The 135,226-nt window shown below is 40.4% G+C and overlaps 3 protein-coding genes across 9 annotated transcripts; 1 reads left to right on the top strand and 2 right to left on the bottom strand.

The window, feature by feature from the left end:
* The first annotated feature begins 22,581 nt into the window (after positions 1-22,581).
* DCSTAMP (dendrocyte expressed seven transmembrane protein) lies at positions 22,582-31,377 on the top strand. Of its 7 annotated transcripts, none has more exons than XM_015856036.2 (6): positions 22,582-22,744; positions 23,794-23,915; positions 25,534-25,657; positions 27,007-28,063; positions 28,616-28,930; positions 29,669-31,377. In XM_015856036.2, exons 4-6 carry the CDS (start codon positions 27,044-27,046, stop codon positions 29,750-29,752), a joined length of 1,419 nt encoding a protein of 472 aa, XP_015711522.1. In that variant the 5' UTR covers positions 22,582-22,744; positions 23,794-23,915; positions 25,534-25,657; positions 27,007-27,043; the 3' UTR covers positions 29,753-31,377. The 7 variants fall into 7 exon arrangements, with proteins under 7 accessions (XP_015711522.1, XP_015711523.1, XP_015711521.1 ...); XM_015856037.2 differs by having other exon boundaries at positions 23,782-23,836; XM_015856035.2 differs by having other exon boundaries at positions 23,782-23,915.
* A 2,695-nt stretch (positions 31,378-34,072) lies between these two features.
* Positions 34,073-63,729, bottom strand: DPYS (dihydropyrimidinase). The gene is made up of 11 exons (XM_015856032.2): positions 63,622-63,729; positions 62,636-62,905; positions 60,456-60,614; positions 58,419-58,598; positions 57,728-57,917; positions 51,639-51,795; positions 50,212-50,353; positions 49,584-49,726; positions 39,809-40,016; positions 37,554-37,656; positions 34,073-36,093 (listed from the first exon to the last, which is right to left on the bottom strand). The coding sequence occupies exons 1-10, from the start codon at positions 63,721-63,723 to the stop codon at positions 37,585-37,587; spliced, it is 1,623 nt and encodes a 540-aa protein (XP_015711518.1). The 5' UTR covers positions 63,724-63,729; the 3' UTR covers positions 34,073-36,093; positions 37,554-37,584.
* Positions 63,730-68,546: 4,817 nt separating this feature from the next.
* LRP12 (LDL receptor related protein 12) lies at positions 68,547-117,335 on the bottom strand. Its single transcript, XM_015856031.2, has 7 exons — positions 116,952-117,335; positions 88,598-88,654; positions 82,327-82,462; positions 80,239-80,441; positions 74,397-75,498; positions 73,638-73,770; positions 68,547-71,764 (listed from the first exon to the last, which is right to left on the bottom strand). The coding sequence occupies exons 1-7, from the start codon at positions 117,313-117,315 to the stop codon at positions 70,901-70,903; spliced, it is 2,859 nt and encodes a 952-aa protein (XP_015711517.2). The 5' UTR covers positions 117,316-117,335; the 3' UTR covers positions 68,547-70,900.
* Between the last annotated feature and the right edge of the window lie 17,891 nt (positions 117,336-135,226).

Genomic DNA, 135,226 nt, shown 5'->3' with positions numbered 1-135,226 from the left:
ACTTAAGTTGATCTTTTGTGGAGTTCATAAAAAGAGAAGAGACTTGAGACTGATTAATTGCAAAAGGAACGGCATGAATGAATCAAGCAAATTATTTAAAGCCTAAGGATAAATTAGAGTCATAATTACAAAAAGAAACAAAAAAAAACCCAAACTTCTAAGTGATTTAATTCATATATCTCCATCCCTTGGCCAGGTGTTATCTAGTCTAGTTGAGCACCTGTCATTTTCTTTCCATAAGCATTTCAATAGTTAAAATGAATAAATCAACATGCAAGTGTTCGTTCTTTGGTCATTTTAATTTTGTTTGCTTTGTTTTGTTTTCCTGCTAAGAGTTGTCATTAACATAGATAAAATAAATGCCCCTAGGTAATTTATGGAAGGGGTATAATTACCTGTGTTTCAGAGCTGAAGCTGATCTCCATGCATCAGACACAAGCATATGCTCTTCTGGCAAGTTGAATTATCCTGCTCTGTTCTTCCAAGGATATCACATCCTTTCATTTGAAGCATTTAGCTGGAGTACAATCAAACCCAGTTGGAGTGAGAGGTTGTGATCCAACACAGTGACTCCCATGGTCCCCCTGTCTGGCCTTAATCTTACTGCATGTTTTCAGTCTGTAAGGATGCCAAATAACAGTGAAAATAAATTTTATAAAGATCATGTTTATGAGTCTGTAATGGACACACTCTCTTTCTCCAATTTCTTTCTTTCTCCAGTTCCCTTAAGCCCTAATGTATTGTTGGGTTGGATTTTTTTATTATTGTTGTTGTTGTTGTTGTTGTTTGATTTATTTTTTAACTATCCTGTTATTTACTGACTACATGTTACTATTCATGCAGCTTGAGTTGTTCAAGACAAATTCTTCTCTGGAAAAATGCAATAAAATATATGTGTATGCAGCGTTGTTTTGGGAAAAGGCCAAGAAGAAAAAGGCAAATTGGAAGGAAAAAGCTCCCAATTCATGCAGAAAAGAAAGTTAAGGGATAAGTGCCTGCCTTGCAAGGCCTCACAATGGGCCATTGTCAAATTAAGCAAAATCTCATATATCATCCCCCCTGGAAATGAACAAAACTGAATGTGTTTTAGGACAAGCTATTACCCAAAGCTCTGCATGGGGAGAAGCAAACTGGAGGAAGCTGTGATGCAAATATCTCCCACTATGCCCTTGCTGGAACTTTCTTTTATTGGTAGATTTCATCTCCAGTAAGTTTACTGTGAATGTGAAACTCAGAATCTCCACAGGTGACAGGCATGGTTGAGTTAGATGGTGATCAGCATGTAGCCAGGGCTGTGTTTGTCATCAGCGTTTTTCATGTCTCAGTGAACATTAAAATGAAAGCATCAAAAGTGAATAATTAATTGCCAATGAGAAGGAGCTGGAATGACTCTTAGCCTCTTGAGTGACATGAAGGCACCAGAAGCTGTAGGACAAGACCTGTCCTCTAATTATTTTCCATCATCACTGACTATGCCAGTGCATCCATTTTGGTGCAGTATCTGAGAAGAGCCCTCTGCCAGAGTTTCCACTCCCCTGAAAGACTGAGACTCCACAGGGAGAGCAAATAAACTACCCATTGGTATCCCACAGATACAGAGGCACATTAAATCCCTCTGACGGTTGTTCCTGTAGGAAGAATTGTTCCAGGTTTTACACTGGACAGATTCTGTGGTTGTTGATCCCCATTAGATATTGGCTCTCTTCTTGCCTTAACACAAGGCTCTGTTCACCACTGCATCAGTTACATAAATGCCTAATTTAGGGTTATCCATTCTTCATATACTACAGCAGCAAATTTACCATCACCTCTTGCTCCCTGCACTGTTTCTCTGCCTTCACCTCAGAGTCACCTTTCTCCTGCTGAAGTCTGAAGGTACTCTACTGTCTAGCAGGTCTTTAGGTGTCAGACTCATCTCTCCTAATTTCAGTAGTCTGCCAGGTGGACACATGCACCTGAGTATTCTGCTTTCCCCTTACAGACAGTGGAAATTGTACTTTGTACTCAGTCAATCTGGTATTTTAGATGTCTCCTTTAAAATGGGAACAGATCATAGCTTAGCTGTACCTATTCTTGTAGCTGTCTATGAAGGGAATAGCTCAGATGCACATCTAGTCAGCTGAATCCCAATAAGTTAGACTTTCAATTGACTTAAATGGACTTTGAAGCCTCCTGTGTGGCTCTAGTACAGAAGCACATCTTTAGCTGTGCAGAATGGCAGGATAGCTGCTGCAGGATGGCAGGCAAAATACTTTGTAACCTGATTTTATTTTGACACAAATGTCTGATGGGCTTCCAGTTTGGAAGAAAATACCCAATGCAATCAGTAAATATGGAGGACACTTGAAAATGAAGCAAAACTCTGAAGTGTCACCCAACCCAGAGAAATGATAAAGAATGTCATTTCAGTTAAGATCTTTACCTTTTGAAGTCAGTTCCAGTAATACCAGTAGGATGTCGACCTGTGGAAGGTGTGGATACAGGCTAAAATGGCATGTCTGGTGCTGGGACAATACGGGGTTGTGCAGAATGCTGTGCTAATTTAGGTCTGGTTATATAAGAACTGCAGTAATCACTGCTGTCCCAGCAGGATGAGACAGACTTTAATTGATTGGTTTTGTAACACAAACTCCAGCCTAAAACAGCATGTATACCATCATTTAAGAACACATCATAAGAAAACTTCCTTTGAGTCCTATGGACACCAAGAGGCCAGCCAAGAGCAAGGAAGTGACAACACTGCACTACCATGCAGAATGGGCTAGAGGAGGCCTAGGTACACCCATGCCTTTCCACATTCATATATTTTCCTTTGTAGTCAGAGGAAGTGGTCATGGCATCCAAATCATGTTTGTGCAGACATGTTAGTGAACAACATACTGTTCCTTGGAGAGTGGATTTGTGAGGGTGTATTTGTACTACTACTTATTCAGATTAATTTCAGCAGCTTTAGAGATTATGCCATTTGGTTTCTACCTGTGCTTCTTGTCTGGCCTTCTTCTGGCTCTGCTATTAACCTTCAGCTGAACTATTAATTGACTTGTAACTTATCTTGAACTACAGTTTATAGAAAAGATGTTGCATAAGGAAGAAACTGGAACTTGCAAGTTAGCCTCCATGGTTTCAGCATAAATACACACAGAAAGAAAACAACAACCCAGGAGCTGCACTATCTTTTTGAAAGCAATTTGCTGTTTCAACCTGAGGAGCCCACCCTGGAGATGACGGTCTTGGATCTTTATATCATCCAAGTCAACAAAATTCCTTTTGACTGATGCAATTAAAACTTTGCCCTGTGGATTTCTGTTCATTGACTTTTAAGGATTTGTCACTTATGAATGGAAAAGAAATATGCAGAAGTTGGATTTTATTTATTTATTTTTTTAATGTAGTGGTGACTGTATATGAACAACACAGAAAGCCACTTTCTTGAATGTTTTCCCTCTAGTAAAACTCATTTCTGTTAAAGCTTATCTTCAGGTTTTAACAGAGAAAGGTGAGCAGGGCTGTTCATCCACACAATCTGGATGAACAGAGGATGCACCACACTCAGCAATGGTGTAGCATCCCATTGCTGGCTCCAATCCAGAGTTCAAAGAGCAGCCTTTATTTACATGTGCTTTTGTTTAGGGCAAAGCACAGTAAAATATTTCCATAAAAGTTTTATTACCTGCTATTAAAGCACTGTTGACAACAGCTGTTGAGTGTGATATATTCTGTAGGAGAAAACACTGGATTTCTCCAGAATTTAATGAAGGTAAATAAAGTAGTGCACTGAAAGAGGCAGCTGGCTGAGGACGAGGCCACCACAGCAGCAGTCACTGAGGGTGGCAATCAGGAAGGATATCTCTGTCATAGGGTCCAAACTCCGGGTCACCCAGGGACCTCTGGAGCCTCAGAAACAGAAGGGAAATAAAAAGCTTGGGTTTGCCACCCTGTGCACCGAAAGGGGGCAGGAAATGAAGATGTAGAAGGATATATCTCTGCTAAAGCCTCCAATTGCCTGTGTTAAAAGGTTTGGTTTCCACAATAGATTCCCATTTTTATTGCTTATTGAACATTTTTGCTTTCCATGGCCCAGGAAAGGGAAAAGAAAGTTTTTTCAGCACAGTTTGTTCCATGTTAATTGGATCTGTGGGCTCTTCTTGCCCATGGAGAATTTGTTTAGGTTCTCTTTTTCATCCTTACAGAAACAGGATGAATACCAAAGGATTAATTTATTCCACTGCAGGTCACAACATATTTGGAGGTTCATCTTGTTCACACAGAAAGCTAAATCCCAATGAGTCTACAAACCACTGATGTTAAGATGGTGCTGTTGTTTCACGACATCGACCTCTGCTAACTGCAACAACCAGTTTCACTTCTCAATAATGCATCTGTGAATCTATGAGGTGGGAGTGATTATGTGTCACACATCCAGCGCTGGAAAGGATTTCGCCTCTGGTCTTAATGTCCCACAGGTATAGAGGTCAAAAACCTGAGAAATGAAGTGATGGTATGGACATTCAGTTTGTGACAGTATCAACATTTTTCAGACTGGTAACAATCCAGTCTGTAACATCAGTGGCTGCTTGACCTTAATGGCCTCAAAGCTTTGGTCAGGAGGCAGATGCCAACTTGTGACTTTCAACAGTGAAAATTTCAACAAACACATATTTTTCTGATTGTGTTGAGGGTTTTGTCCCCTCCTCATCTTGTTTAGATGAATAAAACTGATTTCAGAAACTCTTCTTATCAAGCTCTCTCAGCAAACAGTGAACTGAATTTCCCAGATACAAAGTTAGGGCTGGCTCTGTTGCCTTGGGCAATAAAGCCTTCCCTTTATCCACTGATGCGGTACTAATGAAAGCATCTCCACATTGCCTCTGGATGCTGCTAGACTGTAAAACCACTTGCACTAAAACCTTGGCTCCAGACCTCACCATGGAAATACAATGGAAATCAGTAGGACTGCTTGTGGCTACTGGGGCAAAAAGGAGGAATGTGATGCATTCATGAATTGTTAGGGCTAAGACATGAAACATGAGATTTCTGAGTACTGTACAGAGGCCATTTAAAATATTGCCCATTTGCTTTCGTATTGTCATAAATATCTTTTATAATGTTAATAAAATTAATAGTAAGTCAGAATGCACAGGCATTCAGTGAAGGAACCAAAACACTGTGCCAGGAGGAAGGGATAACAGCTTTCTTTTTCTGTTAATGGGGACCAGCCATGAAAACAAAAAATGCCATAAGGCAAAATGGAGGAAGATTAGGAAAATGGTTCCTCCAAACCATAGCTCTGAGAAGCTTAAACTGTGGTTTATCTCCCACAGCCACATCTCATGTAACGGGTGTCTGGCAGAGGGAAAGCCTGTTAGCAGCCTCCCCAGGGCTGGCTCTGTGACAGTGGTGATGGCTTTTGGCATTCAGAAGGCTCTGTGGCAAGGCTGGGAGCTCTCCATCATTTTGCTGGGGAGGTTTCTTTGTAGCACAGAGCTTGCAATAGTGAGTATTACGTATTTGCATAACAAAAATAAAGGAATTTAGTAGCTGAATGCATGATATCCTGGTTTTAATAGGAAGGAAAACCACAGTTATTTAGTGTAGCCGAACATGTTCTGCAGGCAGACCAAAAATGTTAAGACTGCCTCTCTGAGCCAGCTATTGTGTTTTAAAGCAAGGAGATCAAGATTTATAATCTCTCCCCAGTCTTTGAAAGCTTCTCTTCCTGCAATGCCAGGGTCAGATGAAATGTAACACTTCCATAACTGGTGTTTCTCCACAGACCATCTGAAACTAAGCCTGTGTCACTGCAAGGTTTCTCATACCCTGTCTTTGACTCATCCTAGACTGATCTGTATCTTCCACCAGAGTAGTCATAGCTATCAGCGGAGACATTTTTTCAGTTCCTCTAATTATGTTATTTGACAGACATAACAATTAAGGAATCATTAACAGATAAATGCCACTCAAGGTTGTGCTCTGAACTTACTTAAACTTTTACTGTGGTATTTTTTATGTTTACATGAAGAACAATGCTATACAGACCTTACTGAGTTCCCTTTAAGTTAGAGTTAAGTCTGTCTTACAAGTTAAAGAGTGGAAAATCAGCTCAGAAGAGGTTTAAATAAATATCTGAGCTGAGAGTTGAGGAAAGGAATGGCAAAAAGAGCACATATGAGCAATCTGCCTATTCCCTTCTGTGTATTTTGGTATCAGGAAAAGATAAATCTCCATATTCAGACTTCCTCTTCATGTGACCCTTTGGAACAATCATTCATACCTACTATTCAGTTCTTGGCTGCAGCAGCTCATATGTGCCTTTTCACAATAGAACCTTGGTGCAGACCCACTCTTAGCCTTAGTTAGCTGCACCTACAGATACAAAATCCTCCATTTTGCAACCTCTGACAGTTATCTTGACTGATCACAGGTGGTCAGTCATGTTCCAGTGAGTAAAGTTGCATTGATATCTGGGTATTAGTCAGCCATACTCGCACCCTACCTGAATCCACAAAGTGATGCTCTATGCATTGCCAGAACGGCATGAACCAGGAAGTGTTATCAGAATGTATTACCCATTTTGTTATGTCTTCTTTGTTCTGCATATAACAATCAGATACTCAATGTCCGGAGAGAAGCACCAGCTCAGGGCACTGCTACACAGTTGTGGGTATGCGTGCTTGAGGCACTACTTTGACAAATCCTAGTTACTACAGCCTATCTACTTAATCATTCCCATTCACAGCTTCAGCCTCAAAACACACACAATTGCTTGTTCTGTTCTTTGTAGTAACATACACATACACATCTGTAGGTCCTATGGCTAAAAGCAAAGTCTAGAGAGCAGATGGCCCACAGCTGCATCACTACATAATGTTTTCATCCATCCTCCTGAGCTGAACTATGCCTGTTCAAGAAGGGTGCCTAAGCAGGCAGATGATAGCAGGGAAACTTGGAGCTGCAGAGTAGGAAAGCAGTACCATCACAGTAGGACATAGCATTTTCCCATCAAGGATCAGAGCACCAGTGGAAAACAACTCATGTCATCTGCCTGGACTTCTGCACAGCTATTGACATGGTCCCACACCACATTCTTTTCTCTAAATCAGAGAGCTATGGATTTGTAGGGTGGACTATTTGGTGAATAAAGCATTGGTTGGGTGATTGTATCCAGAGAGATGTGGTCAGCAGCTCTATGTTCAGGTGTAAGCTGTTTGTGAGTAGTATTCCCGCAGGGGTCCATCTTGAAACCAGTGCTCTTCAACATCTTTATCAGTGACCTAAGTAGTAGGATTCAGTGCACTTTCAGCAGGTTTGCTAAAAAAGTGGGTCAATTTGAAACTAACGAGAAAAGAAGGCTCCAGAGAGACCTCACTGTGACCTTTCTTTACTTAAAGAAAGCTTATAAACAGGAGGGAGAGTGACTATTTACATGGGCATAGAGTGATGAGACAAAGGGGGGAATGGTTTTAAATTAAAAGGGAGGAGATTTAGATTATATATTAGAGTTTTTTTACTCAGTGGGTAGTAAGACACTGTCACAGGCTGTTCAGTGAAGCCGTGGTTGATCCATTCCTGGAGGCATTTAAGGCCAGGTTGGATGGGGCCCTGATCTGGAAGAGGGTTGGAATTGGATAGGATTTAAGGTCCCTTCCAACCCAAGGTGTTCTGTGATTCTATGATTTTATCATTTGCTTGCATGTGAAGAGGACAACGTTCTCAAGGAGTTGTTAGTTGTTACTGCTGAGCAACTTCACTTCTGTCTTACTGATTTATACTGATTTTCTGTGCCTCATACGTAAGAAACAAGAATCTAAGCACGTTAGTGAGCTCTGCTAAAAGTTAGGCCTAACATTAGTATCGTCTTCTATACTGCGTCCACATGGGAAATTTGTTGATTATAATAGACTTAGGATTAGGTAGTGTGAAAAAGAAATTCACACTGAATTTAGAAACAGTTCTGCAAGATCCACTGATTCTGTTGATATTTGCTCTGATAGAGAGTGATGGATTCTGTGCTAGGGGCCAAAGAAATTAAAAATCCATTACAGTCCTCAGCCAGTTTGTCAATTGCATGCCATGAATTTTGCCCTCACTCAGACAAGACCTGAAACAGAAACAAGACACATCAGCTCTGGCTCTGATGTGACATCACACCAGACACAACTTGCTGCCCTTAGTGGCTTAGAAGTCACTTTTGGGTCATTTGCAACTGGCTGCTGTTATCATCTGCAGTCATTGCGCATTCCGCAGCTTGTCATTACAGCTTTGTTTGTGTGTGTGCAAAGAACTGAAGGGGAATGCCATTGTTGGGGCCTTTGCCTGGCCATGAGATTTCACAATGCTTGGTGGTTCGTACATATTCCAGGCATATAAGCTTCAACTCTCTGCCCTTGGTTTAGTCATTCATGTATCTACAGCTCCAGCAAAATGAGTGCTGTATCGCAAGAACAGTCAGAACTTGAAGGATTTTTCTTCATATTAGTACAAAACATGTATTTATGGAAGAACTTGTATAGAAAGGCACAGCTTCATTTAGCAATAACCATGTTTGCAATTTATTTGTTAAAAATGCATAGGAAAACTGGAGCTGTTTTGCTTGTTGACATTCCCAGACATCCTAAGGCAGTATTGAAATGAGACAGCAAAGGAGGTGCAAAACATCACAGAAAGTTATAACTTGTCTAAAATAGTGCATTTCAACCTCAGACTTGATATTTGAATTGTAAGTTGAAATATGGAAATAAATGCCTACAGCATCCAAACATTCTTGCCTCTTCACTGCGGGGATGAAATGCGAGTCATAGGCTATTGTGAAATAGTGTTGGAGTGAGCACATCAAGCACAGGAAGGGAGGAAAAAGAAGAGATCAAGAAATTTTGACTCTGAAGTAACAGGTTTTTCAAAACCTTTCTGTCCTTCCTGGGCACCTGCAGCCCTGTGGCAGTTCTGTGGGACTGTGTTCTTCCCAGCCATGTCCTTTGGATGGGATCCCTGGATGTGTTTAAGAGTCGTTTGGATGTGGTGCTCTGGGATATAGTTAGGCTGCGGTTGGACTTGATGATCTCCAAGGTCTTTTCCAACCTGGGTAATTCTATGATTGACTGGCTTACCTCAGTTTCTATAAAAATTGAGCAAGAAAGAAGCCATTCTGAGTTTGTTTTGCCTAGTGGCTGAGTAGAAGGATGCTTTGTTTCAGATCTTGCACTATTTAAGCAATTTAAAGTACTTCTGCAGAGGAAAGAGCCTTTGCGAAAGGACTGGGGAGCAAATGAGAATCCAGATGCTCTGGTAACCCTGGGGCTTGGCCATTACAGCCAAAGCAGAAGGAGGTAGCATCCTAACTACAGGATTTGGACACTGTGTTGTTGTTGTGACAGATAATCAGTACACCCCTAAAAGCAGGCCTCCCTTCAGACTCTGCAGAGGTGTGTTTAACCTGCACTTATCTGCAGCTTCTTGTAGCTCAGCCCAGATTGGTTCCATTCATAAATGGACTCCCAATTATAATGCCCTCACATGGCAGTGAGGAGTGGGAATAATAAGAATTATACAGATAATCATCCAGTATCCTATATTTTGCTGTGAAAGCATAGAGACCAAGGGACAGATTCATCTGACCCATGTATTCACTTAGGTTCCCCTTACAGCAGATGGAGGACACAAGCAGCTGTGCCGCATAACCTATTTCTTAGTGCAAGTCACTGTTGTACCCTGCTCATTTATACTGTCCATAAAGTGAACTGTGAGTGTGAAGCTCACATGCAAAGATGTGAAGGCAGATGTGAAGTGTCCTGCTCCTATTGCCTCTCAGGACTTGAAGTCAGTACTGGAAGTACTTCTGGGACTGCATAGATATAAAGTCCAACTAATAGCTCCAAGGTGCCATTGCCCTTTTGAATGCTTACTCTTAGTTTTTAGCCCCAGTGTAGATGAAAAATATTTTCATTCACAAGCACAGGCTGGGAGCCAACTGGCTGGGGAGCAGCTTTACAGAGAATGTCCTGGGAGAATGGACAAGAGTTGACTATAAGCCAGCAATGTATAGCAAGGAAGTCAATGTATGCTGGGCTGCATTAGGCAGGACGTTACCATCAGGTCAAGGGAAATGATCTTTTCCCTCTGTTCGACCCTGGTGTGACTCATATGCTCAGGTGGTCCAACAGTGGCACAAGTTAAACAGAGGATGAGGAGTCTCCATCACTGGAGATAATCAGACTGTGACTGCATGTGGCCCTGAGCAACCTGCTGTAGCTGGCTCTACATGAACAAGGGGCTGGACCAGATGCTGTCCAAAGGCATCTGTCAACCTAAGTGCTCTTTGATTCTGTGACTTCTTAAAGATTTCTTTTTTTAATATTTTTCCTTCAAATTGTAGTTGCTGGGAAGCAATAAGCTTTTCTGAATGTCTCAGTGACACAGCAGTAAGATACAACATGCTTCTCTTCCAAGGGTTAGAATAATTCTGAATTTTTTAGGCTGTGTTGAATGCTAGGTATATTTTCACCATCTCTTGCTGATGAACAGCTTTATCTGTATTTTAATATATGAGTTTCTCTAGAAATATATTTGGGCACTAAAATTTAGCAAGAGTTCTAAGTAAACACTGAGCAATATCCCTTGCTATTTTTAATGTTTTCCTGTTACAGAGTTTAGTGGTAAAATCACTCAAATTTTTTCAACTTTTAAGGGCAGAAGATTCAGAACAGACTGACACAGTTGGAGCAAAACCATGCTTATATTGCCAGAGTGGCACAAAACCAGTCAAGCCTCACTTGTCTTTCGTACACAAATGCCTCATTTCTTTAGCACACAGTTAGGAAGGTCAGTATTTTTTGAGGGACTGAGTAGTTCTAGATTCTTGCATCCACATATTCCCAAATCATTTCATAATACGGGAACATTTCCTATAACATTGAGTCAGACAGGGGATTGAACCTAAGTCCCTTTGCTCTGTTATAGTGTAAAAGTCAGGAGCAGACTTCTCAGTGACTTCAAGGACAACAGAAAATATTGAAAAGTCCTCAAAATGAAGAAGTTTCCAATGGCAGCTGTCAATAATTTATAAAACATTGTCCATCCATGTTGACAATGAGCACATAAATAATCAAGAATACTCTTAAGACAAAACATTCTGTGCAACTGTTGTTTCCTCAGATGGTCATATTATGTTACCAAGTCTTGTAGTCTGTTCTGTTGCTTAACTCTGCTCTGTGTGTATTAACACAAATGACTACTTCTGTCACCAGTTGGCTAAACTAAATGCAGAGCGAGGAAAACACATTTCCTGAGCTAATGGAAGGAACAAATAGACACAAGAGAGTATATTTACATGTTTCTCCATTGGGATACAAAGTTGAGAATCATTACCAGAAACACAGAAGATGCTGTTCTGGAGTTTTAATTAAAAACAAAACAAAATGCACACAAAAGTTTTGAGTTTTGGAAAGAGAAACAAGTACCACTCTTCTTGGTCATAAAGGTTAATAGCTGTTATTAATGTGATGCATTTGCATCACTTAAATAATTTCTCTCAAACACTTTAAAATAAAGAATTTCTTAAATTTTAAGGGAAAAAAAAATCCATGGGCCACTTTGTGTGGTCTTCCAAGCACTGGTTGGCAGTTCAAAAAGATTGAAGTCAGCAAAAGAAGTACGTAACATTTGGAGAAATGAAATAATAACGTTCTGCAAATATTACAATTTTGCACTATATTGAAAGCCATTATTTAATGGGGAAGGTAACAACAACTTGACACCGGTTTTGCTCATGGCTTCATCCTCATACAGAGGATAGAGTATTCAGTGCAGAAAGTTTGACTGTTTTAGAAAGGGTGAAAAATCAGAGTGGCCCCATGATTTGAAAGAAATGCCCTGTGTGTGATAAGGGGTCTCTGAACAAAAGATAAAACCCTGAAATGGTCAGGAGTGGAAAGGAGTGGAGGCATGGGAGGGTGTATTTTAGTGTTTTGTTTGGACGTATGATTTGTTTGGAATGCATCAAGAAAAATGTAATTAATTTACTGGAGAGGTTAACAGAGTGTGGGTGTGAGAAGTCATGTGTCTGAACATGTATTTGAAAGCTAGACTTTCTGCTAGGATGGAGGTCTGCGGTTCCAACCACTCTAAAGGTTTGCCTAGAAGAGAATAGTGTGGCTCAAAACTAAGTTATCTCCCAGGTAAATTCCACTGACATAAAAATCTTGGCCTTTACTTTCATTAGGGACATACTATGATGTAACACTTAAAAAACAATCCAAAAAGTCTCTCAGTTAAAAATGTGAAAGGAACTAATTGCCTTAAGAGAATGAACATACAACAAGCTACAAGAAACGATGATTTAGTCCATGCAGACATCATTATTTACAAGGTTCATTATACTGGAGCCATATTAAGCTCTCTGTGGTTTTGGGATTCTACATAAATGGTAGCAAATCAGTCAGACAAGTTTTTTTCTTTCCTAATCTGATCTTTATTGTCTACCTATTAGTTAAGTAACTAAGATATAAATCTTCTTGTGAAACCTAAGTGAAACAAGGAGCATATTCACCCACTTTTGCTGAAAAGATTTAGTTGCATTTACTCTTAGGGACATTTCATCCAATAATCATAGAATAGAATCATAGAATCATGGAATCATAGAATCACCAAGGTTGGAAAAGACCTAAAAGATCATCCAGTCCAACTGTTCACCTATTACCAATAGCTCCCACTAAACCATGTCCCTCAACACAATGTCCAGTCTATCCTTGAATAACAATAACATACTAACAACTTCCACAGAAAGGATAAAGAAAGGAGAAAGAAAGCTTTCAGTATAATTCCAATGAAGGGGGAAGATCCATCAAGAGCTGGTAGATTGGGGAAAGGAAAAGTAATTACAGTGTGTTAAGTATATTTCTTTATTCCTATCCAATTGACTTGAAAATTTACAGTAAGCCAGAAGCAAAGAAAATCTGTAATTGTGTCATAGCTTTGATGTTTTCTCTGGAATTGTTGAAAAGTACATAATAGTGCATTTGTCAGCTGGGATCAAGTTTTCAAGCAGCAGCTATTGATTTGAATTATAGTAGAACATAACTTTTAAATTATAATGTAACCCATGAGTATCCAGCCTTTTGGCTTGCCAGGGCCACTTTTAGTGACTAGAAATTGTTTTGTACCATGTACATGTTGATTGCTCCAAAAGTAATGCTTCTCACTCCTTTCAATGGAAATGACAATAGATCCAAAGAGCATTATGACGCTATTTGACAGATCAAACTTTCAGCTACAAAACACTATTTTTCTACATAGTCACCACCATTAGTTATGCATTTTTGCCCGTGATGAATAAAAGCCTGCATGATGCATTTGAAACAATCTGTCCCAATGCCACCACTGCTGAAACGCACCACCCACCATCTCTCTGTGCTCACATTCACTGTTTGGTCTCAATAACAATCAAGAAAGCACAGGTGAATGTTGATGGGAAAAGCTTTTTCCACAAGGAGGAATTCAGGAACCAGGGGTCTGTTTTGATGGCAGTGGCTGCAGTTCTTAGTGAGGTCTCAAGGTGTTCATAAGAGATTTTTGATGAAATTTGACTCTTTCTGTACTTCGTCCTTGACAACAGTTGTTCGAAATATGTGTACTGCCAAAAAATGGTGACGAGAGAAGGTATGACAAGATGGATATGAGCCAGCAGTGTGCCCTTGCAGCCCAGGAAGCCAACTGTATCCTGGGCTGTATCAAAAGAAGCGTGGCCAGCAGGGCAAGGGAGGTGGTCCTACACCTCTACTCTGTGCTGGTGAGGCCTCACCTGCAGTGCTATGTCCAGATGTGGAGTGCTCAGTACTGGAGAGACATGGAGCTGCTGGAGCATGTCCAGAGGAGGGCCACAAAAATGATCGAAGGGATGGAACACCTCTCCCATGAGGGCAGGCTGAGAGGGATGGGGCTGTTCAGCTTGGAGAAGAGAAGGCTCCAAGGTGACCTGAGAGCGGCCTTTCAGTATCTTAAGGTGAGCTACAGGAAAGAAGAGGACAGACTCTTTAGCAGGGTCTGTTGTTATTGGACAATGAAAAATGGTTTCAAATTTAAAGAAGGGATATTTAGACTTGATACAAGGAAGAAGTTTTTTACAGTGAGGGTAGTGAGGCACTAGAACAAATTGCCTTGTGATGTGATTGATACCCTGTCCCTTGAGACATCCAAGGTGAGGCTGAATCAGGCCCTGGGCAGTCTGATCTAGCTGTAGTGTCCCTGTTCATTGCAGGGGAGTTGTACTAGATGGCCCTTAAAGGTCCCTTCCAACACTAAGGATTCTATGATTCTATGATACTATTCTCAAGTTCTTTTGTCAAAATGGAAAGCACAGCTGTGTATTCTTCACTATTCAGAACTGCATGTTTAGCCACTGTATCAGCATGCATACAGTTATGTGCTTACAGTGAGAGCAGGGTTGGTCTCTTCTCACTGGTGACAGGTAACGAGATGAGGGGAAATGGCCTCAAGTTGTACCAGGGTAAGTTTAGGTTGGATATCAGGAATCAATTCTTTACAGAAAGGGTTACTAAGCTCTGGAATAGGCTCCCCAGGGAGCTGGTTGAGTCCACCATCCCTGGATGTGTTTAAAAACTGTTTGGATGTGGTGCTCAGGGACATGAATTAGTGGAGGGTTGTTAGAGTTGGGGTAGTATGGTCAGGTTGTGGTTGGACTAGATGATCTTGAAGGTCTTCTTCAAGATGAGTAATTCTATGACTCTGTTACCTGTGAAATCTTCCATGCTGCTGCTTGTTGGCTGGCAAAAAAATGTATGTTTCCTTCACATTTCCAGTATGCTCAGAATGCTTTGTAATTCACCTCATCTTGAACACTACTTTTGACTTACTGCAAGAAAGTAAATGGTTGATTAGTTGTTTTCTTCCTAATAAAATACGCGTGTTGACGAATGCTAGTAGAAGTTGTTGTGATTACTGAACAAAGGTTAGTGCACTGGGAGTCTGAATGTTTTCTTCAGTGCAAGTGCAGGAGGAAATAAATCTACTAGAACAGAAACTGTTTTTCTTTGAAATCACGTATTTTAACATCTGGTGCTGAGATGTGCTTTTGTATTTTTCCTAAGATTTATGCTCAGAATACCTACTTATAAAATCGTAAATAATTAATTGCTGCAATCAAACTCTTTCAAAACAGGCAAAGAATTGGCTTTTGGATGCCAAAAACTGCTGTAACTTTTGGAAATTTCTTCCATTGTCTCCTCTTTGTAGCCAGGTAGCAGTACTGTCCTTTGTTTATCATCATCAATAAGAAAGAAGTTTTCCTCCACACATTAGATTTCTCTGTAAATGTCACATGGTTAATCCTCTGACTTTAATAATAAATCTGGGGTAACAAATTTCAGGGTATGTCAGAAGAGAAGCTGCTGTGATATCTTCAAGTTTCTATCACTGGAAGTTCACTTTTTACTGGTATTGTAATGTTATTTGTAAATAATCGTTTAACTTCCATGTTTTTGAGTTCTCTTCCTCTTTCTGACTAGAAGTCATGAGCTGCAATTCATGTGCTGAATGCGAGAGCCTTCCCTTTTTCTTTTTTTCCTTAAATAATTTAATTGACTCCACTCAGACAAACCAAGTAAACTGAAAAATCCATTACAGAAACTCTAATAGTACAAATTTTCCCATCTAGCTTTGCCATCATTCTTATTGCAGCTCCTTCCCAGGATAGCTCTGTTTGCATTTGTATCCTCTCTGTGTCATTGGATGTCCTGCAAACAGGGCCCCCCACTGAGGCAGAAACAGGAACATCTTTTTAGTGGTGTTTCCGTTTGCGAGTCCCCTTGCTTGCAGAAGTTTCCCAGAGCCTACATGCAGGGGAGGTTTGTTACAGGAAGGCTACATTTAGGATGTCATCAGTCCCTTTCTTGCTGTCTCCCACTTACCTCTTTTTAAAAATAAAAGGACTGCTACCCTTTTCCACATCTATTTGTCAGCCCTACACTATTTTTTGCCCTAATTTGCTGGGGGAACTGCTGAGTAATGCTCACTCTCAGTTCCTAGTTGTTTTTATCTCAAATCTTCATTGGTTTTGAGAAGCTGAACTATGCTGTATTTTAATGGCTAGAATGTTAATATTTTTGGAGTTGATAGAGGCTTAGAATGCTGGGCAAGAATCTGGAACACTAGATAATAAGATCTAGTGAAATTCTACCTGTTTCTACAGTTCTGCAAACTTATGTTTGTTGAGGTTTGCTTTGTGGGTTTCATTCTGTGCCTTTCCCTTGATAGCAAAGCAGTTCCTTCACCTCAAAACACCCCATTTCCATGCTGTTTGTAGTATCATATAATCATCATACGCTTCATTGTATCAACCACTTCACCTCAGCACCCATTTTCTTTCCTTCTTAATTTAAAGCCATTCTTTAGCTAAGCTATGTGAGAGTCAGAAAACAACAGAGTTCAATCTTTAGCCAGAAATAGAAAACACAAGGAAAGACTGTGAAGAACAGTGATGTGTATTGTCTTGTAGGCCTTAGGCTGCCTTGCTTTTTTTTATGTTTAAGAAGGAACTTTCTTATTAGTCACTAACAAAACCCAAACATCCGAGACTGAAAAATCGAGCTTTCTTGCAAGTTTGAAGCAAGTTAGCAAAGTTATAAAACCCTTCAAAGTATCTGAGGGGTAAAGATGAAAATATCAGGCCTATTTTGTAACACTGCCAGATGCTTTGATAAATCCACTGTAAATTCTACTTACATTATTCTAAGCAAAGATTACTATCTATCTTCTGCTCTTTGGATTCTTTATTTCTTTCCTTATCTCACAGGTCCTTTTCATAGCATTCAGTAAGGAATTTATTAGTAATGTATCAGATTTCCTGGTAAGATATAGTCCAAGAAATGCTTTTATTACATTTTCTTTTTTTTTTCATATAAACCTTTTCCTTTATCACTTTGGCAGTCTTTGCTGTGAAAAGATTTTCACTGGAGCACTGCTGGTTTCATCCATCTGAAATAGCATATATTAGGGAAAAAACAATATGGAATAGTTTTGTATCGCATTACATGACAGTCTGAGGCAAAACCTTTTTGTGGTGCATCCTATTTGTTCTTCATTTCCTTAGAGTCATTTAAAAGACTCGGTTATTTTGTTTGGAATACCTTTTGCTTCACTGAAGAATATAATGGGGTATTAAGTGAACAATAAAGGGAAAGCAGAAAACTGAATGAAAAATCAGAAAGATAATGAAGTTATCATGGCACAAATAGCTTGGGGCTGAATTTAAGTTGATGAAAATGATTTGGAATGTATACCTGAAGAATGCGCTTTGAGTATCCCCAGTTGTCTCCCAGCTAAAACAGGAGTTGACACTGAACATCCAGCCTGCCACCGAACTGGGAACTTGCCTAGCTACCCTCAGAGCCAACACTTCAGCTCAGTGGAGATTACTTCCTCTCTCAGATCTTCTGGAATAACCTCTTGTGCAATGTTTAGCTAGTAGAAGTGACACAGCTTATTTCAAGGGCTTCTAAATAGCAGATTTTTTTTATTTTTTTTTAAGCAACGTTATTTTGAAATGGGTTAAAGTGAAAATGGTTTTAAGATGAAGTAGGGAAGATTTAGGTTTGATATCAGGGGCAAGTTCTTTACTATGAGAGTGGGGAGGTGCTGGCACAGGCTGCCCAGAGAGTCTGTGGATGCGCCTTCCCTGGAGGTGTTCAAGTCCAGGTTGGATGGGGCTGTGGGCAGTGTGGTCTGGTATTAAATGTGGAGGTTGGTGGCCCTGCCTGTGGTGGTGATGGGGGGTGGTAGGTAGCGATGGGGTTGGAGATTTGTGCTCCTTGAGGTCCCTTCCAACCTGGGTCATTCCGTGATTCTGTGATTCTGTGCAAATACATGAGTATTTGGGCTGCAAATCAGGTACCTGGGAACACTCAGGCCAGAGTCTCTGTCCAAAACAGTGTGTGAATGCACCAGAGGAATTACCCCAATAGCCCAACAGTCAGGCTTTAGTGTGAAGTGCAAGAATCCCACAGGAAGCCACAATCCCTGTAAGAATGTATTTCTCAATGATATTTTTATCATAGACCCCTTAAACCAGGATGTCTTACAAAGATTCCATCTTCTTTTTCACCAGCTTTTCATTGTATCTATGAAATGCTGTTAGTTTAAATATTAATGTTGTGATTCATTAAAAATATTTCTTCTGTCTGCAGTTGGAGATACTAGCTATTGCTGTCTGCATCATTTGTTGAGTGGCATCTCCATCACAGAAGATTATGAAAAATAAACGATATAAAGTAACTTACAGAAGTGAAAAGAGGTATTTCTAGCTCTCATTAAGGATGGGACAGTTCCAAGCAGAAGACAATCATTTCGTGATGTCTCCTGCACACTCAATTGGCAAACCATTGGGAGGTATCAGATTTATCCTATGATTAAGCTGGGAGTGTTTTGTGGCAATCAATAATGCCTATCCAGGTAAAATCTTCCTGCTTTCCTGCTGACTGTTAAGAACCTTGCCTTTAGCTCTTCCCCAGCTCACTCTACAGGGATGCTTCTTTATGGCAAGCACCAGGTTACTTTTCACAGCAACTCAAAGACAAACATCATACAAAGCCAACTCCAGCTACCAACATCAAATGAAACCTTAATCAAATTCGACTATGTTTGGATCAGGTTTTTCAGTGTGCCCCATCAGAAGTGAATTCCTGTAATCCTGGTTCACTCTGGGAACCATTTAGCCCTGGCCATTACATGGCTGGCTCCAGACATACTGCTCATCTGGTGGAGATCTGTGCAGTGCAACGATCCGCTGTCATTATTTCATTTCCTCTGATGTTTAGGAAAGAAAATGCAATTGCTTTATTTTAATCTAAATTTCTGCTGTAGCAGTAAAACAGAAACAGTAATTAAAACCAGGAGTCAAAAACAAAACCACAAATAGTTACAAATACTGATCCTTCTTTTTTTCCTGGCTCTCTGGAAGCCAGTCACAAGGAAGGACTATTATTGCTGGCTGGTCTTCCTTAAGCAGAAGCAGGCAGAACAGAATAGCAAATGGCTTAAACATTACACGGTGTTCTCAGTTCTGAACTTGCTTTGTTCTTGCAGCACATGGATATGTCAAGGAAGAAAGTAATGTTCAGAGTCCTAAAGAAAAGCTCAAAGAAATACACTTCGTGGTTGCATATTAAAATAGTGAGAAAACCCTGAGTTATCAAAACTATGTAAATAGCAGCATCATTATCAGCTGAAATGCATTCAGGAGCTGCTAGAACAGTAGGATCTTCAGCAATGCCATTTTTAATACTTTTTAAGCAGAAGCAAATTTTGTTAGTCATTGTGCAGGGATTAAGGGAAAAAAAAAAGAGAAAATTCTGAAATTATTGCAGGCAGTGAGATCCATACTGAACCAGCAGATAGAGGGGAAGAAAGAAACCACAGCCTTTTTAGTACAATTATTCAAATTAGCAGACTGTAAGTTCTTCCCATGTCATGGTGCTTAGTACTGGGCAATATTAGCAGGGAAGTGATTGTGAGAGACCAAGAAAGGCTGTGAGCACTGACATTCTTTGCTTCCAGGACTCATTTGAAGAGATATGTGCCCAGATGGGTCTGTGTGGACATCATGCATTTCAACAAGGCCATGGTCAAGGTGCTGCAGCTGGGTTAGGGCAATCCTGAACATTGATACAAGCTGGGAGAAGAGTAGACTGAGAACAACCCTGTGGAGATGGACTTTGAGGTAGGACTGGGCAAAAATCTGACTGTGAACCAGCAATCTACACTTGCAGCCCAGAAAGCCAACCAGATCTGGGCTGTATCAAATGAAGTGCAACCAATAGGTTGAGGGAGGTGCTTCTGTCCATCTACTCATCTTTTGTGAGACCCCACCAAAAGTACAGCTTTCAGCTTTCAGGGTTCTAACATAAGAATGACACGGACCTGTTGTAGTGAGTTCAGAGGAGGGTTATGAGGATGGTTGGAGGGCTGGAGCACCGCTCCTAGGAAGACTGGCTGAAAGAGTTGTGGGTTGTTTAATTTGGAGCCTTGGGGGATACCTTTAGCAGTCTTCCCTACTATAGTAAGGAAGCAGTCTAACTTACTGTAGTAAAGGGGGCCTATAGGAAAGTCAAAGAGGCGCTCTTTAACAGGAAGGGCAGTGATGGAACAAGGGAAAATGGTTCTAAATTATCAGAAAGAAGATTTAGGTTAGAACCATAAAAGAGAATCATAATAGATTAAGTTGGAAAGGATCTTAAAGACTGTCTAGTTACAGCCCCATGCCTTGGGCAGGGTTGCCACCTGGCACAGGTTGCCCAGAGAACCTGTGGATGCCCCATCCCTAGAAGTGCTTAAGGCTAAGCTGAATGAAGCCCTGGGCAGCCTGATCTGGTGGGTGGCCAACCTGACCATGGTAGGGGATTGGAATTAGATGGTCTTTAAGGTCTGTTCCAACCCAAATCACTGTCTGATTCTATTCTTTGTTGGAAGGATTCTCTGGAGTACATCTGTTCACCTCCTCAAGCAGGGACACCATTCTATGAATCTCTAAACATCTGTGACATGCTGAATTGAAGTTGATAAGTCAGGTTAGATAGAGACTTTGTCTGCCTTAATATGCCCTTACCTGGATCACTTTACAGAATTTTCCCTTATATGATACTATGAACAATATGCTCTGCTAAAAGGATAATTTAATTAATTCCTCCTATAATGAAACTTTAGAAACTTCCTCAAGTTATGGATGGTCCACTATATCTAATTATATCTGTACATTATGCATAATTTAGACGCTATAAGTATTATTCTATTTTCATCTTGCTGCCTGAGGACTTGATGAACTTGTGCAGCAGTTGCTCTTGAAGTAGCTTCTCTGTGGAGAAGCCTGGTCATACAATGGACCAGTGCTCTCAGTACTTAACCTCAGTACCTACCAATTAATTGTAAAATTACATGCAGAGCCATTTCAACCAAGGGCAAATAGATAATGTTCATGCCAGCATGTCTGTAGTTGCCAGTTAGAATCTACAGTTCACAAATAGACTGAGGACAGAACTGAATCTGATGGACAACCCTGGATCTTTGAATTCAAACTATAAATGAAAGTTAATCTCCAATTTAGAATTCCTCAGGTCTAGCATGTAACATTTCTGCAACAGACCCAACCACCTCTGAGATTTCTGATAAAAGCACCAGGCATATTTTATTCCAAAAATGGTTCTGGAAGTTTAAACAGAAACAATGAAGCTCTAAATGCAGGTCAGTTCTGAAAGTGTCTGTACAAGACAGTCTAAAGAAGATATTATTGGAAAGGTACCATGGCCATTTACTGAGTAAATTGTGGATAAGGATCCTCTTACTACTTTTGCTGTTGTTATCCATTTTAAGAGGTAGAATCAGCCTTTGATTTCCTTTCAAGTAAGTCTGTAGTCCTCTTCCTTTATCAAATAGCCCTCATGGAAACTGAAGGAAAGGACTGCCCAGTTCAATGGATCCATCCAAGATCTGATAGGAGCAATGTGACTCATTTCAAGAGGAGAGGATGGGTGTCAAAGAACTCTTCTTTTCCTCCATTACACACAAATACACACACAAAACCACAGCCTTTAATAAAAAATAAAAAATCATTTAAAGTAAAATTTAGGATTGCCAAAGGCCTGATTAAAGCAAAACAAAATTTTTATAGATTTTCCAGAAAGTGTTAAGAAATACAATCTTATTTATCTACTAAATAAATCCAGAGTTATATGAAGTCTCTGCTGTGTGTTGTGTTCCCATACCACACCACACCACACCACACCACACCACACCACACCACACCATACCAATCAATCATTCCAGATCATAGAATGGCTTGGGTTGGGAAGGACCTTAAAGACCATCTGGTTCCAACCCCCTACCATGGGTTGGTTGCCATCCACTGGATCAAGCTGCCCAGGATCCCATCCAACCTGGCCTCAAAAGTTTTCGGGGACAGGGCATTCACAGCTTCTCTGGTCAGCTTGTGCCAGTGCTTCACCTCCTTCTGAGTGCAAAACTCCTCTGTAACATTTAACCTAAATCTCTCCTCTTTGTTTTTAAAACCATTCACTCTTGTCCTGTCAGTTTCAGACCCTTTAAAAATCCCTCCTGTTTATAATCTCTCTTCAAGTACTGGAAAGCCTCAATGAGGTCTCCCTGGAGCCTTCTCTTCTCCAGGGCGAACAACTCCAACTCCCTCAACTTGTCTTCAGAGGCAAAATGCTCCAGTTCTGTTTATCTTTATGGCCTCCTCTGGACCCTCTCCAACAGCTCCTTTTTGTTTTGTAAGCACAATATTTACAAAGGTCTCTATATGAACATTTCTAGAGTAAAAATGCTTAGAGCTTCAAAGTTCTTTGGGCACTGAATTGCTGCAGGTTTCAATGGGAAGCACCAAAATAGCTGAGATGCCGCAGACATAAGGCATTATTCGACATAATTTTAAGACACTGAAATCTAGGACCAGAACTCATTTTCTGCTATCTATTACTCTGCCAGAAAACAAAGAGGTGGAAACTGGCACTTGCAAATTATGTACTATATTTGTTCTTGTGCATAAGTTACTTCCTTATGAATCTTAGTCAAAAAAAGAGTAATTTCAAAATTGTGGTATGCTTGACTCATCGAGGGAGGGTATGGAAAAGGAATTACTCATGTTATTTTTTGTTAGCACCCATCCTGGTTCCTCAACAAAATCAAGAAGCATGGCACCGAGATGATCCTTCATGCACTCTACAGGAAGGTCTGTAAGTAATACTTTAGGATAATATCAAGTAACGGTGCATGGTAAAGATGGAGGGGGTTAGCTCTTCTAAGGTAAAGGAACTTGCTTTAAGTTGGTTGTTTTCACCTTACTGACTGGACAGTCTATTCCTAAGGTTCGTAAACAGAGTAGACTCAGGCTCTGCCTGTAATACAGTGATGTAAAATACAGGAGAAGGAACCGTGTAGCTCTCCTTGACAGTGGTATTTTCTACATTCTAGAGTTGTTTTTGTCAATATGCAAACTACCATTCTATTTTCTGAAACTTGGCCCTCATTCCTGCCTGTGCTTTAAGCGAAGTCTGTGGGTCTGCTGTGCCGAGTTCTCCAAACTGTCCACAGCAGCATCTGTGAGAAAGTATGATTTCAAGTTTGTTGTTCTTTCTGTAGCTACCCCAGATTCTACAGCTGCTCACAACATGTGTTGTTTTCTCTTCTGAGCACTCAGCTCAGCCAAAAAGTAGCCGTGCTTACAAAGGAGAAACATAGGATATTCAATACACCTGACTTTGAATAGCTGTCTCTGAGCAATCTGGGGTATTTTGGAGGTAAATATAGGGAAGAAGCTCAGATAGGATGCAATTCAAGTCACGCAAGCAGGGGCTTCTAAGTCAGGTCTGAAGTTTGGCTCTGGGAAGCTGCACTTCTCATTGACGTTAAGACAGGCAGCTGAGATGTGGACAGTACAGTTTTGACATTTAGTATTAGATCACACTTAACCAATTTGTAGCATCTTAAAGACCCAATAATATCTCACAGAGTTCATAATTTTCCTGATCCAGTGTTTAAAAGAAGAAAAAGAGATCTCAATCAGTTATGCTTTTTTTTCTTGTGTTGCTTTAGATGGTGGTGTGGTTTTTTTTTTGGTTTTTTTTTGTTTTGTTTTGTACAATATTGTAATTCTGTGTCTATGTTTTTTATTCTTTCAAGTTCCTAACTCTACATATTTGCTAATGTATTTCAGTCCTCACCTGTGTCTGTTGTGTTTAATATGATTTACTCTCCTTCCTCCTGCAGTTAGAAACTAAGGATGGGAACACAAGAAATGGCAGGCTACTAAAGGAGCCCTGAGGTAGTTCCATCCATCTTGATGGATTTTTGATTGGACTTATTTCTTTGCTGAATGCCCTGCATTAACCACGGGAAGTAATGTGAGACTCCCTCTTGTATTTTTGTCTCTTGTGAAGAGTAGTTTATCATTGTATTTTTCTGATGGTATCCAAAAAAGGGAAGCAATTCTCTTACATTTCAATGCAAGAAAATTTCCCAGCTTATCCAGGCTGGGAAAGCAGGCTGCTGAAACTGCCAAAAAAGGAAATATTTGTTTTTATGTTCTTATTGTGTTCTTTTTCCTAATTCCTGTATGAAATCCAAATCAGACTTACGAGGCAAAGAGCACTGTGTAGCTGACACTTTACCACCAAGATCTAAGTCTCCCATTCTACCTGATCCCTCTCCTTTCTAGTGACTTGTGCTCTGAGATCACAAGGTGCTGAGGCACAGCACAAGCAGGGGCTGGCTGCACAGCCACTCTCCTGCTGAGCGCTTTCAAATAAGGCTGTCCTGTGGAGAGCCGTGTCTTCACTACCAATCATAGAATCATAGAATTATTTGAGTTGGGAGGGACCCTTAGAGGTCATGTAGCCCATTTCCCCTGCAGTGAACAGGGACACCTACAGCTACATCAGTTTGCTAAGAGCCCTATCCAGCTTCACCTTCACTGTTTCTAGGGATTTGTTCTGCCATAGCCACTTGCTCTGATGATTGCTGTAGTTACATGGGTGCTCCTCATATTTGAAGGGAATATTTCTGAAACTGTCTCTACCCAGGCTGTTGCTTGCTTAGGAATTACAGCCAGACCTACATTTCCAATGTATGGGTGACTCACCCATGCAAACTCCTTGCTTAATATAATGAGAGAAGCTACTGTTTCCTAGAAGTGTATAGTGAAAAAAAGAATGGGACTTGGTAATTTAATAGCTCTCGTGAAATATTTTGGGTGGTTGGTATAAGTTATAAATGAAGACAGACAGCAGGGACAAACCTTATTTAGCAAAGCATGACAAATGCCATCACATGTTTAAGCCTCCTTCCTGTACTGGCGCAGATCTAACTCAGACAAACCTGGTGCTAATCCATATATTGGAAATGGAGCTCTGGTTGCTTAGCAGAGTAAGGGGCTGGGACAGGGTCAAATCAGCAGTGAAGATGACCATATGCTTGGACAGTGACCACAAAATACCTACAGCTGGCAGGGAAACAAATCATACATGGTGTGAACAAGCACTGTATAACACTGACCCTGCTTTAGCTGAAAGCTTGTGGCTGAGCTGGAAAAACATTTTCTAAGGATGCTTGATGCTATGCACTTATTTTTCTACTTACTTAAAATCTGTAGGCAATATCTAAAATATCATAAGCAGGAACTTAAATACCTCTTAACTACATTGCATTAATCTCAGTATATTACAAGCCTTAAGAAGCATGGACAAAACTCCTTGTTGGAAAGAATCTGTTCTTATAATTACTCCTGCCAGCATGCCATATGGTGGATGAACATCATACTTCCAGACCTGAGTAAGCACTTCGCAGCAAGGGAAACTAAGACACAGAGGAACCCTTAGGGTTCTGCAGGAAACTCAGGTTCAGAGGCAGTTTCCAGCTCCCCTCTGTGGTGTATGACACAAGAAAACTATGGTGGAAAGTCTTCGGCACTTAACAGCAATAAACTGCTTTTCAAGGCACATTCTTTCCTTATGCTTAATAAAGGTAACAGCTGCCACATCGATACGTGCTATAGGACAGAAGAAAAAAATGCTTTGCTTCAGACTGCGATTGAAATGAAGGTTTTGCTCCTGTCACCCTCCTGCTAGAATTCACCCAGCAGCTTTAGGTGAGTTTTTGTGGCTTAAGTTTTCAAAAGAAAGCAGTCCAGAAAGTTCTTAGGGTTTCTCTTCCTTTGAGCACAGACTTAGCCTCTATCACTGAGCCACTCAGCTCACTGATTTATTTCTAACTCTGAGCCAGAGTGTTATTTCCCCTTCTGAAGCACTCACAGCTGTTTAAGTTCTTACTGATACAAGAATTTTTGGCCTCCATAATTTTTTAGACCTCCATTTTTTATCCTTTATGTGCTTCTCCTGCACTCAATATTTAGTTCTACTCCCGATGTCCTATGGGGGAAATAGAGCACCCAGCTGATGGGGAGGATCTGCCTGCTCTGCTCACCCTCTGCTCTTGTTGCATTCACAGCCAATGGCGACAGAAAAACAAAACCAGTAAACAGTAATAAGGACAGGAAGGGGGAAATGGCACAGTAAATGCTTGCAGAATTCATAAAGTCAAATGCCAGAAAAATACAGCATGTCTATAAAATAATTGTTTGGTTCCTGGCTACCTGCTGTGTTCAAGCTAAACAAAAGACAAAGTAATATCTTCAGGATGTATTTGTGAAGGCAACTGTTCCTCATTGCAGGGTAAAATTGCAACAGTTTATTTTATTTAATTAGTATCTTATTTGTTCTAGTATGTTAAAAGGCTAATAAGCATATAAATTAGAAAAAAAAAAAAAGCACTATAAATGTATTACAAAAGAAGTAGGAAAGATGTGAACGTGGAGCAAATACAGTCTCCCATCAGATTGAATTAATTTCTAGTGCGGGCATGCTGTAGGCAGAGAAGGTGAAAAGAATGAGCAATTAGAGTTAACTAGATATGTGGGCCAGTATGCTGTCCCAGGAGAGACCCGGTGAAGGAATGATGCCTCTGAGACTCAGTCTGTACTGACCTACCTCCAGCTGAAGGAGAAGACCTCCATCCTCCTTCCTTATCTCATGGCTCCCCATCTCTCTTCTCCCCATCTCACTGCTCCTCATAATCATCCCCTACACATGTGCATACTCTGGGAACATGTTGCCCAGAGAGGAGGTGGATGCCCATCCCCAGAGACATTCAAGGTCAGGCTGGACAGGGCTCTGTGCATCCTGCTCCAGCTGTAGGAGTCCCTACTCACTGCAGGGGGAGTTGGACTAGATGACCCTTAAGGGTCCCTTCCAACTCAAACAGTTCCATGATTCTATGATTCTATCTATACTGAGACTCAGATTTGGTTCTCAGTGAGGCAGTTCAGCTGCCATGTGAGTCAGATCTCTATTTTTCATGATGTGAAGCTGTCAAATACGCCTTGTTGTCAGTGCTGTGACCCTGTATCTAACAGCATTTTTTGTTTTCCTTTCTCCTTAGTTTGAGCTTCTTCAGTGTCTGCAACTATCAGAAGAAAATGGGACTATTTGCCTTGGCAGCCCAGAATGCCTGGAGTGTGTTTGCATCAGAAAGGAGGCCTGGCTGGAAGTACCTGATGCAGCTTTTTGCCATTTGCTCTGCAGTTGGCTTCCTCTTAAGCGTCCTCCTCTTCCTTAGCATCCATGTCTCCCTGAAGGAGCAGCCCACGTGTCTCTTGCTGCTTTGTGGCCTCATCTGGGTCTCACTCTCCATCGCTCTCTGCTTCTCCAAGCACCTGCGCTGCTTCAGCGCCCTATTCCTTCTCTCCTGTGGGCTGCGGGAGGGAAGGAATGCTCTCCTTACAGCTGGTACAGGCGCTGTGGTAGCTGGCAACATCCAAAGCATTTTCCACAACCTAAAGGTTCTGACAGACAGCATAACCTGCAATTTAGAGTATGAGAAATTTGACTTGATAAAATATTACATTGAGGCTGTAAAATGGATTTATGAGATGGCCAATCTTCCTACCGACCTACTTGCTGTGGCAATAAAGCATGAGTTTACATCATCTTACTCAATTTCAGATGACGCACTCAAACAAGAGCTGAATGACACAAAACAAGAAATCCAGAGAGTTGCTAACCAGATATCTTTTATGCTGAATATATTGCCCTGTATAGGCCAGAAAGTATTGCCTATAGTGGGGATTCTTTTAATTTCTTTTGGAACTGTGCTTTTTATCAAACATTTTGTGGGCTCTCATAATGCCAAGTTTAAGAATACTTATATCACAAAACGGTTCATCACATTTGATGAGCAGCAAAAGAAACAGCAAAGGCCGTGTCTTCTGCCACTTAACAAAAAGGAGAGAAAGAATTATGTCACAATCCCATCTTTCAGCTTCAAAAGGAAGGAGAGAAAGCAGATGCAGCATTTTTTTCTCCCTGTAGTTATTCATCTTTGTGTCTGGCTTCTGTTTGCTGCAGTAGATTATTTGTTTTATTGGCTAATTATTTATGTGAACAAACATCTCCAAGAATTACCAGATCTGGAGATTCAACTCAGACTCTCTCAGCAAGTAAGTACTTACTTATCTATACTTCATATTTCTCATTTTAACTTAGTGTTGAAAACTTTCCCTTCATATTCAGCAGCTGCAGGAGCAGAAGCACAGCCAACAAGCTGATGGTTCCTTTGTGGCACTGTAATTCATATGTTTGCTTGAAAGAGGGCCATTGCCATTACAGCTATGTATATAGGTGGAGCCACAGCCAAAGGGACAGGCATGCTCTGCTCCACAGCATTACTCACAAAGAATGTCTCCCCAATGGGGGATCTGAGCAGATTCGTGGGGGTGGGAATAAATTAAACCACTGCAGCCAGAGCAGCTAAACATTTTTCTGGCAGAGCTACTAAGAATGTAATTGTAGGACAGTGCCCCAGGAGAAATGGAGAAAATGCAGTGTGAAATATTTTTCAGATAGCTAATAAATATATTGTTATTCATAGGCACTGGATGGATTAGACAATTAATGGACCTTAGGAAATGTGAATATCCAATAGGAGAAATATTAAGAAAGGAGGGAACCAGTACTATCACTAACTCTCTTTTCCCATTTTTCTTGTGCAGAAGAATAATCCTATCATTGACACGAATAAGCATATTGCAAAGAATGATATTTTGAAGATCTCTTTGTTTAAGAATAACTGCATCCCTCAGCCAGAACTCCACCTCTCCACGACATGGCTCCAGCTTGGAATAATCATCTTCTTCTTAATCATTTTCGGGTTATCCTCTGGCCTCCTGACCCAACTCAAAATACTTGTGTCAAATTCATTTTATCCTGAGGTGGAGACGAAGAGGATACATTATTTACATGCAAAATTACTCAAGAAAAGAACAAAGATACAGCAGAAAGCTGTCAAGAATGCGTTTGCTAGAACGGTAAGCTGTCAGCACAATGGAAAAAATCAGGCTCTCAGCACTGTAGGCAGATTCCTATCCAGGAAATACTTAAACACTTCTTAATTTCAAGTATGCGCTAATAGATTTTCTCCAGTGCTTGCCTACACAAGGGCTGGAGACAACTTGCCTATTGGTAAGATTAGACTACAAAACTGTGGTGTTCTGTCCTTCAATTCACATGCATTAGACACATACATAATGGATGCACCCCAACCAGTGCCTGCTGGAAAGACTAAGAGCTCTAACAGAATCACAGAACTGCAGAATTGTAGAAGGGACCTCAAGAGACCATCGAGTTCAACTGGAGGAGAAACTTGTTTTCACAAAGGCCTGATAAGCACCTCCAGTACAAAGAGTATTTCCACAGTGCAAATAGCAAATATCAGGCATTTGTGAGCTGACCCTTTATGCTGCAAAACATGTTGTTATTTAGGAAAACAGAAGGTACTATATTTCTGTTTTAAAAGCACTGTGGTGTTGGAACTGCAAATAGAAATTTTCAATTGTAAAAACATTGATTCCATATCTATCCACATATGCGTACAAATGGAAAAATACACATGAATATATTGAAGGCAAATACTTTCATATAGTTGCAGACATGGCCATATTTTTTCTTTTATTTGTTTTTAATAGCTTTCAGTACTGACCACAGCATCTGAGTGAACTGTAACTCAGAAATACTATGACCTAAGAATCATACTTCTTTATTTTCAGGTCAATTTTTGGTTCCCAATTCTTAGGGCAAGAGAAACCATGAGGAAGAAAGACAAGGCTACATTAAATGGCAACATGGTGTGAATGAGACCAAGTGAAACTTTGGATAAGGCTGGATATATGCTTCCATCCATTGTCTGAATGAATAAATACTTAAAACTTTCCAGTAGCAAATGTCAGAAGCTGTTCTCCACCTGAAAAACTGAAAAATATCAAGTATGGGGCAAAGATTACTCTGTGTCTGTGGAAGACGACCACGTGAGAGAACACTTCAACAAACTGGACATACTTTAATCTGTGGAATGTGATAGGATACACCCATGGGTGCTGATGGAGCTGGCTGTGCCGACGTGAGGCCATTCCCAATTGTCTATACAAGACATCAAGGATGCTGGAAGAGACTGCTGAGCACTGGAAGAAAATGAATGTCACATCAGTCTTCAAGAAGGGCAGGAAGGAGGACAAGTGAAATAACTGGTTGTTCATCCCCACCTCAGACCCTTGGAAGGTGATGGATTCTGGAATCCATTTCCAAAGATAAAGGTCAGGGAGGCAACTGGGACAATCACCTGAGCATGATATATATATATATATATTTTTTTACTTTGAAAGTGGTCTGATCTGGCGAGGTTATGGAGCCTCCAGCCTTGGAGACCCTCAAAACATAACTGGAACAGCCCTGGGCAACTCAGAGCAGTGGAGTCAGAGAGCATTAACCCAGAGATGGCTGCCAGCCCCAGCTGCCCTGTGACTCCTTGCCTGTCACAGAAACCTCTGCAAAAAACATAAGGCATGCACAGCAGAAACTTGTGTTGATTTGTGAATGCTTTGTGTGCCATCACACAAATACTGCCTGACAGCCATCCTGGTGTCATGCACTCAAGCAGACTAAGGCCCTGCTCACCTTGGTGTCTGCACACACACATACCTATGTGCTGAAGGGGAGCAGAACTGCAGGCAGAGGAAACATTTGCTCTTCCCTGCCTCCCTAAAGCTAAAAGACCGTGAAATAACTGCATATTCTACACATTATTTTGAATTCTAAAACAAATTCCTCTTTAGGGCCTCAAAGACTTTGGGGTTCATCCCAGTGACAGAACAGCTCCTGCCCTGACATAGAGTACAAGGCCTGCTCCTTCTGGGCCCAGTGGTGGAGAGGTGAACACCCAGTAACTGAGGTCCTTCTGTTGTGCAGCTGAGAGGGTGGGTCTGCCTCTCCTGACACTGCAGAGACATACTCCTCATTCTGTGGAGACCTTACAAGGTGTGTTTTCTCCCATTTGTTTCTGTCCTGTGAGCTGGAGATGTCTGGGGGTTTGTTGATCTTCATCTGCCTCCTCTGCGTGTTGTTCAGTTCTTCCCATTGCCTGTTTATCACAGACCCCAACCACACGATTACATTCTTTTTCATCTTTTCCTTAAAAACACAAAAACAAACAAACAAAGTAAAAAAGTCTACAGGTTACAATAAAAAGACAATATTCCATCCACAATTATTTCTGTTCCTCTTCTTTCCTACCCTATTACATCCTGCATTTTACTTTGGCTCTGTTTCCCTGCCTTCATCATTCAGAGTCCCCTTTCCTCTTTTGCCGTGTTCTCTTCTGCTCCAATACATCATACTTCCCCACGGATAAAAACCATATATTTTTTCTCTTTCCGCTGAGTAAAAGTGAACTGTGTTTGAAATTAAAGGTTTTATTTATTCATTTATTGACTCAATGGAAGTTTTTAACCTCTTTCCTCATAGTGAGCATTGTCTTTAGCTGCCTCTCTAGGGGCTGTCAGAAATGCATCACACACCCCCAGTGCTCTGAAAAGCCTAAGGAGAGGTCTGGATTTGACTTCTGACCCCTTTGTTCTGTTCATTTCCCCAGCTTACTTCAGAGCTCGGCTTTCTTTTTAAGCACCCTTCAGTAGTGTATGAGCTGTTTGATTTACCGTGCAAAATCCCCCAATTGGCTCAAATCTGGTTTGCAAAATTAATGAAAGGCTGTCCTGATTGCTTTGTGAAGATAATTCAGAGCGACACGTTGGCTCTCCTGACCCTGACACACAGCACAAATAAAGCCATTTCCTACCAAGGACTGTGTTTATGGAACTGTCCTCATTAGCACCCCAGGCCCTGGATTTGGCTTCCTTCATAACTAAGAGAAACAGTGTTTTTTGGGTTGTTTTTCCAGTGCTCGTTTCATGTGGGCAGCTGGGTGTGCTGAGGAGAGGGTGCTGGGTTCGGAGCTGCTTTACACCTTACCATCCCTGATCCATCCCTGCCCTGTCAGCTTAGTGACACAGACTCATTTGGCTTTTATCACAGTCTAAATGGCTCAGATGTTTTAAAATAAAAAACAAAGGAGTAAGAAAAGTCGTTCTTTTAGTTCTGTTTTACACTACAAATGAAGAAAGTAAGGGTCAAAGGATCACTATTCACTGCTGATTAAATAAGACCTGTGAATGAGGATGTTACTGTTAACTTAGTGAGCACAGGCTTCAAAATATGGGACTATATTGCAGCTGAGCACGGGAACAGCTTCCTGCCTGTGTGCCATGCAAGCCCTGCCCTCCAGTGGCCATGCAGAGCTGCACGCCTGGTGATGCAGATGGACTCAGCTCTGGGTGCTGCAGCAGGAGAGGAGCGCTCGGTGCCCCTCAGCTCTTCAGAGGGAGCTGGGCAATAAAACCCATTGTGGCCACACAAGCGTTTCTCTGTCAGATTACGAGGATGAAAGAAATAACATGTATGCTAGGATGTCCCAAATTGCCATTCCTGCTCTCATAATCCTTATTAAGAGAGAGATTGGGGTTCTAGAAATCCCCAAATTATGTCTGCATGGAGAGAGTGACAAAAATATGACTACTTCTTTCCTTTCCTTATTTAACTGAATCTTAACCTTTCTGCTCCTGCAGGGCCCCAATGAGAAGTGCTGAGCAGGGATGAGGCTGTTCTGTGCTTCAGCCACGGCAAAGCAGATCCTCAGCTGCTCTGTACTGGGATCTACTGCTTCAGGAAATAAATAAATAAATAAATAAATAAAGGGTTTAAGGCAGCAATGCCAGCTCATAAAGCAATAAAGAGATAGTCCATTTTGCCCAGCTGGACAAAGAACAGAAAGAAGAGTCAATAAAATCCAACATTTTTCTCAGTAGAGACTGGAGAATGTGCCTGAATGAGGCAGGATTCAAACATCTGCAGGAAAGTGGTTGTTTTGCTTCCAGGGAAAGGACCAAGAAAACTGTGTGGGCTGCAGAACTCACCTCTAATCCAGCTTTCCAAGGCACTGTGGTGCAGCCGTTGACTTAGGAAAGTAGTTATAGCACAGGCCCAGCAACAACTTTGTGCAGATGAATTACAGGCAGTAGCTGGGATGAAGCTTTAGGACAAATTCAGAAGGCTTGTAAGGTCTGGAGGAAGAGGCAGGGATGGGACACCAATGCTTCAGCTGAGGAACTGTGCTGAAATAAATGTGTTTTAAAATCACTTCCTATATTAAATATATGCAGTTCTACCATATTTTGTTCTGCTGTCAGTTAATTACTGGAGTTCCAATATTAGATCCCAGTGAAGATCCCACCATTACAGTGTACCCATCGTAAGTAGAAAAATAAAACAGCAGGGATTCGGACCATGACAGTGTCAACTTCAGTAGTGGTGCCTGGATAGCGTGGCTGACAACAACTTGGCATCACACTGATTCTCAGGGTTCATATCCTGGGGCAGCATGAGCCATGGAACAATAAATACTCACCAATTTCACAAACCTGACAGGCCTCAAGGATGTAGAGATAAAACAGATGCTTTGGTGGAAATTCCAGTTTACGGCATGCAGGTAATTTTTTTCACATCTGCACAATATTTAAATGTCATTGCAGTTGGATAGTAGGCATTTGTTAAGAACAAAATCCTAAGGATTCCCCCGTAAGGAATATAAGCCATGACAGAGAGCAGAAAACACCATCACAGGGATGAAGAAGCATTTGCTAATGGTACCAGGAGAAGTTTCCTCATTTTTAATCTAACAAAAATGTGTAGGAAACAGAAAAGATACATTTTTTTCCATGGTTAATATACTTTCATGGCTTAAAAAGCTCAGTTTACATGATGGGTGTTTATATAACTCATAATACTTGCTGTTATCTTACTGTGAAAGCATCTGGTGCTAGAAAAATGACTAACTTTGTTCCTTTGGGCTGTGTTTTATACCACTTTGATCTCAGTAAGGATCCCAAGAGGAAAAAGACATTTAAAAGCCCCGGACACCTACCTCCACAGTACCCAAAGGGCTGGCAGCCTTTTCCCCTGGGTTTCAGTTCTGTAATAACTGAGTCACTTTGGCCTTGAGCAACAAATTTAAGCCAACACTGGATGTTAAACATGAGTCAACATCACATACTCAAACACTTAAGTGATTTCAGAGCTTTGAGAATTTATAGATCTCATGAGTGTACAGTCAGGATATTTATTAGCCTCCCAGGTATATCATGTGATTGCAAGGCTCTAGTAATTGTTAAACACCGTTATTAAAGGTTCCATGCAAATTCAAATTATCATTAGAAGTATAAACACATCTCACTGTACTCTTCTCAAATTTTTGCTCTTCTTCCAAGGTAGCAGATTAATTAAAAATAATGGAGACATACTCTTGGTGAGGCAAAACATAAGACAGGTATCCATCTTAGCAGGAAGTTCTAGTTCTGAAAGGGAAAGATGGGCTGGGTGGAAGGTAGCTGCAAGGTAGACATCTGAACCCAAATCAGGCATACTGTCTTGTAATAAGTAAGTGGGATGGCACTGCAAGGAAACTATCCATCTCATCCCAACGGAGAACAGATCTGGACAAGTTTATCCAGTCTGTTTAACATCCTGCTGTGGAAATGAACAGTGAAGGACCTTTTTCTCTTTACAAAGAGACTAGATGATAAACTCAGATACAGATCTACAGATCTAGAAGTCTACACAGAATGGTGAGTTCCACTGCCTTGTAATAGTCATTGTGATAGTACTGGATGCCTGGTTCTGCCATTCTGTCAAAGAGAGATTGTTCACCTCCATCACCTTACAAAGAAAAGTCTCCTTTGTTATTTAGAGACAGAAGAACTACCAATTCTTAGATTATTAGAGTTGGTTTCTGCTACAAGCTCATACATCATCCTACGCCTATGGATGTAACAGGAAATATATGACTGTCAAATCTAAAAGAACAGAATTATCATATGCTTTCTATATCTGTCTTACAAAGATGAATGTCCCTGTGTGCCTGTTTGGCTTATGGCTTGCACAGAACAAGTTATAGTGCTTCTACATACAGGACAAAAAAACCTCCATACAGGTGTTTTTCTGTTGGCCTCATTTCTCTCTTGAATATTTCTGCTGCTTAAAAATAGAAGGGCTATTGTGTGTAAAAATGTATATTTAAACATAATTCTAGGTTTCTGAAGCAAAACCTGCCTGTATGGAGGAACATATTTATGCTTCTTAGAATGCAGTTATTTCTCAGGGGGGAAATCAAATACATTTAACAAGTGAGAACATATATTTTTAAATTCAAGAATCCTATCCTAGAAAACAAATAAACAGAAAATCCCACCATTTGTATCATTTACATTGAGGGAAACGTCACATTTTCTGTTAAAAAATTTTCAAAGGTAATAATAATAATAATAATCATCATCATCATCATCATCATCTTGATTCATAACCCTTTGAGAGGGTCTGTGTCTCTCTACAAAGCCAGAATCACTACTGTAGATGAGTTCAGCAACACAATTGGCACAGATTTCCATAGGTTATAATAGGAAATAGTTGACCATGCCAATAAACACTTGGCTGTGTAACTGGCAATCCACATTAAAGACAAGAGTGGGGAGATGTAGCAGCAGCTCTAAAATAGTGACAGTTCCCCTGAGTCAGTACTTTTCTGTACCGTATCCCTTTCAGGAATAGAGAAGAGACAAGAGGAAAAGAGAAGAATCATCTCCAGTATCTGGTATGAGAATTCCTTGTGGCCCTAAATACAGAGATCTTTCTAATACATGAATTAGAGAATTACGGTTCATGTGCCGTGACTGGACAATGTGTTTAAAGGCTACTGTTCATTGCTTTTACTTTATAGGTTAATAGACACCCTTTAAAGATAAATACAAGAAATACTGCCCCCAAATTTACCCACATTTAAGAGCCTACAGGCCTACTGCCATATTACAATTGCAATTAATATTTTAATATTATGTCATTTTCTAAAATGTATTTTCACTCTCTACTAATAAAGGTTCTTTTAAAGAGAGACTGCAAGGCAACTTTCATGGAGGAAGCGCAGTGTAATATTTATTGGTTGGTGTTGTTTCACGTTGGCTCTAGAAAAGCTGGTTGTGAACTGAATGTGCACTGCTTCAGTGGAGACATCACGGTCATATTCATCTGCTTTTATCTATGGAGAAGAAAAAGACAGTATGATGTAATCTTTCAAAAGAAAATCTCTGCTTTGTAATTTGTCACTCAGAAAAGCAATAATGGAGAATGAGTGCTAGAAGCTGGAAAAAAAAAAAGATTATTTCTCCCTCACTCTATTGCAGCTTTAGCCTTTAGTCATCTCTATTACAAAAGCTTTCTCCCTTATGACAGAGGAAAACAAATAGCATGCTGCGCTCTCTTGCTGCTACTGATCCTCTAGACAAGCTTCCCTCTGAGGGAACTTTAAAATAATAATACAATAAAATGTGGAAAAACTAATTTAGCCCTCCCACCACTGCGGGTTTGTTCCTGTCCTCTTGTTAATCAGCACCAAGAACAAATTTTATGTGATGTGAGAACTGGGGCTTTACATTCATCTACTGGTAGCTACCTCAGTGTTGGTACTTATGCATGCCCAAAAACTCAGCCTGGATTTTGTCATGCTTACTGCCATTCACTATACCCCTGACCCAGATTGGTGTATGGCATCATCGTGTTCCAGCTGTGCTGTCTGAAGTTATTTTACTATATACTGAAGCATTTCTGCAACTTTTAAATGGTTAAAGTCTGAGATGCTGTTGCCTAGCCTTTCTCTCTAGTTGCCTTATCCATATGCTGCATAGCCCTGATCCTTGCTATGTTCTTCTAAGAGACAGTTCAACTCACTAAGCCATCTGAAAACTAGCCCAGAAAAATGAAGCTAATTGTTTGGCTTAGCAAGTGAATAGACTCACCAAAAAAAAAAAAAAAAAAAAAAAAAAAAAAAAAGATATACCAAGCACCAGAGCTTACATATAGTTAGTTCAGGGAATGTCAGTAACCAAGCTGTGTACTGTGGACACTGGTGAAGAGGGAGAAGGCAATGCTGGGTGTTACTACATATCCTGTTAGCAGCACTGAGCTTAATAGCAGCTCAGCCATCCATCAGACCACAGCTGTCCCTGACTGCAGCACTTCTACTGCACAAAGACAGATATTGTCCTTTCAATACAGACTTCTCAGCTTAATCCAAACAGCTCAACTGATGGACATTTATTGTGTGTAAGAAAGGAACATTAGAAAATTTGATTTTTCACTTCAAGCTGCTCTTGTGTTTCCTGTAAGCCTCACATTTACACTTTGTACTCCTGGTGCTTGAAATGGGATGTCCTACCTGAGCTCAGCTTTTCTATGACACTTCACACTCATACCTCAGTTTCATGATCAAACTCCATTCTCTTCTCTCATAAGAAGTTTTAAAATTAGGCTCCAATGAGAAATAGGACCTCCATACATGAGTTGCAACTCATTTTCATCAAAGATACCAAGACAGTTCCCCTTCCAAGAGAGCTCATTTCAGACAAGTCTGTCTGATGCCAGAAGGCCAGCTGTGCTTTCCTTGGAATTGCACGGAAGAATTAAGTAAAACAGTTTTCACTAATCAAGACAAACAGTTACCTGAAGGAAGCAAATCTAAGGAATGCAGCTATTATTCTGATTCGGGTGTTGCTGAGACCACGCCTGCATATGGTTCTCTCTTAACAGGAACTGGCTTGCAGACCTGCAATAAAGCATTTCAAACTTTAAAATATTATTTTTCTTCTTGCAATTGCTACCTCTACATAGTGAGAATAGCAGTCCTGAGATAACCCAGCTTTGTATGTTATGCTACTTAATGATTTCATCAAACTTCTCTCTTGAAAAGGTCCCTTACTCTGAGATTAAACTTCTCAGTTCTTAGCTTTCACCAGGTGGTAGTTCATTCTGTCTAGGACCCTACCAAAGCAACTCTAAAACCATTTTTCTAACAAGCAACTGACAATGTTCTACCTCAATTTATTGATGCTTCTCCCTTCCTTAATCTAAACAGATCTCAAAATGGAAAAATCCCAGAGATTGTGGCATATAAATAATCAAGAAAAAGAAATCCCAATCAGAAATCAACTATCTGCAGGATTTGGTAGTTTCTGTATATACATTTAGTATTTTTTCTGCTAATTTATCTCAGGAGAGAAGACGCAGAGCTCGCCAGAAGAGCTGACTCATTGCCCATTCACAATGTAAGCTTGTTCTTCATTACTATGTTCACATTTCCCAGTGATGTTCTTACTACATATAAGAGTTAAGTGAACATCAAGGAAACAAAGCTACTACTTCCCTGTGTGGCTTTCTACCATGCACCACCCTGACTACACAGAATATTGAGCTGGTAGAATATTCACTTGTTAAGTAATTTCCTTAAGGGAAATTTCTCCCAAGCTTTGATGGGAAACAGAAACCACAAAATTCACTGAAGTCTTAGAATTCTGTGTTTGCCAAATTTCTCATAAATTTTAATTTATTTTTGATACTGATCTTCCTCTCACAAGGGATATAAAGCTTTACTATTGATACCGGGATCTAGGTTCACTAATAATCAGCTATGCTGGAGGAAGAACTTAATTGTCATTTAGTCCTATTACTAGAAAAGGAATGCCCTAAGTCTTTTCTAGTGTAATGCCAGTACAAATCTGGTTTCAGTGGCTAGTTTCTATTAAAGTTACGTGGCATTTATATTGCACTGAAAGCTAAAGGAACTAACACTGCACAACAAAGAAGGTGCAATAATCATAAGCAGTTCTCATTAACAAAATACCAAACATCTTTGGTGCCCAGTGGATTAAACAGTCTCACAGGTGAGCAGAACATTGTGCATGACACATATCCAAAGGATACTTAGAAAACCCAAACATGCATCACTTATTTACCATTTCTAGCTTCCAGAGAAAAACTGCATGCTCATGAAAGGGCTTCTTTGCCTATCCCCTGAAGTGTATTACACCTATTGGCCAGTGGACAGACCACCAGCTTACAGAAGAGTGTGATGTCCTAAGGAAAACTTCAGTGATTTTCACATGCCTTTCACAGTCCAACAAGACAATCCTGAGATGTGATGCATAGAATTATCTTGGCAGCATTTCAAAGAGTCAGATCTCACATTGATGTTGGTCTAATTTAAAACTTCCAGATCCTGCAGTGAATTCTAATAATTCAGGTTGAGATTTTCAATCATAATTAGTCTGGGTGTTTAGAAAATTCTACCCATAATGAGCAACACTAATGCCTCAAGAACATTCTTCATGAATGCCTGCATGGCAAATAGGCACTGAAAATTCAATCTGCATTTATTTTGATTTTTTTTTTTTTTCTTTAAAAAAAGACAGAACAAGAGGCTGAACAATAAGCTTGGTCCAGCTGTATGTTTGCACATGTTAACTTTTTAGCATATTCTTGCTGGAACAGAGCTAAGTGTTCAATATTCTACAAGGCTTAACTCTAAATATCTGATATCTTCCTCCTGTGTAAGCTTTGTTCCTGAGTGTAATGCTAAGCCTTTGTGATTTCCAGTGAAAATAGTGGTGAAATGTAGGAAGTAGTCAGACTGCCCAGGTGCAAAATATTTTGGCCAATTTTACTGCAGATGGGACTTATTTAAAAGTACCTAGACTTTGTCTACAAGCTATATAGACTATCCTGAGAGCAGGAACTAATCTATGATATTTCTCTGTAATATAAAGAACAATAAAAATTGATTCCTTAGTTTAATTTCCTCCCACCTCAGTGGATTTTGATTAGTAAGCGAAATTGCCATTGAATCCCCAAACCTCTGTTCCCAAGAGCTAGTTAGCCTCATGTTCTAGAAAGCATTACGGAGATTTATTATTTTAATTAACCTCCTGCCGCTGCTTGACTCGTTCATAGACATATGGAGGGAATGGTGGACGAGAGACGTATTTGCCTTGTCCTGCTGTGACATTGAAATCTCCGTCGTGATAAACCACTTTGCCTCTTGAAATTGTTGTTACGGGGACTCCATGACAGACCATTCCTTCAAACACATTGAAGTTGTTGGCCTGGTGATGTGTCTTTGCAGATATTGTCCTGGGTTTATAAAAACAAAACAACCACAAAAATTACTATGACCCTTGCATTATGAAATTGTAAGAAATTGATAGTGGAAGATTTAGCAGCATTATTAAGCTATGACATTGGAGAGTACATCATGGAATAGCTGTAAAAATAGAATAGAGCATTAACATTTCATTGAACGGTAATTGCATTTCAAAAGAATAAAGAGGGAGTCAAAAGGACAGAACTTTGCAGCCTTGAAACACAAAATTTTCCACTGGAAAGAAATCAGAAAGAAAGAAAGAAAGAAAGAAAGAAAGAAAGAAAGAAAGAAAGAAAGAAAGAAAGAAAGAAAGAAAGAAAGAAAGAAAGAAAGAAGGAACGAGACAACCAACAGGTTGTAATATTTTATTTGGATAACATGATTGAATTTTGCCTTATCAAGGAAATATCTATGCACAATAAGGTAAGAAAAAGCTCTGACCTCTTAGCTGGAATGACTTGCAATTTAAAGTTTGAAAGGTATGGCTGCAGTGTTTCAAAGACTGAGACTCACAAATAAGGCAAAGGCCATTTAACTGGAAATTTAGTAGGTAAAAATGAATTTTGGTAACTCCTCATGTGAATTGGTTTGATCCAGTGACACACAGTCTAAATACCTCTGTGCTGTCAAATAATATTCACACTCCTACATACCTTTTCTCCAAGGGCACTAAGCAAATATAACATTAGATCTCAACTATACCATTCTGAGCTACAGTATTAATGCTTTGTGTATGCATAGACCACACTCTTCAGAATTTTTCTAGCAAATTTCTCTAATACTAACTGGCTAAACAAAAGTCAGACTCAATGCTAGAGTTGGCACTGTATTTGGAAATGCAGGCTGCATATAATTCCTTTACTATTTATATTATTTCTATTTTATCTACTAAGCTACTTAATATCTACTGTATCTAAAGCTGGTCACGAGATTTTGATATTTAATATCTGTTTCCAACCCTAAGATTATTATTTTTTCTTTAATATAGAAAGTTGATATTTTTGTTGCTATCTGTAATTTCTGAAAGGAGGGATGTTTTTTGTTGAGCATTCAGAATTTTCCATAATGAGTACATGGTAGAAAAAACCTGTCGTAAACATGTAGCACTAGACTCAGACATGGTATCTTATGCAAAATAATGTTTAAAGTAATAACTTATATGAAAAGTCAACAGACCAAAATATTAATCTATATGGAAAATACTATTAAAAATTTTAATTAACGTATTCATAATGTATTTATAAAAGTAAGAAAGTAACAAAATATCTTTCTTGAAGTGTAACAATTTTCAAAGGTAATCAAGTATTGAATATTTTAGATGACTACTTATATATAGTAAAAGTTAATACTAAAAAGATACATATTTTGCCTTTCCTGTTCTACTGAACTATAAGTTTGTTCTACTTAGGAAAACGTCCAACTCTCAGTTGCAACTGACTTTTCAAATGTTGTATATACAAAAATATTCCCTATGGCCAATCTGTCCATAGGAATAAAAAAACTTTCTTATTCAGCATAGCTTGGACATCATTAAACTTCTGCATTCTTACTCTCCAGAGCAGGAATCACCTTGTAAAATCATGGTAGAAAGAGCAAGCAATTAAAGTCAGATGTCCCTTGTATTCACCAATCCCATGAATACCTGTTGAACAAGTTTATGAGTGGGTGTTATAACAGCCCTGCAAAGAGCTGGTGAATGTTTTCCTCTGGCTTATTGCATTACACTTATGGGTCTACTTGCTAGAACAGTAAGTTAGAACTACTATAATATAATTATCTTCAGCATTCTCTGGGCATACCTCCTATCTATTTGAAGGCAAATGCTGGGACATAAAAAGAAAAATGGAAAAAGTACTTTGAGCAAATGAACAGGAAAATAAGCAAGATCCTTCAGTTCAACAAACAAGCTGTTTAAATGTGCTAGAGCAGGACCATGGAGGTAAACACGCCTCAAAGCCATGTCCTTCATAAAAATACAGAAAACAAATAGAAGTTAGTGCATTTGAAAGAAATATCCATTTGTACAGGTAAAACTTGCAATATGAGATAATAGATTTCCCAAAGCTTCTCTCAATAACAAACTTGTACAGAATTAATTTATAACTTTTTTCTTGAAACAAGACTTCGATCATGCTACCATTTCTGAAGGTTAAGTGCAGTCTCCCTTATGGAGTTCACCAAAATTCATCTATTCTTTAGGTTTTTAATGGAAGTGACAGTTTCAGGTAGGAAGGCAGCAATGAATTAAAACAAAGACAGTATGGTTGGGTCTGGAGCTCACATCTCAAACACCTTATGCAGCACACTGTGCAATGCTGTATCAGCCATCCTAGTAACAAGCAGCCTGCCGGAAAGCTCAATGAAATTTCAGTCTTTGCTCTGAAACTGAATGCTATTGTTTCTCAGTTAATGGCAAGAACATCTGAAACAATTAATTATCTGAAAGTAGATTGACATCATAGTGAAGTAGAGTGTCTTGGTTACCTCCAGCATCCTAAGTGACATCTGACACAAGGCGTCATTCAGCGTGAGAAAGCAGATTCTGAGTCTAGGCTTCAAAAATTTGAATGGCAACTTTTTATCAATTTCATACAATTCTCTAGTTCTTGCTATAAATTACAGAGGTTCTTGTTGCAAATAATCTTTTCTCAAATGGAGACAGAGATCAGAATGATTAATTACTTCAAGATCTTAAATAATATACTTTATGAAGAGGATACTGCAAAGACATCAGGCTCTGTTCTTTTTCCTACTTATATCAGTGTTCTTATGTAATTCACTTCAGCTGGGTTTGATACCTCCGCCTTGCAAACAGATTTCAGGCAATCAGTTTTAAAAAAATGATATTCCCAAGAATCAAAGAGGAAGACTTACTTCTGAGATTGTCCTTTATTTCCAATCCAGTGCATCTATCCAACCAATTTATAGTCAAAAAGCAATTCTTCTATAGCCAAAGGCAATTCAGTGTGTAGTAACCTTGTACTTATTTATGTTTTACGTGAGGAAGGGCTTTACAGCCATTCACAGAATACAATATCTAAATCAACTAGAAACGGAAGTTTGAAACTTAGAAAAGAGAGTCAAATTAGACTAATGCTTCAGTGTGAAAAGGTTGTAAAGCTGTAGTGTGATGTTCAGGAGAGTACAGGCAGTCAACCCAGAAGCTATGCACTTCATAAGCCCTGAAGCTTTGTAAAAAGCTAAAGTTAATAGATTTCAACTCAGGCACAATCCAAGAGCAATACAAACATGTCTAAGCCCCCATGAGAGCCTGAAACACTGAAAAGTGAGTTACAGTCAAGCAAGAAGGGCATCCACGTGAAGGGAAGGAAGCATAACATTAGGGTAAACTTCTACACCTCATAATGCATAGGAAATGAAGCTACATTGGCCCAGCGAAGGTGGATCCATTAGACTGATGTGTGCTCTAGGACCTAAACTTTAACTGATGTGTTTTCAAGAGGGGGCATAAGAAACAGAATGACATAATTTCAGTGGAAACTAGATGCAGACCTGACATACTCTAAATACTCCAGGCATAGGAATACAAAGGGATTCTGCAGCCAAGAGCCCCTAGGCAAGAACAGCTGTTGAACACCTCATCAGAGTGGAGGGACACAGATTTTATAATTACTTATGTGAAAACATACTAATAAAGGAAGCTAAAATTATCTGAGTCCACTTCTGAAAACTGTCAGCTTTGCTGACAACTCCTATAGAAAACTAACTTATGTTATAGGAAGTATTAGAGATATAAGCAACTTCTCTCAGAGCTTACAATGAAATATCTTTACACTTTTCAGAGCTGAGGGCAGGTGAGAAACTCCAGTTTGCTGAGGCTAATATCAGGCTCTGCGATTCGCTCCTTCACATTACTTCAGCTACCTTCACTTTTGCCACAGTGTTAACTTCATTTCTGAAAATCTAGTCAAAAATCTATTTCTGCTTCACCTTCCTGTGCTGTCCTGAGGCACCGTTCATTTATAAAGATAAGTAAAAAGGACTTTCTCAAAGAGACAGTTTTACTACAAAAAGGAAAGAAGTAAACAGAAAAAGGACAGATCTACATGGATTTAAAAGCTGACAACCCATTTTGTATTAAGTAATTGTTATGACTGCACATACAGTGCAGGCAACACTTAAAATTCTAAGTTACATCCCAAGATGCTTACAAATATGCCTAAATAAACAGTCTTTGAGTAGTTGTAGGAAGTGAGAGGATTTGTGGATAAAACAGAATTGCTAGAAGGGATAGGAAGTAAGTGATTAGGAGCTCTTTGTCACGGTGGCATATCTGAGGGACAGTATCTTTTATGCATTCTTATCCCCTAGGATACACCATTTTAAGATGGGCAGAGAACAACAACCAAATGATTTTTCTGATTACAGTAAGCAACAAATTTGTCAGCAATACCATCAGTCTGCTCCTATCAATCACTCCAAGTGGAAACTGTCAAACTGTGTGATGGGCAGGAGGGAAATAGTAATGAGAAATTAAGCTTGCAGGAAAGGTTAGAGAGGAAAATAGAAATGAGTCTATTCAATGATTAAAGAAGATCCGGGCATGACTCCTGGAGAGAAAACGACAAGATTACAAGAGGATAAAATGAGAAATAGTATTTTGTTTCTTGGTAAAATTGCTAAGATTCAATTCACCAAAGAGAGCAGTTGACATTTGGTGAGACAGCAACTTACTACGGAAACATACATCTCGCTCTCTCATAGAGGTGTATTTTGTTACAGTTCATAGAACCACAGTCACTGCAGTTGACAAGCATCTCCAGAGATCATCCTTCTTCATGCACTGGGCAGGGTCTGCCACAGCAGATTGCTCAGGGCTGTGCCCAGGCAGGCTTTGAGTATCTCAAAGGATGTGGACTTCAAAATCTCTTTCAGCAAACAATCTGATCAGCTTTGTGCCTATTTATTCTTACTTCATGCTCCCTAGATTGGAGATCACAGGTTTTTGACAGGAAGTCTGGGATTCTAGTGAAATAGCATACACTCATGCATGCACAGGCTTGTACTTGTGCAAAAGAATACAGAGATATTGATAGTGCTGGGACATACTTGTCCTATGCATACATATTGGTATGCTACATTATTTCATTTTGCTTAATTCAGTCTAGACGAGATTATCCATTTACTCAGTATTCAATATTATCATCATAGTATCATAGTCTTGTGTGGGTTGGAAGGGACCTTAGAGATTATCGAGTCCAACCCCTGGGATTCGAGCCTCCCGTGTAGCAGAGCAGCACTTCTACCGCTTGCGCCACAGAGGGATTCATCAAAATAATAAGGCAGACACAGCATTATTTATTCTAACCGTCAGTGAACATTGTGGGTTTTTTTTCCTCTTGCACTGCATGAAAAATTACAGGCGATAGTTTGGCATAGAGTCCTTAAATGTTGTTACTTGTCCCCTCCTAACTCTGAGGCTGAAAACTTTGACAGCAAATGAGACAGACACAAGCTGAAGATTTTGATTCTAACAAATGCAAAAAGATTTATCCATGAACACATCTATACACAAACAGAGGCAAGGGGGGAAAAATGCCAGCTGACTGGGCCACTATGATTTCGTGCTGATTTGCAGCCAGTGACTGTTTCCTGCAAAATGCATTAACAAACACTAGAAATGGGGGCCTGAAACCTCTGGTTATGCCATAGGTAGAAGGTTACTAAACTAACAAGTTCTTTTCCTCCCTCCTTCACCTCAGGACTCCTGCATCCTGGGCACCCCCTTCCAACAGCTGTGCATCTGGGACTGCAGATGTCACTGCTGGGCTTGGCATTGAGCCCAGCTCCCTTGGTACATGCTGGGCATCCCAGAGGGCCACTCCAGAGACAAGGAGGATGAGGTAAGAGACTACTGCCTGCATGACTCTCTGCCTTTACATTCAAAAGTGACCCAACTTCGAGGCTGTACTGTTTAAGTGGGAAATCAATGGTGAGGAAAGCTTCCCAGACAGCATGCTGTTATAACAAAGTGGCTTAATAATTTAACTGGACTTAGTTAAATCCCATACAAGATTTTTTTCTACCTATGGATGTTTTCAAATTTTGTTCTGATCTTGCCTGCAGGGCCTGGCCCAGGATTTATCTGCAATGCTCTGACAGGCTGCAGTTAGTTTATTGAGCCCTACTAGCATCCAGGAGCTGAATATCTCTTCCAAGATTTAGTATCACCCTTAGAGGGGATGCTCAACTTTTGCCAGTCTGAATTGGGTACTCAGTATTTAGACTCGTTGCTGAGCACTTCTGACATAAGCCTTAGAGATTTTATATTATTTCTTGCTTCCAAATAGCAAAGGTACCAGCTACAGAGGACACTGACTTGCTGTCAGGTTTATCCAGCAGTTCTCACAGAAAAAATGTGCGCGTGTACTTGGGATGCTGAGGGCACTGATACCCACAAGGTGACTGATGTTTGGTAGTACATAGCTGCAATAAACCACTTGGTCCCTTCAGAATTTGTTCTAAAGATGACACAAGTATAAGAAAGCTAAGAAATAGACCTAACCTTGCAGAGCTCACAACCCATCTTTTCTAATGCAGTTTCTAATGATTTTGTACTTCAAGTGTTTCTTTCCAATTCCGCTTGCTTTCATGTTGACCCACTAAAACCAGTATTTGAAAACCTTGAAATACACCAACAAATCTGATAATTGTTCCTACATTTTCTGCAGAAATCCTGCAGAAATTGCAGTCAGTGTATGATCCCTGTAAATAAAGCCTCAGCAAAAGCAGCAGAGTGCTGGATGTAGAACCTTGAATTGCAACTCCTTCTAGCTTGCAAAGCAGTCATACTGAATTCACCAGGCTTTTGCAACCTAGAAAAGGAATGTCCTGAATGCCCAGATAGTACCCATCATCTTGCTATTGTGCAATGATGTGGAAGGTGAAAAGCAGCTGATTTTGCAGGAATTTAAGACTTAACATTCTGAAGAGCTTCACTCCTACAAAATGACTTCAGAATCCTCTGCCAGACTGTGGTAACACCACACCAGTTATTCAAAGCAATGCTTCAGCAATTGCCTAACTATCTGAACTACTATCAGCCAGAATTTTACGGCTACAGCAATACAGCATCAAGCCAGAACTGCAAAATAACATTTTCATATCTTAAAAGATTTAGGTCTACAAATGTGAAACACAGTTATCATCAAAACAGGAAGGAGTCTGTAAGAAAGAGGAACAAGCCTATTATGAAATCAAAAAGTAATATCCAGATGCAACAAAAGCATATGAGACTGCAGGTTGTGTAATATCTCAAATGGTTTAAGTCCGTTAGCTAGATCCCTTTTTTTCTGCTTGGCTGTTTGTGCCCTCTTCAGGATTTATAGTGAAATGAATAGACGAGCACTAGATTTATTTATACTTAGTCATAGAGTTCACACGATTGTACTTGCACAGTGGCTTGTTCTCAGCAAAGCCAAAGGGATAAACAATGGGAAATGTACAGATCAGGAGGATGAATAAAAACAAAACCGTTGATTCAACTTAAAATCAGCTTGCTCAGTAAGAAAATGCAGTTTAATTTCTGAAAAACTATTTAAAGAAAAACTGTACCTTCAAAGCTGCAATGGGCAAAAGTTATAAGAGAACTATCAGGACAGTGAAGGGAGGCAGAAGGGACATCTGGGAGGCTAAAGATAAATCATTTTAGGAGCTGACAAAGCACCTTGAGAACAATGTCTTAACTCTACTTTTAGTCTCATTTGTCCCCAGGCAGAGCAGAAGTGAGCTCTAAAAAGAAACCTTCAAGGTTTTGGGTTTTTTTAATTTTTTTTTTCTCTTTTTTTTAAAATCAGAGTTTACAACTCCACTGTCCTAAAAAAGCTCATTGTTAGGATCCAAAATGTGCTTGCTCAACATGCCAGAGGGCATAATGCACATGAACTATTCAATACCCAGCAGCAAAATCTCTCTGACCCAGCACAGGGCAGGACTCTGTGTTGATTAAGACTGACACTCTTGAAACTTCTGCTGGTATTTACAGCTTTTTGTGGGACTTCTGAATAGCCAGTTTCATGTCCTCAAGCTTCGCAGCCTGAAATACAGATTGCTTTTTCCTGTCACTCTGTATGGTTTTGCTACTCATGAGTATACAGAAATGCCTGAAATTCAAAAACCAGAAGATAAGTCAAGAAAATAGTGTATATGTAAGGTGAATCCAGGGTTAGGACTTTTTACCTCCATATGGTTTCGGAACCTTAGATTTATCTACTTATGTTTCCAGACTTTGCTTTACTGCTTTACAATCAAAGAAGTCTTCAACTCTGTTTCTGTTTGTTTGTTTGTTTGTTTAAACAAAGGCTGAAAATCTATTGCAATTTCTGGGTTAAAACAGTTCAAGTTTTAGTAGCACAAAACACTCTTGGTGAAAGCTGGCCATGCTGCTATTATGCTGTCTCAACTCAAGTGTCAGTGTATGCTGCTTACTGAAGCAAAGCCTGACACCAAAGCACCAGCCTGGCCTACCTCCTGATCAGCTGCTGGTATATGCATGGCTGAATGTGGTCAGACTTTGTACTCAACTGCTTAATGCCTGCAGATTTAAGGTGACCTGATTGGAGGTCAGACAGTAGAAATGCACTCACACAGCCCAAAGGCATCTCAGCTGATATTAACAACTCCCAAAGGTGAGCTGTGTCTGACAGCTTGCTCTCAAACCATTTTCCTGCAGTTTAGACTGCTCTTATACCAGGGTGGATGTAAGAGCCAAGTGAAATACTCAAGAGATTCTTGAGATACTTACAGTGACCTGATCATGGATTTGGCTTTTGGTGTGAATAGATCTGAAGACATGAATGATGGTGAATGGTGTGGTGTGAGTGAATGTCTTTTGAAGCATAAATGTACCATGGCATCAGGTTATGCAGGGCAAGAGATTGTCATACCTTTTGTGCTTCTGTTGCTGCTATGATAAGTTCTACTTATGCAGACTTACTGCGCACAAAGTCAGAAAATTCTATAAATAAAAGTATAAGCACATATAGTTTGAGCTTCAGAACTAGGCTCACATATGGTTTTACCACTGTATTTGCTCTGCTAGCTAGGAAGGAGACAAGGAGACATTATCAGGTCAGGACCCCATACTAATGATCCTAACCACCTCTGAATGTGTTTGAAATAGCTGTAAGCTCAAAACACAAGCTTGTGATGGGTCACTCTGCAGGAAAACAGGCTTCCCTCCCTGCTTTTTGTAGTGGAAGGGAGCTAAACATAGTCAAGCACTTAACAATTACTCTAAGATCCTAAAGTGGTTATTTTTACTGTTAGGCTACCATGCCCTGATAGTATAATGTATGGATCTTGTTATTTTTGTGCTTGGTCAGCAATTTGGGTGCTTTTTTAAGGCCATCTAGAGATCAAGGATCTCTGCTTGTATACACACCGTACGAGTCAAATAAATAACCTGTAAATAATTCACATGAAGTACAATTGGAAAGATGCCACACTCTCCCCAAAGGTTTATTGCTACACAAATGGATTGAGGTATTTTTACCTGCAGAGGAGCTGGATGGAAGGAAACAACCTCCCCTACATACCTTGTAGCTTCAGGATCCCAAATTACGATGTCTGCATCAGAACCCACAGCAATTCTTCCCTTCTTTGGGTAAAGGTTAAAGATCTTTGCTGCATTTGTGCTGGTAACAGCTACAAATCTGTTTTCATCCATTTTTCCACTGTACTGAAGGAAAGTACACAAGAGTAAACTCACTGCTTTTTAAAGAAGGAATGTAAAAAATATTAGTGTCGATGAAAAGGCTGATCTCTACCAAAATCACAGCATCACATCAATTTACTGATGTGTTTAAAATATATAAAAATAACTATTTGTCTCTGATGCACATCTAAAAAGGCACTTTCACCAAATATGATGACTTTGCATCAGTTTTCCTCATAACAGAAGGGAAAAAAAGACAAATTTAAAGATACGGTCATAGTTCAGAGTCAACGGGAGTCAAATTTCTTAGCTGGCTTCTGAATCTGTATTTCTGCTGAGCAGTTTCCTCGGGAGACATAACATCTCACAGGAGTCTTGTTCGCTGAAAACTGTGAGTTATATCCTATGATAAATATATTCAATAAATCTGAGAAGCTATTTATACTGAGACAGTGTGTTTTGTTGGAAACACCAATTACTTCCATGTTCAGACACCTTGATTTACTTACAACTCCTTTTTCCCACACTACTGACATCCTGTCTTCCACTCCATTCAGTCCATTAGGGATTTTGGTGAAATCGTCCTTTCCCAGAGCTTTCTGGCATGTGTCAAAAGTGCAGTTGTCAGTCCCCACCACAGACAGGTCATCACTATGGAGAAACAAAGTTAATTATGAATTGGAGAATGTGTCAGATAGTGCTGCATAGGAAAATCTATTGCAAGGCTGGGTAGACACATCCAACAGTCCTTCCTACAAAGAAAAACTGAAAACATCCTGTCAGCCTGTCTTTAACCCCATCCTCCAAGAGCACCTTCACAGTGATTGCCAGTTTCTCTCCAGAAAGCCCTCAGATAATACCAAGGACCAAAAAACCCACTCATACTTATAGATATTTTCATATGCCATATGTGTTCCACAAATGGAGTACTGTCTTATTTTGCCCAGAGCAAGGGACTTGATTCCATCCCCACTTAGAACAATTTTGGACTGTTATTCCACATATTCCATGAATCATAGAGCATCCTGAGTTGGAAGAGACTCACAAGGATCATCAAGCCCAACCTCTGGTTCCCCCCAGGTTCGTTCAAAATTCAAACCTATGTCTAACAGCATTGTCCAAGTGCTTCTTGAACTCTGGAAGGTTTGGTGCCATGACTTCTTTTGTGGAGGGCCTCTTCCAGTGCCAGACAACCATCTTGGTGAAGAATCTTATCCTAATCCTCACCCTAAAACTCCCCTGACAAAGCTCCATGTTGTTCCCTCTAAGTTACCCCAGATTTGCACAGCCATCAGCCTCATTTTGTTAACTGCCAGTAACTGAAGAATCATAGAAGCATCTGAGTTGGAAGGGACCTTCAAAGCTCATCTAGTCCCCTGCAATGAACAGGGACATCTACAGCTAGATCAGGCTGCTTGGAGCCCCATCCATGTCTTTGGGGATAGGGCATCTACCCATCTCTAGGCAATACTCCGGTTCCTAATTCCTTCTGAAGCAGATGTCATGAAGTGGAATATATATTTCTACTTTCAGAAAACAGTGGGCTTAGTTTTTATGCAGCATCCGAATTTTAAGTGAAAAAAAAAAGAGTTGATATAAAAGCCCAGAACCTCTAATTATGACATCTTTTCACAAATTTCCCACCAACGTACAGCCTTCCTGTCCTCCTGTTGTACTTTTTGCTGTAGTACTAGCAAGGCAAGGCTTATTGACTAAAATCAAGTGAGGACAGAGGCAGAAGGCCACAACAGTTCCAAGAAACAAAATTTGAGCAGTTACTAATTTCTGTAACAAAAATGGTGGTTTTTTTTTCATCTACTGTTTCACCTTCCATTTCGCCTTCCTGATAATTCTGTACTTAGAAGATCTCCAGGGAATAAGACAGAATTTGCTCAGTATTTGTGCAACAGCTGTCAGTGTTTGTTCATCTGCTTACTTGGCCAGTAAGTTCATGAGGAAATCCGGAGTAGAAGGATCTGGACTCAGTGGAGGTGACATCACATGTGCTGCTGCATGAGCCCAGTCTTCATTCCAGTAGTTGGTACCATCAATGCCAAGACCAGCAGCAATAGGCTCTCCATAAACCACCTTTCCTAAAAGCACATGAAGCAATAGTATCATCACCAAGTTACATAAAAAGGAATGTCTTGTATTTCCCCTGTTTCAGAAATTTCTGGTGGTAATATATTTGAATTTGAATGAATATTTAAAATTAAACATCGATACGTGGAAGAACATAATAAACTAAGATTAACTAAGCTATAACACGGCATCTCTTTTCTGAGTATTCCGCTGGTGATTTCCCAATATATTTTCTCATAAGAACATTGCTTTGGAAAGCTTTTTAATTAAATTGTTGACAGATATATTATAATAGGTTTTACACACTGTTTTCTAGGAATTTGATTGAGATTTCAAAAGGAACACAATCCTGGGTTGCATTAATTATGTTCAAGATCCATATATTTCTTTCTGCTTGATGCTCTGAAATTATTGACTGTGTAACAATGTAATTTAATATATGCAGCAAACAGACCTTGCAAGGTGTTATTTTTAACTTTCAGGCTATAAAAGCAGGCATGCTGACCAGGAAGAACAACAGAGCACCAGGTATAAATTTTGAAAATAATATAAAAACATTTCCAAATTAAAAACCATAAATACATTCATTTTGTAAGTTATTTTCCGAACTTTATTTGTGTGTGGCATAGTATTCTAGGTTTCTCCTAAGAGGACCCCAATCTAAACCAGCTGTTAGCCTTTGGATAGAGCTAATATATTTTAAGTATTTTTTCCTCCTAGGAAAGATGGGCTTGAAACTCATTAGAAGATGGGAGCTGAAACAAGATGTTTTCCTCCTTCAGGAGCTGATCCAGCCATGTTGCTGTTTTGTGGGCAAAGCAGATAATGCTGCCAACCATTATGGTCTTCAAAACATCAGAGCAATCTGAGACCTCATGCACCCACTCACGGGCTGCTCAATAGTGCCATTTCTTGCTAGACTTGCAAAAAAGTCACATACCATTTTTTAAGTCTGTATTAAAACCTACAGTTCTACAGCTACTTCTACAAGGCTTCCAAGACCTGCTCTGGCGTTGTTGTACTGTACATTTATTCCAAGACTATAGTAGCACAACTCTGACCTAGATACTTCTTGTGAGCATTATCAATTTGCTGTATCTAACTCATCATGCTCTGACATGCTGAACTGACATTGTGATGCCTTGGCTTGGAGCTTCCAGTTCCAATTATCTGTACCACCTCAAGCTTTTTGGACTAAAAACCACTATTTAAGCAGTTGATTTCAAAAATCTTATTTCCAAAATCAAAAGCACTGAATGTGAGGCTGTCCACTTATGCAATATGGACACCCAGTGAATGAGGAGGTTTGAGTTGGATTTGTATTTTCCTAATTCAGAGCTGCAGCAGGAGTGAGGGAGATGTTGGCTTTTCCTTGGGCAATTCTGAACAGTGTTTGAGGAGTTTGAGGACAGTGAGCCACAGCCTAGATGCATACTGAAAAAGGCTGCATGTGTACACAATGCAGGACCATGAAGCAATGGCGTTCACACTCTTGATGGATATCAGACAGGCAAAGAAAGAGTAAAATTAGGAATCTTAATTTTAGGAAAGCCAACTTCAAGCTCTTCAAAGAGTTATTCAACAAAACACCTGGAAATTTGTCCTGGAGGACAAGGGAGCAGAGCAGAGCTGGCACATCTTTAAGGACACTTTCCTTAGGTCTCCATGCTGAGGTGTAGGAAGTCAGGAAAGGAAGGCAAGAGACCAGCATGGCTGAACTGGGACCTACTGGTCAAACTGGAGAGCAAGAAGAAAATGCACAGGCAGTGGAAGCAGAGTCAGGAAGGCTAAGGTGCAACTGGATCTGGACTTGGCAAAAGGCACAAAGACGGATAAGAAAGGCTTCTCTAGGTACACCAATCAGAAGGAAGGTGTTCCACACCCACTGAGCTAATTACAACAGACGAGGAGAAGGATGAGGAACTCAGCAACTTTTTTTGCCTCGGTCTTCTCTGCTCTACATGCAATCCTCGAACAGATGGCTTAAATGGTGAGAACTGGAGGAACCAGTTCTGCTCTAAGTAGAGAACCAGTTCTCCTGCTGTAAGCAAAGATCAGGTTTGCGACCACTTGAGGAACCCAGAGGTAAGCCTATATGGGTCTTGATGAGATGCACCCCAGAATCCACAGGGAATTGGCTGATGCAGTTCTCAAGACACTCTCAATGATATTTGAAAAGTCGTGGTGGTCAGGTGAAGTCCCCGGTGACTGGAAAAAAGGCAATGTCATGTACATTTTTAATGGGTACAAGATGCATAGAAAGAATGGCTCAGGGAACTATCGACCTGTCAGTCTTATCTCGGTGCCAGGGATGATCATGGAGCAGATACTTCTGGAAGCTATGATAAGGCGTATGGAAGAGAGATAGGTATGAGATAACCAGCATGGTTTCACCAAGTGCAGGTTCTGCCTGACCAACTTTGTTGCTTTTTCTGATGGTGTAACTGCATAGTTGGACACTGGAAGAACCACAGATGTAATCTAGCTGGACTTCAGCAAGGCCTTTGATGTGGTCCCCCGTAGTTTCCTTCTCTCCAGATTGGAAAGATATGGATGAATGAGGAACTGGTTATGAGATCATAACCAGAGAGCGGTGGCCAATAGCTATTTGGGTGGGGATCTGTGAAAAGCAGTGTCCCCCAGGGGTCAGTACTGGGATCAGTGCTCTTTAATATCTTCAACAACGATATGAACAGTGGGACTGTGTGTACCCTCAGCAAGTTTGTGGCTGACAGCAAGCTGTGTGGTGTAGTTAATGCGCTTGAGGGATGGGATGCCATCCACAGAGACCTAGACAGGCTTGAGCAGTGGGCCCTCCTCTTGACCTGCTCCAACAACTCCACGTCCTTATGCTGGGGGCTCCAGAACTGGACACTGTGCTCCAGGTGGGGTCTCACAAGAGAAAAGTAAAGAGGCAGAATCATCTCCCTTGACCTCCTTGTCACACATCTCTTGATGCAACCAAGGATATAGTTGGCCTTCTGAGCTGCAAGTGCACACTGACAGCACATGCTTTCATCAACTCACACCCCCAAATCTTTCTCCTCAGGGACGCTCTCAAGCCATTCTCTGCCCAGTCTGTATCTGTGCTTGGAATTGCCCCGACCCAGGTGCAGGACCTTGCACTTGGCCTTGTTTAACTTCTCAGGGTTGGCATTGGCCAATCTCTCAATCTTGTCCACGTCCCTCTGGATGGCATCCCTTCCCTCTAGCATGTCAATTGAACCACTCAGCTTGGTGTTGCCTCCAAGCTTGCTGACAGTGCACTCGATTCCACACTCCGTGTTGCCTACAAAGATGTTAACACTGGTCCCAACACTGATCCCTGTTCACTGCAGGAAAGTTGAACAAGAAGACATTTAAGAGCTCCTTCCAACCCAAATGACACTATGATACTATGATTCTATAACAATATATTCTATATTAACCTACTAGTAGTACAACAGAATTGGTGGAAAGGAGTGTATGTCTGTGTCTGTGATCTCTCCTAACTGCATCCAAACTAGATAAAGAAGCTTCCATGCAAAGTAAACCTGAGCTATACAACATTAGGTCACAGCTATAAATAACAAAAGTTATAACAGTAGAAAAGGAATGTAGTTCAGCTTCCATAAATAATTTCTTACATTATTTATTTCCATGATATTCAAAAGAAATTACATCTTCAAACTCACCACCGTTTATACTGCAGTCAGTATTTGAACATCTCTCCTTGTTACCACGAGACAGTAGGAGTAGAAGCAATTTCTGCAAGTGACTTTTGAGTATTAACACTGCAGCTTCAGCAGACTGTATCTGGACACTCAGCTGACTGTGCAGTTTCTTGCATTTCATTTGGACAATGACTAGTCAGACTGATGGGTGCAATAAGGCAAAGATTTTACTAAAACAAAACCCAAATAGCAAGGGAATTCCACATTACAGCTCTTTTAGCACAACTGGCTTTTGTCTATAGACATAAAATTGAGTAATATAGTAATAAATCAGGTCCTTCCTCTTGTTATGTTTTCCTGAATTCAATAAAAATAGTAAGCAGACTGTGTGTTTCAAAAAACAGCCTTTTTCAGGTGTGTGATGGAACAGCAAAGGATGTCATTATTCTGCAGTATCACTTTTAGTTGAGGAATGAAAAATACTACATACTGAAATTAACAACAGTAGATTTCTAACTGCCAGTATTTACACAGATCGTTCTCTCTAAAACCTGTAGCTGTTACATTGATCTTTGTGGTACATTAGTGCTCTTCAGTAACTTCTTAATCAATGCTAGATTCCTTCTTCCTAAGACATGCACTTCAGTGAAGGCAAAAATTAATTATGAGAAGATGTTTTATATTGTGATGCATAAAGACAAGAATTTTGATAATTATGAACAGAGGAAGCTACAAAATGCAATCTGCACAACAATAAGCATAAGTAATACCAATTCATCCTTTTTACACACTGAAGCAGCATACTGCAATAAAGCCATTTATCATACTGGCACTGCAGCCTATTCTTACGACATATGTCAGGACAATATTTTACACTATTTACTAACACCATTGTATTTTGTACTTGATTAGTGTGTTACAAACAACACCTCTTCTCTTAGGTCTTTTGCGTTCACAGACAGTGTTTTGTCTTTAATCTGGGTATTTTAACTGTTACAGCTTCTTATAGTTAACTTTGACATGAATGTCAGTGTTATGCCTATGCTTATGAATGTACAAATAACAGTACACTGATGGATAGAATTCACATCACCAGCAGCACTGTCATCTAGTGGAGAAATTTAATATAGCATAGTAGAAAAAAATGTGCTACTAAAAATATGTTGGTAGATTCTCTTGTAAAACTCAATTATAGGAAAGTCTTACTAGAAGTCATACTCAATACATATTCCACATAAACACTCCAATCTACTTTAGCACACTGATGTCAGGCTGATTTTGGTATTATTTTTGTCCAAGATCTCAAACTCAGCCTTTTGGTATTAATAATATGTGCCACTAGTGTAATGTCAGAAGTCAAGAAATGAGAAAACAGATCTGTATGCATTTCACATTAGGTGTGGTGAAAAGATAACAAGGACAGATAACCCATAAGAATTCAGGCATTTCTAATCATGGGCTTCGGTCTTACCTCTTCTACTGACATAATGTCCCCCCAGTGCTGTGCTTCCACAGGCACTTACAAAAGAACACATGAAACAACCTAATCCCTACAACCTGCAGGCACCTTTTAGTCTGCCCAACAGATGTCCAAGAGCATCAGACTACACTGGCTGGCCAGAATTGTTTATGAAGCACATAGTGCATGGACTAAGAAACCCTTCTCTGGAGGGAATTTAGACTTTTGGACGCTGACAGTACCACCCTGACTTCTAAGTGCCCAGTAAATACATGTTCTCAGCATGTAATGGCACTGTCTGTACAAACATGGCGTTGTCACTGTTGAACAATTTTTCACCTAAATGGCTGGTATAGGCTTGAGGAGTATAGAATACTAGAATCATGAAGTTGGGAAAACCCTCTAAGATATCTAGTCCAATCCTCAATCCATCACCACCATGTCCACTAAACCATGTCCCTAAGTTCTGCATCTACACTTTTCTTGAAAATGCTCCAGCGCTGATGACTCAGTGACTCTACCACTGCCCTGGGCAGCCTGTTCTAATGTCTTACCACTCTTTCTGAGGATAATTTTTTTACCAGTATCCAACCTGAACCTCTCTTGGTGCAGCTTAAATCTACTACACCACATCCTAAAACTCTCCTAGGGGAGAAAGTCTCAACCTCAGTACCTGTCCTTCCACAGTGCTTAGCTCCACACACACAGTTTAAACATCCCATTCCAAGGAGTTCATCCATGCTTTTAGGGTTAAGGCAGCCCTGCAGACTAAGACACTAATGACACTTCCTTCAATGCTACAGCCAAATATAAAATAAATAGGACTTTTACCTTCATTTCGTGCATTGGTTATCATCCTTGCTGAAGACTTACTCATCACATGGACTACAAAAAGGGGGCAGTTTACAGTATTTGCTATGGCAATTGCTCTATGCGTAGCTTCAGCTTCCACGTCTTCACTATGTGACAAAGCATGACCCTCTGGACCAGTTATCCCCATTGCCAGCAACTTCTTTGCATTCTGGACATAAAAACATTTAAGAGTCAGTTGAAGTGAAACGGCGGTATTATGAACATGCAGCCTGCCAAATGGATCCTAAACCAGCTACTGCAGTAAGTTTGTAAAGGAGCAGTGCTTTCTTTCTCGGATAATGTATTACTGTGCTGCATAAGGTCAGGCATCATACACCTGACATGCAAATATTTGACCAAGAGCTTCCCCTTCAATTGGGCTCATGGAAGGCTTTGACTGATGCTTTCTTTATCAGCCAAGAATACATTGCAATTACATGTGTTACATGGCAAGTATAACTCCAATTGTAACGGAATCATTTGCTTCCTATCTGTATCAAACCCAGTATTCTAGGTTAAAATATCTATGCCCACCATAAACATCCTTTGGGATCACAGTCTTCAGTTATTTGGAATTTAGATACAGGGATAAAATGCCTTTCTCTGAAGTGCTTACATAACAGGACAAGTTATATTCCTGACTTTGATGGACAAAATGTGAAATGCCTACCTGTGCAATTAGCTCCCCATTTTCTGCATGAACTTGAGCGATTGTTCCAAGCTCCTTACAGTAGGAAAAAGCTGAATATAATTCCTCATCACTAAGCATGTATAAATCTTTATAGGCCATAAACATCTTGAAGGAATTGACACCTTTGACATCAACAAGAGTTTTCATTTCTTCCTTCACCTGAAAGAGAGCTAGCAATTCTCACAAAACAGCAATATAAAATTTTACCTGTTAACTTTCTACAAAGAAATTGGTATGAAGCAGCAACCAGGCTTTACTCACCCATCTAAAATACGTTCAGTTCAAACAGCCCAAGTTACGTAAAGGCTGATTACTATTACTCTTGCATGAAATTGCTTCTCAGAGTACACAAACCAGTCCCACTGCAGTGCAGATAATAGAAGGGATTTATTTATTTATTTAAGACAAAGTTGAATTTTATTCCACTGAAAACCATATGTTGAAAACACTCTAATACCAAAATCTATGCATTCAACTTGTAATACTTATCCATTAACTAGCTTAGAATCACTGAATCACAGAATGGCCTTGGTTAAAAAGGACCATAAAGATCAGCTAGTTTCAACCCCCTTGCTATATAAAGGGTCACCAACGTCTAGAATTTGAGCACTCCCTTCCCAGTAAAATGATGGCGACAGTACTTTATGCATATATATATCATGTTATTACAGTTTCCATAGGCTTCTTTTGAAAAATTAAAACGTTATATTTCATCTTATTTCTAGTAATCTGCCCAGAGCTTCTCAGGAAAACAGAAAGATTAATAAAAAAAATCTAAGGAAGATTTCTGTGTTGGAGCATTATCTTTAGCTGGAACTATCAGACAAATAAATGTCTGACACAAGACCTATTCTGGCACAAATATGGAAGAAAAAAGCTAACGTTCCTTTTGCATTTATTTTCTATTCCACTAATTTTTACCAGTAAAGGAAGGAACTTTGAAGAATGTATAACTTTAATCAAGACTTTAAATCCTAAAGACCAGAGGGAATGGTTTCAAGCTACGGCAGGGGAGATTCAAGCTGGACATTAGGAAGTATTACTTCTCAGAAAGGGTGGTCAGGCACTGGAATGGACTGCCCAGGGAGGTGGTGGAGTCACTGACACTGGGGGTGTTCAAGGAAAGATTGGATGTTGTGTTGAGGGACATGATTTAGTGAGAGCTATTGGTAACAGGTGAATGGTTGGACTGGATGATCTTTTAGGTCTTTTCCAACCTTGGAAAAGCACTCTTACTTCATATTTTAAAATGAAATTTAATTAGTAGGTACGGATGAAAATTCTGTATGGATCCAAAGTGGTCTAATATAACATGTGTCATGTTAAGGTAGATGTCAAGCATCTGAAACATTTATTTCCTTGGTGAAGCTTTCAGGTAATCAGCAAATTTTTACACAATGATGATCCTTCCATACTTACACTCCAGAAAGGTTTTCTAGGTAATCTCATGTTTTAGAAATTCTTGGCTCCATCTCTGCTTTGCTTTAAGGTGATAAAACTTCAGTTACTCAAGATCAATATTCTTCCTTCCAAAATAAAGCTAATCACCATATTTTTTCATATATGCCTTTATTAATACACCACTACAATCCCTTTCCCAAGATTTAACAGGAACACACATTACTGAGTACTCAGACCAAAAAGGCCAAATTTATGCAAGCACCTCTGGTCTGGCTGATCTCAGCTTTGCACAGCCTGCTTCCCTTTCCATTAAATGCATCCAATATAATCCAAGCATGTAGGTTATCTGCCAGCCACCAGACCAGGCTGCCAAGAGCCACATCCAGCCTCCACAACCTCCCTGGGCAGCTTGTTCCAGAGCATCACCACCCTCTGTGTGAACAACTTTCTCTGCAGACATTTTTTTTCCCTCCCAAATACATATATTTTATAAAGGTGTGGACTATTCTAGTTTGTACATACAAAAACATAGTAACATTCATTTTCCACCTGAGGACTAATTCCAAGCAGGTGTAGTACAAATTCATGGAATTGAAAAATGCCTGTAGTGTGTACCTCGTCGCTCCACCAGGTAACAGCCACATGCAGTGCATAATCACAGCAAACCTTAGGGTCTGCCCAGCTTTTCCATGTATCAAAAGCTTCAATAAGGGAGCAGCCTTTCTGAGGAATGGCAAAGTCAATGATCATAGTGGTGCCTCCTGCTACAGCAGCCTGAAAACAAAGAAATAATATTTAGCGATCAGTGAGCAAAATAATAAACAATGTCTCCTGTGTTCTCTGATTCCATGTGCAGTAGATGGGTTCACAGAGAAAGATGAGCAACATTAGACCATAGTCAACTTGATATATGCATCCTCAGAGTCTATTTGGTTGGAAAAACAAGCCTGTGTAACAAAAAAGCATCAAGGAATAGAGACACAATGGAATAAATACCATACCATTTTGTTTAGATATCTATAGATATATAGATAAGTCATCTCCTATTAAATAAGCATTTTATATATGTTATGAAGAATCAAAGTGCATTTTAACTAAGAATCAGTAGTCACTGCCAGAAAGCAAATTCTAGACTACTAGAAATTGCAAATAAGGTAAATTATTTGCTGTAATTTCTGATATCTTACAAATTAGCCAGAGAAATTCTCTCTCTTGCTCTGAACAACATCCCTCTGCATAACAGCTACAAACTATTCAAGTCAAAATAAACAGAGTTCATGCTATATTACTCCATTTCTAAATTAACCCATTTCTTCTACAGTGACACATGTTTGACTCTGCCTTAGTAAGGCTCACAGATCCTTCTTTATTTCTTTCAATTAAGAAAAAATATCTGGTTTGTCCCCACACAGGTAAAGAATTTTTTTGGTAATAGGTTGTTGTGTTCTGTGCATTTCAAATCACTGCCTTCATTTAGGCAATCAGAATTAAAACTGCTAATATGTCAGCATCTTTTGCAAAGAAGAAAGTTCAGAGGGTGACACCTTTTTGGTATCTGTAGTATCAGGCCTTCATTTATTCAGCTGAATGGATAAATCTTAGCTTATTATTACAGCAGTTGGAACAAATTTGCCTCCATGATTCTCCTGGCAAGATGCATGTTAGATGATAATCCTGGGTAAACAGCTGCAAACACTTCCCACACTTTGACCTGGGTGAAGAAGGTCGACAATATCCAATTTTATGACATCTGATCACTGGACTGAAGCTAAAGCCTCCTGCTGGCCACCAGAGCCACTGACTGGACATCCTGTTCTGTGTATGAAATCTGTGCTATTTGGACATCCTGTTCTCTGTATGCAGCTTTTGGAGCTCCTGTGTCCACTGCTTCTTGTGCAATTAATTATTAATAAACTGTCTGTTCTTTTGCAGGACTGCAAACCTTAAAGTGCTCTTAACAGCTTAAAGAGGAAAACTAGTATTTTCACGTTAGAAAACATCAGTCCTTTCCCCTTTTTAGCAAACCACAGTTAAGCCATCCCTCACAGACAGGATGTAGCAGGCTCTCTGAGAGTGCTGCCTAACAGGCCAGCCACTTCACAGGGCAATGTCATCTCTTCTGTGGGCAAAGGAATTCAACCTGTACAGCAAAGCACGTAAGTTGCAAATTTCAGGGAGCTCTGTATGAGTATTTCACTCCATTGAGATGATGCACTGCTACTACTAATAACCGATATGTGAAAATCTGAAAGAACTCAATGTACAATAAATGGGAGAAAATAGGTATTTTTAAGAAACTGTATTTGAACTGGTATTTGAACTTTCACCGAGACCTTAGGGACAGAAGTGGATGACATGAAAAACTTGCATTCCTCCATGCTAACAGAGGAGAAAGATCAGGTTGCCACAGAAGTGCTCCCAGCATACTGGGGGAGTTGCCCTGTTGCTTTAATTAACCTTTGCTCTGAGAAGCATGAAGCCCATATTCCAAGGGGAGTTGCACTCGGCATGGAGACAGCCAGGGTAAATGACCATTCTTAACACTTGCCACTGGCAGCCAGCAAAGCCTTTGAAGGAACCCAAATAACACGCTGGTGCAATGCATCTTTGGGTATGCTGACTGCTGATTACAGTGGCTGAACAAAGAAACAGCACAATTGCCTTTACTTCAAGGAATTCTATCTTCTCTCCATTAGCATTAATATCACATAATCAACAGGCACGTTTCTTTCTGAGAAAGCCCAGATGCATGCAAAGAACTGCATATGCGCAGAGACATGGTCGCACACACCCACCTTTGTTCCTGTATAGAAATCATCTTTTGACGTGGTGCCCATGAAAGGGAACTGCAAGTGCGTGTGCGTATCAATACCCCCAGGGATCACCAGCTTGTTGGTCGCATCCAGCACGGTGAGGCCACTGGGAGGCCTGGGGTTTAGGTTTGGTCCCACTTCCTGCACCACTCCTTCTTCCACATACACATCAGCCTCCACAGATTGGTCATCGTTCACAACTCTTCCACCCTTGATCAGAAGCCTCTGCTTTTGATAGGAAGGCATGGGAGGCTGGAAGACAGGGAATGCTCACAAAACTGCTTATCTCTCAGCCTACCTTTCCCGTGTTATCTGCAAATGACCCCAAAACACGATGCTGAGATATATAAACAGGGATTGAGCCTGTGGCCTTCAGCAGCTCCACCCACAGTCCTAGGGGAAGCACCAATGACCAAGGGAGTGCAGTGAGCCGAAACACAGAGCCTGCCTATGGGCAGCAGGCCTGCTTCTGGGTATTACTGCTGTTTCTACTTCTTTACCTAGAGATGGGAACCAGGCTTTCATGGGCGTCCAGCTGTGTTTTCATGGTGCTTACTCCAGCCCTGCCCTTTGCACTGTGGAGTTGGTAACATAGTGGCCAGCTTTGGTAACCTGGCTGTCCACAGGAGTGTGATGCCCAAAGGTGACCTGAGCTCTGCAGTGGCACTGAGGAAGCCAAGGGTGCCATGAGCTCCCCACGAGGCCAGCCGGGGAGCCCATGGGTGCCCCATGGGTGTACACACAGGTCTGTGTGCAGGAGCTGCACCGATCCCAGCCAGGGGGCACAGGCTATCAGCAGCCTCTCCCAAACTGCACCCTGGGAGTCACTTAGGGGAAAGGCTGCTATCTGTGGTGCCGGGCACCATACCCTTCCCCCAGATACCACTACTCAGCGCGTCAGAACGACCGTTGGCTGGAGAAGAAAAACCCCGTGGGCTTTTCTGGGCGCTGCCGAGGCTTCCCCTCACCTCGGCCGGCGGGCCCGGCGGGGCCGGCTGGGCCGGCGGAGTCTGGCCATAGTCAAAAGACCACATAAAAACGATCTTCCGGCAGCCTCCCTGAGCCATCATCACGCCTGCTGCCCCGCCTCCTGCACTGTGCTGCCCCCTCCCGCTGCCCCGAGCCCCGTGTCCCCAGCGCGTTCTATTCCAGCACAACGGCCGGGGGCCCCACCCGACCCGGCCCAACCCGGCTGTGAGCTGTGTGAGCCCGCTGGGAAGGAGAGCCTGGGCCGGGAGAGAGAGATGGGAAGGTAACAGCAAAGGGATTAGGAAACGATCTGAAAACTTGGCCTAAAATAAAAGGGGAGAATCACTTTGTAGTTTTTTATAAATACTGTTACTACTTTATAGTCTGTTTTGCTTTCCATCTCCTGTTTTGTGCAGACAGGCAGTGCATCACCCCAGTGCAGCGTTCGGTGCCCTTTGGTTCAGCTGGCAGTTCACCCCCCCTGCCCTCAGCACAGGGCTCTGCTGTATGATCAGCCAGATGAAGAAAGCGGCAGACAGACCCCAGAGGAGGTTGAATTGCGGTTCTCTAAGGCAGAAGCTGTGAATATTAGAGAATGACAATAGAAAAGAGGCCCAGGTGGGCACAGAAATGGGGTGACAGGGGTCTGTAACTTTGGATCTCTGCTACTGCTGAAAGAACAAACCCATTTTTCCCCACACACAGATGGGCAACTGAATAACTGGGCTGCAAGGGGCCTGAGGTGGGAGCCTCTCAGCTACAGAAGTTTTGCTTTGTGTAAATGAAGTGACATCTGTCATGCCAGGAGAGAGGGCTGCAAAGGCAAGAGGCGTGTTGGTAGGTTGCAGCGGTCAAACTCACATATACGCCCCAATGAATATTGAATGATTATGTCAACAAGTTAAGTATTTATTGTCATAACTTCATCCCGAATGTCCCAACTCAGTGCCCAAATCACCAACTGAAAATAGTCACTTTTTATTTCTCCTTTGCCAATGAATATTTAGCGATTTCCAGAAAATGAGTTTCCACATGACAGACCGGGATAATCATCTCCATTGCTCTGGGGTTAGTGATAGTGGTGCTATCTCTGCTTTGCTCAAATCCTTATTCCAAATGGAGCCAAGGTTGATTTGAAGTCAGGCCCACCACATCACATCGCTCTGTGGTGAGCTTCAAGACATTTGGTTCCCTTTCTTAATGCGTCTCGTGCAGGAATTAGCTGACATAACTAAAGACACCTAAAGGCATGGAATAGCATGGCTGCAAAGCCTACTTTTCTCTTTTTCTGAAAGGCATCAGTTTCGAGCTCCACTTCCCCTCATGAGATTTCTTCCTGGCTCTGTTTAGGCTTTGTAGATCCCACTCTTCAGTGTCGACATTTGTAACTTTGAGCCCAGCTCAGATCATCCCCCAAACTGGCAGGGTAATTGAGAGTGAAGGCCTTAATACTGTTGTGTGTAAGAGAACTGGATCTGTCCCACAGGTCGTTTTAAACACATTAAATAGATAATGACATTCTGTCTAAGCGGTTCTTTTATTTAGTCCATTTGGACAAACAAGATAATCTCACATCAACGGCATTTATGGAAATTTGGTAAATATTTAATATTTGAGAGCTCATCTGTCCCTGGGCAGAATGGTCTCAAATATCACTTGTGAGATAGAAATAATTCCTCTAATACTGCAGGAAGACAACTGGCCCCATATTCTTAGTTATTGCTGAGAACTTGATGCTGCAACAAGGACTCCAGATCCTGATTAGCCATGTAACCTTCACTTACCTACAAAACATTTTACTCTTTCTGCCCTCTTCTTTGCACAGTTTAAAACAAATATTTATTCTGTAATCAGTGGCTGACTCTGCACTATACAGAGAGGTTTTCTATTAAGTAATGTTTACTCACCCTAAAATACCACATGGCAGTTCAGTCATAGAAGAGACATTACAGAAAGCCATCAATTGCAACCTTGAACTTAGCATCTTATGCTAATGCTTATGTGGTCTGCAGCAAAGCTAATAATCCTGGAAATGTATATACATGGAAATTTCTCATTTCAGGTGACTATCATAGAAGCTTTATCAAAGAACCTTTTAAGTAACGTAGGAATTAACGCGATTTAAGATAAAGAACACTGAAGAAAATTCAGTCCATGTCTATTATCTACCGAAAGAAAATAATTCAGCAAATTAAGGAATAGGTTTGCAGGAAACAGATAACTGAGGTTTGGAACTTTCAGAAGACCAAGACAGGAGACATCTTCTATAGATCATTATGATGACATAAACAATTCAAAGTCTTCTGAGACATGTGCACTCTTCAGCACTTTCTTAATCCAACAGTTCTTGCTGGTATTGAGCTTTAAAATAATAATGATAATAAAAGAACAATGTATGTCAAAATACAACAAATATGTGCCCCGGTGGCGCAGTGGTAGGAATGCCGTGTTGCAACACTGGAGGGCCTGCATTCAAATCCCCCCTGTGGCGCAAGTGGTAGAAGTGCCGCTCTGCTACACAGAGGCTTGAATCCTGGGGTTGGACTCGATGATCTCTAAGGTCCCTTCCAACCCGCACCAGACTATTACCTATTACCTATTATAAATGCAAACAGGAGGTTTTTGGACAAACTGCAAAGATGCTTTGAGAAGGAAACTAGAGACCGATGTTGAGCAGCGGAGAGGAAGTACAGCTCATCTATTATTAACTGTACTAACTGTATTTTCCATTTTTAACAGCTTTCCTCCACTGAAGGAAGACTGGATACAGCTTTTCAAAGCAAGAAAATTAACAAAAATGATACCACTGATTTTCAGTGCATTTTACCAACTGTTCTCAGTGAACTTTCTATACCTTGAGAAACACCAAAAGATTATTTCTCTGTTTCTGTTGACATACTTTAAGAAACAAGGATAACTGGTTACAGTGGTACAAATGGAATTGTACCACTCTGTGACACCGCAAGTCAATGAGGCTGTGACACAGTCAGAGAATTCTGCTTCAAACTGAGACACCCAACCTTGCTAGGCCACATCTACAACATATCCCTACTTTGGTGGTTAGGTCCTGGAACAGGCTGCCCAGGGAGGTTGTGGATGCCCCGTCCTTGGAGGTGTTCAAGGCCAGGTTGGATGGGGCCTTGGGCAACCTGATCTAATAAATAGTGGAAGTTTGGTGGCCCTGCCTGGCAGGGGAGCTGGAACTTCATGATCCTTGAGGTCCCTTCCAACCTGGGTCATTCTGTGATTCTGTGATTTGTGGATCTTTTCCTCACTTTTTTAAACAAGCTTCTTAACTTGTCCTTTGCATTTTGTTGAAGAAAACACCACTTGCTAGTAACATCTATTCTGATGTGTTTTGGGCTATGATTGCCTCCCACCTTTGCTCATCTCCATATACAGATACTTTGCAATTATTCCTTTAGACCCTCCAGACAAAATACAGTGACTTACCTTTTCATAATATTTTCTTGCCTTCTCTCTTCCACCCCTCCCCCTCCAACAGAAGCACCACATGTGATCATAACACAGAATTCAAACAATGCAAGTGAAGTTCTTTCAGAGTTTACCTTTTCTGTTGACTTTGACAATGTGATGCGTTGGCAAAGTGAGAGATTTCTTCCAGTTTCTTTCAGAACATACCCCACTTTCAGCCATTAAACTGTAGATGATACCCAGGATGTCCTCAGTTACCATCTAGTTAGTTTCAGAAACTCACAGGAAAAGAAAAGAGAGACAGCCAAATAAAGCAAACGATTTCCAAGCCTCACACATCACAGCTACAGGAGGTTAATGATGTTGACTTAAGACAGACTGATGGAAAATGTGTGGCACTTCCAGATGACTGCAGCAGTTTCACAGCACCAGGGGAACAAAACAGGCCAGAAAACATCCACGTTCTGCAAATGAAGCAAAACCTGATCCTAACAGGAAAACCTGTCATTAGCTTTGATCTGCAGCATGTAGCATAAAGGCTCATTGAAAAGTACGGGCTCCTAATCTGAACTATGATTCACGTAGACTGAACCCCAGTTCCTGCTTTGACTTTTAGACAGGTAATAGAATCATAGAATCATAGAATTACCCAGGTTGGAAAAGACCTTGAAGATCATCAAGTCCAACCGCAGCCTAACCAGTACCCTAACTCTAACAACCCTACACTAAATCATATCCCTGAGCACCACATCCAAACGGCTCTTAAACACAATCAGGGATGGCGATTCAACCACCTCCCTGGGGAGCCTATTCCAGTACCTAACTACCCTTTCTGTGAAGAAGTTCCTCCTAATATCCAACCTAAACTTGCCCTGGAACAACTGGAGGCCATTTCCCCTTGTCCTGTCACTTGTCATTAGTGAGAAGAGACCTGCCCCACTCTCACTGTAGGAACACAAGAGTAGAGTAGAACACAGCATAGCAACTCATTGCCATATTTTCTCCTGGAAATTATTCTGAAATAAGATCTATCCACAATACTTGTTGCACTGTATTGAAAATGGATTTGGCTTTTATTAACACCAGAGGCTCAGTCAGTCCTCTTAATATTACAGTGCAAATCGCATCACCAAAAAGTGTGAGATGTGAAAAGAAACAATGACGAATTCCTTCCTTACCTAGAAGGTTTTACACGAGGAGAAAAAATCACTTCGCAATAACTTACATTTTTCAAAGCTTTCAGTTAAATGTGATTTACAACAGAAAATAACTTCGCAGTGAATAATTCTGGATCTTCTTCAGTGTGTCCAAGCGCTGCAGCACATCTACATCGAAAGTCATTTAAACAAAATGCCAATTCAAGCAGCTCCAAAACAAAATTAACGTGACTTCAAGCATTCCCAGTTAAAAAGTAAATCCAATCAGTACTGCATAAATCAGAATCATCAATCCCTTTAAAATCACCATGAAATAAAATCACTGCAACAAATTCGCCTCATACAAATATGAATTTTATTTACAAATTTCCAAATTTCTCAATCAAATCCAACTTTTCAGTTTAACGTGTAGCATTTATCCTTTAAAACAAATTAAACATTGTATTCTACTTTACATTATGGAGACCATAGGTATATGCTAGGTGGGGCATTTCATGGAACCACTTTAGATCACTTTGTGTGTGTATATAACTACGGTATTCTATGAAGACTTCTTCAAAATGTATCTGCCTCAGTGACAAACATTTCCATAACCACTTTCTAATGATAATTAGGAAGCTTTAAAAACCCAGTATTTTATACCAGGACACACTGCTCGCGTGTATTTCAGAGTGTGTTATCGTATTCATATTGCAAAACTGCCTGCTCTATAAGCGACACCACTGAAATCAGACTAAAGATTACCCACAGATTTAGATATTATTCAATGTGAATAAAAATGGCCATTGATGACTTTTACTCAGGTATGTGTAACTATGGGCCAATCTGTACCTGAACTGGTACCAGTGTGATGTGATCCGTTCTGAAACTTGAAACCACGTGGGTTATTATAATAAAATCTTTTACAACTGTATTGCACATAAGTTCCTCGAAAGCACAAATCTACACAACTGTGTCCTGAACTCAGAATTTCCTATTACTCTTGGTGAGTTAAATCCACCAGATGGTAAAACTGTTTCTTTTTCTCATCCCTGTGCCTGTAAATGAAGAGAAGAGGGAGACGACAGATATATACACTTTTGAATCCATTCAGTTGTTGTTTTTTCTGCATGTGATTTGTACTTCAGAGATGAGGAGTTTTAAAAAGTAAAATAAAAAGCCAGACATGGATTTATCTTTAAAAGTACCTCAAAAACATAACAAAAATTCAATTTAATTTTGATACATATTAAAACATTTTAGTCAGTTCTGCCCGACAGCATAACACGACAGAAATGCACAAGACTTTAAACATGCTTTAAAATGACATTCAACAAAGTATTTAAAATTTAATAAATAGCATACAATCACACACAAATACATTTCATACTGGATCTTTAAGCCTACTAAAAACAGACTGGGAAAGAATAAATAAAACAGTAGTTGACATTTTTGTTTTTAAAAGGTGTAGATTCTTGTTGTCAAGCCAGTAACCACATATTAACCTGCTTATCACAAAATTGGAAGTTGTGAGCTTTTTTTCCACTCATCTGTTTTGCTCCAACATGAAGGGTCATTAAAAAAATACACGGAAAGGGAGTTATTTACTTTTTTTTAAACGACCAGTCTGCAACCAAGTAAACCAGTTTTTAAATACAATGAATAAATAGGGAATTAGTAAAGCAAATTCAATTGCAATAAAAATGCAACACCCCAAGAAAAGAGCCATGGAAATATATAGCCATTGCAATATTAGACAATAATAGTACTTAAAGTGATAGTGCTTGTGCACTAAGCTCATTTAGAGACCTTAATATGATTTTAGTGCAAATCCCTTGAGTCCAAACAAGCTTTATACCCTACAGTATTAGGGAAAGATCTATTACCAGTTGGAACTTACTCTGTAGTGTATTTGTACATATTGGATATTTAAAAAAACTAACACGCATTAATATCTTCGGCCCTTTTTTACTTCAAATTAGAAAGACTAATGACTGGGGGCTTTACATACTACTTGGCTGTATCATATTATCGCTGTTTGGGAACGCCAGTGCTACAAAAGCTTTTGCCATCAGTTTACCTATTATATCTATCTAAAATTCACGAATCATTGCATTTTGTTCTGCTGAAAGAAAAAGAATGCTCCTGAAGAAATCTTATCCTCCCTTTAAATAAGTTCACATTATAATGAAATTCAAGAATAGACAAAATGCTGTATAAACTCAAAGTAAAGTACATATTTTGCATTAACAATCCTTACCAGCATTTAGTATATTAAGTTACAAGTATGTTGGCAATAATACAACAGAGTCAATTCCTAAAGGAAAACAATTCTGTACAAATTCACCTGTTAATATGGGGTTAAACAGGCAGCCATTAAGTCTTGAGCGGCCACGTTTCTGTTCTGAACTACAGTACCAGGATAGACTAAATTTGAAACTAACCGGGATAACTTCAGTTTAAAGAGTAATCTCAGGTTATACTGGATACACACATTGTGTATTCAGAGCCATTAAATCCTTCACTCTAATAGTTCCATAAAGTCATCCAGTATAAGAAATGTTTAATCAACCACACAGGCTAAAATAGTTTTAACATAATGTTGTCCTGGACTTTTTAAAACTAAAAACTAGTTTTAACTGTGAAGTACAAAACAATGACAGATATTGCTCCAACTTGTACACAATCTTTCCTAAACAACCCGTACCTAGCAGAGTAATAATGCCTCATCGTCACTAGTTTCATTTTTCACTGTTGCTTCTAAGCAAGTGTCAGGTATCTGGGCAGTGTGTACGATGCCACAGCTCTCACAGGGGCCATCTCGATTGCATGACCTCACACCATGATGTGTTGCACTGTAAGGCTGTCTAAGCCCTGGTTCTTGATCTGAGCTGAGATCAAGCAGAGGTCTTGAACAGTCATTCACGTCAAAGTCTGATGCTACATCAGAGACCGGAATTAACATTTCAACATCATCATCCTCTTCTCTTCCACTTACCCCATTATCAAGCTGTCTCAAAGGACTTTGGTTCTGATTCACTGAGCTCGATCTCCCTAACGTAAAGCGTACCCAGCGTAAGCCTTGAGTCATACGACTTAGTGCACTAGTGAGCTGGTGGCGTGCAGGACTCGTGCCTTGGGGCTCTATGCTCGTCACTTCTCTTCCGCTATCTGTGTTACCACCACCACCGCTCTGGGCAGAGGAACTCCCACATGCCCCCACTGTTGCTTCTATTGCTGTTGCAGGTGGGACTTTCTGAGGCAAGGTAGCAGCAACGCCACCAACTGCTCCTGCTGTGTCTCTTCTTTCATTTTCTGTATCTGTATCATCAGATTCAACTGAAAATAGGCTTCTGTGAGTATTACTTCTTTCAGCTTCTCTGCTAGTACTTTGGCTAGCAACATCATCTCCATCTGCTGAGACCAACGCCAGTGATCCTGAGTGACGTGACCTTGCAAAATTAAAAATTCGATTCCAAATGTTACTCGATCTGCCAGCAATAGGAAGTCTGATGGAGGTAAATCCAAGCTGAGATCGCACTGCCAGTCTCAGGTTTTCCAGAACTGAAGCCTAAATGAAAAGACAAACAACAATGAAGTGTTGACAGTATTCTGGCACCGATCTAACAAAAGAATGATGACAACTATTGTGCCAAGCTACGTATTATCAGCAAGGTTAAAGGTAAAGTCTTCAATATTAAAAAAAATATTGATTCTTTACTATTAAAGATCTGGTGTGTGTAGCAAAAGGCTATTTGAAACAAAGCAGGTTTGAAAGATGCCCAGGCTGTCTTGAGGAAAAAACGCTAGGCCTGGGGAATTAAAAAGGAAATATGTTCAGAAGAAAAAGAGGAATAAAAAGATCAGTGAAGTATGGAAGGTTCATTTTTTTGCCCAAATCAAGGACCTCTAAAACAAAAAAAAAAAAAAAAAAGAACTGAAAGGAGATACACTGTAACCTTCATATAGGATGCTGGTTACAGAAAAGTAGAGCCTCAGATGCAGTGCAGAAGGTACATCTGTTACACACAATGTCACAGGAAGGTAGAGTAATCACTGTAGCCCTCAGAGTACACTAATGTGCCTCAAAGCAGTTTGGGATTTAAAGAAGACATTTTCCAGTATCTCCCTAAGATTTAACAGAGGTGACTATTTGTTAATAACACAGGACTGCTTAATGTAGAGATTAAATTAAATGCACCTCCAACAGAGATGCCTGTACTTAGCTCTTTCTTCCCCATGGTGCATACTTAGTTACAAAATATCCCCAGTACAGATACTTATGTTTTCAAGGCCTCAAGTCTGAAATATTGTTCTTCATACTGGAAATTTACTAACATTCTTTCACTGTTCAAAACCATTCTACATGCATCAGTATTTTTATGGATGATGAAACTATGGTAACACTGGAAAACTAAGAAATCACTATGTTTTGACATGTGTCAAAATATGTAGACTACTACTCTACAAAATCATTTGTGATAGATTATAATCCCCAGTTTCTACCACCCAACCAAGAGGTGGAGTAATAGGAAATGTGCTGTAGGGTAATGCAATCTAGCATTGAAGAAGTTTTGAATAAAAATATTCAGATCATATAGATGGAGTAAGAATTAAAATGTATGTGTGAAACGAAGATAAGATTAGAAAAGCAAAGAGGATGGCATGTGTCTTCATTAGTGGGAATTCAGTAAAACCACGACAGTTTCTCAAGATACCTACATCATTAAAATAATTAATTACAAAATAGTATGGTCTATAACTGTAATAGAAGACAAAAAAGTCAGTCATGTGATGTAAAAACAGAGGACACAGGGTAAGGAGGCAAAAGATAATGATCACTCTCAGCCCAAAAGGCACACAGGTCAACAGTCACAAAGAATACAGTACACGATGAAGACATCATAACTGGTGTTATCTTAAGCTCTTTACCATCCTTGGAGGACTATTTGGTTTCAAACATTCTACTTGTGAACTGAATGCATGAAAGTAAATTTGAAATCTATGGCAAAGTGTAATGAAATCAGTTCCATTTAAAACAGAAAAAAAATCCTCCACTTATGGTGTAGAAATGATTTATACAGGCTCACCGACACAAGCCAACAGTAAACTCTACTGTAATAAATGCAACACACAAAAACAACTCAAGTAGAGCATTATAGGAGTATTTACAACAGACTGTTTTAACCAAAAGCCAGTTTAAAAAGAATATATATATATTAAAGCTGACAGTTGTTTCAATAGAAATTTAGAAATGCCTGTAAAGTAAACCATGTGGTGCTGCCATACTGTGATTTTGTCCAATAGCTGATCTTTAGTAGAACAGTATTGGTGTAAAAGGAAGAAAAGGAAATATTATGAAACAGAACAAAGCACGTGGAAGCCAAAGAGTGTGATTTTGTGTTGCTAATTTTAATGAGTCTGCCGGCTTTTTAGAATCTTACCTGGTTTGGTGAACAAACTGGAAAATCTTCAACTGGTGGGATTAAGCCCTGGGCAATTAACTGTCCATAAGATGGAGGAGCTTCTCTTCTTAAAAGTTCAGCCTCAACCCTTGACAAATGAGTTTCAAATGATCTTTCAAAGAGAAAAGAGATTTCTTAATACATAAGATTATGATGAATGTTTAATAGTAAAACTACATCTGCTTGTTATAATCCAAAATAATAACCTTCAGCAGATGAAATTTTATTATTTTATTATTAGTTTAATCGAGCCTTGATTGACAAAACATCAATTTAATTTGTTAAAAATACAGCAAGTCCTTGCAGTCATTTCTATGGGCCTGTCCAGCTCACAAAAGAACAAAAAAAAAACCCCCACTCCTGAAACAAGATTCCTCAAGAGCTTTAGTTAAATATAAAAGGCACCATTAGAGATGCTTACATTACTGTTAAAAAAATTGAGGAGTGCATAATTCTGGCATGACAGAGTCTACAATAAAAAAACATGCTATTAAACACAAACTGAAACATTAATTCCATTCCAGAAATGCAGCTTCTCTATACTTTCTTTTGGGTAATATCATCTGAAAGCTTAACTCCAAACAGTGAAGTAATCAGAATATTTCAGCCCCCTTTCAACTTTCCAGTCAAAGAGGAACAATAACTTTAACAGTAACTGTATGTTGAGAAAAATGTTTCAAGTACAACAATGAAAGATACAAAATAATTTCAGTACTTGAGTCCAGCTGTTCTACTCACCTTCTCTCAAACATCCTGAGCGAATACAATTTACAGGTACATCCCAGTGCAATGACAAGCAGCAGTCCGCAAATAAGGCTCCCAATGACAGCTGCAGTTATTACTCTAGTAGGCACAATGACTGGGCAATTTTCTTCATCACTGCCATCGCCACAATCATCTTGAGAATCACAAACCCAGCTCTCAAAAACACAGCGATTATTTTTACAATGAAAATTTCCTGGCTGACAGAAGAAACAATTTTTTTCATCCGAACCATTAGGGCAATGATTCTGGTAGTTGCAGCGATCTGAACGAGGGTAGCAAACACCATTTCGAGAACATGGAAACTCGTCTCTTTGGCACATGGTGCAGTTGGTTTCATCCCTTCCATTTGGACAGTGCCAGTAGCCATCACAGCGTTGCTGCTCTGTGTAGCAACCCCAATTTCCACCACATGGAATTTCCCAGGGCAAACAGAAGCCATCTACTTGATAGGTGGCATTGAAACCTCTTGCAGCATTCACTTTGTCAGCACAAAAGTGCACTCTTATTTGTCCTGAAGATGAAACAACTGTGAGGGGAGCATGAGAGTCAAACGCTGTTAGCACACGCAACAGCCTCCGTGGATTCTCCTCTAACCCATCATATATTTTGACATAGTCTCCAAAACCCGTACCATCAAGTTTAAAATCAGTGAATCGCAAAATTACTTTACGATGATCACCAGTGTCTATCAGCCATGTGCAGTTGCTTCCAGGTGGATAGAAGTCAGGATAATTGGGAGAACTGAAAGTACCATAAAAGTATTTCAACCACTGCCCACACGTTGGCACTTCACAGTCTATTTCATCTCCAAGGTCAAGACAATCAATGTTACCATCACATTTTAAAGATTCTGGAAGGCAAGTGTAAAGCTTGGTGAAGCGAGAAAGACACTGGAAGTGACCGCTAGCACAAGGTTGAAAGGAGGAAACTGTTGGAGGATTAGCTTTGGCACAGATTTCTTCATCAGAGTTGTCTCCGCATTCATCCATATTATTACACTTCCAAGATTCTGGAATACACTTCCCGTTAGCACAATGGAACTGGTCACAATCACAATTTGGTTCATCGGATTTTCCTGAGGCAAAGAAAGAATAAGTTACGAAGTATTCTCTTTTTAGAATGTAGTACTTTATATTACTTTATGTTTGCATCAGGTATTTCGGAACAGCAAAACAACTGCTTTAAATCTCTGTAAATCGTTACAACTTTCAACATGCTTTAAGATAAAACATCTTTTAAGTTTGAGTTCAATGAGCACATTAGCACGAACCTCATTTTTAGCTACTTTCAGTCAAATAGCTTTAACCTGTATAGGAAAACAATGCTCTTTTATATTGACTGAAAAGCTTGGCTTCTGCACAGGAAAAAAGATAGGAAAAGATTGTTCCTCTCCTCCTTCACTCCAAATACAGAAACTTTTGTCTTGAGGTATCAATTACCTTGTCATCTTCCCTGTAAAAGCAGTTAGGCCTTTCTCCTGTTTTCACAGGTTCTTACTTTGTATTTTGCATAAAAACTGCTCTCTTGCCATAGATCCTAACAGTTGAAGGATCACCTATTATCACCACCCTATCTCTCTCCTGTTACTCTCTTCCCTTTCTTGCCTCTCTTCCAGCAATGAAGAGAGAAGACCACAGTGAAAAGCAGAAGCACGTATTCACCCAAGCACAAAACTACGCTTTAAAAGTTAAGGATGCAAGTGATGGTACCAAAAACATGCTTTTTAAAATATATAAGTGAAAAGTCAAGAGATGCCTTTATTTATGAAAATGTGGTATAATCCCACTAGCAGACTTGGAAACAAGACTTTATTCTTCAGGATTCATTTATGAATATTTCGTCCATATTTGAACACTAAAGAACACCTCAGAAGAAGTGATATGGACAAATACATTCTAAATCTAAACAGCATACTTGGGGTATTTAAAAAAGAATCAGCAAAGGGAGCATGACAACCCTAATGAAAAGCAGACTTCCCCAGGAGAAGCAGATTTCATATTGCTTAACTGCAAAACAATTCAAATTGGAAGAGATTTCTGGATATCACCTGCTTGTAACAAGGTTCACTGAAGGTTGATTGGGTTCAGGGCCTTGTCCAATCAAGTATTTTCAAAGCTTCAACGCTGAACCACTGAAAATGATAAGAATCCTCACATATCTAGTTCTGATTTTCCTTGATGCAACTAACATGCTGTGATAGCTGAAGTCATGTCACATCTCTGTTCTTGTTTCACTATTTCAGAATCTGGGAAAGCATTAAAAACAAATATGCTGCCCAGAAATAGTTAATTAAGAAATAAGGAAAGATGCAACATCAGCATCTGAAAGATCTCACAAGTTTTTTTAAAAATAATGAATATAGGAAAAAAGGGATTAATAAGATGGTAAAGTATTACAATCACTGCTCAAGACTGTTTAAGTAAACAAACTCACTGATAACGTGAGAGAAAAAAGCGAAGCATGCGCTGCCAGTGATTAAGTTTTACAAAATGCTTAACTCATTAAAACACGATAACAGATCTACTATAAATGATGATGAGTTGGACTCATTGATCTCTTGAGGTCTCTTTCAACCCCTGCATTTCTGTGATATGACCATCTTGCTCTGACTCAAACACACACGACATACACAAAATTAGCATGAGAAATACTTAGGATGAACTTGGGTTGTGAATTTGAAACCTGCATATGAGAATTCCTATATTCATCCTGACAGTCCTGCAACTGTGGGGCACAGGTAGAGGGAGATACAGTATCATATGCTTAAGAGCTGGTAAACATAGCACTGATGAGCACTAACTCACTGCTTCTGCCCTGCAGAACCTGGAAAACTTTTGAGTAGAAATATAAAATATGGAGATATAAATATTCATGGCAATACTGCAGCAATGAAACAGGACACAAATTCAACCTAAGCTCTTCTTTCTATAGGACTTCAAACTTCCCAGAAAAGAACTGCCTACTTGACCCTGACTTAGCATTCATTAATGATCCTAAAGTCATTCCATCAGAAAAGCTTTCATAGGAATTAAATACTAGGTAGTAGTATACAAAATTAGTATTAATACTTCATACAAAAACCAAGGCAATCTGTATCCCATCATGTTGAGGAATAAAATTACAAGGCTAGGAGCAAGAACACAAAGGAAATGAGCAGATGGAGGCAAATATGTGCTTGAAACTGCAAAGGAAAACCCTCTTTGCCTACTCCACCTCCCCCAGGTGGCTCTCTGCAAGTGTGAAGGCCTGATGTGGAAGGCTTGTCTGTGGGTGCTAACAGCCCACATAGACCACATGAATTAACAAAACCAAACTAGGAAACGCCTTCCCTCAACATCAAGACTATATCGTTGAAGAAGAAATGGGTATTCGCTGTAGGTGATTCCTCTCTGCAGGAAATTGAAAGTCCAATATGTCAAGCAGACTGTCTTCTTAGAGAAGTCTGCTGTCTTCCTGGGGCTCAGGTGAGGGATGTCACCAGGAAACTACCTAGCCTGGTATGGCTGACAGACCACAGCCCCTTACTGCTTTTCCATATAGGGAGAGATGAAGCAGCTACATGTGGGTCAAGGGCTATCAAAAGGGACTTCAGGGCCTTGGGATGACAGCTGAACGAACAGGATACGGAAGAAAAATCAAAGAGTCTTATCTTTAAATATCTGGCCTCATGGCTGATGCTATTGCCAGAACTTCGGGTTGTTTTTTACAACCCAATGGCCTACATGACATCAAGTCTGTGGGCATGGGATGGACAGATTCTATAGCAGTGTCTGTTGTGACAGAACAAGAGAAAAATGGTTTCAATATAAAGGAGGGGAGACTTAGATTGCTTATAAGAAAGAATTTTTTTTATGATAAAGCTAGTGAAGCACTGGAACATTTTGCCCAGTGAGTAGTGGATGCTATCATGCAGTACTTCTCACTGCATGAACACTAGTGAGGAAAAATCAAAAACCTAAGTGCACAGCCAAACCTTGGTTAGCATTGCTAGTGTGTTCACAATGGAAATCAGAGACAGTCAGAGGACTATTCATGCAGATTGATCAACTGTTATTTTACAACATCAGAAGACTACTCTGATCTCTGAAACACAATACCACCACCTCAAATATGAAGTATTTCTAAATCACCTTCTCAATATAGACCAAGATCAAACCACAGTTTCATAATGATCATTTTTAAAAACACACACACTTTCAAAAGACCTTCAGAAACACTGGGTTAAACATCTCCATTGAGGTGCTGAGTGATACCGAATGATGCTAACAAGAAAAAAAAAATCAATTAACTTAACAAAAGAAAAAGTATGGTGTAGAAAAAGGTAAGAAAGGATTTTTAGAAATTCTATCAAGCTGGTGGCTTGCCTCCCAACCCAATCCCCACTCATATTCAGAAGGGCAGGGCTCTTTTCAAAGCCCCCTCTGGGGCAGGCATGTTGCCTTTCCTCTGAGCCACTGAATAATGGGAGATAAGCAGGGCAGAAGCCAATGTCTCCCACGGAATCACAGCATGTCTGTGGGCACTGAGCAGTTAGTGAAGGATTACTCATTAGGCAGCAACTTTTTCTTTCTGTCATGTTTTTTCATGAGACTGTAAGCAAAACTCAGGTGGAACACTGCCCTGAGAGCTGAGTCAGCATCAAAAAGATGCCTGCACTACTCCCAAAACTACAAAGAGCTGAAGCACAGGGGGTACTTTATTACAGGTTCTGGGTGACAGAGGAGGATAAGCCCTCCTGGAAACTAAAAAATTTGTGAAGTAGCTCTGACAGGGCAAAGAAAGCCATTAGAAAGGCTGCAGAATACAAAATCGGGACAAACCTGATTTAGGCTACAACACGAGAGCTTTTGCTGAAGCTTGGTGGAACTCTTGAACTTAAACAGCAATAGATAGGTATAAGAGTATGAATTGTTCTACATAGGGGAGGAACTAAATGTACGTATGCAGAGAACAGGAACAGGTCAGAAAATGGAGTATAAACATACATGAGCAAGAGAACATAAAAGCATTTTAAAAAAACAAAGAATCTAGTGCAGTATTTTTGGTTAGGAGGACGTGGAACACCACAATCATGCTATTAAGTAAAACCCTACTTCCTTGTAAAGCCAGAAAAAAGGCTTGAACTAGTCTTAATTCATGACTGGCTTCTTACTCTCAATGCGGGCCACAGCTACTACAGCAAAAATCCCTCTCAGAACACTTTCAAACTACTAGCACGGGTAAGTAGACTATCTATGCTTGAATTATCCAAGAAAAAATCACGCATGCAAAACTACATCTGTACTTGGTTAAAGTAATCTACTGTACGAATAGGATTTTATTATTTTTTAAAGAGAGTATACATTCTAGAGATGGGGAAAATAAGATGCAACTTTCATTAGAAATGATATTTTAAAAAATCCCCAATGAAGCACAGTTTCTTCTCTCTCGTGACATATTATGCTACTCAGAAGTCTGGTCAAATATTTAACAAACTGATTTTATTTTAATGAAAAAATTCAAAACACAAGCTAAGCTAAAAGCAATAACAACCAAGATGTCTTCCAGTTGCCTAGTATTAATTGATTTATTTCTCAAAAATCATTAATTCTGCCTATTATTGTGAATGTTTAATTCTTGTTTTGAATATTCAAAGCATTCAAAGCTATGTATGGGATTAAAATATTTTTCAAACTATGAATTTTCCCTAATTTCAATAAACCCTGAACTCACTATGCAAAATGCATATACAATATCCTACTGTAAGGAAATAGTTCTTAAATCAGAAAATATAAAATGAAATGTGAAATTGTACTATGTATCATTTGAAACATACCAGCAAAATAGGCTAATCTGAACCCTTTTCTGGAGATGCTGTCGTCTGAATGAAATCTGATCCAAACATGATCCTGTGAAGAGATGTATGGTGAAGGAATGGAGGAGCCGCATGCTCTATAGCCTTCAATATTCTTGTAGCTTCCAATTGTTAACCAATCTGAGCTGCATCGGCGTGATCCCTGAACATCAAAATCTTGAAAGCTGAAGGAAAAGAGAGGTTAAAATCACTTCTGAACTGGAAATTACACAACAAATATAATGAACTTCTAGATATAAAAATGGAAATAAGATGAAAGTACTTTTCTGGTCTGAAATAAAAAGAATGGCTTCTTGACCCTTGTGAGAATATGATTAAACCTTGAAGGCTACGGTGGACTGCAAGAATCTGTTCTGTCAATTACTGCATTCCATTCACAACTAGTAAAGCTGTTTCACTAACATAATGAATAAATAAATAAATCTTTCATTTTAACACAAGATTTTAAATAATTATCTCCCTGAAACTGTATTTTTGAGTCTCATTGATGACATTCATATATTACTAAATGATTTTATATAAACCAAATTTCAGCATAACTTTAGCTTATGCTACACTTTGCCAATGACGTGACTTGACATTGCAAGTCCAGCTAAATCGTTCAAAGTTATACTTTAAGAGTTGCCCTTAGTCACAGTACTTAGCTACCCAACGGGTATGTCATGCAAGATATTACCCGAGCTTTGACTACAGCTATATAAAGACATGCTGCCATGGTAATGAAGTGTGAAGGGGAGATAGGCCAGGCAAAGCAGGTCAGCACAGACAACAGAGAGGTAAACCACAAATGTAATGTGAAATGTATGCCAAGAAGACGAGCAGAATAAAAAGAGTGTGGGAAAAAAAAAGAAGTTTTATTAAAAATAAATGATAAGAAAAGTTTTAGAAAGTGTTCCAATAGACAACCGGTTCAATGTAATTTGCATTCTGTTTACACAAGTTTAGTATTTAGTAGAAAGACTGAATTAAAAAGAAGTACTTTAAAGGAGTAGCTGAAGGAATAACTGATGTCAAAGTAGATACTTCATAATGAAGAGCTGCTTCCTAGGTCAGCTGCTCTGCACTAGAAACTGAAGTAAGTCTGCAGTTAATGCAGTTTCATAATTGGGAGTATAGATTGCCTATGAAGCAGTACTAATTTGTATCTTAATGACAAAAGAAGCCTCCATTTCCCTCTTGGCAGTAACGGGAATTAACTAATGAGAACCCAAACTACATTTTTTCTTTTTTCCAAATGTTACAAGTTACCTAAAACCATGAGCGAAGTCAGCATTTACAAAAAAACACAACTATCTTCATTGCTTTACTATTTATTCGCTGTCACTTTTAGGCACAGCGTAAGACTTCATAGTAACAAAGCATTAGAGAATTTTTCATATACTTTTTGAATGCAAGATTCTCATATTTCAGAAAAATTAAAAAGAGATCAAATAAATGAGCTTATCGAAAGTTATTCTAGTCTCTACAGTTTTGAAAGTATATGTGAGCTGGACGGAATGGGCGTGGAAATGATTCACTTCAGCTTTACAACGTACCATTTAATACTGATGCTGTTACAATATGTCACGTGTGTTAGCATTTTGCTTATAACCTCTTAGTCTAATCTTATTAAAATCTCTTATATTAATTTTTAAATATTTTTTTTTTCTTTTTAAAGCCAGAGTGACACTCTCATTAACTTATATAAATTTAGAACAGTATTTTTAGAAACATCCATATTTGTTTCTCTTGCTTCTGCACTACTGAATGGAAATGGATGCTGCTTCTATCAGCTAATAGCTCTTACTGCTTTCAGTAGAACTTGCGTGTTGTCATAGTTTGAAAGGAAAATGGTTTTTTTTTCATAAACACAGAAACACAGAAAGTTCAGACAACAGATGCCACATGGCTGTGTAAGTGTAAATCAGGAAAAATGAAAGGTCAAAAAAACGGACAAAGCACAAGTCCCACATTTACAAGAAGGGTAAAAGAAATTAGTGCATACAATTGGCAGTTAAAACGTCTACTCAGTACATCAGTCCACGTGGTTAATAAGGGGACCATTGTTACCTTATGGTAATGATCTCCCCTGGGTTTGCATGGATATACCAACTACAGTTGATTCGGGCAGGATACTCAGAGGGCCACCCCGGACTTGTGATCGTCCCACTCGGTGATCGAATTTGTTCTGGAATATCTCCACAAGCTAAAAAGTACATATATTGAAAACATATAGAAAGTAATTAGACCGACTTTTTTCCTAATGGTTTTAAAAATATAATTGATCATCAGCACTTATCAGCGAAACAATCATACAGCATCAGATGAGATACTAATAAAAAAACAAATACCTACAGTAGCTTACTGTGGACACAGGGTATAATGTCCGCTGGAAGATGATCTTCAATGTTTTAATTTCAGAAGTTTATACTAACGTCAGTTAGCATACCACACGTTAAAAAGCCCCATAAACTAATATATACTGAATTTGACATCTTTGTTCAGTGAAATACTGTTTCCTAAATGTATCTTTTAGCTGTCACAGACATCCCGTGCAATTTAGCTATATATTTACACCTTTTACTGACATATTAAAAGGTTGAATGTAAATTAAAGCAAAATAATCGAGTAGATGACAATTCCTGTCTTACGTAGAAAGGCAATGTCTGGCCACTGTTTAAGTACCCCCTTCCAGCCCCTGACATGGAAATGATCCTCATGCAAATGATTCCCAGAGCTTGGAAGGCAAAGAACACTGAGTGCAGCATGCTTCATCTATAAATACTTAAAGTTAATTTTACAAGAGATTAATATTAAGGACTTGAAAACCTACCTTTCCTGGGAAGCTTATAAAACAAAATATACACAACCAGAATAACCAAACAATTTGTATTCTTACTTATTTTATAATTATAGGAGAAGCTTTCTGCAGTGGCTTTAATTCAGCTACCTGCCATCCTCATACACTGAAAAACCTCAAAATGCAGATAAACAGAATTGTATTTGAACTGCCCACCATTCAGTAGAAGCTTTCTTACTTTAATTTTCAGGAGACCCTATAGGTGGTGCTCGAACACCACGATATTTTGGAACATTACTCTTGCATGAGCAATCTGGATATACACTTTGCATATCTTCAGGCAAGAAATGGAAGGACTGACAAGAAAAACATCACAATTAAAAGTTGAAAGAAATCATCATTTTTTGATAGGTGTAAGAGTAAAACATACCTAAAAAAGTGAAGTGTGTGTAAAACACTTTTGTACCAAGCTTACAGATGTTGGTAAGCAAATCCACACAATACTTGGCTGCTACTGAAACAGTGATCAGCTTTAAATAAATTACCTGCAGGTGATGTATGCGACTTGAACATCCACCTGTTTTTGGATATTTACGAACTGACACATTTGATTTTGTCACTGAGAACCTCTGAGTAAGCTTTTAAATTTGCCTGAGAACAACTTGAAAGAGATAACCTCATCCTAAAGCACCAGAATAATCAATTCAACAGATGTTCACTCTGTTTTAGAAAGGTCACCTCCAAAGCAGACTTTAAATATATAAAATATAATAATATAGCATGTATGTGTTGAACAGAAAGCTCCAAATGCAGCTAGTAACTATAAATTAACATGCAATTAGCTTTGCAGACTTCCTATGTTGGCTCTCTGACAGCTGTAATTTCTCAGACCAGTCCCTGCAGTAGTACAAGCAGCAACATTTACTTATTGTACAACTTTGGAAGAAACTCCACAAGGAAAACAGCTGTAGAAGCAGCTTGGTGTTTTCAGAGCACTCTGAGAACTTGCATTTTACTAGTATTTAAGGTTCTTTTGTCTATTACTCCCCCCTTTTTTGTTTTTCATTTGGGAGAGCCAAGGAGAAGAAGAAAGGAAGAGCTGCAGTACCAGCTGTCTTGCTTTCTCCCTGTTTTCTATACATTCACATAGGACATCTGTCTCTTTCAGTTCTCCACTATGTAGTGAGGTGCTGGCACAGGCTGCCCAGAGAGGTTGTGGATGCCCCCTGTCCCTGGAGACATTCAAGGCCAGTTTGGATAGGGCCCTGGCCAACTTGGTCTAGTATTAAATGTGGAGACTGGTGGCCCTGTCTGTGGTGGCTGAGGCTGGAGACTCATGATCCTTGAGGTCCCTTCCAACCTGGTCATTCTGTGATTCTGTTTCCACCAAAGCTAACACTAAGGAGCTGAGGGCAAAACATGACTGAAGGCTCATGATAAGCCCAGAATACCTGCATGCTTGATATACATTTATGTACTAAGCCCTCTTTCTTACAACTAATGAGACAAAAGAAATCTCTCGTTGCTCAAAACATTTATAAAAGTTAAGACTGTGTGGAAGCTACAATTCAGGAGTGCTGTCGTTTTGAGAGAGTAATTTCACAGAATGGCTTTAAAAATCAAGAGCAACCTTCTGAAATAAAACAGTTACACAAGGCACCTTCATTATTAAGGCAATATCAAGCCTTTATAATCAATTTCTAAACCCTTGCTAAACTAGGATATTTCTTCTAAAGCTTTTGACAAATACGTGATCTACCATATTTTATTCATCTGTTTGTAAACCTGAAGAATACGAGGCACATCCAGGTATCCATGGAACCAAAATGCAATTCAGCCAGCAACACATGAAGTTAAACATTTTCCCACTGAATTGTGGAGATTTTGCACTTGAAATTTCAATTGCCAATAACCATAGGAATTTGAAAACCAGAGGAAAACAGAGTAGCTGTGGATTCATTTACAACAAAAAAGCATTTAAAATACTTACAAAAACAACAGAATTTTAATCAGTCAGGAAAAAGGAAATGAAGTTGTAACAAAGACAGAAACCCAAAGTAAACTGTGAAGGTTGCCTTGTACTGTAGTGAAGATGAAAAGCTGCACAACTCCAAGATGTCTTCAGCCTTCCTCATGTTGGTGGCTACCAGACATTAGAGGTGAGACCGTGTTTGTGTGGGTGTTGTCTGCCTGCATTCCTCTCCATTCCCTATACACAACTGTATTTTTGCTGCAGTTCTGCTCATGTGTGCCCTACCTGTTCTACATTCTTTCTTCTGTGAGCCTTTATTTTATTAACAATCTGTGATTCTGTTTGTTACTTTGTCTGTTCAGTAGATTGCAGTAATTTCATTAGGATGGGATGTTTCACATGCTAGAGTGCAAAAAACGCTGCTGAGAGGATAAGCTGCTGATGTGGTTTTCTGCTCCAAGTGGGTTTAAAAAAAAATCTACAAGGAAATCCATTTTACAAAAGGTTTCCTTACTCCCTTCTTCCTGAAATTTGCTCACTGCCCCACATTACAGAACATGACCATAAGTTACGTATGGGTTGTTGGCTGGTAAATGGAAGAGAGTCAATGAAATCTTCATGGTGCAAAATTCCAATTTCAAGTTCTAACGAGAAAATAATTAAGAAAGTTATTCAAAAATTCTGTATTAAGATCTAGAGAGGTAAAGTACCTGTAGCAACAGTGAACAACATGTCAAAGAAAAAAAAAAGTCACTTCAGAAAAGCAGGGAGAGGGAGATTAGGGATTTATCTTCACAGTAATGCCAGGAGATTAGTTGAAAAGATAAAAGAATTAGCTTTCAATGTGAACCACAAGATGATAAGGCATGCATTATATTGGACATGGTAAGGACATGAATGCAGCCGGATAAATGATCTGAAGGTGTTTAAAACAGCTTAGAGTAAAAAGGGAATAATGTTATGATAAAGTCTAAACCATGAATAGGGAGGATAATTATTGCATTTGTAGCTCTCAGGAGCCACTGAACGTCTTATTTGGAGAACTACAGGGGAAGGAGGCGTAAGCATCCTTGCCTCAAGGTAAGTCTGAATAACCTTTAATTTAAAATGCCCTTTGCTCAGCAATCCAGGGACATAACAGACAAGAAATAATCACTATATACAGTCACACACACACGTGTGTGTGTGTATATATATATATATATATATATATATATATATATATACACACACAAATTTATTGTTGTGAAGCAGTTTTTTCTCCGATACAAATAGTCCTGAAAACAGAGGTAACAGGAACATGGTTTTGCAGTTGTGACAATTACGGTGCTACACACCCCCAAAACAGACTGGAAAATATTTTTCAACTTTTCAGATTTCAAAGGCATTAACAGTTGTTCAGTAGTGATAGCTTATACACGAGAGACAACATTCCATTATTGCTGTTGGTAGAAGAAGCATGCTCATATATTAGATGAGTACCTGCAACTTGGCAGATATAATATACAGCAGAAGCATAAATACTGAAGACCACAGTAGTCTCAGCTATTAAAACATAATTTAGTGAGGTAGGTCATGTAGTTTTAGAGCAGCAGCACGACAGGAAATCTACCATCAAGACAATAATTTCATTTTAAATTCCTTCCCAGTAGCAACTGTCCACGAAAATCTCCTGCTTGGTTTCAAAATCAAGTTAAAGTTGGATTTAAAAAGATTAAAGGCCAGCTGTCTTTGGCTCTATTTTACAGAAACCCTTTGCTTAAAATTGATTTGATAAATGTAAAGCTGCCCAGGTTTGCCTGATGAAATATATACTCTCCAAGTTTAAACACCTTTGGCAAACCCAAATTGTTTCAAAGGAACCCAAAAAATCATGAGTCCATCCTCTTTCACTCCTGGCTTACGCAATGAAGTTGTAAGATGTATATGGCACGTGGCCATAAGGGAAACGTCACTGTGTCTGTCAGTGTACTTTCTTCATGCTTTCATTAATAGAACCCCTTATGTTATCTCACAATTTTTCAAGTTACTCATAATGTATCTATCTTAATGTATGATATAACCTCTTGGCTGGGGAAAAAAATACATTCTACAGAACACAGCGCTGCCAGAAATATATATTTTCTTAAATTATGTTTTACTTTAAATGAAAGCCCTCACTGGATCTTCTGAGGAGGTAAAGCCCCCTCTACCAGCTGTTGTAGGTAACACATTGAGATCATGTCTGCTGACCAAAGGACTGGAAGCAGAGTCAAAAATTCCATTCACCTCTTGCCCAGCAGATGCTTTTCTGCTTATATTGTGACTTGTGACATTCCTGCTGCAGTAAATAAAAGAGTAAAGCATTGTGAAAACCTATGCAGCTTTCAGGGTATCTCATACAATGCAGCAGCAATTGCTCCGACAGCAGCAAGTGCCCGTGCTGTTACTTAAGTGTTCCATAAACTACATATGATACTTGGTGCATTATTACTGTTGAAAAACAACATTAGAGATGATGCAGCACCAGAATGGATAGCAAAGATCTTCTGTAATTAGCCTTCTCACAGTCTCTGCGTGGCAAACAATGGAAGGTGAAAAGAAGGTTGTATGGTGTAACAGAGACCATTTGCTGACAGTACATTTATCTAAAAATTGAACTGTGTACACAAATGCTAATGTAATGCTTAAAACCACACTGCAATAATACCTGCAGCACGGTATGCAGGCTGTTGTCAAAAAGGAATTAGCATTTTGTCTTTATGAGAAAAGTGTCAAAATCACTTTGATTTCCATGGCTTAGCAGCAGCTTCCCTATGAACAGAGTCAGGCTTCTATCCTACCCATATTCCGAGTGCCTGTATCACAGAAGTGTAAAGCATGACCAGCAGCTCTGCTGACAACGAAGAACAAAGTGAAATGTATACTGGTATCATCTACTGCCTTACTGGACATATGGTCACACCATCAATACCGAACAGTGGCGGCTGTGACTGCAGCCCAGAAGAGGCCCAGGACTGAGCGACCGGAAAAGAATGAAGCAATCTTTGAGCAACATTTGCTGCTATTTTGCCCCATACTCTCCCAACATCTCATCAGTTTCTCAGTTTCATGAGTCCTAAAATTCTTTCTTTTCTTGTATTAAATAAATTGTGCAGTCAAGTGCACAGTAGTTTCAGTTACTGCTTCAATCTAATCAGGTGAAACGCATAACTCCTGGATTTATATTATTTGATAGGAGCAGTGTTCAAAATTACATTTCAATAAATTTCATTTCACAAAAAAAAAACTTTACTGTGGAAAGAAAATATCAATTCAACTTGAACCAACTTTTCTCTTAGTTCAATGTTTGTATGGAAAAATAATTAAGCAGTCCACTAAGAAAGGCATAATCTGTTCATGAGCATGCAGGTATCAATTTTATCTTATGAGAATTTTTCCATGTTCCAGTTGCTTCATTCCTTATTACATGCTGCAAAAGGCAGTAATAATTTTTATAGCCAAATATCTCTTCATAAGATACCAGGTGGCTTTCAATATTTACTATTTAAGTCATGCATGAAATTTAAACATTACAAAAAATGACTTACCCGTTGACACTCCTGAAATATGCACATTTTCAGAATGTTCTGCAAGAGCACCATTTCCTAAAATTAAACATAATGAATAAGCTAATTTCCAAGATAAAATTTGTAAAAATTCTTCAGATACCCTTTTACAGAAAAGAACAAAATGAAAGTATTTTAATTAAGTGTTACAGGGCCCAGGTTCGCTTTATGAAAGAAGTTAGAGAAAAACTAGGGGAAAAAGTTATTATACAACAAAAATAACAACAGTCACTGTTACTGTATTAAGAACAATCACGTGCAGTAGGTTAAGAAAGTGAGCAGAGCAGCAAAATTCTAAGAAACTTCAGATATTTTAGATGGAAGATTTGGAATTATTTTTCCATCAACTGTTGTGTTCTTTTCAAGAAAGGTTTATCTCAGTGCACCTTTCCCATCTCCTCCTGGAGAGAAAGAAATGCTATGGAAATAAAGACAGCCCTAACAAAACAAGCATCCATTTCACACTCAGTGTGGCCTTTACTCTTTCCCAGAAGGATGTTCCAGATAAATCCAAGTATTAGTTACCCCACCAATGAGCACTGAACCTAAATGTCCTTGTAAAGAGAGACAGCATAACTCAAATACTCATCCAGAGTAAAGGACAAAAGTCGTTCCTCCAAATCTCATGCTACTACATCCTTCTGCAGAGTGAAAGAATCTGCCAAAGAAACTACATTTGCTGACAGCCCTATTATGAGGTGTGACAGATCAAGCTGTATTTCTGCATTATTTCCCCTGCTGAACAGCTCTCATTCTCTTCTTTGTTCTGCATCTTTTCTCTTAACCTCTACGTTTTTAAAAGCAAACCTTACAGGCATGTCAGGAGGAGAGAGCTACTTTCACAAATAATCTGCTCTGAACACAGGTGGTCAATCTAAAATCTGAAATGCATCAACAAGGCAAATTTTAAACCCATCAGTCATAGTTCTTCCAGGTCTTGTTCTGTTGCAGATGCGTTACATCACACCTGTTTTTAAACAGGCAAAATCATTCTTCTACACCAGTGCAATATACCTGCGAGACCCTGGGGGTAATAAGATCCTTAAGCACATACAGGAAACAAATTCCTCTTACATTGAGCTTAAAGACTGTTGACTCAATTGACTTGGAACACAGAATCTACACAAGCATCTCAATCAACACATCACATTTGCAGTGCTTACAAAGAAAACGTTTCAGAAATTCCTCCCAAGGTTGCCAGTAAATAAAAACAATTTTTTACTTCCCAAAGAATGAAAACAATTAGAAGACTATCAGAATTTATAGGATAACATTAAGCTTACTTCCTTTTATTTTGCAATCCAAATTTGGGTTCCTAAAAGGGAAGTCTTTCATTGCCCCATGTTTTATGTGCTAATTTCATTACAGGTATTTACATACCAAGTTGTTTTAAATAAAAGGTTCCCACTGTAATTCCCTGTACACTAAAAAGGCAGAACTTTACCACTAGAACGACTTCAAGTACCGTATCAGAGAGCAACTACTATCCAATATTTTCAAAAATCAAATGTATTTGTAATTTTAAAAGATCTATTAGAATCACAGCATCGTAGAATTGCTCAGGTTGGAAAAGACCTTAAGGATCATCAAGTCCAACCGCAAACTGGATTCTACAGATACTTCCTCTACTTAGCACGTAACCTGACATGCCAAGGAACGCTCCTCACTCATTTCACATCTTCACTAACCCTTACCTCTACATTTACAAAACAACACCATCCTTGACACAAAGGGTTTTTATTTAATTTTATTTTATTTATTTATTTATAACAGATTCCATGTTAGCAGATTTCCAATTCTTTTGTTTTCTATTATTTCAATCAATGTAAGAAAAACGTTACTATACTTCAAGATCTTTAGTCTTATGTCTTGCAAATCACAGTAGCAATTATTCACCAATTGTGTACTTCCAAAAAGGAATCACTCAGAGACAGAGTATGGCATATACAAAAGATTCTGAAAAAATAAATGATAAATAATAAGCAGAAGCATACTAAAATGGGAACTCGAACCCAAACCACATTCACATTCCCTTAGAAATGTATGAATAAGGGAAGAACATCAGTATGCAAAATGGAACACTTTAGTATTTTCCTTCTAAATACGATTTGTGATCAAACAATTTAATGCAGGGATGTTACATTTATTGTCAGGCTATCATCTGTGTTTGGTCAGAAGCACTAATGTGTGATGATAAAGTCAACACAGATCCAAATACAATAACACCAAAGGAAGCTTTTTTATTTCATTCCCCATAACCCTTCATTAAAGAAAAGCTGAAGCTTAAAAAGTTCCCAAATTATGACTTCCTTCATTCTTTTTCATCCGAAGCTCTCCCTGAAATGCTACGTTCAGATGATATTTAAACATTATTAACTGCTGGCACCTTTATAAAATTCTGAGACAATGATCCTTACAAGACCTCAAGAATTCTATGCTCAGCACTGGTGGGGCCACACCTTGAGCACAGCATTCACCATTGTGCTCCTCACTACAGGAAAAACATTGAAGCCTTGGAATGTATCCAGATTAAGGTAACAAAGAGTCGAGCCAGGTGATCTTGCAAGTCTTTTCCAACCTTGGTGATTCTATATAAACCGAGTGCACTACAACATCAATATACTAGATAATAGAGCAGTATTTTACATTAAAATATCAAAAATTAGCCAACTCATTATTACAGTGGCTAGACTGTTTATAGGGTATAGCTGTAATCTGGAAACATCTTCATCTCTGAGATACTTTTCTGTCTCAAATAACTTTGAAGTTTCCTGATGTTCCAAGCATGGCTACAATCTAAGTATGGACTGACTCCTGATAGGGATGGGCTCCTCCAGAAAATCCTATTTTATATATAGGTCACTCCAGAAGTAGTGCCTCATATTTATTTCCATGGAAACTTCAACAGAAACCCACCAAAGATTTAATGCCTGAAAAGCAGGCTGTAATTGAAAAGCGTAGATATAGGGTCCTATATGTGTGATGGCCACAGTGCCGTGCAATGCTCGGACTAACACAGAGCCAAGCCATAGTGCTGCGGCTTTCCTTTCAGGTCTGCCCCCTGTGAACCTCCTGCACACTCATACGTCTCACTCAAAATGGAAATATCAGACTCGAATGCCTGTGTGCAACTTCTGAGTACAAAATGAAGCAGGCAGTAGTGAAATGAACTTCACCTTGAAGTTTCAAAGAAACTACTGCAGTTTTCAAAGACAGCCATACAGACCCAGGCCCCAGTAACAGTGACCCTCTTAGCCAAAACTTCCAGACTAAACATTCCAGATATTAGAACTTGCAAGTTTCAGACGAAGCATATCCAGTTTATCTGCTACTCGAGACAGCTAATAATCACTCCAATTAAAACCTCCTTTCAATTTCGGTTTGACTAAAGCAATAAAATGTACTCATAGTTAATTGATGAGTATTGTAAAAGTACACCCTAAAAATCTGCTATGTGTGGATTTGTCCACTGTGGTAGTAAAAAATCTGATTTTGTTTATTTAATTCCTCGTTTGTAAGAGGAATATGCATTTCAGGACTGAATTCAAACTGTTTTACAAAGAAATTAACTTCACTGTTGAAATGAAAAATGGGGAAAAAACCAACCCACAATAGAAAACAACACAGCAAACTTATTTCTCTGCACAAATAACTCATTGATTTAATTCTGTGTCAGGATTAAGCCTCTGACATTAGCTTTTACAGCCCAATTACATCCACCTATAACTGGAATTGTGTACACTGAAGAGCCGCAGTAACTAAATGACTGAGGAGAGAGAGCCTCTTCCAAACTACCTTATATTAAAGAATCATGCAGCACATAATGGATTCTATGTAAGCAGTCCAGGCTTGCTATTTCTCTCAAACTACAGTTATCAGAGAGTCTTTATCAAATCCACTTCCTTATATCGTGCATTCCCGAATACCTTTCCTTATGGTATGTACTCAGCTTGCTATAATTCAGACAACACACTTCACAAACTTCCTTTCTTTATTCTACTTCCAAAATTCCTGTCTTATTCTATACCAGAAATAACAAGCTCTTTTTATTTACAGACTTAACAGCTGCACTAATCACAGAATCACAGAATGACCCGGGTTGGAAGGGACCTCAAGGATCACGTAGTTCCAACCCCCCTGCCTGGCAGGGCCACCAAACATACACCTTTACTAGATCAGGTTGCCCAGGGCCCCGTCCAACCTGGTCTTGAACCTGTCTCTTGAAAGGGGAGTTTACTCCCCTTCTGGATGTAGGTTCCCTTCAGGTATTGAAAGGCTGCAATGAGGTCACCCCGCAACCTTCTCTTCTCCAGGCTGAACAAACCCAACTCCCTCAGCCTGTCCTCAGAATCCACCATGTCCTCATAATCTGCACCAATTTGTTTTAACTGACCAAATGTGAACAATAACACCAGGACACAAATCTTACAATACACTTCCATCAATAAATTGTTGATACCCTACATATCTCACCACTACAAAGTCCTTTAACAACAGCCCAACAGTAGAGTGGTCCAACAATGACAATATCCTTATAGTTATAGGAACTGGAAACATCCACGTCTCCACAGAATTACAGCAAACTTCCTGTAAATGACCCTTGTCATCAGCATTTTGTGCTAATGACGGGCAGCAGCCACCCCACCCCATCTCCTGTAGATACCCAAGGACTGTTCTGCACAGTGAGCTGCAGCAGACAGTGCTGAGGCTGAACTGCAGCTCTGCCAAACCTTTGGAAGAGCAGGGCAAAGGCTGGCTGCCTGGCTGTCACACAGCTGAGGGCATACCTGTGGTGAATCTAAAGAGATGTAATGTCTCACAGCACAGCAGGGGGGAGACCAACAGAGAAGTGAGTACTACTTCACTCCTCCAGATAAAACATGTTCAGTGTGCAACCAAAAATACTATATTGAATTATATCTACGTTACACGCGATGTGTGCAAGAAGGAAATTACACAGGATTCACCTGAATCTTGCTCATCTACAGCTTCTCATCTCTTGAACACTTTGCACTTGTATTTGTTAAAACTGCTGTATGTTTAGAATTAATGCTACTGGTGCAGGGATTTACCTGCATCAGGGAAATCCCAGACAGTGAAAATTCACTGAAAGCAGCTCTGCAGAGAAGGATTTGGGGGTTCCAGTTAATGAAAAGCTGGACATGAGCCAGCAGTGTACACTTGCAGTCTGTAAGGTCAGCAGTATCCTGGACTGCATCAACAGAGGGTGGCAGCAAAGAGATGGAAGGGATTTTCCCTTCTGGTCTGTGCTTATGAGCACCCACTGGCAACACCGCATCCAGACCTGGAGTCTCCAGCTCAAGAAGGATGTGGAGTTGTTGGAGTGGGTCCAGAGGAGGCCACAACGATAATCAGATGGCTGGAACACCTCTCCTATGAAGAAAGGCTGAGGGAGTTGGGGTCATTCAGCCTGGAAAAGAGGTAGAAATTCTTTACTCACAGGGTGGTGAGGCACTCCAAGAGGCTGCCCAGAGAGCTGTGGGTGCCCCATCCCTGAAGCTGCTCAAGGCCATAGTGGATGGGGACCTAGGCAGCCTGTGCTGGGGGTCAGCAGCCCTGCTTATGGCACGGGGATGGAACAGGATGAGCTTTAAAGTCCCTTCCATCCAAACCATTCTGTGATTATTATTCACAATTACAACAGCAAAGAGTTACATGCCCACAGGAATATGGCCACATAGCACACAGCAAATTCTGATTATGTGATAGAGACAGTATTTTCCCTAATCTCAGATAGATGTGAGGGTACAGGAGTTTCAAGCTGCTATTTCACCCATTACAATCTATAAAGGCTTCTGAGAATATTTCTGGCTTCTCCTTTTTTTCCCACCTACACAAAACATGTCCTCCTACCACTGCAGAACTCTATTACAGAAATACAGAATTTGCCTTCCTCAGAAGACAGGAACAGAGCTACGTGTGAAACTTTAACATCATAAAGAAATTAAAGTAGAGCAAATTGCCAAGTATTTGAAACTTATCCTCCTAGAACAGCTCATGAAATAAACAGGGTTATTGCTACAGGGAGCACTTCAGACTGAGGTGTGGCTGAGCTGAGAGCACTTGGTCCACTGGAGCCAGGCAACCTTTGCCGTGTTTCTGCACCCAGTAACGCAGCAAAGCAACAGCATTCCCGGATTCCTACAGAAACCAGTCACCACCCTTACAGGTGACACCACTTCCTGCCTTTTGAAGCCACATCATCCACTAGAGATTGAATCAATGGGGCAGCATTAAGCTATTTCAATTAACTAATCAAGGTAAGATTAGCGACCCACAGTCACATCCTGCCAACAGCCCGTTACTGCTTTCTGCATAGTGCTTTGCATCTTTGACCAAAAACTCCTGTCAGATACCCAACCACAGCTTCTTTAAAAAAGGGCATTTTATGACAAAAGGCAACTAAAAAAGCATCATGAGGAATAATGACCTACTTCTAGGTGTTAAATGATTAATAACCCCAGTTTAGTTGAAGAACTTTCGGAAGAGTTATTGATCAACAGTTTGCTATTATCTAGTCACATGCAGTGCTCTGTCATATGTCCTACTGGATGACAGGAATTTCAGCTGGTCATTTGTAAAATATCACTAAGCTGTGCAGTAAGGTGTTAACTACACTTCCAAGTAAGAGAAGAATTAAATAACCATTTGTTATAATATGAAATTACACAAGCAGCATAGCAGAAGCACCGAGACAAGGCCTTATTGCTGCGCAGCCCTCAGCTGAATTCTACTAAAAGCAAACTGAGCAGAGGGACAAGATTTATTCCAAATCCCCATAACAGAACATCTGCTACAAAGGAGATACAGTGAATATATATTTTAAATTTTAAATGGTGAAAGGAAATGGTCTTGTGAAATGAGAAAGTTTTGTATAATCCAATGCCACAAAAGGATAATTAATTTCTTTAATTAAGGAAATAATAAAAATGACTAACAGATTAAACTACACTGAAATAGTGGCATATTTAAATGTGTTTATGACAAAAGCACAAAACAAGCACATAAAATGTCACTGTTAAAACAGTACTGCAAGGCATTTGTTTATAATAATGCTGTTACTTTATAATGTACCATTTTTATTTTAGGCCAACTAATGTAGTTTATTCAGGAAACTAAGACAAGAACTGGAGAATCAATTGTGCAGTTTTTAGATATATTAGAAATATATATTTAACTTTTTACAGCAACCACTATCTGACTTTTTCTAGAAGACACTAATTCACAAGACACATTCCTACTACGTATGTGTATGCAGTGCCATGGGTCATACTCTAGCCAGTCCAAAGAAAGCCCTTCAGAAACGCAGATGACATAAGCATTAAATCTTCAGTGTAACTTATTTGGCTCCACAAAGCCATTCCTGCGAGGCTGCAGGACCTGTCACCACAGTCCCTCTTCCTACTATTTACCACAAGAAGCGTGATCAGCTCCAGCAGCTTCAGCTCTATGAGTGAGGCTCCACCCCAATGCTAGGCATGCCCTTCTGATTCCCCAGAGTCATTCAGTATGAGGAACACAGACTCTCTTTTTGGACTAATTAGTCACAGCATACAGAACACCAACAGTGAATATTGTCATGAGACACAAAATAAAGCTTTTACAAAATTCCATCTAACCATAACGAGGCGTAGAGGCCCACAGCCCTTTACCACTGTTGCTCTTTATGCCCGTCATTGCCAGCCAAATGATGCTGGAGCATCCCAGTACCACCCTCAGCTCCACTAGGCAGCAGTGAGTGAACATCTGGAAGATGCTGCAGGCTACAGAGCAAGCTCACACATTCCTGCTGTGTAAGTATGGCTTGGCTTCTCTGCCACCTTCCATTCTTTCTCCATCCTTCTGGAAGCAGCAGCTCCCCATTGCTGTCAGTCAGCTATGCAAACAAGCAGCAGTTCTGCAGAGCACTGTTTCGGTGCAGCACATCCCTATGCTCCGGCTGTGCCAGCAGGAGGGACCTGAACAAGAGGCAGAGCAGGAAACACTTTGGAAAGAGCTTTGCACACCAAATTACCAAGATAACCCAAGGATCCTTTAGAATAGGTCCTAAGGAGAACCCAAGCAGTAACTATAGCAACTCTGATTTAATGCTGCAAGCGGAAAAAATATCATTTTGTGCCTTTTATGCAACATTATGTATAAAAATACCTGCAAATTCCACTATACAATATTTGAGCACACAGTCATAAAAACATTTTTAATTCAAGGTGTTTAGTTATTAATTTGAGAGGACTTCTGTGTGAAGGTTTCAGAAAAAAAAGAAGTTTAAGCTTCTCAGCTGTAGTTAGAAGAAGGGGGAGGGGGGACAGAAGAGAACCTGGGTGTTTTTCTTTTTTCCCTCACTCAAAAATTCCACAAACTATTTATAGACAGCTCCAATATACTTGGCAGCCAGCAGTGGAAATTGGAAATCTAGCAGAGACGCTGGCTCAGCTTCAACAAGATTCCTGATTTTAAGCACATAAGTAGTTCTATTCACGTCAAACCCCATACTTCTGCTCAGCCAGGTATGAAGTAAGTCCCTTGACTGACATTGCTGCCTGTGAGCCCTACGTGCCCTCCCTCAGGGTGTTAATCTGGCACAGCACTTTGGATTAGCCAGGTTGAGAGCTGGAGAAAAAAAGCAATTCTAAAAACAATGACATTGTTCAAAGCATAACATTATAGCTAAATCTCAAATAACGTAAAGGAGGAGAGGAAAAGGGAGTAGACCAAAACTAGGGGTAAAAAAATAAATAAAGATAGGTAGGCTGTACAGTCTCTTAACTAAATTATCTTCTTGGTAAGGCTTTAACACGGACTTCAGCACCTACTGTTAACTGATTACACCCTATCATAAATGCCCATCTAACAACGTGCCCTCCTATCCGAAAATGTACCGCTGCTGCATTACTTACGAACCTTGAAAAGCCAGTCTCTGTATTTTAAACAGCTATGTTTAAAAATAATAAAGCTCAATTATTCGTACATGTTCAGCTGCAGTAACTATTCTTTCCCTCTGAAATCTCACTTCAGAAACTAAAAGTATTTCTCATTTGAGAAGTGCTAGACTAGAGGAAAATTCTGAAGTGTGGGCTGCACAGTGTGTATACAGTAGGGGGAAAAAGCATTTCAGATTTGATTCATGCTCTCCACATGCTTCATACTTTTATCTACTATAGTTTCTTTATATTGTTGCAGCAGTAAAATACCTGGCTTAGCTTTTGCTCCATGCAGGTTTAGATTGATTTCCCTTCTAAATTCCTTGTAACAGTAGGAACAAATGGTAGCAGGCGACTGTCTGCCTACACGTACAGCCAGTATACTATGAATGCAAAAAGAATAAATCCAAAAAGCATCTACAGTCAAACAGAAGATTTCAGACATAAGATGGTAAAAGCAGAGCTTCCAGTCATATATTCTTAAGATATAGTACTGCCAGGATCTCGTCTTCTTTCGAAGACTTGACTCCGTTCTGTCTTGAAGTACCAACAGAAGAAATGAAATCATTATTCAAAAACTAATACAGCAGCCATCATAAATCTAACATAAGCCTGCAGGAATGAAAGCATTATCTGCCATTACCCCAAGAATCCCTACCAGGAACCCTCAAAACATCTAAACTCCTCGTTCCAGATGACAGCATGACTCAGATTTACAACTGCTTTTTTTTTTTTTTCCAGTAGAGCCTTAAGTAGTGTAGGAGGACTACAGAAGCTGGGGGAGGGAAGGGGACAAGGAGAGTCACGAGGATTTTCAAGGGCTGGAAAACACAGCTCCACTGCCGTTTCTTTATTATAAGGCCTACAGCTCATGTGACCAACAGCTCAAAAGAGAAGAGAAAAATACAAGCCATGTTTGTAACAAATGAAAGTAATAATAATAATAGCAGCAGCCTAGGATATGTCCTGACAATAATGGTTTCCAAAGCCAGAAAGCATTAAGCCTGTTGGCTTCATACAATAAAACCAATTGCAGAAATTGTTTTTAAGCCCTGATATAACAGATGGGTTAAGATATCACAACTCAGGCACAAATCAAGGAAGAAATTCCATACATCTGACATATACAAAAGCAGAAAACTGATAAACCTAACTGTAATTTCAGGATTAACTGTGTTCCTAGCAAAACATCAGCCTGAGCCAACCAGGGAATACCAGAGTTAAAGAGTATCTACCCACTTACCTTCAACTCTGCCTTCACAAAGGTAAATAATTAAGAATTAGCTGCAAAACACTCCAGCTGCATCCACTGTAATTATGGAACTGAATTGAGTGCAAGCTGTTTACTAGGAAAGACCGTGAAGCAATTTCGTATCTACAATAACATACACTAAATCATACAATGCAGCATGTATGAAAATCATAAGGTACAGCGTGTTTATTGCATCTAGGAAAATACTCTCACGTGAAAGATAAAACAGTTTTCTTCCGTTCCTGCTGCTTATTGCTAGAAATAAACCTTTGACAACCCTTAAAACTTCATGCGTTTAGTTTTCTTTTTGATAAAGCACTGTTAAAGTTCCCAAGAATGATTGTTTTCTTTAATTTGCAAAAAGAAGTTCACAGAAACCACAGACTTTGCAAACACTTGTGCTGACTTGTCTATGCAAAGTCTGCCAACTGGAGCTTTAAGTTCTCCAGCACCTATTCAGACTGAAACTGAGCTTACAAAAAACGGCACGCAGTCTGCCCAGCTACCTTCCAATTCACAGGACAGAGCCTCCGTCCCTCACTAAGGCTTCACCAAAGCAGATGGGCTGCAGAAGTAACCCTGCGTAGCGTAACTCAGCACATCGCTGTTCACACAGATTTTAACAATATGGAAAAAACCACAAGCAAGGAGAGGAGAACTCCTAAGGGAACACAGTCTCTGCCTGTTCCTTCAACTTCTGCAAAACAAGGCTTTTGGTTAATTTTGTGCATACACCCACATGCAAAATTCATTCCATTGTACACTATGAATAATTTGATCTGCTCCAGTTATAGCAGATAGAAATGGAGACGTCACTGAGTTTCGAGGGAACAACACGTAGACAAAACCATTCTCACTATTAAGACATTCAGTCCACGTAGTTGTTTCTCTACAGTTGTCAGCTTCAAAATCTTAATCACTACGATAGAAAAAGCTATTAATTGACTACCACCATTTTCTAGACTTGTTTAAACTATGCTGTTTATTACATATCCTCAGGACTTAAGAAGGATAAGGGCTGAACTTGCAGAGCTTGCCAGTCATAACACGTTGCATTCCTCAAAATACACTGCAAATGGCTTCTATTCAAGAAGACAGACATTACGCTGTTTAGGTGGATAAATAGATGGCCAGTAAGAAATAAGTTTGATTTTCTTAGTATTTTAAATAGCCAAGGCAAACTCTTGGTATGAACACACTTCATGAGTGGGCACATCTGTGTGAGAATTCTGCATGTGGCACCTTTCTGCTTTCTACTGTTGAAAACACGTTAGTTTGATAAAACCACACAACTGATAAGGGAAATATCCAGTAAAGTTTATAAACTGTAAAAGTTATTTTCTCTCCAGTGTTTCATGCAAGACCCACGCGCACTTCCACTACAAACCTGTTATAGCTATGACACAAGTCTGATTCTACAGCAATAAATTTGAGGAGCTCCGTGAATATTTTCATAAGTCTGCAGTCTACACCTATTTATATACTTAAAAAAAACAGCAGAGAATCAAATATAAATCTCCAAGATTCAAAGCAGCACTTATTTCCCTCTCTTTGGAAAGCAGATCTTTTTTCTCCTGTCACGTTATCTGCTCTTAGTCTTGTGATTCTTGTCCTACAAGACACTAGTGCTGTACCTCACATATTACACGTCAGAGTTTAACATCTTTGACTTCAGACAACACTCAGCGTCTAAAACAACATCTACAAAAATGAGTTTACAGAAAGTTCATCTTGTCCTCCACTTTGCTCATGGTATCTGTAAAACACAGTCACGTACTACTGATCTTCTTCCTAACAGCACAAAGAACCATTTATTGCAGTTATAGCTTTATTGTGTCAGGAACAGTATAAACAAAAACAGCAAGTATTGCTCCACAGAGCCCACTACCTTGTGGAAACTGTGTATGTTACATTTTACCAGGTAAAGGAACAGACAATTAAAAAAGCACAATACAGAAAACAATTGAAAATGTCAGCCCATGAGGTGCCAAAAGTTATTCCTAATTTCTAGGAACCACAGCAGAGGCAGTAACGTTTGAGGAATCACTGAATCACCAAGGCTGGAAAAGACCTAAAAGATCCTCCAGTCCAATTGTTCACCTATTACTAATAGCTCCCACTAAATCATGTCCCTCAACACAACATCCAATCTTTCCTTGAACACCCCCAGGGTCGGTGACTCCACCACTTCCCTGGGCAGTCCATTCCAGTGCCTGACCACCCTTTCTGAGAACTAATACTTCCTAATGTCCAGCCTGAATCTCCCCTGCCATAGTTTGAAACCATTCCCTCTGGTGCTATCACTAATGACACAAGAGAAGAGGCCCACCCCCAGCTCGCCACAACCTCCCTTCAGGAAGTTATAGAGAGCAATGATGTCTCTCTTTAACTTAATAGGAAAACACCTATGACAGGTTTGTGCATCCCATGGAGAGTGCTACCCAGGCAGCGAGAAGCACAAAAGGAAGAACAGACACTACAGCAGCATTAATAAGTGAGAAAGCTATCAGTAAAGATCCGCTGCAGATCAATAGGATAACAAAACCAGGTGAAACAAACGGCTGCTCAGAGCTAACATCCTTCCTTCTCCCTCGCTTCCCTCCTTGCCCAAGATTAACTGAAGTTCAAACTCCTGCACACCAAAGGTAAAGGTCTGGTCCCTTGGAAACCCTGGGAGGCATTCAGGATAGTCTCAATTATGTTATGTTGGAGGTAGCTATAGAAACAGGCAGATAGCTCATGTGAAAACAATTGTAAAAAAAAAGTAGTTGCAATATAAAGAGAGACAGTTAACACTGTCACCCCTGTATGCAATGAAAAGAAGAGCATGTGACAGCCAGAATACTTCTGAGATTGCAAAGTACTGCAGGGTGCTGGATCTTCTGCTATCACTACCTACAAACAAGAGACTGTTGGACAGTTCTATGACTCCACAATGGGAAAATGAAGCAAAGAAATCCCTTCTGTAAAGTTGAATAAGCATCTGACTTAACACTGAGTAAAAGCGGCTGCAATTCAGCAGAACACAGCAAGCTTTCAAGGCAGTCATGATGCATGGAACTTTGTCCAAGAGAACAAAGTTTGTTTCAAAATGCTCCAGTGCTATGAGAATACATCCCCAAGATACAGAAATCAACACTGGCGAACTCTTGTTTCTGATAGAAATTAAATGATCACAATGAATTGCAGGTGCCCGAGTGTACAATGAAGATTGTAAGACTCTAAATGCACTTTCTGTACTTACTCTCGATAGAGCCATTAAGAAGAAAGTATTGTATAGGTCACAAGATCCCAAGTTTTATTTCATTACATTAACCTTAAGCCTGGACATCTTTCAGTTTTATATTAGGACAAAGGGGAATGGTTTTAAACTGAAACAGGGGAGGTTTAGGTTAGATATTTAAAAGGAAGTTTTTCACTCAGAGGGTGGTGACGCACTGGAACAGGTTGCCCAAGGAGGTTGTGGATGCCCCATCCCTGGAGGCATTCAAAGCCAGGCTGGATGTGGCTCTGGGCAGCCTGGTCTGGTGGTTGGTGACCCTGCACACGGCAGGGGGGGGTGAAACTGGATGATCTTTGTGGTCCTTTTCAACCCAGGCCATTCTATGATTCTATATTGCTGTTCTTAGTTCAGAATGTGAACTAATTTTTTCTCAAGCCATTGAAATGTGCACAGATGCTCCTATGTCAAGCCACATGCACATACCCCAGTGCAGCACAATCACAATCTGAGCCAGAGCACTTCACAAGAAACCAGATCAATCCATACAATTGATGAGACTAGCGTTATTTATCTCAGGATCAAATAAATCCAAATTTGATCTGGCAGCACTCTGAACCTTCATGTCTTAAATGTAAGTTCACAGCAATTCCAACAAGCAAACAGATTTCAGTGAAGTTATAGAGATGACCTCAATACAGGCCCATTTACAGAGGATTGAGCTGGGTCCTTCAAACCCACCTAACATTACCTTTCTAATGGAAAAGCCCTGTGGAGATGAATAGCCAAAACATAAGCGACTGATAAGGGAAACAGATCTCATGAATGCAGCCATACCCGAGGCTCTGCAGTTCCCTCAACTCCATCACTGTGCAGGTAGACAAACTGTGGCGTTCTCAGACTGATGCACATCCAGCTCCACTGACAAATGCTAGAAGAGGAGTTCATTCACACATGGTGCTCCCCTAACCCCCAAGGACCCTGCAATACTCAGGAAGAAACCAGAGCAAGCCTCAGTCTGCAGGACCTTACCAAAGACCTCTCCCCAATGGTAAGGAAAGGCGGAGATAGGAGTGGAAATACATCCACGCATGTTCTAGGATGGAGCTCTCATGACAAAAGCACAAACAGGAAGAGAGGCTTCAACATAATGAGAGGAATGAATGCCTTGGAGAGCAGAATGTGCTCTAACAGGTATTTCCAAAATCCTTATCAGCATTTACTCTGACATTCCTATTCATAATTATCTTCCAGCACGTTAACCCTACACCTACGCGCCCTATCTCCACTTTTGTCTCAACACAGCCTCTTTTCAGTTCTTATTCCCCCCATCTTGGCCAAAAACATTCTCACATCTGACTTAACAAAGACAAACATACTTTCTGCTAAAAGTTTTACCAATTTGAGATTCTTTTTTTCCTGCACAATATTTAAAAACTAAACAACAACGGCAACAAAAAAAAAGGACTTAAAGGTGTGGGAAATCAAAATGTGTTCCTGCTCTCCCACCTGACAGCACTATAGGGAGGGACTCTGCATGGCTGAAGGCCAGTCCCGCTGGTTGAGTAATTGTTGCCCAGCCCTGCTGTCCACCCAGCTCACAACTCTGTACTCCAAAAACCACCTGAGTTGATCACTCGCTCCCTGTGTAACCTGGCTGAGCATCACCCTGAGACCAGCTCCCAATGCATCACGCAGCGTAAGAGCAAACACGTGCATCTGTACATTCCCATCAACTGCTCAACACTTTGCACTTATTTCTAATGCATTTGGGAGAAGAGCAGCAGCCCCTAAAATCCAGTTTTAATTTCATAATAACGTATATATTTTTACTAGCATTCCAACACAAATACTTCCTGGAAAAATTACCTGCTATTAAATGAGAATAGAATCCACACAGAATATAGTAATTACTGAGACAAAATGTTTTATGTTTCTGCTTCCAATGCCATGTTTCCTTCAACTGGCCTGAAGGTCTCTGAGCAGCAGCAGATCCCACCCCTAAGCTTTTCTGAAGAAATCTGCATGCATTTACTTTAGAAGGAATAGCTTAAATTCACAGTGGGTTGTATTTCATATGAGCAGAAGGGGACTGGAATTTTGGGAATGAGAGAAGTCAGTTAGTAGTTACATCTGTAAACCAGACAGGGACGGATGGGAGCTGATGTTTTAAATACTCTGCGCCAGGACAAGTTTAGGTTGGATATTAGGAGGAACTTCTTCACAGAAAGGGTAGTTAGGTACTGGAATAGGCTCCCCAGGGAGGTGGTTGAATCGCCATCCCTGGTTGTGTTAAAGAGCCGTTTGGATGTGGTACTCAGGGATATGATTTAGTGTAGGGTTTTTAGAGTTCGGGTTCTGGTTAGGCTGCAGTTGGACTTGATGATCTTAAAGGTCTTTTCCAACCTGGGTAATTCTATGATTCTACTCTAATAGAAGGAGTGCTGTTCTCAAGTAGCCTCTTTTCAGCTCCATGACAAAAATTCAGCAACTGCATCCTTCCCTAAAGGGTGCCGTTCATACTTGTACACCTTACGACCACCCCTCAGCCTTTATCTCCCCTCCTCTGAGCAGTAATTGTCCGGATCCAAAGCCCGCCTCCAGTATACGTGTGCTGGGTACATTTGAGGACATAACACAATGGAGCTGCAGCCATTGCAGCCAACAGACTAGTCTGCCTACACTGGAGACAGGTTCAGATCAGTAGCCACATCCCTGTTGCCTCTCATTCCATTAATAAGCTTGCCTTTTCCCAACACTGAGACTCTGCCTTAGCTAAGCCCATTCCCCAAACTACACACAAAATAGGAAGCAATGAGAAAAATGGGAAGTAGCAAACACTATTCATGAACAATTACGGAGCAGCTATTAAATTTCTGTGCTTCAGCTTCTACCCTGTAAACAAGAACACTTCACAGGAATACTATTAGAGAGAGGGGTTATTAGTCTATCTTAATACTTAATCCTCAGATAATAAAGAGCTTTTAGGCAATTACACACAGAGCATTTTGAAAGGAAAAGTATTCTTTGAAGGTTTGTTTCCATGCAAGTCTTACCAGAAAAGCTCCACAAATTTAGGTGTGAGTCAGGTTAACAGGATCCTTCCAGTGTAAGCCTACTTTTAAGAAAGTTTAGCACCAGGAAGTCCCTGCTTGATGTATAAGTTCCCTCTTAGAAAGAGGTGCCACATGTGCCATAACAGCCAACCAAATCTCAAATAGCAGCTATTTTCTGGGGCTCTCAAATCCATCCAATGTACAAGTGAAACAAACTGACATGTGAAGAATGGGATGAAAAATGCTTTGGAAAACAGCTATGTGCAAAGATACTAGTATTTTATGTTAATACTCTTTACCACATTTGACAGGCAGTTGTATTCTTTCAGATGTAGCTCCTTTTCAATTTGCATGAAAAGCATTGTTACACTTGTGCATTGATGAAAGCAGATTACATCGTTTACAATTCCTTACTGGCAACTCTGCCCAATGAATAATAATAAGCCACAATTTAAGAACATTGGTTTCAGCTTGTATTCACTACTGACAAAATGGAAGAGGATATCATTGCGAGAGGTACAGTTCTGGGAAATAAGCGAAGCCTGGAACATTTCATGATAGGAGTTTTCCATTCTTCATCTCGTATTGATAGCACGTACAAATACTGCTTTCTAAAATTAGGAAGTACTCTGAAGTTTATAAAGATGCAAAATTGAAGAGAGCAGCTTATTTGCGATGAAGTGCACGCTGTGAAGACAGAATACTTAAGTTCTTGCGCTGTTTATACATCACCACTGATTGTTACTCACTTGACTATTTACTTGATTTTTGCTTTCTGCATCACAGAATCACAGAATGACCCGGGTTGGAAGGGACCTCAAGGATCATGTAGTTCCAACCCCCCTGCCTGGCAGGGCCACCAAACATACACCTTTACTAGATCAGGTTGCCCAGGGCCCCATCCAACCTGGTCTTGAACACCTCCAAGGACGGGGCATCAACAACCTCCTTGGGCAGCCTGTTCCAGGGCCTAACCACTCTCCTAGTAAAGAACTGCAGACATCCACAGACACTAACTGTACTGACTTGTACGTGGCTTCTGCCATTATCAATGTTGGGACACCAAGACAACGTGGTTTCTTCAGAGATCTGTACTCACTCCTGTAGTATTTTACCCAGTTCAGTCCCAAGAATGTCAACTGTTTGTCTTGCTGCAGCTGAAAGTGATGGTACAAGACATTCCTGTTGGCCTTCCTCCTCTCAATGTGAAAAAAACAACAAAAAACTGAAGCAAACTGTAGAGCTTTCCCACCTAAAACAAAGACAAATGGCCTACAGTAAGCCTGGGCAAAGTTTTCAAGTGCAGCCTTTTATAAACATGATTCTGAATTAATAAGCACACCAATACAAATTCCTATGGTTTCTAATTAATTTCTCTGCTTGTAATCATGAAACTGCAGGTAAAAGTTTTACTTCATTTTTGAAAGCAGTTCACTCTGATTTGACTTTAACCTTACTGATGCCAACAATAAAATTTACACTGATTATAACAAAGCACAGCTAAGTCAAGGCTGAGCTTGGATTAATTCCACACTTTTATTTTTTTTACCTATAGATATATGTGTGTTTGTAACAATCACAGGACTGATTAGTATTTACATACAGTCATATGCATGTCAGAAAAACAAAGGCTTACTTTGATTTTGTCAACATAGCACCAGCAGAATGACAAGTGAGCCAATGACTAACCTCACTAAGGCAGGGCTAAGGAAACAATCAACCAAAGGAACAGGAGCCCTACCACTGCCTAAACATAAAGAGGGTAGAGTTGGCTTAAGAAACCAAGTTGGTGCATTAATGACAGCAGTTCTTAGCCTGGACTTAGCCAAGGGCTGTGTGTCTCTTGAGAAGTTTAACTCTGAAGAATACAGTGCTACAACAGCAAACACTTCACTCTATATCTGTAGAATCATTCCACAGCTTAAATAGCTATGGATTTCCTTTCTAAGGACTATAGTTTGAAAAGGAAAACGTGTTTAGATTTCAAAGCATTAAGTCTGCTGTGAAAAAATAGTTAAAAATTACATATGCAGGAGATGTTTCACTCTATTAAAAGCCTACCTGATAAAAAAAATCCAACACTTGCTCCTACACCCGTTTTAAAGAAAAGCACAGAGTGTTAAAATAGCAAGAAATATGACATAGCATGGTGACAAGTAGAAGATCAATGTCAGACATAATGCCTACATGTTCAAATTTCTATTTATCTGCTTTTATGTAGTAATAAAGCATATAGCTCAGTTAAGTACACATCCTTTCTCTTTAATAGCAGATTTCCAGATACAGGCAGAAGAGTAGGCCCAGAACAATGGAACTCCATGAACTGCAAACAAACCCCATCATACGTCTAAATAAATTAAAAAGTCTACAGACACTTCCTTACATATACAGCAATAACTTATAAATTGTGTGCAACCATTCTCAACTTTAAAGCTATTCCAGCTCTCCTTGCCCTCTGAATACATCATCTCCCTTGCAAAAAAAATAAACAAGTGTTTGATGCAGTCATTTTACTTAAATAACACATCCTCAGTTTCTCACACGTGGTGTTTATTTCAAATTAAGTGCTTTGAGCAATTTATTGACTCCCAAGTGTGCAGTATGGTCAGCAAGTAGGATCTCAAATTAAAAACGAAATTCAGATTTACTTTGGCCATTAATCATATCTAAAAGCTATTGCATTTTATGGTGAATTTTTTCATACCTAAGGCTCAAAATAGCTACCCAGAATTCAGGTGCATCTCCTTTGCAAAACCACAAACTAGGGAGAGCTCCAGAAACCTGGTGAGAGGGATTCAAATGCATGCTTACTTCTTGGTTCCATGTATGTATACCTGGTCTCCACACTTTTACTTAACATTTCAAGACAGACAGCTTAATTTCAAGTACAGCTTAATCACGCAATACTGGTTCTAAAAAGTCAGTGTCCAGCACTAAAAGGACTATTTGTTAGCTGGGAGTGCAGACAGGGGTCTCTCAGTTCCCCGTGCAGTTCTGGCTTCAGAGGGATGTCACCACACAGAGCAGCTTGCATCTCCCTTTTCCAAGCCTAAGCCATATAAAGCATAAAGGCCCTGCTAGAAGCAGTAACACCCCAGACTTCCGTAACAGAAGAAGAAAACCAGCAAGTTAGAATTGTGGAATTAACAAGAGCATCAGAGCTCAGTTTTCGCATGGTGGACTGCCATTTACATTAGAATTACAGTACCACTGATGTTTTCCTACAGGACACAAAGGTGACAGGCACACCAGATAACCACACACTGGGGATAGGAAGGAAAAAGCCAAACAGCACCTGGGCCACAGGCACTGCTAAGTGCTGGATGAGCACCACCAGGGAGGTTGGCAGCAGCTGGACTGGTGGAACAGGCAGTGCTGAGGCACATCAGCATTACAGCAGTTGAAGAGCACAGAACGGCCTAATGCCAGCATCAGATAGAAAGAGGAACGTGTGTCAGGGTCACAAAAAGAGATGTTTCAAATTGCTGATAAAAGCCAAATGTTGAGTTACTACGACCCTCTAAGATCTCTGTTCATTTACTTATGCCTTCTACAGCACTGCTAAGAATCAGGATGTCAACGTTCCTGTGACATTCGCTTGCCTGAGTGAACTCACATAACCTGAGAGCAGGACTTTGGGATACCCCAGGTTCTCTTGAACTCCAACCCCTTTTCTTGGCTGCTGGTAACTCCTAGGGGTACCAACTTACAGCCATCAGATGTTCACTCAGTCCTATGGCACACCTTACAATAAAAAAGTAAAACAGTACCAAAAACAGTTCCCTTACACTCATTTTCACAGCCTCTTCAGTAACAGCTGCTCTCCCTGACACCTTGTACCTCTGTATTAAAGAACGGCTCTGCCTCTGAATTGTTTGAGTTGAAAGGGCTATTAAAAGGTCATCTAGTCCAACTTCCCTGCAATGAACAGGGGCACCTACAGCTAGGCCAGAGTGCTCAGAGCCCCATCCAGCCACGAACATGCCTTGAAGACTTTACCTTCTCTGCAGCCTTTCAGTACCTAACAGAGCCTGTAAACAGGAGGGGAGTCAACTCTTTACAAGGGTAGATAATGGCAGGACAAGGGGAAATGGTTTTAAGTTGAAGGAAGGAAGATTTACGTTGCAGGCCAGGGGGAAGTTCTTTACCAAGAGGGTGGTGAGGTGCTGGCACAGGCTGCCCAGAGAGGCTGTGGATGTCCCATCCCTGGAGGTGTTCAAGGCCAGGTTGGATGGGGCCCTGGGCAGCCCAGTCTAATATTAAATGTGGAGGTTGGTGCCCTGCCTGTGGCAGGGGAATTGGAGCTTCATGATCCTTGAAGTCCCTTCCAACCTGGGCCATTCTGGGATGACTTTCCAGTCTTTCTTTCCCTTGCCATCCTCACTTTCCAGCCTTCAAGAACAATCTTTAACAATGGAACTGGTTGCTCTAGTTGCATCCCTGGATAAGAAATATATGTTAAAGAGCTCTGATGAGGGAAGCCATTCCTATTGATCACCAGCTATCCAAGGCAAACCCAAACATCACACACAGCTGCATGGTGGTGAGATCAACACACTGGTGACCAACAGTTACACCATTCATTTTCCTGACTTGCCAATGGCCATTATTTGGGAAAATTTAAATTGGTGTTTGCATCACGGAAGGAGATGCCTCATCACATCTTCACACTTACAAATAACCAACAGCTGGAGGAAAGAAATATGAACATTCCCCAGTTCAGTTACAAATATTTCCCTACAGTTTGCACATCTGAATTAAATCCCTGCATTCTCTCTCTGAGCAGCTCTTTAGAAGTGAGCAAATGGAAAACTGTAATTGCTTAGTAGTGTGAAGAGCAGAGTGCAGTAAACACAAGAATGCAACAAATAAAACAGCGTGTTAATTAGAACTCTAGAATCGTTCTCTCTGAAAAGGCTTCCTTCAGCTACATCTGCAGGAAAACTGGGATAGGAGCTCAGGCCTCTACCTAATGCTGTGCAACAGGACGAACATTTCTATGTATAGGATTTACTTAGCGTGTGATGCGACCCTATTCGTTAGCATTCTCAGTCTCAGTTACTACAGTATTCCTACTTCAAGTCTTCATTTTCTTTTATATCCAAAATACTCAGAATTTAATCTTGCGGAACTAAAACACCCTGTAAAGACAAACAAACTCATCCTTAGATTCCAATACGCTTTACGAGGTACAGAAAAAGATGCTGACAAAACTCTAATGAAACTTCATACGCAGCTGAAACTTAGGAGCCAACACATGAACATGAGCACGTGCTTTCCCCTCTTCAAAACCTATTAATAAAATTTCAGTTTTCTGTTCTCAATCGCTCACTCCAGTTACTATGAAGTTCTTCTACAAGGAACAGTTCTTTAATGAGTAGGATCACTAGAAAGATGCACAGAGTAGAACAAACTTATTACAAGTATGACAGTACAGAGCAGATGGAAGAAAATACTGCTCATGAGAAACCTATTTTCACAAATTGTGCTTTCAGAGAGATCTGTAATAAAGAGCTGGCATGGGAAAACTAAGTTACAGAACTTCTAACAGAGGGGTTTTCTCCCTAAATTTTAACCTTAAGCAACTTCATTAGTGTCCCACTTCACACCAGAACATGCTCACACTGCTTGTTAAAGAATCACTTTCTTATCTGCTGTCTGCAACTGACATAAGAATTCTGCTCTTTGCTACACAAAGTCCTGGGGACTTCCCCTTCATAGAGGAAACATTACAGACACGCATCAGGAGGGTGAAAATATGCAACTCAGAGCCTAAAAAACAAAGCTCACTGCCACCACATGCAAACATGCAGCTAGTTCACTTTCATTGCTCTGCTCAAAGTCTGTTGCCCACAGTAACAGTGAGAAAGTTCAGCTCTCTTGCATCAAACAAATTTCCACCAGCAACTAGAGGTATCTGGGGAAGTACCTGGTAAGTCACAAGATGCTTCAGTGGAAAGTCACATCATCCTATATGACAACTCAAGATGCAAAACCAAATGTCACACAGAAACATTTTCCCCCCCTCTCTAAAATAGGTTAACCTTTAGATTGTTAATTTCCTTTCGGCTTTAATTATTGTTTTCTAACTCACTTTTGATCTAGAAACAAATAAGGGCAAATTAAACAATCCTCTTTTTCTTCCCCTGACTGCTTCCAGAAAGTTGACCCTCATGGCACTGATGAGAAAGTTATCAGCAGTTCTCTTATAGTCTAAAATTCAGGCTGTCAGAACAGACGGGCAAAAAAAATCTCATGGATCAGTTCTAGATATATTTGCCTCGCTAAAGAGACTTTCTCTCATCTATGGGTTAACACACAACAAAAGTTCAAGTACATCTAAATGTAACACAGATAAACAAGTCAGGACCAAAATTCAGAGTAAGGCCTGTGGAAGTACTTGCTTCCACCTACCTGCTACACTGATTTAGTGTTTAAGGACAGATATGCACAAGAACCAGTACTGTGTTCTTCAATGCAACTATCAACTTCAGTGTAACAAAACATTTGTAATGGTTCCATTACAACAGTGGTAAAAACTCAACTGCAGAAAACACTCAAGAGCCAGAACAACACAGCTTTTCAGAGCACAGTATCACACAGCCTGCAGTATAAACCACTGGGAGCTTTACTTCTGCTGGCAGGAAGAACACAGGAACTTGGACCTACAACCACTTTCTATGATATTAAATACATTGGTACCCAAGTTTGTTTATTTATTTCTAAAGCAATGTCAACTAAGTAGGTTGAATCTTACCAAGAGGCAGACACGTCAGTAATAACTGGTGCTGTAAAAGGTTACAGCTAGTAATTCTCAGCTGAATACAAGCACTACTGTATGAACTGTGAAACAGCAAAAAAAACTCCAAGCTTGCTAACAAATCACATTCTCATTAATGCCTCACTGTCCATCTCAGCTGTGCCAGCACTCAGCGTCACTATTAACTGTCTGGGACAATATAAATGGAGCAGTGACACTGGAAAATGCAGTCTAGAAAAGTAAAAACATCTTATACACGTAGTACAGATTGTAGCCATGAACAAAGAAGTATCCAAGGGAATGAGTTTCATGCTGAACAAATATGAACAAATTCTTTCTGCAGCTTAAGAAACTATGATAAAAGGCAAATGTGTGCAGCACCTCACATATCAACAATATCAATCTTAAGAAACGGAGGCTGAACTAGATGATCTTTTGAGGTCCCCTCTATTCCCTGACATTCTGTGACACCATGTTTCTGTTCATGAAACAGAAGACTGATCATAATTGCAAGTCTTAGCCAGGTCAAACAAAAAAAATAAGTTTAGTGCTTAGTTGAAGATAATACAGCTAGTACATACAGTACAGCTATTTGATGGTGAAAGGTGACTGGGTGGAGCAAAAGAGTCCAACAGAATCACCTGCAGAACCCACCCAGCACTAACCTGGCAGTGCGCTTCATCTCCCAGCGAGGACAGAAAGAAGCTGGAGAAGCCAAGCTAATTATGTGTTTTGCTCTGATGACAGCAATGGAGTCAGGTGGCTTCTGTCCTCATTCCAGTTACGTCTTTGCTCTTCCTCCAGCTGAAGGTGTTCTCATTCAGGGCATGCTGACAATCACACCAATTAGATTAAATTTGGAAATTCTTTTTGATAAGAGGATGTCTATGTTCTGTTTTCTTCTTCTCCTTTCAAACTAATGTTACTTTAAATACTGCCCATAAGATCTCTTTTGCCCAGAGAGGCCGTGGATGCCCCATCCCTGGAGGTATTCAAGGCCAGTTTGAATGGGGCCCTGGGCAGCCTGGCCTAGTATTAGACAAGGATATTGGTGGCCCAGCCTGTGGCAGCAGGTTTGGAGCTTCATGATCCTTGAGGCCCCTTCCAACCTGGGCCACTGTGTGATTCTCACAGATACAGACCTGACTGGTGCTGAGCAGCCAGCTGAATGACTTGCACAACTTGACCGATGATAAACTTATCAGACAATATTAGTTTCTATGCCATTAAAGTTAGGACATTTCCCTTCAAAGACTATGAAACCATTCTAATATGTTAAATGCGGCAGTTTTGCCAATAATAAGATTTACAGCTTAGCAAAATGTATTTGTCCAGCACATCACAGATGTATCACTAAAAAGTGACATTCAGGACTTTAAGGTACAATCATTTACAAAGCCAAGTCGTTCCTTTAGGACAGCATGTTCTGGCTTCACAGAGCAACTCCTTCAGAAAATTAAATAAATGGGCTGGCAGGCTCTTTGCTTACATGAGTCAAACTATTCTTTCAAACAAGGTGAATGAACCTGGGAAACGTTTAATTCTTCCTCACGTCATCATGAGCAAACTGACATGTAACTTAAATTTGGGTCCAGGCCAGTAAAATTTAACCTGCCTGGTCTTAAAACCAAATAAACGATGCATTATATACACAATCACATTATAATCTCAAGCAGTGCCTGCATTACAGAAACCTGGAACGCTACTAATCCAGAACTAAGTATTTTAACGCTTATATAATAATAGCATGTTCTCTTCCCCCCCAAGCCATGGGTCAAAATAACATGCTATATAATAATGCTATTGCATTGCAACCTTAGTAATCACAGAATGACCCGGGTTGGAAGGGACCTCAAGGATCATGTAGTTCCAACCCCCCTGCCTGGCAGGGCCACCAAACATACACATTTACTAGAACAGGTTGCCCAGGGCCCCGTCCAACCTAGTCTTGAACATTGAAACAATATTGAATTGAAACAACATTTTTTCAATTACAACTTTTGGGAATTGTCATCTTCTGACTTCTAATGATTCTCAGTCAGCAGCGCTCCAGTGATGCTCAGTCAGCAGTAAAGCCAATCCCATCCTGTAGGTGTAAGAGAATGAAGACTGATCTAGAACATGCCACCACTTCCTACCTTGGAGCTGTTTCAAGCATACATTCCTATTGCTGCACTTTTATGTTATTCTCATCACATCTGCTGAAGCCAGAAACAGTGGGAAATTTACCAGCTGTACATCAGTGTTGATAACTACCAGCCCTACAAAACACAGCAAAAAGCCTGCTGTGGTCTTCTGTCGAGTGGGACAAAAATTGACATAAATGCAGTGGAATGACAGCTACAGTTAAGATAATGAAAAACCTCAATTGAAGTAAAGGAGAGGTGAACACCCACACCTTCAGCCCACAGTGCCAACGAAGACAGCCCAGCTTTTGCACCATGTCACCTGAAAGACATTCTGTAACGCAGCCTCTGCTCTCCAACACTGATCTCCCCCTGACTGGTCCTCAAAACGCTCCTGAAAACACCGTGTTAACTGTGTCTGTAAGATATAAACCGCCAACCTGCCAAGGGTTAAACAAAAATCAAACAACACAGGAATCCAGTTCTCTAATCCAAGCTGATGTTTTAACAAGGAAACAAAATTCATTTGATTTCCAGCTAATCAATCATCAGACTCTGTTCTGAAAAACACTGCCCTCAAGAGAACGAGACCAATTTCTCAAACAATATTTTCCCCCTAAAGAAACCACTTCATGCCATATACAGTCTTTGTTTTGAATGCAAGCAACTACCAGGGCCTTTGAGATATGCAGAAATGTCTTCATATTTGTCCCAGCAAAAGCAACGCTGGAGTTATAAAGAGAAATGTACAATGACGTATTTATTGGATATAAAATTCCCAAGTCAACAGGAAGGCCCGTTATAACAAGAGATAAATACCATGGTCCAATATCCCACTAAGCTAAAATTCTTGTTAGTCAGTGCTATTCCAATATTTCACACATCAGTATTCCTCCTTCTCAGCTTTTTATAATTACAGTCATCATCAGAGGGAAGGTTTGAAAAAAAAAATAAAAATCACTAACTACAGGGAAACAGAGAAACATTCTCCAGAGAGCTCAAGGCCCACATATCAACCTCCATGAGTTTTGTATTATAATTAGTGGAAAATTCTAGGCATTAGAGCTGCGCAATCATGTAATGAAAGTCATCAAAGTGAAGCACTACTGCTCTTCCAAGCATGTGTTTACCCTGAATGCTGCCTCGTGTATTCAACGCCTTCACATGCAGTAGCATTATGATATCTACAAGGCTCTGCTCAGCATCAACATCTCCGTCCAGAGCTCTGCTGCCAGTAGCGCCCTGGTCAAATTCATGTTGGTAGTTTAGTTTGGTTTGGGAGAGCTAAAAGCAGCTGTACAAGAAGGCAGTACAGTTTAACAGGGAATGCTTCCCACTTCCCTCTCCCCAAGGAAATGAACAGGACAAGCTGAAGAGACAGCTAGAAATCGGCCTTGCTATACAGCCAACACTCGCATTCCTCTTAGATGCTCAGATTAGGGAACAAGAAAGTTCCTTCAAGCAATGAAATGGATCAGAACATTTATAACAAGAAGCTGTAGGGAGAAACTAAACTTCAGGGAAAGAAGGACGCTGGCTGAAGGCAGGTTCTGCCTCCTTCAAAGGTTAGGTTCAAAAGCAAAGGTTATGGGAGGCAAAAGAAATGATGAAGCCCTTGTTGTTGGTTAAACTTTGGAAAGCTTGAATTGAAGGTTCACTGAAAACATTACTCAGCACAATTTGTACTCGGTTGAGCTTTTTAGTAAAACAAGCAAAACCTGACAACTATCACATCTAACAAAAATGTGCTTCTTGTTTAAGTGTTATAGTGGAAATGCCGAAGAATCACATGCTGAATCTAACTACTGAAGTCAAGCTGCTGAGGTTTATCACAGTAATTCTGCCTTTTCGTTTTGGTTGTAGCAAATACAACAAAAGAAATTATATTTATTAAAAGCCTCTGCACAGAAGTGACATTTCTCAAGCACACAAACCTAAGGTCAGCTGAACATGCCCAGAGCTGAGACTTTCACAACTGTTTCCTGCTCAACCTTCTGCTCAACTAATGATGCGTTTATCAGTGAAATGATAACTGTTCTTATGAATTTATGCTGTGTGCCCATACTCAGGAGCCTGCAATCCTACTCACAGCACAGACACGTGCTGGACAAGCCTTTATGCACAGACAAAACCGAGCATCTCAGCCTGTAGGTCCACATTCCTAAGCAGCAAAATGACTCCAAGTGAACACGCTCAGCTCGTGCTGGAAGCAGAGGCGCTACTCAGGGCCGGGCCGCTGCCTGACCTCTGCACACAGGGCAGTGCCTGCTCCGTGCTGGCACCGCCTGCGCTCAACTTCATAACACAGCGAGCTCCGGGAGGGCCCAGGGGCAGCTCTGCCGCTCAGCATCTGGCGTTTGACCTATTATGTCACCGGGCTACTTACGTACTGCAAAACACAACATAAGCACATTCACCGACGCGTTTATTAAGTATTTTTCACTAGCAGCTTTGTTTAAAGAGGGCTTTGCGATCGTGCCAAAAAGGCACTGCGTGCACCAAGTGAGAAAGAGCTGAACAAAAGCTCCTCGGAGGTCCCCAGCCGTGAGACGAGGCCTAAGCGCAGGGGGCCACAACCCGACGGCTCGGAGCCCACTGCCCCCTCGGCACTGCGAGGGCTCGGGCTGCGTGTGTGTGTGTGTGTGTGTGTGTGTGTGTGTTTGTGCAGTCGGGTACCAACTCCGGAGTTCCCGGCCACTTATATCTGCGGAAGGTAAAAACGGGGGCGGCCGGGACACATCCCGCTCGCAGGACCTCCCAGAGGAGATTACCACCCCCGCCAGAACGGAGAAATAATGTTAAAACCGCGACCGGCGGAACGGGGGAGGGTGGAGCGGAGGGGATAGAGGAGGGGGCGGGGAAGCGCTCCGGGCCGAGCGCCGGGACCGGGCCGTGGGTAGAAAGGCCGCTTTGTTCGCCCTGCCCGCGGCGGGCGGCCCGGAGCCGGGGGCGGAGGGGTGGCGTCACGCCCGGTACGTACCGCAGCAGGAGACGACGAGGAGCAGGAGCTGCGCGGACCTCCAAGCCGGGAAGCCTTCCGAGCTCCCCCACGGGGCCATGCCACCGGCCCGCGGCAGGCGACGAGAGCACGACCCGCCGCCGCCCCCCACACGCAGCCGGAGCCGCCGCCGCCGCCGCGAGAGGGGCCGAGCGGAGCCCCGTCCCGCGCCCGCCGGAGCCGCCGCCTGGGGAGCGCTAGCGGCCCGCGCCCGCCCGCCTCTGTCGCCCGCCCGCCCGCGGAGCCATGAGCCGCCGCCGGCCTCGGCCTCCTTCCCCCGCGCCGCGCCGCTTCCTCCTCCCCGGCTGCGCTCCGCCGCGGCTGCGCACTGCCGGCCCGAGCGCATGCAGTCGCTCCCGGCAGCCGCGGGCCGGGCGGGCGGAGCGGCGGCCCCAGACGGCGGAGGGGGGGGGCGGGCGTCCTGTCCCCGCCCTGCCCCGCCTCGCCCCGCCTCGCTCTCCTCCTCCTCTTGCAGCCGTCGCCGTGTTTCGGTTCGTCCTCGGCTGTGTCGGGGTCGTCCCCGCTGTCGCTCAGCCGAAGCTGCGTTCCCGGGGCGGGCCTGTGACAGACTCGAGCTGAGTGAGGCGCGGGGACGCCGGGCGGCTGCTGCTCTTCAGCTGCAATTTAATAAGCGAGTCCTGGAACTGATGTGCGAGCTGAAGGGGAACTGCTCCAAACGCACAGCACCCGACACTGCCTTCCGACACTGTAAATGTCTGTGTGTCTGTCTGTGCTTACCCACCCTGCACCCACTGACGGCGTTATTTTCGTGCTTCACAGTTACCTGGCACTCTCAGATGCCTGAGTATCGAAAACAAAGTGGGATTTGCAGTGCGATTTCTATATTTATCTTGAACTCTGTAGTGTGTGTCGCAGACTTGGAGAAGAGTTTATTGCCTGAAGTCTTCTCAGTTCTACTGTGTGAACGGATTCATTTAAAAAGTAAAATTATCATTCCTGACAAGAACAAAAACTGCTGACACAAGTAGGGCTCCATCCGTACATCTTGAGAACAGATGTCTGGTGTCAGAGCAGAGCTCTTGCTCCACAGAAGGTGATGGCTGTGGGAACTGCTTTATACTTTTTTTCTTTATTCCATTCTTCATTCACTCTTCTCTTATTTCTCCCATGTCTACTTCTCAACCCCTACCTTGTTTTGGAAGGAAGAACACTGGGAGGAGTGTCTTTCTGGGGGACAGGAAATAGGTAGCTTTAAGGATGAGCATCTGGAAGATGAAGTGTCAGTGATAGTCACCATAGAAGGAAGGCAAACCGGACGAGCCTGAATGCTGCCTGACACTGAGAAGCTGTAGCTCCGGAAACTCCCCGAATTAGAGATGATATCATCAAGTTTAATGGCCCTCAGTGGAACAGGCTTTGGTAAACTGAGCAATGTGCCTGTTCACCTCTCAGAAGGCATACCAAAAAAAGACAGCACTTTAAGGGAAACATAACCTTTATTAACAGGTTGATACACATGAGAAAAGCACTCACGACGTCTTAGCCAACAAACTCCTTTTCTTTTTCTACTTGCAAGTTTGAACAGTTTCTTCATTGAAGTCTCAGATGCCCTGTTTTCCACCCAGTGTATCCCGTGCCTTTTTGTTGATTGTCAACCTTAGGGCAGGGGAAGGATGCTCAGGAATGATCTGTAGTCCCTGAGAAAGCTACTGCTGCCCCATGAACAGACGTGACCCAGGCAGACTTCGAACCCTCCCACAATAATTGCAGCTCTTGCTGGGTGCAAGTCCTTACTGGAACTCATTAAACTCTCTGCTGCAGGGATAGGTCAACTTTAAACAAACAAATCAGCATCACATGATCCATCACTTTTCTCTGCTCCTCACAAAGTTATTTTTGTCTCTCTAGTTAAACCCAATTTCAGCCACCCAGTTGTATGTTACTGAGAGATGTGATGTGATATGATTCTCTTTCCATAGACTTCTGTTGCACAACAAAGAAGACATTAATTATCTTTTCAGATTAAATGCTGTTCCAAACATCCCTGTTGGCAAAACTGCTTTCAGTCACTCACACGAATAAGTGGTTACCCTTTATCATATACCCATGTTGATCATTCATGGCAGCAGAGAGCAAAACACAAACCTCTGGCATTATTTGCTTCATTGTCCTCAAAGATGCACAGCAAAAGACTCCTGCCTCAGTACTAAACAAGCTTGGCAAGCAAAAGGTGAGATACTGATGTAACGACCTGAGGAGAAACTTCTGCAGCAGCATTTTGCCTGCTTACAAGGTGACCTGGATTTTTCAACTCCAGGGAGTTGTTAGTAGGTCCAGACTTATGATGTCAAACAACATCTTCCCACATAGCCCCCTTCGCAAGCCCACCAAATCTATGAACTTTAACACTGAAAGATTTCCTTCCTGGCAGTTATCTGAGAAAAAAATCTTACTACTACTTTGCTGCTCCTTCTATTGGCCTCTGCCAAGAGCTGTCTGTCTTAATCTCTTTGATGTCTAGGGGGAATGGTATCATTTTCCCTATGTCAGAAAAGTGCCTAGTAAATCGTATCTATATACATAGAATTCTAATTATGACTGCATAGCTTTTGTTTAATCTGAAGATGACTAACAAAATTTTATCAATAGAATGAATTTTTAAGCTAGAACAAAATTTGATGGTGTCTTTCTTTTAAAGGTTTTAAGGCAGGTGAAGATAAATTATCCTGAAATTGCACCCATGATTCACCTTGAACTAAACCCAGACTGTCGTAACAGTCAATTGTTCTTCTGCCTGAAGCTCAAGGTTGGCATGTGAAGCAACCAAAGCAGCTTGACTAAGAATTACCAGCAACTCACTGATTCTATCTGCGTGCTGCTTTTTCCCATGTAGTTCTACTTTCAACACTGTTTTCTTCTCAGTGATTAGCTTTTCACAGCCACTTCACCTTCACTTCCTTGCCTACCATGTGTTTCCTTCTTTCCATCCTTGCTTTTTTTCTCCTCATATCCCTTCCTCACCAGTTCTGCCTTTCTTTTGTCTGTCCCTTCAGACTATGCTGTTGGCAAATGCCACCTACAGACCTAACATCAGCTTTATGAGCACTGTAAAAATTCGCTCTAGTTCTTTCCTTTCTCTCTACTCCCCTGACTGTAAAATGGCAGCAGACAATCTCAGCATGATTATAACACCAAGTCCTGCTTGAGCTCACTTGGCACCATGTTAATACACAACAAAAACGAGGACAGTCCAAGATGTTGAGTAGATCTCGGCCAGATGAAGTAAGAGTAGCTTTCTTTTACCTGTCTCTTTACTTTTTGCCCCATAATCTCCATTCAGGTCAGCTCATAAGAAATGCTGATATTTTCAGTACAAGATTTTAATTTTGATGAAGACCTTTACTCTTTATGAACTTTCTTCATTTGATTTTTGAAGAACTCAAATATATAATTATAAAAAAGGGACGTCGGTGGAATTCTAAATATTATTATTTTATGACATTATTTTTCCCCAAATCATTTATTTACAATATTAAAGTAGAAAGGAGTGGGCAGCAGAAGAAATGGGTCTCTATCCCAGATCTGCATTTATTTTGCAGCTCCCTATATGGAGACAGGGACAAAATTGACTTACTTCATCTATTCAGCGATTGTTTCTTCACACAAACAAATATTTGTCTGCCTAACTGTTATTTAAACTGTACTGACTAACTTGATTTTTATTCAACATTAATTTTAGCACAAGACCACAGCCACCAAGTCTGGAGCACTCTACATGATTTCACTGCAAAGTGATGAAAGACAATAGGAGATAGGAGATGGTGCCAGAAAAGTCTGGATCAAGTCCATTGTGTTAAAATATTGCATACATCAGAATCTGATTGCATTGTGCTCTTGTACGTATTGGTATTGCTGTTGCATGCTGGAAAAAAATACGTTAAATGCCTTCTGTAATCATTTATTTCCCTGGTTTATGATTAGAATCACTGTGCTGTTTTGAGGCCAATCTAGAATAGGGTCCTATTTTGCTAAGGGCTGTACAAACACTGGACGATGGAAAACACTCCAGCTAACAGTCTGCAAAGGAAGTATGCCTAGAACCCATGACAGCGCAGCTGCATCATCATAGCCTTGCACCCAAATTAATTCTGTAGGGCATATTAGTATCATCAATGTGCCTCCCTATCTCTAGGATTCACATCAGTTTTGTTTTCAAAATGCTGCAGAACACTTGGAATAAGTGAGGGCTCTTTCCCCCTGCTTTATCACCTGAGGACTACAGGTCTGCAGGCAGCTTGTGAGCTCTTCTGCCTAAGGTTAGAACATTGTTGCTGGATTTCCAGCAGCAGGAAGAGATTTGTATACAAACAACATTGTACACAAACAAGTTTTAAGAACTACCTGCCATTTTTCTTAGCTAACTTAAAGGGAATTCATGTCTCTAACGTAACAGTCATTGCTTTCTTTTGTATGTCATATTTGGACTCTCATACACATATCAGATATTATGCTTTAAATATTATTACAAGCGTGTTATGTTCAACTAACTGTTCAGATTAAGTGGTGAGTTGTAGTCACAGGCTCTGTTCTCTCCCTGACAATAATAGCACTTCTGTCATATGCTGCATGAATGGCTGTTGACTAATTATTTAGTTTTAGACATTTCTGGCAAAGCTGCCCCAGCTTGTTCATTTACGTTGTTGCTGCAAGGACAATCCAATGCAAGTGACTTCTGTTTGGAATATGCCTTGTGACAAAGCGTGACCTAATGCAGCCTGCAATTACAGCACACAACGTAGTGCTTACATGAGTACCTACAACCTGCAGTAAAACTTCTTTCCTTATTGTCACCTAAGGCAGCTGAACTCTTGTGGCATTGTGGAGCTCAGTGGCAAAGACCAAAAAGCACGGGGATACCCTCATTCCTCTGCTGGTATCCTCAATACGAGACCCAGCAGTGGCATAAAAATGACTGTGTTAACATTATTTTGCTACAGGATTACCTATGTACTAAATAATCAGCTGTAATTATCTAAACTGGTGGAACAACATAAAAAAGAATAGCAGAGCCTGTAGTCACACCTCATCTCAGAAGAAAATCTTTTGTGCTCTCTTGTTGTTTTAACATGTATACACATTACTCTAGAAAATATTATCAAAATGCACACACACACACATACACACAAATAGCACCTGAGTTTGAGGTCTAGACACGAGATAAAACAATGCATTTATAGGCAAAACTGTTTATATAACAATCAAATAATTTGGAATAATTAACCAGTCATAAAAAGTGTGCACCTGTTCATCAGATTCACAGAATTCATAGACAGAATGAGGAACTAATAGTCCAAACTATTAGTGCTCTTTCTGTTCTAGAGCAGATAAACCTGAGGACCAAGGGAAAAAGGAAGAAAGAAGAACTGAATACTCCGAAGGAGAGAAAAAGCCAAGACAGAAGACTTCATGATTAAAAAGAACACTAAAAAATCTCCTCGATACAGAGAGAACATTTCATAAACAGCTTTCAAAACCTAAGAGGCTAATTAGCTACTGTAAAAGGAGCTATTAGAAAGCATACATCTTTTTGTGTTGCATTTCTCATTTTCTAAATTCAATTTATTTTTTTTTCTTACACACAATTTTTGAAGCAATTATCTTTTCAAGCTGCATACTGACACTGGTAATATTCTTATTTTTAATTAGGTTAAATTAGAACCTGCACATACATCACGTCCCCACTGCTCGTTAAGGCAGAGAGATGAAGTCTGAAATAGTGATCTACTTTTAATACAGTCCAAGTAAAGAAAAAAATATGGAGTAAACTCTAGTTTTATGGTGGTAACAGTTCTACAGGCAGACAGTTCTGGATGGAAATGCAGCCAATCTGATGTGTTAATATTTTGCCCAGAGTGTTGGTTTTTTTTTCATCTTTTGTTGAGTCCAGTTAATCTTTAGCCACAACTGCAGATCATCCCTCTGTTGTGCACCCTTGACACCCAGGTGAAGGACTACAAGTTGGACGACAGAACCTCAGGCAGAGGAGCTCTGTGTTGCTTTATCACACTTCAGAGTGTAGTCAGGCTCCCTTCCAATATGTGCTAAAAGTGATTTCTGCAGTTCTCCAGAACCAAAACTGAAGTATGTTGTTTTTCTTTCACAGTAGTTGGATTGCTCTTTTAATATTCTTAACAGATTTTGCTTGGCTTAGCCATACCTAATGCCTTTTCACAGATATGAGTTACAGTTTGGGGAATGGCAGACATTGCTTTAGTGGGCCCTGGTTGTGAGTGCTCTGCAGAATAGCTGCTATTTTCAGAGGGAGGAGATTCCCCGACAGGAACCAGGCATTCAGAGATGGATTATATTACTTTGTTGTTACTCTTCCACTTTTCCATTCAGTAGGAACCAACATTCAGAATCGTAACTTGGGTTGTAACACAAGTGAAACTGATTTGGCAGGATTAAGCCTACTCTTAATTCTCACAGAGATTATATCTCTTAGGTGAGAGCCAGTCACATTACCTAACTGTAGCCCCTGTCATAAACCACAGGTTAGCCAAAGTTAAGGAGAAGGCTTCCAAGATACTCTCGGTTGCATACTACAGTCATAGTAATTGACAACTACTGGTTTGAGCAGAAGCCTTTGAATGAGTGTTTCCACTTAAACTTCTGAACATGAATTATTATGTCAAAGGTCCAGAAGGATAGTAGGCACACAGAAACATGTATATAAATTTGTGCCATATTCATATTCAGAAATTTATAATTTGCATTATAATATGCATCATTTCATATCTGGGCACCTTAATATAATAGTGCCAATTCCAAACAATCTAGGAGCCATTCTGGGTCTTGGGCCTGTCCTCCAAGTCACATGTTTGTTTAAAAATCATGAGACTCTCAGTGAGACTTTGTGTATGACTTGACTCATAACACTTGGCAATGCCATCACACACTCACCCACTTTAGCTAAGTCAAACACCTTGTGGTAATATGTTAAGAGTGCCAGGGATCTGGAAAGACCTACAGATCCCAAGGATGAATGTGAACATTTTAGCTATGAAGTGTGTGTAAAATGAACATGTAAAGCAGAACTAAAGGCAGGTGGTGTTTTTTTTTTTATGTTTGGTTGGTTGCTTTTTAGTTTGTTTCCATTTGCAAAGGTGTTTTTTAGGTTCCGCTAGTCCACCCTGACTAAATTAACTTTAATTTAAGTACACTATATAAAAATACCTTTATTTGTATATTTAGACCAGCATGAAACTGCAGAGGAGATTAAAAAATTGCATTTCAGGACTACTTAAAACTCAAGAAAACATGAAGAGAAGGCTAAGATTATGACATCCAGATTTTGTAACCTGCTCTTCAGAGAAAATATCAACAGTACATTTTACATCTGGTCAGTGGAGCTACAGGAGTAAATTAAGGCCTGAATATTCGCATCCCATTTACATCTTTCTGCACGCCTGCTTTAAGTGAGAGCAGGAGATCCATTATAAGTGAGAGCAGGACTTGATTTATACTGTAGTTTTCCACTGTGCCAGACAGTTTTGAGCTCCATTTTTCCCTTTCAAGTTTTAGTCCTACTATGGACTACTATTATTTACTATTGCTTATTTATCGTAAATGATGTTTTCAATATATTATTGTCTGGCTTGCAGAAATCTTTGACACACCCCAAGTGAGCACTGTAATATTGTTTGTGGTGCTATTCAGAGATTTCAGAGCTAGAGGCTGTATCATGAACTGCAGGAATTAGCACCGTTCCCTGAATGAAGTGAAGCTCCGCTAATATCAGGGTTTCCTGAAACCATGCTTGCAATTAGCTCCAAATTTTCCACTTGTGAAAAGTTCAGCTGTTTGTTGAGGTTTTGCTTCTCTGCAGACAGCTGGCTTTTACTCACTGGAAAAATATAATAATAATGATTACAACTAACAGACAAAAGGTTCTGTTTGTTTGTTACAAAACAGCTGCTACCTTGGATCTACCTTGGATTTCCTCTAGTATTACAGTATCAAGGAGGATGTGAGCAATCAAACAAGAGGACAATGAGATCCTGAAGGACAGATTTCCAACATCAGAAAATCCACTCACAGTAGATTCAAATGTAATCTGATGCAATAGCAATGTAGCTTACTGCAGTCATTTATTATATGTCCTTTAGCTCCAAATGGACAGAATATTTTTCTACTGAGCCTGCATAATTGCATTGCAGGAGATATCTAGGACTCATGGAAATTCTGGCAGCTGGGATCGCTGCCTTCTGAACTAGCATGTGAAGCTCTTAAAATTCAGGAAAGCACTGTTATTTTTCACAGTGTTCAAATTTTACTTGTTTATTCACAACTGTCCGGGGCAAAAGGATAAAGACAAAGCCTTCATCACTATCTGCAATCCTGTCCCTGATGGCTGCTCTGTGTCACAGAAACCCAGCTAGCTGACAGTGAACACCCATCTCTCATTTCATTCCCCAGTGCCACCCTCCCCATTCATTGTGGATCTAGAGCTGGAAGGATAAGATTGTGAGGAAGCCAATATTTCCTCACACTTAATCTGTGTGTCCTGAGACAGTATACAATCTGGCCATGCTGTTAATCTCTAAATCCCCTGAACAGATAATGTTTTCTAGAGAAGCTGCTGTAGACACCGAGAAGACGATAAAACTCACTTGGTTGCTTCCTTGGAAGACTTCAGCTTCCCAGGCTGAACATGAACATAAAGCAGAAACAAATCCCTGTCTTGGTCTAGCAATTTCCTCCTGTGGGAAGAGATAAAACCTGCTGAAAATAGGAGCAGAACTATGAAACTTCATTCCAGCAATCTGGGACGTCGAGAGACCTACCAAGACAACTTTCAGCTTTGCTGCTGCTTGCAGGGACTTTGCTGGCTTCCCTCGGGCTTGGCACTGGCCCAGCGCCTCTTGCTTGGGGAAGTAAGGAGTCTCTGACAAAGGAAACGCCATTAAAATCTCCACATATTGTGGCAACTTTCAGGTGAGCTCTAGAGCTCTGCTCATTAGTCACTTATTTTCTGCTCTTCCAACCAGCACCATAGAGAAGTGAAACACCACATAGCTTTTGGTTTGTGTCCAACTGCAACAATGCATTAAACAAACCCAGGTGAAATTCTCATTCCGAGTGCAGACAGTTCTGCTCAGGATGCTCCATTCTGCCTGTTAGACCTTTGACAATCTGTGTCATTTAGACTTTGCCAGAAGGAAATAGGAAAGGGAGGTCAAGCATTATTCAAGACTGGAGTGCTGCTAACAGGACTTCCCCAGGAGCTGGCACAAACCCATCTTGTTGGACAGGAGATAATTGAGAGATAACGTTATGAGTATTCCACTGATTGTGAGAAAACAAACAGACAACAACAACAACAACAAAAAACCCAACAAAATCTTATTGAATCTAGTTTCCAAGGTAAAGAATGAGGCAGCACTCATCTTTTCCATGTAAACTGAAAAGAGGCGGATGGTGGACGTCTCGCAGCAGGAATGCGTGGTGCCAGTAGCTCAAGGACTCTGATTTCAAGTATACTATAAAATGTATGGTAAATTCAATTAAAGAACCGCGTCTGTAAAAGACAAGTACAATCATGAAATGGATGTCAGGAAATTCAGCTGGCTCTTATTGCAACTCATTAATAGAAAGCCTATTTATCTGCATTCTTTAAAAAAAAACACTGAGGGCATCACAAAAGCAAAAGACATATCCACGAAGCAAGGATTCATGAAGAGGAGATATGCAAATACCCTGCATTGAGATAAGGCCTCTGATTCATTTTAATGCAGCCATCAAGCTTCATCTCCTGGGAAATGCTCTCCATGTATAGATGTGCACCAAGCACCTGGAAATCTCTGGAGTGAAATTTACAGCTGCTAGTGCAAATTGTTTGCAAATTAGGTTTCACTGGAACTTCAAGCTTCCCCCTCCCCACTCACCTTCATTTTTTCCTCTCCAAACCTTCCCCCACCCCCCATCCTACAGAAGGAACATATAAACAGTTTTTATTATCTATATACACGTAAATTATGCAGATGTATACATGTGAAGGAAAAAAAAACTACTTTGAATTGCTGTGCATTCAAAAATGAATATAATTCAGCAACAGATTCACCTACAGCCTTTATTCTGTCCTTCATTACACAGCATTCTCCAGATAACAAATGACTCTTACTGCTCTTAGATGGCCAGCACAAAATATTCCCAGTGTCAAATGGTTTATTTTTTAAACCTGTTGCTTATCTGTTCAAGACATTTTGTTTGGAAGCTGTATGTGTGGAGTAGAAACCCCTTGACTAATAATTATAATTAAGTAATGAAGATTATGTCACTGTATCTGGTGATCTGGCAGGTAAGGGAATACACGAAGAAACAGAATATATAAAGATGAACAAGTCTAGAAGATATGGATCCTACAGTCCTCTGAGAATTAACTAATAAAATTACTGAATGACTTGTAATTATATTTCGTACTCTAAGGGAGTGCCAGAAACATGTCTGAGGAATTGGAAATGAAAAGATGGATTGATGAAAACTATTGTTACATAAAAGGAAATACTAGTAATTACAATTTGCTAAACATATCTTGAGCTATAATAAACTTAATTAAGGTAATAAATAAGAAAATCCATATGTACCTACACTGGTGAGGAATGAAAATAAGAAGTCAGAAGCAGATGCAAAGACTTATGACACTTCTTAGTGCAGATTTTGATCAGGTAAGTTTTAGATCCAGCTATAAAATCTCACAGGACTTAAGAGCCTTGGAAAGGTGACTAGTTCTGTACTCAGCAGCAACATGGCTCTGGAATCCTTCTTCAGTCTGATACTACAGTGGTAGCCAGTACAATCATGTAGTCAAACACGGCAAAAGCCTTCCTTTAAAAGAAAAAGAAGAAAAAGACTTTATTCCAATTTTGATATACGCGTTCAAGAAAACTTTCCAATTACCTTGAAATAGCATGGGCAGAATTCTAGATGAATTTGAAGTCAATAACAAAATACCCATGAACTCCTGGGGGCTCAGACAGTATTTCATGCAGTTTTATTCAACATGTTATTTTATACTGCATCTATTGCCACGGTGTCTAGGTATGTTGTAAGGGATTAGGGACACAGCTCCCACTGTATGTGGTTGCTCAGCTGCTCCCCTGGGGCAAGTGTTCACGTGCTCTGGGTGGCACGCTTTGTTCTGGAAGTGAAATGGGATTATCCTGCCAGATAACTTGATTGGTTCTTTACTGAAATAATGCAATGCATGTGGATGCAGGAGATGAAGTGTAGCTGGAATCAGGCACACATGCCATGTGGCAACCGTCTGGCTTTGGCCACTGCAGGGAGCTATACAATTATGCCAATGTGCAGAGGCTGCCAAGGAAAAGGTCTGAGCCCATACCCATACACCTCCTCACCAGAATGACTGTGCATGCACTTAAATCCTGGTGTGGGCTGTGCTAGCAACTAGCAGCTGCAACAAAAAGGGAATTTACAATCACATTTCACTTTCATAGCATTACACTGTCAGTCTTATACTGCCAGGTTATCTGACCTATATTTCATCCTCTCCAAAGTAGCTTAACTTGTTAGATACTTGTTCAGAGGGATACCTCTGCACATTTTCAATTCAGTACCATAGCTGGTACTGATTATACTACAGGAGCTCTGAGTTTTGGCGCAGGTGGAATGACTTCCTACATTTCTTTAGCTTGCTCAGCAAACAGTCATTTAAGAGTAATTACCAACAAATTAAAAAGTCAAGTTACGTGTTACAGAAATACAGAGGGATCGTACAGTGTCTTTGTCAGGAAAATACTCTTCAAAATAAGACATCATCAAAGGCTGGTAAATTGAAAATGTAAAACAGCTGTTAGATAACCAATTTACCGATTCATCTCCTGTCATAATAACATAAAAACAAACAACAAAACAACAACAAAAGCTACAGTACTGCCGTGGCTGCTCACTGATGTAATGCAGAAGATAGAATTTCAGCAATTAGATGTTATAGAATGAAATATAGTAAATACACATAGAGAAAAAAATAATACACATATAGAAATATAAAGAAAATAAATAAAATGCCAGTTTCTGAATTGCAATAGATTCCAGTCTCTTAATTTCAGTAGACTCTAAAGGCATGCAAATAAAACTCTCTTCGTGTTCTTTTTGGAGACCTGTAAGTAGCGGTGTTCCCCAGGTGTTGGTGCTGAGCCTGGTCTTGTTCAGCTTCTTCATAAGTGACCTTGACAAGGGGATAGTGGCCACCCTCAGCAAGTTTGCTGATGATAGTTGGCAGGATTGGCTGACACGCCTGAAGGCTGTGCTGCCATTCAGCGAGACCTGGACAGGCTGGAGAGCTGGGCGGTAAGAAACTGGATGAGGTTGAACAAAAGCAAGTGTAGAGTCTTGCACCTAGGGAGGAATAATTTCTTGTACCAGTACAGGTTGGGGGAAGACCTGCTGGAGAGGAGCTGTGCAGAGAGGGACCTGGGCGTCCTGGTGGATGACAGGTTGGCCATGAGCCAGCAGTGTCCCCTCATGGCCAAAAAGGTCAGTGGCATCCTGGGTGCGTTAAAAAGAGCGTGTCCAGCAGGTGGAGGGAGGTGATCCTTCCTCTCTACTCTGCCCTGGTGAGGCCTCATCTGGAATATTGTGTCCAGTTCTGGGCTCCCCAGTACAAAAAAGACAGGGATCTCTTGGAAAGAGTCCAGTGGAGGGCCACTAAGATGGTGAAGGGCCTGGAGCATCTCCCCTATGAAGAAAGGCTAAGTGAACTGTGTCTGTTTAGCTGTGAGAAAAGAAGACTGAGAGGAGACCTGATCCAGGTCTATCAATATCTGAGGTATGGGGGCCAAAGTGGTGAGGCCAGACTCTTTTCAGCAGTGTGTGGAGACAGGACAAGGGGAAATGGCCAGAAACTGGAGCATAGGAAGTTCTGCATGAATGTGCACAAGAACTTCTTTACGGTGAGGGTGACGGAGCACTGGAACAGGCTGCCCAGGGAGGCGGTGGAGTCTCCTTCTCTGGAGATATTCAGGACCTGCCTGGACGCCTACCTGTGTGACGTGGTGTAGGGAGCCTGCTTTGGCAGGGGGGTTGGACTCCTTGATCTCTGGAGGTCCCTTCCAACCCCTACAATTCTGTGATTCTTCTTGTATTTATTGTTTAAATGTTATACTTAGATATTACTTTACTGGTTCTACAGAGCACCAAAATAACAGATCCATCATGTTATTTTTTACAGATATGTAGTGTACCGATAATAGTCTGATGTCGACTGTCCTCAAATGCTGTTTTTCATTGATCTTAATACAAAGGAAGAAGCTGTATTTTGTTCCACTGTACATTTTACAAAATTTTACACTGCCAACATTTTACAAAAGAATTAACAGACTAAGCAGTCAACAAAGCTTCATTATGAATGCAAGAATATTAAACACCATCATATTTAGTTGTTATAATTATTAAAACATTTGGCTTGTGTGTCATGAACTCCCTGCAGGGTAATCCAAGTTCAGCATTATGTAAACAACAGCAGTTTTCTTAGCGGGAGAATATCTAAAGTCAAACCATGAAAATATTCAGTGTAAAAGAACAAGCAGGGCTGTTCCCTCGACTTTGTTAATACACTGTGCTTTAAAAGTAAGATTTTCCATACTAGCAGCTACAGTGAAATCCCAGTTAGCATACTAAAGAAATAGATAACTGCAGTATCACAGGCGTAACTCAGTCTGCTGACTACTATGTATAGCTCTTCCAGTTGCAAAAATTTCTGTGTTATAAATACGCGATGGCAACAGTCCCAGAATTAAAATATTATCAGAATGACACCATAGCGAGGATTTTAATTTAAATTCTGTCACAGAAAATGAAAACTTCCTTCTGTAAACAGTAATAGGTTAAATGCTTCCAGCCTACAAATAATAATTAAAAAATGTTTTTAAATGTAGTTCATCAGTATTAATACCAAGTAAGACATTTGCTTCAATTCTCCTTTTGATGTTTTCCTGTGTTTTGTTCAACTGAGGTTCTCTTTCTTTCTCTAAGGAACCTTCACACTCACGCCTACTTTAAACTTTGCAGCATTAAGTGATCCGATTGTGCTTTTAGAGATCAGGATCTGAAGGACTTTCACATAAAATCAGAGAGCTCATGCTCCTGCTTTTTGTGCCACGGATAGTTCTGATATGTGAGCAGCAGCGGTCCATGCCACAGCTCTGCCTCTGAGCTGGGACAGCCACATTTCTTCCCAGACTTGCTGTTTATATTACTTTCTTAATCCACCTGTGAAAAGGGGTACTCTTTTCATTTTGAGTGGATACACTGTATAATAATAATGTGAATATAAATAAATGTTCACAAGTTCAGAAAACACATCAATTGGAATAGTTAGGATCATACTTATGCTTTCTGCTGGCGCTAAAAGTATGACAGCACATACACACAAAGAAATATTCTCTGTTGAAGCTATGGAGTTTTAGGAAGAAGATATTTGTGCTAGTGTGTTGGAAGAAGCCTGTGCCTGTCATTTGCAGAACACCTGGAGAGTTCCCATAATCAGGCCAGCATCCTTTGACAAGGGGCAAGGGAAAGAGCAATTAAATTCATTCAATTTGCAGCTGAAGGCCAGAGGCAGTGGGGCAAGGCAGAATTCCCAGGAACGAGATGTGGCAGCGAGGTGCTGCAGCTGCTGCTCGGGGCACATGGGCAGGGCAGTGGGTGATGAGGCTGCGGCTGTGGGTAAGGAGCAGGCCAAGCTCCTGAGGGGAAGCTCGCTGGGAACGATGGCTTAGGAAATGTGAGGAAGTAGGGCTGTCGGCTGCCATGTGGTCACGGGCTGTCTGCACAAGCAGGATGCTGTGTGGATTTCTCTGTAAATAAACTGAATTTTGCTAAAGAGAGGCCTTATTGTAAAACTCCATTTCCCCTCCCAGCAGAGTAATTGGGTGCAGCTCTGAATACTGGCTGAGCGCTTGAGAAAGCGAGAAGATAAAGCTTTGAGCCTGGTACAAATGTTACTAAAAGAATCTTTTCAAGCCTATTCTGGAACATTACAAAACTGACTTCTCCTCTAGCCTTAACCCCAACATTCACTGCCACTGCTCTCAGAGGTTCCTTTCTTACTGCAAGTATGTGAAAGGCATAAACACGAGATAGCTGCCTCCACACAGGAGCTGCCTTTCATGCCTGTCAGGTTTCAGAGCAAAGTCCAACTGCAGATGATGCGAGAAAACCAACCCTAAAAAACAGGAAATTGATTACAAAGAAGTGGGATGAGGCACCCAAGGAACAGTTATCTCTTAATAAGCTTTCTTTATATTTGCATCACTATGGAAGTCAAACACTGGCCCTATTTGTTTTTAAAGGGCTTGCATTTGGGTAGGTGGAAGATTGAAGAATCAGGGCAGATCCCAACTAAAGTAATTGCTGGACTCCTTATCAGCTCACTTCCTTCAGCTCTCAACCCACCCAAATTGTCCCTCCAAACCTACTGACAGCATGCAAAAGCATAACACTTATCTTCTGTAATACCTCAGCACACAATTAGCCTGGGGAACTCACAGGTTGCCATGTTTTTGCTTTATGATAAAACCCCGTACGTCGCTAAAGGAATATTATTATTCAATAAGCCCGTGTTTCTTTGTGCTTTATTCCAAGATTAAGCATCCTATCATGCCACAGTCAAAAGAGTACATTATCACCTGAACGCATGGGGATTTAACAGGAGAAAAGATCTCACTCTACAGATGCGAGCACTGTGTAACTTTACCAAATCAGGGAGATTAGTCCCCACTACTTAGAGCAGTTTATGTTCTCAAGTGCTTCAGTTAATGGATGTGTCTTCAGTATTGGTAGAATTGGTCAATAATATAAAACTTCATTGGCACTATATGTTCAATTGATACGTGAAAGTATATTTAATTACTGAAAGGGTTACTTTTCTTTACAAACAAGTATATTTTATGTTTGGGACACTAGGATATGATAGATAGCATATACTCAAACTAAATAAAAGTAACGTTTGCACTATGAATTATTTTCTTTTCCCTCTTGCTGGGAACATCCCCTCCATCCCTGCAAGTAACCATAAATCTTTTTCTGTAATGCTCTGCTAGCTTTAATAAGTACAGCACAGTAGCCTGTGCTGGTTTTCACTTACTGTAGCTGAATGCTAAGCAGCATTGCAAATGTTAAGTTGCAAGATAACTGACTAGTTTTATTAAGACTCTTTAGGGAGATTGAGAATTAACAATGCTTCTCACCTCCTTCTTCACACTCCAATAGAAAAAATGCTAATTTACTATTAACGTAGTCACAGCTGTCTCCCATTCCATTTTCTCCATTTCACTATTCAGGCAGGAACATATGTGCTGGCACTGCGCGTCTTTGATAGAAAAACAGTTGGAATTCCTTTCAGCAAAGATTCTGCTCACAATACTTCATACAAGAGAGAGAGAAAACTTGCAATATTTGGTATATAAAGAAACGTACATTGGAACTACGGTACCTTTGCATGTGATCTTGTTGATAACATCCTGGTGCTTTAAGGCTGAGCCCTAATTAGAGCTGTCTACCACCTGACTCCTGAAAAACAAAAATGAGTTTAATTCTCTTGACACTGACAGTGGCATTATGCACTGAGTGGGTGTGTTTGTGCTGTTGGACTGAATTCCTTGTAGGAGTCCTCATCTCTGCTCACACGTACTGCCCAGATGCTGTGGCAGCAAGGAGGCAGGCAGGCAGTTTCATACCACTCACAGCCACAGTACCTTGCTGGATTCCAGTTTGCAGACCAGCCTTTTGAGGTACCCAGTGCCCAGTGCTGTGTGTTATGGAGCAGCCATAAGTGCAGAGGAGGCAGTGAGGATGAGCTCTGGGCTCCTACTAGTGCTATGGTTCAGATGCAGTGGATCTGTCCTACGTTCACATGCACAAGATCAGGAAGCCAATTCATTGGAACGTGAAAGTTCCATGTGGAATGTGTTAATTCCATTGAAAAGTCTGGAGCAGCTCCACAGGTTTACCATTCCTATCATAAGCTGGACGAGATCCTTTACAAAGAGACTGTCGCAAAGCCAGATAACCCACCCTGTCAAAACCAGGTTAGAACACAGAAGGGGAGACCTTCCTTTCCAGCCCTGTCTGGCCACTGCAGGGACAGCTTCCCTCCACATCTCCATATCTTAGCAAATCAAAGCTAAGATGCTCTTCAGCTGAAGGCTGAGTGGAAGGCAATGCCATGTGGAGTTCATATGGCAAGAAAAAGCCATGAAATATGAGATATCTGAAATAGGAACATCTATGCCAAGTTTCTGTGGCTGATTTTTGCCTACTCCTGTTAAGCTGCCTGTAATCAGAAAAGACAAATTGCAGCATGTTCATGGCTTTGCAGCCCCCAGCAACCATGCCCACTGGTAGACTCCAGGAGGGAGAGCTCACATCCAAAGGATGGGGAGAAGCAGAGCATCTGGGCCTTTTTGAGATCTGAGTGAACAATAGGCCCCACTAAGTATATGGTCTGAAAATCAAGGACATGATTCCCAGAGGGAAATTTTAAAAGATTTTCAGGCCAAAAAAGAGAGAGAAGGATGAAATTTTTACCTTTTGGGTATAGATACCTCAAAAAGAACAATTAAAACACATACATTCCTGTGCATCCCTCAGTGGGACAGATGCATTTTCTATGTGACGTAGAAGACGGAGGTTTTTCTTCTGCCACTAATTAAACAGAGTTGCCTTGTTTTAATGAGCTGAGACTAAAGGCTGATCTCACAACAGAAAGGCTCTTTTCTGTTATCATTTCAGCTCAGATCATGGTCTGTCTCAACCTCTTCAACTCCCAGGGTGCAGCATGCATTCTGTTTGGTAGGGGAACAGAGGTCTGAAAGCATCTGCTCTGTGTTTTTGTTATGGGAGTTGTCTACTGGAAGAAAGAAGAGAGGACACTTTCCTCCTCTTGAGGTTTTGTGGGCATTATGGACTGTGTCAGAAGTGGCAGGACAAGTAGTGTCACCACTGCATTCTGGTTTCCTTATTCTAAAGCTGCCATAAGTAAATGAGAGAGTGGCCCATCTTTGGAGACTTCAGTACAGATACTTTACAAACTCTGAAGTGCTTGCAAACCCTGTAAAATACCTCGGGACTGCTTCAAAGTCAAATAACATCAAGATAAGGTGAAAAATGGTGCCTGCCTGTGCTTGTCCATTCGTTGCATGAGCTAAGTGACCAATAAAACTGCAGCAATAGCAAAAAAGAGATATAGATGCTAACATTTATATGCAGAGGGA

This window comes from Coturnix japonica, chromosome 2, assembly GCF_001577835.2.
Source record: "Coturnix japonica isolate 7356 chromosome 2, Coturnix japonica 2.1, whole genome shotgun sequence".
Lineage (NCBI taxonomy): Eukaryota > Metazoa > Chordata > Aves > Galliformes > Phasianidae > Coturnix > Coturnix japonica.
This window is presented reverse-complemented; position numbering and strand designations above follow the sequence as displayed.

Bases quoted from the DNA above. Each gene is read 5' to 3' on its own strand.
- DCSTAMP (XM_032442824.1), top strand. From the start codon at position 27,044: ATGGGACTATTTGCCTTGGCAGCCCAGAATGCCTGGAGTGTGTTTGCA. The intron at 28,064-28,615 runs GTAAGTACTTAC...TTTCTTGTGCAG, and splicing joins AACTCAGACTCTCTCAGCAA to AAGAATAATCCTATCATTGA. The intron at 28,931-29,668 runs GTAAGCTGTCAG...CTTTATTTTCAG, and splicing joins AGAATGCGTTTGCTAGAACG to GTCAATTTTTGGTTCCCAAT.
- DPYS (XM_015856032.2), bottom strand. From the start codon at position 63,723: ATGATGGCTCAGGGAGGCTGCCGGAAGATCGTTTTTATGTGGTCTTTT. The intron at 60,615-62,635 runs GTGGGTGTGTGC...CTTTGTTTTCAG, and splicing joins ATTTCTATACAGGAACAAAG to GCTGCTGTAGCAGGAGGCAC. The intron at 58,599-60,455 runs GTACACACTACA...GCTCTCTTTCAG, and splicing joins TTACCTGGTGGAGCGACGAG to GTGAAGGAAGAAATGAAAAC.
- LRP12 (XM_015856031.2), bottom strand. From the start codon at position 117,315: ATGCGCTCGGGCCGGCAGTGCGCAGCCGCGGCGGAGCGCAGCCGGGGA. The intron at 88,655-116,951 runs GTACGTACCGGG...GTTTAATTTTAG, and splicing joins CCTCGTCGTCTCCTGCTGCG to GAAATGGTGCTCTTGCAGAA. The intron at 80,442-82,326 runs GTAACAATGGTC...CTTTTCCTTCAG, and splicing joins GGGGAGATCATTACCATAAG to CTTTCAAGATTTTGATGTTC.